The 113,294-nt window shown below is 41.0% G+C and overlaps 3 protein-coding genes and 1 non-coding gene across 4 annotated transcripts; 2 read left to right on the top strand and 2 right to left on the bottom strand.

Annotated features, from left to right (window-relative positions):
* Nucleotides 1–8,466: 8,466 nt before the first annotated feature.
* Nucleotides 8,467–67,020, top strand: LOC114354992 (1-phosphatidylinositol 4,5-bisphosphate phosphodiesterase epsilon-1; the record flags this gene model as incomplete). Its single annotated transcript, XM_028307622.1, has 39 exons — nucleotides 8,467–8,640; nucleotides 12,195–12,293; nucleotides 12,962–13,085; nucleotides 16,061–16,245; nucleotides 16,959–17,160; nucleotides 18,063–18,195; nucleotides 18,611–18,740; nucleotides 19,581–19,781; nucleotides 21,052–21,205; nucleotides 21,985–22,098; nucleotides 22,850–22,962; nucleotides 24,081–24,185; nucleotides 27,374–27,496; nucleotides 28,083–28,216; nucleotides 28,848–28,946; nucleotides 29,472–29,584; nucleotides 32,487–32,614; nucleotides 33,458–33,611; nucleotides 46,261–46,391; nucleotides 46,477–46,570; nucleotides 47,083–47,178; nucleotides 48,100–48,209; nucleotides 48,905–49,050; nucleotides 49,364–49,554; nucleotides 50,760–50,888; nucleotides 51,643–51,827; nucleotides 52,574–52,765; nucleotides 53,271–53,490; nucleotides 54,180–54,304; nucleotides 54,838–55,045; nucleotides 55,754–55,968; nucleotides 57,671–57,818; nucleotides 60,926–61,002; nucleotides 61,569–61,665; nucleotides 62,702–62,828; nucleotides 63,640–63,739; nucleotides 64,441–64,543; nucleotides 65,734–65,859; nucleotides 66,935–67,020. Coding segments are annotated over 38 exons (5,296 nt in total), but the record flags the coding sequence as incomplete, so codon positions are not given.
* Nucleotides 35,828–45,768, bottom strand: CstF50 (cleavage stimulation factor subunit 1 Cst50). Its single transcript, XM_028307634.1, has 11 exons — nucleotides 45,607–45,768; nucleotides 44,397–44,483; nucleotides 43,837–43,940; nucleotides 43,163–43,317; nucleotides 42,556–42,647; nucleotides 41,670–41,808; nucleotides 40,624–40,784; nucleotides 39,137–39,287; nucleotides 38,109–38,202; nucleotides 36,741–36,891; nucleotides 35,828–36,131 (listed from the first exon to the last, which is right to left on the bottom strand). Exons 1-11 carry the CDS (start codon nucleotides 45,684–45,686, stop codon nucleotides 36,041–36,043), a joined length of 1,305 nt encoding a protein of 434 aa, XP_028163435.1. The 5' UTR covers nucleotides 45,687–45,768; the 3' UTR covers nucleotides 35,828–36,040.
* A 6,480-nt stretch (nucleotides 67,021–73,500) lies between the features above and the next one.
* Nucleotides 73,501–98,689, bottom strand: LOC114354997 (serine/arginine repetitive matrix protein 1). Its single transcript, XM_028307633.1, has 15 exons — nucleotides 98,577–98,689; nucleotides 98,172–98,299; nucleotides 95,367–95,467; nucleotides 94,499–94,619; nucleotides 93,777–93,869; nucleotides 92,395–92,571; nucleotides 91,013–91,109; nucleotides 88,911–89,023; nucleotides 87,930–88,056; nucleotides 86,728–86,927; nucleotides 85,015–85,173; nucleotides 83,419–83,546; nucleotides 81,502–81,611; nucleotides 80,277–80,425; nucleotides 73,501–76,707 (listed from the first exon to the last, which is right to left on the bottom strand). The coding sequence occupies exons 3-14, from the start codon at nucleotides 95,464–95,466 to the stop codon at nucleotides 80,378–80,380; spliced, it is 1,473 nt and encodes a 490-aa protein (XP_028163434.1). The 5' UTR covers nucleotide 95,467; nucleotides 98,172–98,299; nucleotides 98,577–98,689; the 3' UTR covers nucleotides 73,501–76,707; nucleotides 80,277–80,377.
* A 10,579-nt stretch (nucleotides 98,690–109,268) lies between these two features.
* Nucleotides 109,269–109,341, top strand: TRNAV-GAC (transfer RNA valine (anticodon GAC)). The gene has a single exon. It is a non-coding gene; the product is annotated as a tRNA-Val (tRNA).
* Nucleotides 109,342–113,294: the final 3,953 nt, after the last annotated feature.

Genomic DNA, 113,294 nt, shown 5'->3' with positions numbered 1-113,294 from the left:
ATTGAGTCCCGCCGACGGTCACGTGACCCTGTGTGACGTACATTCACAGCGTCCGCTCACTAGAAAACGGATATAAACATACATAAATATTTTTTTTTTGTAAATACAAACTTATTATACATATTAACACCCAGACCCATCACAGAAATTAAAATTGAAGCAAACCCAAACTTGAAGCGATTGTGTCGTTTTATTGCGAATTACCTTCCAGCTCCATCATTAGACCCCGATTACTATAGAATTAAAATACTCATCAATACAAAACGAACGAGCCCAAACTCGATGCTTTAAGTCGTTTTATTATAGAGTTCCTATGGCCACCTTCCAGCTCCATCATCAGATCAGCTCCATGTCATCATAATATTGCATGGTCATCCAAATCACATGTGTTTGCGAAATTTGGAAGTGGGTCTTAATTCAGTTTGCAAGATTCCACCCATAAAAATATGAGCCAGTCGTTGTAATATGACGTCACGCGCATAAAATGGCGGGCCGGCCGCCGCCCGCACTTTTAAAATTCAATATCTTGGAAACTAATTGACGTATCGAAACAATTCTTTCACGTGTATTTTTTATTTTTAACAGAGAATACAGAAAGCTAAAAAACTAAATTAGTGAACATTCTTTATTTCTATCTAGTTTTGTGATTGTACTTTTTTATTTAGTTAGACAAACAAAATACTTTGTGAATGGAATAGGTTAAAAATGTGCGTTGTTTTGTGATTAGTAGATTTAATTTATTTAAAACTACGTAAATAATTTTGAAACTTTAATAATCATAATGATCTGTTACGTTAATTTCGGGCGAGCGAAGTCGTGGGCAAAAGCTGGTTTAATACAATATATACCTTGATTTTTTAGAATCCAGCAGAGACGTAAACAAACACTTTCATACACAATTACTAATCACTTACGTGTTCATAATATCATACACATTATTTAACAAGCCCATGAAACCAACTTTATTTTCACTTTTACCTAGGGCACTATTTAAGNGTAAAATTATTTTTCTACTTTTAGCCTTTTAGTGTACACTTTTTCGGAGTCAGTTTAATTTTTAGTCGGTTTTATTTAAACCAAATTATTTTACTTTTTTATGCAATTATGCTTACGTATTGTTCGTTTGCTTATTTTCCTATATAAGTAAATAAAATAAAAGAAAATAAAAATCTTCTTTCAATGCATCTTAAACTACCTGCCTAGCGGAATAGAGCAACAAAGAACTGAGCGAGCGAGATGTCACTAGTAGCAACACTGTCAAACAGAACTTTTTGCAACTATTTGAAGTTTAATAACTTTATGGATGTCATTGATTGTTTTACTGTCCAGTGTGTTTTTTGATTACATACATCATCTCATCTCACAGTTTGTTTCCTGTTCTCGAAAATTTCATAATCAGTTCACATTCAATGTTGCGACTTTGTTGCATATTTTTAGTATTTTCACGATCACCCGGCGATGATACGCAAGTACTAAAATAATTTCACTTCGCGATTAACGAGAGGTTTTGTCGCATCACTAGTTCACAGACCAAAAATATTTTTATGTCAGTTGGCCATTTTTGATGACATTTCTGCTGATTTCTAAAAAATTAGACTGTAATTTTCATTTCAAATCAAACTGACTGAAAATGACAAATTGACTAGTTTTTGAACAATTTGACCGTAAATGACGGTCACTCAAATTCAATCAGTTTTGTCATTTTTAACACTTGGGCCTTGGCCACCGACGTCCATTCGGCACATTCGCGACACCCCCGACTTTTGCATACCGAGCGCATACCGAGATTTGAATTTCGAAAGAAAGTTCTCGTTTCGTCTGTTTATATGAAGTTACAATACTGTATGATATTATTACCGTGGCTAATCAACGCTAAATTTTGTCAGTGTGTGCGTGCGCGCCGCATAGGTAGGTACGTATTGGCGCGCTCACATACAAACCGCGCTCGGGCGTTTCTTTGAAGATAACCTACTCATTTGTATTTACTCTGCCTATATTAACAGATATAGCAACAAAATGTGTCGACATTAACAAGCGTTGATTCAGCTTAAATTTTCAGTAATTTTCATCATCATCTCAACCATAGGACGTCCACTGCTGAACATAGGCCTCCCCCAATGCTTTCCATATTGCCCGGTTGGTAGCGGCTTGCGTCCAGCGCTTTCCTGCTACCTTTATGATGTCGTCGGTCCACCTTGTGGGTGGACGTCCCACGCTGCTTTTTCCGGTACGGTAATTTTCAGTCACAGCATATTCCCGAAGTCAGGGATTTAGCTCAAATCGCGCTAAATTTCTTTACTGGCTCAACCTGCTATCGATTGACGAACAAACATTGTTATTTAGTGATGTGCGTTGACGTTTATCGTATTATCGATGATACTTCCATCTTGTGGGGTTTTATCGACTGGTATCACTTTAAACACTTCTTATATCGTAGTCTATGAGAAATCAGCAGTCCGACGCCGACACTGTCACCTCAAAAAAGTAAATATCGATGCATCAAAAACAAGTTGCAAAGGTCTTTGAGTTTCTAGCGCTGCTTCTTCTCAACACTGGTATGCTTATTGTCCTGAAACAATGGTAGGTTAAATTTAAATTAATAACGGGACGTGTAAAAGCGCTTTTCAAATTTTCAGAAAATAAGTTACCTTTATTATTTGTATCGATACATCGATATCGAGCAACTGGACAGCACTAGTAAACGTGATCGGAGAGGTAATCTGAGCCTCGATTTGTCGATGTGAGAATAGAGCTCGATTGTGATTGACCGATAGACATTATTCTCTTATCTTTTACGAACACTAGTGTTTACGATACTAGTGATATACCCTGGCTTTGCTTATGGAAATTATATAGGTTGTTCTAACGCCCGTATTCAAACATTACTATGAGGTCTCACAGTGCTCGTGGACGCATGGCTCACGAAGCAATCACAGAGCTCTATTCAACGCTATGCTTTCGATTTGCTGCTTCACTTAAGCACGGTAATACTATCATACAGTATTGTAACTTCATATAAACGGACGAAACGCGAGCTTTCCTTCGAAATTCAAATCTCGGTATGCGCTCGACATGCAAAAGTCGGGGGTGTCGCGAATGTGCCACAGTAATAAACGGACGATGCGTTGTTTTTTAAACAGTGTTTTTTATAAAAAAAAATTACAAGAACCTATTCATACAGGGTGTTAGGTTAATGGGTTTATAAGCCGACACTAGCCCATGTTAACATTTATGCATGTAAATGGTATGGTGAAGTCAGTGATATCATTTTTTTTAAATTTTCATACAAAATTTTATAAAATCAGATTTGCATGAAAATTAAAATTATTAAAATGATGAATTTCAATTGTCTGACTTAACCATACCATTTATATGCACATGTTAACATGGGCTACTGTCCGCTTATAAACCCATTTACCTAACACCCTGTATAATAATCAAGCATTTTGTACGCCTCAGTCGAGGCGCATACATTTTACGGTCTCAAAATAAGATTTGTTACTAAATCTTAAGACAAATATATTTTTTTAATTAAATCTACTAATGAAAAGACAACATGCATTTTTATCCTATTTCATTCAAAAAGTATTTTGTTTGTCAAAATAAAATAAAAAATTACAATCACAAAATACATTCACAAAACTAGATAGAAATTCTAAGTAGGCAGATGTAATGAAAATAAGGGTCTGCAGGTGGGCAGCCCTATCGCATGTTGTCATACGGTGACGTACCGCGCGGCTGTTGACATTTATTTCAAAAATATGGCCGAGTTGGAATACTGTATAGATACTATTACCGTGACTCGTTTGTGAGTACGGGCGTAAGTCTGCTAGCTACCACCATCTTACCTAAGTCTGTCGCCATAACAACAATGTTAACAGCATTGTTGTGTTCCGGCAGTTAAAGGTAAGATAGCCAGTTCCTCCGTGGTTGAGGATTCCGGGTGAAGCTCGCTTCCACCTTCGGCCTGATCATCACTTTCCATCAGGTGAGATGCAGGCCAAGGGTTTTAATTTATTGTGAATACATACATACAGCGTGGCGTGGACAGGCCTCCCAATAGGTGGACCGACTATCTGTTGAAGGTCGTGGGAGGCGCCTGGATGCGAGCGGCGCAGGACCGGTCTTTGTGGAAATCCTTGGGGGTCTTTCAGCTGAAACGAACGAACATACATACATACATAAAAAAAACATAAAAAACGCCCAGACCAATAAAAATGTTCTCGTACACAAATGTTTGTATTACGGGGTCGAACCCGCGAAATATGACATAGCATTCGGTACCCAAACTACTATGCCTGATGGCCAACTAACCGTAATTAAAAAGCCTTATCAACTATAAGTACCTATTATTTGACTGACATGTTGCACGTTGTTTATGACTACAGTGTCGTATTGACCCCATAAAGTTGAAGTAAAGTTAGCAAAAAAAAGGTTTTGTCAAGGATTTTTCAATCCCTAGTTCAGGAAGTAAAGGGCACTAAGGGACAAAATAAGCGAACGTCAGGCCTCCCCAACCCGTCTGGCCAGCGTGGGGAGTGTAGGACAAATCCTCCATTTGCCTCTGGTCAATTAGAGGGTCATACTCCTGCAGTGGAGACTAAATGACCTGATGATGATGATGAATGATGTTTGAATGTACAGGGTGTCCCAAAAAGTAGTGTCAAGCTGAAGCCCAGAGCTTCACTAGGGCTATCCGAATCACCCCCATGTATGTTCCGCGATTTTTGATAGTTTTCGAGTTATGATTGTTTTAAATTTCTATGCTTAGGCACATTTTTGGGCACTGTGGCGCGAATAGATAAAGTACACGCCTGATTTTTTTATTATCATTATTAGATGCATACTAGGTATATCTGGTTCAGAAGTATTTACATCCATTTAACACTAATGTAAACTAAAAAAGTCAAAAATCCTTTATGTTGTAAAAAAAATCCATAACGCAGAACTGACGGCCGATGGGGCAGAAAGGTTCTGGAATGGAGGCCGCGTACCGGAAAACGCAGCGTGTGACGTCCACCTACAAGGTGGACCGACGACATCGTAAAGGTAGCAGGGAAGCGCTGGACGCTGGCCGCTACCAATCGATCGACATGGAAAGCATTGGGGGAGGCCTATCTTCAGCAGTGGACGTCCTATGGCTGAAATGATGATGATGATGATGAACTCGAAACCTATCAAAAGTCGCAGTGATTCCGGTAGCCCTAGTGATGCTCTACCTCTGCGCTTCGGCTTTACACTACTTTTTTGGGACACCCTGTATAATTCTCGCGAAAACCGATTTCCATTTTGTAATTCGAATTTCACACGACAGTCCAGTTTTACCAATCCTGCATTACTGGACCCCGCAAAACTGAATCGCCGTGGGAACAAGCACTTATTTGCTGACTGTCCAAGCCAATCCAATTAATTATACAAGTTAACACAGCGATATAAATGGAAAATGTTTTTGTGGTTAGATCCAATTTATTCTGCTTGTTTTATAGTGAAATATTGCTTTAATTTTGTATTTGTTTTGTTTTGGAGTTCCATACCCAGAGGGTGCGTAAGGAACGACGCACATTTATCAACCCGGAAAGGGATCGTAACCGTATCGAGGCGGTCAGTATTCTTTGTATGAAACTCCATACTGCAACGCACACTTATCCGCACCGTAACGTAAACGCCTCGCCTCGCAATTGACAGCGCGAAAGGCGATACGGTGTTGATCCCTTTCCGAGTTAATAAGTCTGCTATGAGCTTATGGGACCCTTTTGTAAAACTTTGCTGACCATGCATCCGTCCTTTTTTTCTGTAAACTTGCCGTTCCAAATTTCAGACTGCACAAGATTGGTAATTCATTTATGGGGAAATGTATTAAACTTTTCAATAAATTGCCACAAACTGTTGTAGAATTGCCCATTCATAATTTTAAAGCACATATCAAAAGCACCTTAATGAAAAGGGCTACTATAAAGTTGATGATTATATAAAGGATAAAAATGTTTGGAATGTTTAACTACCTAGCTCGCATCAATACTTATGACTATAATTTGTATATTTTAAAGACTGTAAAACCTTGAAAAGGAGGCTGACAATAGTGACTGAGTTTCTTGCGCTGCTTCTTCTCAGCACTGGCCCATTTATAGTCCCGAAGCAGTAGTAGGGTTAATATTGGGACGTGTAAAAGCGCTTTTTAAAAGCCTATTTGCAAAAATAAATGAATTTTATGAATTTATTTTTTATGTCTTTTTGTCAGGGATCTAAATACTGTTATCTAGACGATTTTTTTTTAGGGAGCTATCCTACTAATATTATAAATGCGAAAGTTTGGATGTCTGGATGTCTGAATGTTTGTTGCTCTTTCACGCAAAAACTACTGATCGGATTTTGATGAAACTTTACAGTATTATTGTTTATAACCCAGAATAACAGCGTAGGACGTCCACCCACAAGGTGGACATATGATAAAATATATTCTATATCTGTAATAATTACGAGTTTGATCCAATTACTCGATTAATGTCGCTCGGACGTCCGCTTGATTGATGTACCGGCATTAGTCCATATTGATATGTTGCGGTATTCACGATCCGGTCCCAAAGTTCATCGCTTGACTCTCTAACTGACGTATCTGACATTTTTTCGAAACTGAGTTATCTACACCATCTTAATAAATTCACAAGACGAATCGATCTGTCTAATCGCTGAAAATGTCAGTTACGTCAGTTAGAGACAAGTTGTGACACGTCATCGTAATAACTATAGGTCTATCTCTAAACTCAGTCAGTGCCTGAGGCAAGTGTGTGGCACGGGAGGATGTTTTTGTAACGTCAAACGTTAGCAAAACTTCAGATGTGCTTTAGAGTAAGCGCACACCGTTGATTTTTCGTCGGCCGATAGTTTAGTTGGGCAGTTGATCAGTATGGGCATGTATGGAAGTGCGCGCATTTTAACTGTAGCTCCTGTATTTTTTGTATGGCGTTTGACAGATTTTTGACATTTGTTATTGTTAAAGTAAGATGGTGCAAAAGACATAAAGTAACTCCAATAAAAATTATTTCTGAAAGCTGACTTATACTAATAATTCAATGCTGAAAAAAATTTATTAGCCCCATAACAAAAATATCAAAAACAAGGATCGCTTTATGAATAAGGCCCTATTAGAGAGTTACCTATGAGCAACACTTATGTGTGTGATATTCCGTCCATATTTGATTAATGGGACTTACTAATAATAGCACTTGTAATACCTTACATTTGTTTTGTATATTGTGATAATGTGCTGTTATTGCGCGACTGTTTCGTAGCTATAGCACAGAATAATAATAAGTACTACGTACAGAAGTTTTACTTCGCGAAGGTATTTAAAAAAATGTATGCTTAATGTCATTAACAATATGGTGTAATTTAGCCTGTCTCAAGAGTCAAGCACCATTTTGTTGACAAACGTCAGTGATCGGCACTGCGCCGAAGCTATAGGGCTGACTTCGGTAAAATGATGTGACGTGAGGTGCCAAACTACAGAAAATAATAATTTAGCATGAATTATCATGAATAATATTAACTACTTATTTACCTCTCAGTGTCTTGAGGCAACTTAAAAAATTACATTCTGTGTTTTTATTATTATTTAGGCAGTTAAATACTGCACAGTATTTAGTACACCATTTTCTTTATTTTATTCCATCATACACAAGAATACGCGTGCGTGAGTCAATGTTCGCTCGTATGTGAGGCCTTGTCGAATAGTATCCTGTAGGCATTGAGTTATAATGTACTACGTACAATATTTCTTCAATGCCTGTAGGTGGGCCATCGTGCGTGTTTTGTTTTCGATGTAAACTCGCGGAGATGAACAGGCCTGCTATAGCACAGAATAATAATAAGTACTACGGCTGTAGGTCTAGCGACTCAGTCAGTACCTGAGGCATGGCAGCGGCACGGGAGGGGTGACATTGACATATTATGACGTGACAATCTAAAGCATATTAAAATTTGAAGTCTCGCTGACGTTTGACGTCTCAAAAACATACTCCCATGCCGCTCCAATACCTGAGGCACTAGACACACAAGGTGGACAGATGACCTCATAAAGGTTGCAGGAAGACGCTGGACCTGGACCGTGACCTGACCTGGACTGGTGATGTGGAAATTATTGGGGGCCTATGTTCAGCAGTAGACGTCCTGTGGTTGAAATGATGATGATGAGACACTATTGGTAGGGAAGACTGGGTACAGTTGTAACAAGGTACGGTTGTAACAACTCGATTGTTGTTCAGTGCAACTATGGCTCTATGGACTTGTCCCCCGCAAGCCTTTCCCCTTGTACCCCTCATCTATCGAGCATTGTTCGGTAACATTCGACTTGTTACAACCGTACCCTATCACAGCCGTACCCTGTTACAACCGTACCCTGCTACAACCGTATCCAGTCTGACCTGCTCGATATTTTATGAAGATTCTAACCGCACCCTTTCTTTCCAGGTCGAGCAAGCTAAAGGCGTTCTGGTTCAGCATATCGGATGAGCCGCTGCCAGCGCTGGATTTCTTATCAGCAGCGCTGCTGTCGGCTGAATACGAGCGGGCACTGGGTCGGGCGCTGGCACTGCCGGAGTGCAGGCTGATACCGTTCTTTGGGGCGTTCTTGAGGGAACTCAGGTGAGAACGGGCATATCAACTAGTGTTTAGATCATTTTTTTGTTCGATCTTAAGAGAACTTACATGAGAAAAACTTAGAAAATTCTAAGAACAACTTTAAGGAAAGAGCCTTAATTTTAGCGTTTGTGATCCGGCAAACGGACGACTAACGTCTGACTCTTAACGCCTAATTGGAAAAACTTCTCTATTTTATGTGATTTTAACCCTAAACACCAAATTCGTTCACAATGAAAAGCAAGTAAAACCCAGAAATTATTCTGCTATTACATCCAAATCCAATGATCTTAGAGGGTGATATTCTAACTCAATAGACACCTCTAACGTATGTTTTATAGGGACGCCCCAGTTCCATTAGATTACGGGTTAACCCTCGAAGGGTAACGACAGGTTAAGCGGAGGTTAACGGGTAATTCAGTAACTTGGCCCACGAAACGGCTCGTTTGAGACGAGTGTAGGTCAAAATAAACGATATTTTTTCGTTGTGCAACCCGCCCTACATTGTTATTGAAACGAAGGAGAAAAAAATAATTCTTAAATGTTTGGTTATAGCTTTTACCCCTTGAATTTCAGTCTATCAAATCTATACTAATATTATAAATGCGAAAGTAACTCTGTTTTTGAAACAGGGACGCGCGCGATAGTTTTTCTGTGACAGACAAAATTCCACGCGAGCGAAACCGCGGGTGGTAAGCTAGTACCGGTATAAAAACTATCTTCAACTAAATCGATTCAGTAGTTTTTGCATGAAAGAGTAAGTATACCATCCCTGATATCCATCCCCAAAAACTTTCACATTTAAATAAGCAGAAAAACTTTTTCCTGCAACTTTTTCCGTGTCAATTTTAATATGTCACAAAAAGCCGTATAGCCCCTAAAACCGGGATAAAAGCAATTCTACATTTTACCCTAAGACTGTCGCCATAACAATGTTAACAGCATTGTTGTTTTAGCAGTTGGAGGTAAGATAGCCAGTTCCTCTGTGGTTGAGGATTCCCTATGAAGCTGGCTTCCACCTTCAGCCTGATCATCACTTTCCATCATGCTGAATGCAGGCCAATAGTTCCTGCTGTAGTTAAAAAATAATTGACTTACACCAAAAAAGAAAGAACCTACATTTATTACACCACACTACGTTTAGAACCATTTCTACATCTAAACGTTGCTTAACCGTCCCAAGTCCGTACCACTGCACTGAAACAATTAGATTGGCTAGTGCTGACAAAAAAATTGACCTGAATTCTCTCAGAATGAAAAAATCCGGCCAAGTGAGAGTTGGACTCGCTCACTGAGGGTTCCGTACCCTACATCTGTCCTTAGTTAAACAAACTCTATCAAAATATTTCAATCGAATCAAACCTAATCAAAAGGGGACTATTCCTCCCTCCTGTTCCCACCGCTGCAACTCCTGTGTAGCCAGGATCTACAGCTTGACCGCCAATAACCCAACCAGTAAAGGTCAAGTTTGTCCCGGGGGAAAGTTAAACTGTCATTGGACCCGCAACGAACTCAATCTTTAAAAAAACTCTACAGATAGACATCGTAGCGGCCATATAGAAAGAAAGAAAAAGAAAGAAACTTTATTACGATAAATGTAAAGAAAAAAGACAAATAGAAAAAGTGAACTGGGCAGTGCCACCACTGCATATACCGTGGCCTGGCCCACAGTGAGGAAGGCCACGACCCTGGTTTTCAATGCGCCCCATGCCTAGTGGAAGTCACGGATATATTATCAGGGTTCCTTACCAATTTTTCTACGGAACCCCAGCCGGACTATCCGACGCGTATTAGGTGGGGTAACCCACTTTACTCAGCCCTGGAGACCTAGTAATGGCAAGATAAGTGGAAACACTCATGTTAACATTGCCCTCTGAACGGTGTGAACGCGAAATATGGGTATAGAGCTGTTATAACTGAATCAAATCAAATAAAATCAATAAAAAAAAATTTCATAGTACTTTGTCTATTTTATATGATGTGCAATAAAGAGAGACTAACTAGGTATATCTATCAAATTAAAGCTCCGTATAATTTTCTCCCTAATTTTTTCCGTGTATTTATGCTCTTAGGGAATTCATTTTAATAATGTAAATCAGTCCAGTCGTTCTTGATTCATTATAATTATTTTTACAAGCTTTGCTTTTTTGGGACTAGATGGCACAGTGTAAAAAGGTCCAAAGATATTTCTTTATTTCAACCGAGTACCATCCACTTCTGGACAAAGACTTTCCTGTGGATTTCCACTACTAACTTAACTTCTGGTCCAGCGCTGCCAGTTTCCATGTGCGACCTTCACCAGATTGTCACTCCACCAAGTGGGAAGGCCTGGCCTTCCTATACTACATTTTCTGATCCGTGGTCGCTACTCGAGAATTTTTCTGCCCCAATGGCCATCAGTTCTACGAGTTCTTTCCAAAGATATCTATTATCTACATTGTTATTCTTCTTCTTCTCGTGTCGACAACAAACCTACTGTGTCAGCCCAAAATTCCGCCACAAGAGTGGCGTTGTCTGTAGCCTCCATTAAATCTTCCTGCGTGCAGTTGTTTGGGCACGCAGGGCATGACATCATGTGCTTCGTCTACTGGGGAACACTGTTATTAAAATAAAAGAAGAAAGATTTGATCGTTTGTATGTAAATAAACTTACCTATTTATATCGTTGTATCAACTCTATAGCCATATTAATCATGGCGCCCCAGCTCAGTATCTCCAAGTGTTATTTTTAATTACTCGCACAAGCCCGTGTTTGTTTTTGAACGTCATCCGAAGGGAAATTGGCTCCAATTCAGCGTGCTTCAGTTTCAGTATCTTCCGGGGGATTACGTTTCAAAATTGATACGAAACGTTTCAAAGATACGAAATGCTGTTTGATCTTGACGAGTTTCTTTAACTTTGAGGCTTTATTATTTCAAATTCAAATCATTTATTTCGGAAGGTTCCTTAATGTAATGGGAGTTTTCCTACTTCTAGTTCCCATCGCTGCAACTCCTGTGTAGCCAGGATCTACAGCTTGACCGCCAATGACCCAACCAGTGAAGGTCAAGTTTGTACCGGCGGAGTTTACTGTCATTGGACCGGCAACGAAATTAATCAGAAGAACATACGAGGAGTTCGAAGTCAAGTTTCTATAGTGTTTGTAAGAAGGTAGCAGCGAGTGGCGTCCACTGGAAAACGTAGAGTAGGCAGGCCTCCCATTCAGTGGACTGACGATCTGGTGAAAACCGCAGGAACCACCTGGATGCGGTCGTTGTGGAAATCCTTTGTCCAGCAGTGGACGAAATTCGGTTGAAACGAACGATATATATTTTTTAAAGATTATTAGCAATTTGTATTGCCCAAATTACTAATAGTCCCGTTAGCCCCTCGTGTTAAGCTAAATAAGCTTATGTTACGAGTGGGCTTACCACAATAGTCGAGCGGCGGTGGGATTCGAACCCGCGTTCCTCGGATCTCGAGTCGGCCAGTCCGACCCCTTCACCGTTCGGCTATCGTGGCTATGTATGTGTAATATGGTGCTAAGAGGTTTTTATTATTTTAAGTTTTCTATCTTTACAGAGAGATCCTCTCAGCCACTCCAGCGCTGACGAGCCACTCAGTGGCTGCCACCCCCACACACAGAAGGGACTTCAGAAGAGAGTCGGGGAAAGATGACAGGTAATTAATATAGTAACATCTCCATCAGTTTTAGAAGTCGACAATTCGACTTGGATGTATATCCTACACGATTGAACTTTCACGAGTGATTCTGACACTTGCATCTTTTGCATAAATAAAATAGTTAAACTGCGTTTAAAATACCGACTTTCAAAATTAAACTAACTGCAAAAAAGTACCTACATCTCATACTCCTTTTGGCGCAGTCGGGTAAAATGTATGAAAATAATTTTACGTTATTTATTTAATAAGGAGGACAATTATTATGACCATGGTTGGTGGTTGGTGCCAGTCTGCGAAATGCCAAGCTCAAGAAACATACCAAATTTACCGGCACTGGTCATAATAATTGTCCCCCTAATGAAATAAATAACGTAAAATTATTGTTCTACTTTTTAGTGTAGGTACTTTACTATTACAATTACCAGTAAGTACCCGGAGCACGAATAAATATCGTTCTCTTTATGGTATGGTATCTTATTTTTGTATGAAAAACAGGATCGCTGTGGTTGTTTACTGTTTTTGCTCAGGCTGAGTTGTACCACCTTATTTTAACCGTAACTAATACACCATAACCGGTGTTTTTATGGCATTTAATAGACTTTTGACTTTTATTAAAGATGGTGCAATCCAATCTGAGCAAAAACTTATCTTTAAACTTTCCACAGAAGTACACAGAAGAAGGAGCCAAGAAGAGAGAGCGGGAAGCGGGTCGACCAGGGAACCACGACCAGCCCCCTCCGAGACAGCTGCAAACGGGACGCGAGGATGAGCGAGCCCAGCAGACAAGTGGTACGTCCATCATCAAGCACGGTTAAACAAATGGGACGATTCCCACCTCTCGTTCCCACCGCTGCAACTCCTGTGTAGCCAGGATCTACAGCTTGACCGCCAATAACCCAACCAGTGAAGACCAAGTTTGTCCCTGGGGAAAGTTAATCGAAATCGAAAGTAGTTCCTGATATTAGTGCGTTTAAACAAACTCTTCAGCCTTATAAAAAATATATAGATCAGCTCACCAGGCAAACTTCGAATCGCCAATAAAAAGTCTTAAAATAAGCCTATGATCATCAGGGATAATTTAAAACTCTAATGATGAAGGAATTTTTCAAATCGGTCCTGTAGTTTCGGAGCCTATTTACTTCAAACAAACAAGGAAATCTTTCCTCTTTATAATATTACTAGCTTTCCGCCCGCGGCTTCGCCCGCGTGGAATTTTGTTTGTCACAGAAAAACTTTATCGCCCGCGTCCCTGTTTCAAAAACCGGAATAAAAACTATCCTATGTCCTTTCTCGGGACTCAAACTATGTCCCTGCCAAATTTCATCAAAATCGGTTCAGTGGTTTAGGCGTGAAAGAGAGACAGACAGACAGAGTTACTTTCGCATTTATAATATTAGTATAGATTAGTATAGATTGTAGAAGCCTTCAAACATGGGGTCAGCGTTCAAAACTTCATAACTTAGTTTTTGCCCGTTCAATGTTAATGAAAAGCGATGTAATTTATGATCCCACCATAAACAATTACAGTTTGAACATTAATAATGTAACCGGTGGCCTTGATGCGTCTTCGGGGTAGTGCAGACAGAGTCAGAAGCATCATTGCAATATACAGAGTGAAATTTTGTAATGCCACTTGAAGAAAAAGTACTCTTAATAAGTAGATAGAAAAGAGAATGTTTCACGCAAAGAAATGTTCCTTTATTTTTAAAAAATATTTCCTTTATTTTTGAAAAATATTTCCTTTATTTTGCATGAATCAAAACAGTTTCCCAATTTGGGGCACCGACGACCTCATAAAGGTAGCAGGAAGGCGCTGGATGCAGGCCGCTATCAACCGGGCGATGTGAAAGTTATTGGGGGAACCTATTAGTATGTTCAGCAGTGGACGTCCTGTGGCTGAAATGATGATGATGATGATGGCTGAAGATCCAAAGTGCCGGTGCTTAATTGAAAGTATATGATCCCGAGTTGATTTCATTGAAATTTTAAGCAAATTGGTTCAGTAGTTTAGTTTTTAATCAAAATAACTGGAAAAATGACATCGAAGTAGGCTAGCGTTTAACTCAATCAGTGCCTGAGGTATGTGAAAAGCATGGGAGGGTGTTTTTGTAACGTCAAACGTCAGCGAAACTTCAGTGGGTCTAGTCAAAATGCCATCGCAAACCAATAGGAAGTTTTCACTAATGTCAGTCGCCGCGTCACCAGTAATTCGATTCGATCGGAAAATGGCAGCCAAAATGCACATTGAACCACCAACGACGCGGCGATATAAAAGTTCATTCAAAATCGAATAAAAGTTAAAAAATGTCTATGACTTTGCGATTGTTTTTACTTTTGTTAGCTTTTTTTTTTAAATTTGTTTCTTCCTTCTTTCTGCTCTCTGTTTACGTCTATGCTTCGCCGTCAAACTAGCTGTCAAAACGACATCGCGATACGGATTTGTCAAAACAGCCTTAGGGTGGGTTGCACCATCTTAGTTTAACTTTGACAAACGTCTAAAATCTGTCAAACTCCATACAAAAAACACCGGTTAACGTCATAGTTACGGTCAAAGTTAGGTGGTGCAACTCACCCTATTGGTTTTCGATCGAATCGAAGCTTATCACCGGGGTTTTAGTAATCGCAATGAAAATGGTGCGTGTTGCGATTCGATTCGATTTTGATTAAGTCTTAAATGCATGTTGGCTAAGCCTTTGTATGGGAAATTTCAATCCAGTCTTTCGATTATCGATAGGTAGGGCTTTGCGATTCGATTTTTTGCCGTTTGACTAAGCCTTTTTTGCTATCGACCTCTTTTGCGATTTGTTTATTTGTTTGCGACTGGTTTGCGATGGGTTTGCGATTTTAAAGTGCGTTTTGACTAGACCCGCAGATTTACTTTAAATGTCACCCCTTCCGTGCTGCTCTCATCCCCATACCTCAGGTACTGACTGAGTAAGGAGATAGACCTGCAGTAAGCTTATTATTGTGTGAAGTGGGCCTACTGATATCCATCATAATGTTCCCGAAGGATTCGCAATGGTCTGGAACGAGTATAGAGGTCAAACGTTAGTTATTTCTGAATGGGTGTGCTGTAATGGCGCTCGCGTGAAATTGAAATCTCTAGGGGTGGTATTTTGCAACGTTTGTTTATGGGAGTTTTAAAATAACAGCGCTCAATTGAGTAGGTTGAATCTAAGGGCAAAGAATACTATTTCATTTAATGCAATTGAATGAAAACAAACTATTTATTTAGCACTAAATAAATATAAGTTACACTATTTTTTACCTTTAGCATTTAAAAAAGAGAAAATTTGCGAAAATGGACACCTGCTCATTATAGCCTGGCCACTCTGAGAGCATTATGACTTTTTCTTCCAGATAAATACATTTAGTCAACTCCTAAACTAAGCAAAATCGTAGAACATACATGGGGGATAGACAACTGCCCGGCCACTTTGTATTAGTAGCCCTTTTTCTTTAAGGTACCTACTTTTAGGCAAGGGAAGTTCACACCATGCAAGCCCTTTTCACACGTCCCAAATAAAGCTTGCCCTACCACTTTTCAGAACTTTCGCATTCTATTTCAACTAAAATCGTAAAGACACGGGTCTTAACGCGACGTTTATTAATGAGTTACATTATGTACTCACGGCTTGACGTTTCGGCTGCGATGCTGCAGCCGTGGTCACAAGCAGACTGGCGGCTTTAACTTAAAGACTGGTGCTGAAAAGAAGTGACGGATGAAACTCACTATCATTTAATACTTTCCTGTTTTATTACAGTACATAGCATCCTTCGACGAAGAAGGCGACCAGACGCCCGGCTGGAGACGGGTCGGCCCCGAGGGTCTGGTGAACCTTGAGAAGGTGTACCGGACTCAAGCAGTCATGGACCACATCGCCTCCTTCCACCAGCACCACTACGCGTTGGCCAGGAATAACAACCCCGTTTTTGGAGAATACTTGAGGTGATCATTCGACTTATTGAAAAAGTGGATTATAGCCTTATGGTAATCTCTATTTCATTATCCCTAATAGGGATAGGGATTCCCTATAATATATCTGAAATTTTGGTCCTTCAAGCCGGATAATCACTTAATCTCCTTAATTCTGTAACCTGACAAAATGCTGTGGTTTCGAACGAGTAGAGTAGGACCACTTCCACTCTTCCCGTTATTGAATGACTACTAAAGTGCGTCAAAACACAATAATACAGCATCCAATCATAAATTCTAAACTACTTCGTTCAAAACACCTAATTCTCTATGGTTTCTACAGAGTAGAATAAATGGGACTCCTACTCTGTCCGTGGAGGTCGTAGACTAAGAAACAAATATGGTCCTTCGGGCCGGATAAGCACTTATTATCCTTGTCCCTACAGACAGACCTAGTAGTACTAGACTAATATACGTCTGCTGAAATTTCCTGAGAACTAATAGGTAGCATCCCCATTATACTTGGCATGGTCCTTCGAGCCGGATAATCACTTTTAATGACCTTAACTATAAAAGGAACTGTCTCTTCTTACCAAAAGGAAGGGAAGGAATATTGAAGTCCCTAAGTCTCCTTTTACGATATCCACGGGAAGAGTTGGTAGTCTTACTCCACTCTGCCGGAACTACACGTCTAATAAATTTTGTTTTCTTTCTATTATAGTCTGAAGCCGTACCGTCTTTTTCAGAGCAGCACTGTCTTCATGTGACGAGCCGGTCTTCTCCCAGTCTTCCCAGAAGACCAGCGGCTGCGACTTCGAGAACGAGGCCCTGTATGAGCTGGAGGGCGGAGGGTACTGCCCTGTGCAACCCCTGCCCCACGACCATGGAGTGACGATGTTCCCTCTGGCACCACAGAACGGGGAAAGGATTGATAGGCATATACTACAAGTAAGTATATATAGACAGACTTGACTTACATGACTTATGGTCCTATGACCCCTAGATGGCGCAAAAGCGCAATTGCACGTTTTATAAATAACTCCCACTCATCTGACTTGGGGAGTGTAGACCAAATTTTCCAATAGAGGATCCAGAGAGGATCGTCCTCCTGCAGTAGAGACTAAATTACCTGATGTACTGATGATGAATCTATATAGAAGCGAAAGATCGCTGATTCACTCACTCATCACGAAATCTCAGAAACTACAAGTGCTAGGGGTTTCAAATTTTGCATAGGGGTTCCTTTTAGAACGTAGGTGCTCACTAAGACTGGATTTTGCAAAATTCATCTCCTAAGGGGTAAAACGGGGTCCACGCGCACGAAGTCGCGGGCGGTAGTACTTGATAAAACCAAACTAGGTCCACTTTCCGCAGCGATTAATTCCGCACGACATATAGTCATAATAACCTATACATATAGTAGAAGACATCCTAACAGGCTTAAATTTCCGGCTATAAAGTCTACCCTTTACAGTAAAAACTGTTTTATAATGGCCATTAAAGTTTTCAATAAAATTCCAGACTCTATCACTGACTTGCATGTAAACCAATTTAAAAAATGTCTTTATGAATGGTTAGTTGATAAATGTTTTTATACTGTCAAATAATTTCTGAGTGATTGATTTGTGTACCTATAATGACTTCAATTTTTAATTAATTTATTATTGTTATTAATATGTAGATTCTAATTTTGTAAAATTTGCATGCCTACCCTGGACAAAACATGTTGGACTTGACATTTTCTATCGACCATTTTGTTACCATGTTTCTGAGCAAATAAATGATTTATTTATTTATTTATTTAAATAGCTGTCAAATAAAATATTATATTCTGTTCTGCTTCTCCACAGATAATGCAGCACGGCACGGCGTGCGTGGTGGGGGAGGCGGAATGGGGAGGAGCATTGGCACAGCTGAGGCTAGAGCGAGCGTGCGCACTGCTCGCCTGGTGCAGGACCGCGCACAAGCCTCACACGCAACACGGTAAGTAATGGAAATGCTATTTATGGTAATAAATAAAGGAATTGCCACACTGGATGCGTTCAGCGGTCAGGTCAAAATGAACGCAGCACGCGTCATGAACAACATTGTCGATCAGGGGTCAGCGGTCCAGGAAAAATAATCTGTCAACGATCATGACACGGTCAGGGAGCTTAGTTTGAGTTTACATCAAACGTATAGATGAACTACAACGAACTGTCCCACCCGTGACATTGACAGGAGGGCGCCACCGTCAATACCGGATCGCTGGTTCCAATTTTTCCCACGTTAGAAATACGTTAGGCCAATCCCAGACGACGTGACTAAGTTTTAAAAAACCCTGTTGACATTTCCGGGTTCTGGGCTCCAAAATCCTGGACTCAAAAAGTGACCTGATACTTATTATTGTTTATTACAGGAGAACCTCTATCAGAAAACGTGCAGCAGCCAGAAGTGAGCCTCTCCTACAATCCAGAAGAGGTGATACCACTGAAGTACACGGCCAATCTCGCACACGAGAATGAAGCGGGGGTGGTGGGGGAGGAAGGGTAAGTACTTGACTTTACCACTGTGTTACTTTACCACTGAGTTATTTTATCAAAACTACTATGTTACTCCAGTGCTGTGTTACATGACAACTGTGTAACTTTAATACTGTGTTACTTTACCAATGAGTTATTTTACCAAAACCACTATGTTATTCTAGCGCTGTATTACATGACCACTGTGTGACTTTACCACTGTGTGACTTTACCACTGTGTTACTTGACGACTATGTAACTTGATCACTGTGTGCGAAACCACTGTTACTGGACCACTGTGCTACTTTACTACTGTGTGACAAAACCACTTTGTTGCTGGACTACTTTGTAACTTAATCACTGTGACGTACCTTTACCATATCGTTACTTTCACACTGTGTTACTTGACTACTGTGATAGACCACACTGCCACACATGACGCGACCATTTCAAACCGGTTTCAAACTGGTCGCGTCATGTGTGGTCTATCAACGTGACTTGACTACTGCCTGACTTAGATACTGTGTGACTTGACCACTGTGTAGCTTGACCACTTTGTTACTTTACCACTGTGTTACTTGACCATTGCGTGACTTCACGACTGAGTGACTTGGGTCCTGTACGACTTAACAAGTGACATGAGCGCTGTGCTACTTTATTGTGCACTGCGTGAGTTTACCATTCCAGCATGATTTGACCACTGTCCGACCCGACGTGACTACTGTTTGACTTAACGTAAGTGTAACTTAACAACTGTGTTACTAGATCACTATGTTACTTGACCATTAATTAAGACCACTACTTGACTTCACCACTAGGAAATTTACTGCGCGATTCCTTCAGCCAATTTTCTCAATTCCCTTCCAGCTTCATCGACCTCCAGTGCGTGAAGGACATGCGATTAGGCGGGAAGCTGTTAGAGCCACGGGACATCGCAGAGCTGACCGCAGCAGCCAGGAAGCACGGCTTGGAGTGTTCCCACAGTCCTCACATCATATCCCTGGTGTACGGCAGGACGCTGAGCGACAATAGGACTGTACATTTTGTGCTGCCTTCGTATTCTTACAAGTAAGCATAGGATATTCATAGACATCAACACAGAAACGGATTGTAGCCGTATCAACTCTAGGCGATCAGAGGGTGTGAGTTGACATCAAACATCGCACACTCTCTGACAAGCGCCTCAAAAAAAATGTGTGAAGATTTTAGTTCTTGAAAGTTTCCGCTAGGGGCGCTGTACAATCCGTCATACATTTAATGTCACTTTTTTACGCAGTCGACATCGAATGCGTTTGACGTAAGCTCACACTACACCCCCAGTATTATTTGTATTAAACTCCGTACTGCAACGGACAGTTATTCGCATCATCATCATCATCGTCATCAACAGCCCTTTACAATCCACTGCTGAACTATGAGCCTCCTCCAGTATAGTGGAGGGTTTTGCCATAATCCCCACGCTTGGCAGGCGGGTTTAAAAGATTGATGTTTTTCAGAGAGCGCTGCTGCCCGTTCTCTGTTTGATGTGTAGTCCCTAAGTCGCCTCCACCCGTGGGAAGAGTAAGGGTTGGTGGGTGACAAATGTAAATTCTACTCTGCCGTCACCACACGGCACAGTTATCCGCACTGTAACCATACGCTTCCCCTCTCGCCACGAAAGGCGATACGGTGTTGATCCCTTTCCGAGTTGATAAGTGTGCTATGACCTTAATAGATTTTTGTTTCTTTCTTTTTGTGTGCTATCTCAAAAGGCGGACCGGGCGATGTGGAAATCATTGGGGGAGGCCTATGTTCAGCAGTGGACGTCCTGTGGTTGAAATGATGATGATGATGATGTTAGAATAGGGCAACCCCATCTTCCCTTGGATGTCGTAAGATGCGTCTAAAACAATTATTTTTTTGGACAGAAGACCTTATTAAAGGTGCTAAATGCATCTACCAACGACCAATCAGGGAATCATTGAGGGAGGCCTAATGTTCAGCAGTGGACGTCCTGTGGCTGAAATGATGATGATGCATGTTTGTGTTTGTCTCGGTTTGATCATTTAAACTATTAATCATCATCATCTCAACCATCAATCATGTCTTCCTGTTATCTTTACGATGTCGTCGGTCCACCTTGTGGGTGGACGTCTCACGCTGCGTTTTCCGGTACGTGGCCTCCACTCCAAAATTTTGCTGCCCCATCGGCCGTCAGTTCTGCGTACTATGTGCCCTGCCCATTTCCACTTCAGCTTGCTGATCCGTTGAGCTATGTCAGCGACTTAAGTTCATTTACGGATCTCCTCAATTCTGAAAGAAACACCGACATTTAAACTTATTTATTTATTTTTATTAGAGTCTGGGCAGTGGGCCTCCACTCCGTGATCAAGGCGCTCATGAGCCAAGCCAAGCTGGCTGACCGGAGCTTGGCGTGGCTAAAGAACAAATACACAGCACTGTACTACGAGGATGGATGCTGCTGCGAACCACTGGTCTCGGATGCTATCAGGGTATGTGTGAGTGTACCTACTATCATATTTAAGATTAAATAACTAAGTAAAGTTTTTATGAGTCCGTATTTTTTTATTTCTTGCTAGCTAGTATACCTTGTTTGAAAGTTAGCAGGCCAAACCATAAAGATAATATATGTACCTAGCAGAATAGAGCAACAAAGGACTGATCGAGCGAGATGTCACTAGCAGCAACACTGTGTGATAAAAAGAAATGCGTAATGCGACGGGACAGAACCTTAACCGTTGTTTGCAACTTTTTGACAGTTCGTAGCACTCATTGGCACGCTGAAAAGAGGTCTGATTTTGGTGAAATCGTGGATGTTTTTGAGAAATGTGCTTCAGAAACGTGGTGACTGGTTCAGTGATTGATTATTGTATAAAACAGTTAAATAAACCAGTGGGTCTAGACAAAGTGCAAATTATAATCGCAAACCAGTCGCAAAGTGGTCGAAAAGCCCCTTTTTTGTATGGAGTTTTGACGGATTCGATTTTCGATTCGATCAAAAAGTGCGTTTTGTCTAGGGGGGCTGAAAACTGACAAATGACATCCAGTGACATCCTAAAATCGGTTTCGTTTGACAGCTCGTGGTTGTTGCTCTACGAACACTATGACATAGTTGCACTGAGTATGTAGTATTACTTTACTACATACTCAGTGCAACTATGTAGGCAGGCTTAGTTTAGTGTGGGGCAATGTATTTTTTGATTATTATTAATTTATTTAACTGGACATAATGTCCAAGGAAGGATTATATTTATTTATTTAACCTTCCCAGGTATTCGGCGGCCGGGAGTCTGTATCCGGTAGCTCATCACACTCTACACCAGTGAAGGGGGTCTTCACTGACTCACATTCAGACTCTATTAGAAGCGCAGGGATCAAGTTCAAGGTATAATTATTATTGATAAAAGATCACTAAAGAAAAATATTTCGTTCGTTTTGAACAAAAAAAACAGGCCAGTGCTGGACAAAATACTCCAAGAGCGGTTTCACAATGCGTCCGTTCCGAATCCATAAAAATATGGCCCGTGGTATAGTCTGGTCTGCGAGCACGTAGAATTTTGTCCAATGACCCCAAGCTAATCAGCCTTATCGCTCGCGCGTAATTATATTGCGCAGTGAGTGTGCGAGCACAGACCGGGCTTTAGTTATAGAACTAATAATAAGTTGTAGGGTAGTTTGTTTACACTAGGACCTAAGTAAGTAAACTCCAATTTTCGTCATGGCTTCTTTAGTTACTTTTCTAGATTCTAGTTGACGTATTCGGATCGGATGCAGTGCAAAACCACTCTGAGGATTTGACTGACCGGTCCAGACGCTTTCCGCGACCTTCACTAGATCATCAGTGCACCGAGTAGAAAATCTTCAGGTCTGTGGTCGCCACTCGAGAACTTTTCTGCCCCAACGGCCATCAGCTCTACGAACTACCTCTACAGGCCCCGCCCACTGCCATTTTTTAATGATTCTGTCTACGCTCTGCCCGGAGAATCGCCAAACTACCTACTACTACTACTTTGCCAGAATGTAGAAGCCTGGATGTGGGCAGCGCAGGACCAGTCGTGCAAATCCTTGGGGGAGGCCTTTGTTCTGCACTGGACGTCTGCTTGAAGCGATAACAAATAATAAACGTTTCTTTCCAGAAAAATAAGTCGACTTCAGAGTTAAAGACAAGCTCTCCCAAAAGCTACGGGTCCACACACACGTCGGGGACACGGAGCGAAGATGAGGTCATTCAGGGATCACCAAGACACAGGTAAAAACCCTTAAATTCTTGGCATCTTTACTAGTAAACTCAAGTGCCTGTATGCCTGCCATTCCAGCCTGGTTTCCATCAAAGCGAGATATGTGTGAATAACCAATCAGATTTCCACACTGAAACTGAGTGGAGAGGAGATACGGGACTATTCCCACCTCTCGTTCCACCGCTGCAACTCCTGTGTAGCCAGTATCTACAGCTTGACCGCCAATAAAAACGCAACCTGTGTTATCAAGTTGTCTAAGTATGTGTCGCAATTTATTACACCGATCTTGTCGCGACAAGGAAAATTGTCCGTGCTTTTAAGCGATTTTGTGAAAAATATTATTGGCAGGTAGTTGCTAATTGCTCATAAGATAGGCCCCCTTAATTTAATTTATTGTCCGTGGTGCATAATCTTTTTCTTAAAGGTTTTAAACCTTTGTTTGTCACCTGTCATCCGCTTTGCAATGGAGGGAAGTCGAACCTTAATTTCGAACTCCTCCTATGTTCTTCTGATTAATTTCGTTGCGGGTCCAATGACAGTTTAACTTTCCCCGGGACAAACTTGACCTTCATTGGTTGTGTTTTTGTGGCGGTCAAGCTGTAGATCCTGGCTACACAGGAGTTGCAGTGGTGGGCACGAGAGGTGGGAATAGTCCCGTTTATCAAGTTGTCTGTGTCAATTTTGTCCCGGGATAAATAAACTGTTATCACACCCAACGAAATTAATCAGAAGAACATAGAAGTTCCTGGGTGTTCCGCGTGCAAACAAAGCGAACTCTTCGGCTTTACTCTTTATGTTTGTTTTCTCTTTCTCTATTGCGCCCCCCTGCTGCGTTCTCCCTGCTGCCGGACTTGTTGTATCCTTTCTCCTCTTGTATATCCGTCAACAGGGGTAAGTACGCCGTGACAACAGAGGGCCCCCGCTGAAAATCAGTTTCAAGACAAGCCCTGGCGGGCTTGATGTACGCTGAGCGGGTGCCTTTTTGTCAGAGGGGCACAAGCAGTTAACTGTCCACTTTTTTATTTCACTCTGTTTGTATCTATGTCTTGCCTGCTTGAATACCTTTCCTTCAAATGAAAAGTTTTCTATTCTATTTTTTATAATATTAGTAAAGATTCTCTTTGTCCAGCTCGTACTCGGCGTCGTCGAGTCACCACCACCCGGTCGGGCCCCGGCACAGCAGCCTCACAGCAGCCGCCACCAGTATCATCGCTGGCTCTCCTAACAGGAGCAGGTAAATCTTACTTTTATTTATTTATGCTAGCTGAAAATTATTTAGCATTCTAATGGTCAAAGACCACGAGGAGCAAACCTCTATAAAAACTACTGGAAAAGGGGAATGCCCCACGAAATCAATGAGGCTCGCTTGAGAGTGACGGAGCAAGTTTGACCAATAAAAAAAATCGCGGCTCCGTTTCATTGGGCTCCGAAGGTCGCCGTCGTTTTTGTGGGTAGACCCTGTCCTTCTGGCTGGGGGTAAGGTCTACCTTTATTTATTTATGCTAGTTTATCCCGAAAGTATTCCTCGAAGCTATAGACATAGCCCGCAGAATTGCCAAACTTAGACCCAAAGTACACGATGCGTTTCGGTGCCTCAACGCAAAAGTTTCGTCGTATAGCGCAGCGCGACGCCGCACCGCTCGTGTGCCCGCCACAGAGATTTCTATGTAAGACGACGCAACGACACCGCTCTGGCGTCGCACCGCCGCCGCAACGCACGGGCGAATAGGGGTACATAGCTCGCAGAACTGATGGCCGGTGGGGCATAAAGCTCTCAAGTGGCGAAACGTAGTGTGGGCAGGTCTTCTAAGTCCTACTAAGTGGACCACGATCTGATGAAGGTTGTGGGAAATAGGTGCGGGTAGCGTAAGACGGTCGTTTGTGAAAATCCTTGGGGAATGCATTTGTCCAGCAGTGGACGGCATTTGGCTGAAACCAGGCCTGTTCATCTCCGCGAGTGTACATCGAAAACAAAACACGCACGATGGCCCACCTACAGGACACTATTCGACAAGGCCTCACATACGAGCGAACATTGACTCACGCACGCGTATTCTTGTGTATGATGGAAGAAAATAAAGAAAATGGTGTACTAAATACTGTGCAGTATTTAACTGCCTAAATAATAATAAAAACACAGAATGTAATTTTCTAAGTTGCCTCAAGACACTGAGAGGTAAATAAGTAGTTAATATTATTTATGATCATTCATGCTAAATCATGGACCTATAAAAAAAGTCGGACGGATTCTCATCAACAAAATACTGTGACATTAGGATACACCAGCTTGCCTGTACGTACAGGCCGGCACGCACACATTCACACCCTGATACATCACTTCGAGTGCAAACTTCACACAGTTGACACATTTAAGCAACGAAAAAACAACACGAATACGACATGTCTTGTGTGATGAAATTGTGTAAAAATCGTTCTGTTCAAACAAACAAAAATTAAGGAATCACATTTCACAGGCAAAATAATAATCCCATCACTTATTTCCCGACATTAAAATATTGAAATTAATTGAAATCAAACGTCATTCACTCGAAAAAATAATACGTCAAAGACCAGTGTTCTCAGTTATTTACGTGGGAAAATTACCCGAAATATGGGAAATTAATAATAATTTTAGGACTTTTTAGTTATTTATTACGCATACTATGGAAATAAAATAATTTATCATAATAATTGTGTTTTAATGGGATATATTTTCATAGGCAAATTTGATCCTTCCCAAAAATGTGGAACTGCGAAATTCAAATTTTCTTACATTGATTGCAAGTCAGTGTCAGGTTGTATGTTAAAAAAAATCTATCAGAGATAATAATACATAATATATTGATGATGCATAAGATTATGATTATAATGTACACAAGATTCGTAATTTGTAACTGCGTGAATCATTTTTGATCAAGATTATGTACATACCCTGACACACTGACTTGCAAACAATGTAAGAAAATTTGAACATTGAAAATTTCGCGCCTACCTCAACGCATTCCCCTTTCATCCTTTTAAAATGGCTTGGAATAATTCTGTCTACATTTCCAAGTAACATCTGCCGATCTATGTTTTTCTTAAAATAAATGGGTAAAATGATTTGGCTAACATGGCATCCCTAAATTCACTCACACAATAGACAAACGCCAAAATTTTGCGTCACAGTTTTGTTGTAGCGCGAGTTCCGTCCGCCTTTTTTTATAGGTCCATGTGCTAAATCATGTATTTCCTCCGCCATTTTCCGCAGTTTGGCACCTCACGTCACAACATTTTACCGAAGTCAGCCCTATAGCTTCGGCGCAGTGCCGATCACTGACGTTTGTCAACAGAATGGTGCTTGACTCTTGAGACAGGTTTAAATTACACCATATTGTTAATGACATTGAGCATACATTTTTTTAAATACCTTCGCGAAGTAAAACTTCTGTACGTAGTACTTATTATTATTCTGTGCTGAAACGACGATTCCTTTGCAAGTTCCGGAAACTTCTAAAAAGGAAAGGAGAAATGTTTGAGATTTTATTTCGCTACAAACCTGTAGCGATTTTTTCAACGAAAAAGATTCGTACATTCATCAACAATAATAAAATTCCAGATAAATTGTAAATTTTAATTTAGTTAACTTTGTATTAAATCATATTTTTTTATGTTAAATTAAAAATTGAGTAAGTAAAATATTATTTTACAACACGCCTACCTAAATCAGTGAAGATAATAATATTTTAGGACACCGTGTATAAAAATAACAAAGCAAAATTTCGGATGACCTTGACCTAATTATGCAATGACCTGTAACGTCTGTCCCGTGACCTTTACAACGCATGGTCACCCTCGTGGATAATTAGCCAAATTTAGGACAACGTGTGCTTATAATTACCGCAACTTAAATAGGTATTAACTTTAACCTATCGTGTGTAATAAAATGAGGACACATTAAAGGTTGATTTTACCCGACTGCGCCTGAAAGGGTTATGTTTTTAACACTTGCTCATTGAATTGAATTTACTTTTCATAAGTTAATAACTTAAAAGAAGATGATCACGCTCAAGGTAAAAAATCTCAATTTAGAACAGAGTCCCTGATAGCCTATCAGGAACTTATCTGTCAGATAACACATAGATTTTGATCAAGTCAAAAAGACTTGCCCCCCTAGGCCAGAAGCTAGGTATGACTTTACCTTACTAAGTATTTAGGCAAGCAGTTAATACAATGTGGACCCAACTTTTGGAAGGAGGCAGATTTAAACAAATTGCGTATGGTGAAAATGTCATTTGGACCAATATTGGACCGATTGTAAAAAAAAATTCACCATTATAATCCTATATTATTTGTGATGAACATAGACGGTACAAAGTTGCCGGGTCAGCTAGTTCTTTTATATAACACTATACTTAGTTGAAATATTCTTTTTTGTTACAGTTTAAGAAGACTAGAGACCAGTGAGCGATTCTGGGAGAACTTGAAACACTTGCGGACGGGTTCCGTAGGCTACGACACCCAACTAGACTTTATGGACTTCGTGGCCTTATTTAGGAGTTTTAGGTAAGTCAGAAAAGTCATATCATTTCTGAAGAAGTGCATGAAAGTCAGTCTATGATCATCGGAGTGGAGACCCACTGCACGAATACGACTCTCTCCAAATAGGTACCAGATTAATCAGAGGGCAAATGGAGGTTTTCTCCTACACTCCCCATGCTAACCAGACCAGGTTGGAAGGCGTGCTTATGTCCCTCAGTCGCCTCTTACGACATCCATGGTGAGGCCAGCCTCTGGCGAATTAGATATTGTCTGTCGTACTCCTGCAGTAAAGACTAAATTACCTGATAATGAATTCAAATTCAAATAATTTATTCAGTACATTAGGCATTTTCCAAGGCACTTATACACGTCCCAAATATAGCTGGCCCTACCGCCACTTTGGGATAACATATGGGCTGGTGCTGAGAAGAAGTGGCGGAAGAAACTCAGTCACCTTGGTCAGCTTCTTTTTCAATCAAATACAGCAATTTATAACTTACATGACACATAATGATGATGATTACTACCACCACCATTTAAAGTTCTAAGCTAGAATCAGAGTGTAAAATGAGTAAGTAATATTTTTATCTATTTCTTCTTCTCTTTCCAGTTTAGTAATGCGGTCAGAGCTGAGAGACGTGTTCGAGCAACTAGCCGTGCCAAGGAACAGGTCGCCTCTGCTATGCGCTGAGAAGAGCAGAAGTTCACCCGAGCTGTTCAGGAGTAGAGCCATCTTCAGGACTGGTGAGTGGAGTCTGACATCATCAGGTGATATGGGAGTAAGCCCGCCTCTCTTTCCCACCAATGCAACCACTCCAGTGCCGTCGTGAATCTACTAGGGGCCCTAGGCACATAATGATCAAGGGAGGCCCTTCTCATCTGGAGAAAGATCCTTTATGAGAACAGACGGGGGTCTCCTCGATCGCAGGGCCCTGAGCACGTGCCCTGAGTGCCCAGTGGGAAAAAGGGGCCTGACTGCAACTCCAGTATAGGCAGTATCTACAGTTTAGCATCCAATGAAAATCAAGCAGTGAAGGTTGAGGAGTTCCGAGGATAGCTTACTGTCTTCGAACCCGTGACAAAAATCAGAAGAATGTAGGATGTTCCAAATATTATAATATCAGCAGTGATTGCATCAGGTAGACCTGTTTGACAGGGAAGCTCTTGGCCTGTATCTTAGCTGATGGAAGTGATGATCAGCTCAAAGGTAAAAGTTAGCTTCTCTTGAAATCTTAAACCATGGAACTAGTTATGTTAAATCCAACTGCCAGATCTATACTACTACTCATGCATTTCCACGAAAACTTATGGTCAAATACCTACTTAATCCAGCATTATTATTGCCTACTATTTTAAAATTGAGTTCATCTTACAGGTCTACTGACAAGGAATGGGTCTTTAGACCTAGAACCACCGAGCGACAAGGCTGGCAGGAAGAAAGCATTCGACCTTCTAGCTGCCGCTGCCTTACCAGGTAAAAAGCCACATTCCAATAAGTTAAAAAGTATTCAGGTTTGAGGGATGACAGAAGTGCATTTAATTAGAGTAACTATGTACCTTAGAATAGTTTAGAGCAGTTGATACAGTCACAGAATAATAAGTATTTAGGTACTTCGATACAGTCTCAATCACTGGCGAGTGGCTTAAACCTTATTCTACAGTGGCGCCAATTGAAGGGAAATGCAGTACGGAAATAATTGCATAATTGTGATATTTTTATGAGCTTTAAAAAGCTTTCTATGATTTTACGTCACTTCTAAGTTTCTAGATGAAAAATCTGACTGAATGAAGTAATTTGTAAAATAAACGAAAACAATCCAAGCTTTTCGTGCGTAATCTAAAATCGATCGTTTCTTTTGTAATTAAGTTAACTGCGCACCTCGCGCCATCCGTATCAGAACGTCGATGTGACGTCACGGCTGCCAGTGGCGCAGTTAACTTAACCGGCTTTAACTTTCAGCTCCCCTTTTATAGTTTTCTAATCTATGTATTATTGTAGGTGCGTGCCCAGACGTGAGTGGTAGAGTGTTGTCTTTGCCCACGCTTGGGAAGTTCTGCGAGACGAGACAAAACGAGCCAAAGACTGAAGAGCAACTGAGAGACATTATTCAGGTGAGCGAAACCAGCTGCCGACAAAGCTGCAAAAGAAGCGGCCTCTCAAAGGACGGCCACCAGTGTGAACGAGTTCCCAATTTCGTTTGCAAAGTACATCATCAGGAAGCGTCCGCAAGCCAAATGGCAAGAAGAATATGCCAGTGCCGCTATACACTCCAACATATTCCGATGGTTTACAACAGTGGGCGAGATTGCGGAGTTCCGTAAGCATGTGGGACCGTCCTTTAAAAGCTCGCAGATTTTTACTGGCCACGGTTTTCACAAATCCTACCTACACCGCTTCAAGATCATAGACAACCCCTACTGCCCCTGCGATGACTCCAGCTTACAGGATATTGACCATCTCATGCGAGACTGCCCAATATTTAGCAGACTCCAGCATGAGCACGAGATGACATGCAACAATTTACGGATTGACCCCTATAAACCACAACAAATCATAACAAAATCCCAACCAATCGTCACGTTCATAGCCCTCATTACTTAACTCAATAGTCCATCAACTCAAGGGGATCAACAAAACATAGCTTGCAAGCTACGTATTGTTGGATCTCTCTCTCTTTTCACGTTTGGTAGCAGACTGTATCCATTAGCAGACTGCAACTAAACGCCCTTGGAGCTCAGAACTTTCGAAGTTCAATAAAAACTGTGAGCACATTAAAAAGTGCCGAAGACAAAAATATATATATATATCTAGGTTTTATAGCATCATCAGGTCATTTAGTCTCCACTGCAGGAGCCCGACCCTCTAGTTGACCAGAGGCAAATGGAGGATTTGGCCTACACTCCCCACGCTGGCCAGACGGGTTGGGGAGGCCTGATGCTCGCGTATTTTGTCCCTTAGTCGCCTTTTACGACATCCAAGGGAAGCGTGGTGGAAGGTTTTCTACTATGCCTAAACCAACGGTTTTTTAAAACAATTTAGAGCAGTGTTTTTCAACCTGTGGGGTTTTCCAACCCTCTATAGGGGGGTCGCGAGAGGTCGTAAAAACTACCTCAGTGAAAAAAACAGTAAAGGTTTAAAGCTAGATCTACCTATCCGAAATCTAATTATGCAAATGCATAAATGTTGTATAGATTGAAGAAATTGGTGCCTACATCTTCGTAAAATGCATGAAAAAAGCGAAAAATTTTTCATGCTAGGTCGCGTCATGACAAAGGTTGAAAAACACTGATTTAGAATGATTAAAAATTAGGTAACTTTACCACTTTGGAACTAACCTGCGAAATTTTTTAAACCAAAATAAAGAAAGTAAGAAAAGTTTTATGTCGTCGGTCGTTGTGGAAATCTTTGGGGGAGGCCTTTGTCCAGCAGTGGACATCATTTGGCTGAAACGAACGAACGAAATTAAATAAACTTAACATTTTTCTGTCTTCTTTCTGACACTACTACATGTCGTATTGTTTAGCAATTCTGGTAGATTCATCATCATCATCATCTCAGCCACAGGACGTCCACTGCTGAACATAGGCCTCCCCCAATGACTTCCACATCGCCCGGTTGGTAGCGGCCTGCATCCAGCGCCTTCCTGTTACCTTTACGAGGGCTGCACTAAAAGTATCGGGAATGGAATATTTCCACTGTTCCAGTCATATTAAAATCTATTTAATTGCAAAGTCCAGGGTTTTAAAAATCGTATACCATTTATTTATTTAAAAAAAGATTCTCGGTCGTATCACAAGGTCTTGTCAAACTTGTTTAGTCGTTGAGAAAATGGAATTGACTCGAGAAAATTCAAGAGCGATGATTTATTATGACTTTTGAAGTGGTTTAACACAAAAACAGTGTGTTGACCGGATGATTTCTGCATTTGGTAATGAAGCCCCATCCAAAACCACAATTTATCGCTGGTTTCCTGAATTTCAACGTGGACGTGTCAAGCTCAGTGATGATCCCCGTCAAGGTCGTCCAAAAACTGCAGTCACCTAAGAAAACGTTGATGCTGTGCGTAAGCTGATTGAAGAAGATCGACATGTGATATACCGCGAAATTCAGGCAACTTTAGACATTGGCATGAGTCAAATACAAATAATCTTGCATGAACAATTAGGTGTAAAAAAGTTGTTTTCCCGATGGATACCGCATTCGCTCTGTGAAGAGCAAAAAGCGGCTCGCGTTACTTGGTGCGTCAGAACTCTCGGGAGATTACATGCAGGATCCTCAAATGCTGTATACAACATCGTATCAGGTGACGAATCATGGATATACGCGTACGAACCCGAAACAAAAAACCAGTCACGAGTTTGGGTGTTCGAAAATGAATTAAAGCCAACAAAAATTGTTCGTTCACGGAGTGTTGCAAAAAAAATGGTGGCCACGTTTGTCTCCAAAACCGGCCATGTTGCGACTATTCCTCTTGGGGGACAAAGAACGGTTAATGCAGATTAGTATGCTAGCATTTGTTTGCCACAGGTCGTTTCTGAACTCCGTAAAGAGAACTGCAACCGCCGCATCATCCTCCATCACGACAATGCGAGTTCTCACACCGCGCACTGAACAAAGGAGTTTTTAGAGCAAGAAAACATAGAATTATTAGTCCATCCGCCGTACAGCCTCGACCTAAGCCCTAATGATTTCTATACTTTCCCTTAAATAAAGAATAAATTGCGTGGTCAGAGATTTTCATCACCTGAAGAAGCTGTGGAAGCCTACAAAACGGCCATTTTGGAGACCCAAACTTCCGAATGCAATGGTTGCTTCAATGATTGGTTTCGTGTATGGAAAAATGTGTCAAATTTCGCGGAGAATACTTTAAAAAGCAATAAATACATTTTTAAATAGTAATGTTGTTTCACTTCCTTGATTCCCGAAATTTTCAGTGCCGCCCTCGTATGAGGCCGTCGGTCCACCTTGTGGTAGATTAGGTGTCTAAGATTCTAAGAAACCCTTTAATTTTAGAGACACGAGCCAGACCCAGCCCTGAGGGCGGACCAGTGCCTCTCTTTCGAGGGCTTCGTCAGGTTCCTGACTGATAAAGACAACTACGCGTTCGTTCCTGAGCAGAGGAGAGCGAACAACTATGTTAGGTGAGATATTATAATTATTTCCACTTCAAAAACTATAGGTCTAGCTTACTCAGTCAGTGCCTAAGTCTGTCACTCACTTTTGTACGCAGTCGATATGACCCTACTCTGATGATGATGATCCATCCGACCGATTTCGGCCATGGCGACCACTCCGAATCCTAGCTGTCTTGGCGGCGCTGGTGTGCCCGAAGATGGCTTACGTAGCCTATTTTCGCGGTAAAATCCCTCGCGCATTGAGGGCATCTGAGCACGCCGCCAACATAGTTATAGTGAATGGCGGCAGATGGACGGGCCTTCAAGTCATCGCGCTTCGCGTCGAGTTCAGTCGTACGCTGCACCTCGAACTCGTGGACTTGCCTCTTCACAATCTCCCGCCATTCTGGACGCTGTGCTGCCAAACCTTCACACTGAGAGGGCTCAATGTTGCATCTTTTCATGTGCCGCTTCTGTACATCTTTGTACCTGAGGAGTTGACCGCCATGTTTCCGCGCCAGTGGCGCCATCCTGATGAGTGCAAATGCAATAAGTCCTCCTACCGCCTCAGCGCTCACTTGGCGCCCCTGTTTTAGCCACAAGCAAAGTTTCTTACAATTTTGTTTGTGTTATTTTGTCAACTACAGCGCCACTTCATATAGATACTCGTAAAAACAATTTCGGCCCCTGTTTCAATCGCAACAAGATTGCAAATCCCGAAAAATATGTATTATCATAATCGTTTATTGCTTCATTTATTTGTACATCGGTGGTGATCTTAAACTAAGTCTCAACTTATGACCCTCTATTCTCTTAAAGCCTTAAGTTTCACAAATAAACAAAGCAATTCAGTCCCTATTCCAATTGCAGCAAGATCGCAAACCCCGAGGAAGACGACGCCAACAAGGAGCTGTCAAAGCAGATGTCAGGTCCGCTCAGCCAATACTACATCGCTAGCAGTCATAACACCTACCTGACCGGCCATCAGCTGAAAGGAGAATCGTCTGTGGAACTGTATAGTCAGGTTAGTGGACTATTTGATATTTAACAAGACAGTGTAGACAAGGATAAACAATTGAGTGTGTAGACAATAAACAACTGAATTTTTAAAACAAATATAAACAAAGTAAAAAGCCACATACTTATCTGACCGGCCATCAGCTGAAAGGCGAGTCGTGGTGGAGCTGTATAGTCAGGTTAGTGGGAAAACAAGTGTAGACAAAAGTAAACAATTTAATGTTAAACAAGTGTAGACAATAAACAACTCAGTGTTAAAACAAATGTAGACAATACGTAAACAATACTTACCTGACCGGTCATCAGTTTAAAGGACAATCGTCTGTGGAGCTGTATAGCCAGGTTAGTGGACAATTTAATTTAAACAAGTGTAGACAATTAAAACGGTAAACAATTGTGTGTAAAAACAAATGTAGACAACGTTTAAAAAAAGTGAAATACGTAATTGATTGCATTACTCACTAGCAGTATTTAAAAAATCTACGAGTTTGCCTACGAGATGATACTATTTTTTATTTTATTTATTTAAAGACTTTATTGCACACACAACAATGTTCTGTACAAAAAGGCGAGCTTAATGCCATACGTCATTCTATACCAGCTGACCTTGAGCAAAACAGAGATATTTAGTAGGCGGTGCTAAAAAGCTACAAAAATGTACACAATATAATACATAAAATATTATAATATATATTTATACAAAATATATACATAAATACATACATATAATTTATATAAAATGGATGACGAGAGGTAAGGGAGGATAGGAGAGGATAAAGGAGAAAAGGAAAGAATAAGGGAGATCAAGACGACATGATGCGTTCAAGAAAATGTTTGCGCACAGAGTGTTTGAAAACAAACTTACTAGGAGCCTGCCTGATGTTCTCGGGAAGAGCGTTCCAAAGGCGAATGGAATTGAGGAGAAATGAATTAGAGAGGAAACCAGTGCGGTGGGAAGGAGTGGAGAGAAGGAGCGTGTTGGACGAACGAAGTTGACGTGCGTGCGTCGAACTCAGAAGTTTAAACTGTGTTTTCAAATAGGAAGGGGAGTTAGGGTCATTTAAGATGGTAAAAAGGGTGGTAAGGATTCTAACATTGCGCCGTGCAGGGACAGGTAGCCAATGGAGCTCAGACCGGTGGGAAGAGACATGGTCATATTTGCGAAGACAAAATATGAACCGGATGCAATTGTTCAGAAGGCGGTCCAGTTTGTTGAGGAGAACTTGATTAAGGTCCGGATAACACACATCAGCATAATCGATGACCGGAAGAATAAGAGCGTGGACAAGCGAAATTTTGGTTTTAACAGGGAGAAAATACTTCAATCTCCAAAGAGAGCGCAGTGTGCCGGTGACCCTTCGACTAACCTCGGAAACATGTGTCGTCCAGCTTAGAGTAGAATCGAGATATAGACCCAAATTTTTAACACTGGTACAGTATGGTATATCGACACCGTTATAGGCGATAGAAGCGACACCATCCAGATTTAAACGGCACAGTTGACGTTGGCTACCAATAATTATCGCCTGGCATTTGTTAGGGTTAACAGCGACGCCGTAACGATATGACCATACCCTGATATGCTCAAGGTCATCATTTATGCGTTGGACAGCCTGGTCAATTTCATCGAAGCGACAGTGCCGGTACAGTTGGAGGTCGTCGGCATACAGATGGTGAGATGAACCAATACCGAAGGTAATAGAATTGATAAAAATGGAGAAAAGAAGAGGAGAAAGTATACCACCCTGCGGAACACCAGTCACGAGGTCGCTCCAGTGGGAAATAATTTTATCTAAACGTACGGCCTGTTGGCGACCGCAGAGGTAGGAAGCGAACCAATTCATAACGACAGGTGACATATTGTAGCGGGATAACATGGAAAGGAGGACTTCATGGTCAACTGTGTTGAAGGCATTAGAGAAGTCGATGAGTACAAGAAGTGTTAGTTGGCCATGTTCCATTCCCATCCTAATGTCTTCCGTCACCTTGAGTAATGCGGTGCTGGTGCTGTGGCCGAGCCGGAAACCAGATTGGCAAGGACTGAGGAGGTTGTTTGTGAAGATGAGTTTTGACAGTTGGGAGTGGACAACCGCCTCAAGGATTTTTGACAGGAAAGGTAGTATGGAGAATTAAAAAAAATAGGTAATTTTGTCGTGTATGAATGGACTAAAACAAAGTTGTAGAGGCCAAAGTCAGCTAAAAATAACATAAACAACGTGCTTTTGCAAATATCTTTATTTTTAAATCTTAGCCTAAACTTAACCTAATAATTTGAAAGTATTTTCATGCGTAATATAGCAAGATTTTACACAAATTACATACAACGTCAAACAACGTTAGACAATGTCAAACAACGCTAGACAATGTCATACAGCTATAGACAATGTCAAACAACGTTAGACAATGTCAAACAAACACAGACAATTTGGTGTAACTTTAGTGCGTGTTCCTTCTATACCAAAACCTGGCTCTGTAGTCGTCACTGCATGTCAGGAACGCCGGTGCCGTACCGGAGTGGACTATAAACCTGGAAAAACAATAATAAATTAGTTCATTTGCCTTTAAGATTCACTACATAGTATAAAACAAAGTCGCATTCCGCTGTCTGTCCCTATAGGTACAATGCTTAGATCTTTAGAACTACGCAACGGATTCTGATACGGGTCTTTTTAACAGATAGTGATTCAAGAGGAAGGTTTTTATGTATACCTACTTAGCACCCGTGCGAAGCCGGGGCGGGTCGCTAGTATATTAATAAAGCCCAGACTCTACGCTTAGAATCTTTATCTTACGACATCCACGGAGAGTGGGGGTGGTCATATTCTATTCTACTATTAAAGGTACATAATACCAACCTATAGTTCCAAAATACTGAACTGTCTTATCCATGACATTGACAGTGGGGCGCCACCGTCAATACCGGATCGCTGGTTCCGATTTTTGTTGGAAACCATATAGTTGGACGATGGTAGCGCCCCCCTGTCATTGAGTTTGGTTCAGCGTGGATCATCTATAACAGCGCTGTTATGTCCCAATGACATCAGTTAACAACTGCTACAGAAATGGAAATCATTGGGCGAGGCCTATGTTCAGCAGTGGATTTTCTGTGGCTGAAATAATGATGATAAATACCAACCTGACAGCGCCATTGTGCCCCAAAGACATTAGTTGACACCTGCTGGCACTTCTAGAGTGCCACGTGCAAAGAGAAGTGGTCGCTTCGTCTGGGAACATCACATAGTCTTCCGTGTGGTTGAACACGGCTTGGGCGTGGTGCTCTTGCTTGCCTGGCGAGAAAAAACAGTATTTATAGATTATTAGCAATTTGTATTGCCCAAATTACTAATAGTCCCATTAGCCCCTCGTGTTAAGCTAAATAAGCTTGTGTTACGAGTGAGCTCACCACAATAGTCGAGCGGCGGTGGGATTCGAACTCGCGTTCCTCGGATCTCGAGTCGGCCACTCCGACCACTTCACCGTTCGGCTATCGTGGCTATACACTATTTAGAACTTTCTTGTACGCAATGTTTAGCAAAATGGCGAACATAATGCCATATTATGGCATATTTTTCCAATTTAAGTGATGACAAAATTGACACCATTATTGCAAAGACTAGCTAATCATATGACATTACCTTGAAATTTATTGATATTACTTTTGCCCGCGGTTTCGCCCGCGTGAAAAGACAATGCCGGAAATTGGCGTCTTTTTTTTTTCGCGCGGCCATCGGCCAAACTTTGTTTTTTGATTACAAAATAGTGTAATAAGCCAAACTTACTATGACATGTATACCTCTAAACTCAGTCTGAACTGAGTTACGAGCATTAAAAGTTTGATGATTTTCATACTAGATTTGCTTTTTGCGCGCAAGTTTTGTAAGAAATTGCAACAAAATAGTGACATTGTATGTGTAAACAAACAATACCATCCATTAAAGGCTCCAGACATCAGTGTGGAGCAGAATCAGCGCAATATTTTGTTACAATTTCTTACAAAACTTGCGCGCAAAAAGCAAATCTAGTATGAAAATCATCAAACTTCTAATGCTCGTAACTCAGTTCAGACTGAGTTTAGACGTATACATGGTTTATTACACTATTTATTAATCAAAAAACAAGATTTGGTCGATGGCCGCGCGAAAAAAAAAGACGCCACCTTCCATACAAAATCTGGCATTGCCATTTTGTCTGTGTTTCAAAATCCGGAATTTAATAAAAATCGCTTCAGTAGATTAGGCGTGAGAGCGTGACAGACAGACAAAGTTACTTTTGTATATAAATACAAAATATTAGTAGGGATTCACAACAAATTAAGTTTTCAAGACTAGACTTTTTGTCCATATTAATATAGCAGTAAACCGAATATGAAATATAGCTTAAGACATTAGTAGCTCAGTATGATAGCTCAGTAGGATAGCTCAGTAGGATAGCTCAGTAGGATAGCTCAGTAAGATAGCTTAGTAGGATAGCTCAGTAGGATAGTTTAATAGGATAGGATACTTGCCTGTAGTGCCGGCGCCGGTGTATTGTATGAGGCACCTGCTGCTTGCCAGCTCCCATAGCTTGATGGAAGAATCCAGTCCCGACGTCATGAGGTACTGTGGAAGAAATTGATATTATATTATAACACTAACTTTTGGCCCTAGATCCACTTATGGGACAGTAGACTACTTTATAACCTTCTTGGGACAGAAAGACATTTCGGGACACGGGTAGAAGCAGTGGGACAACTAAAAGGACTTCGAGGCCAAACCTGTGTGAGATTTTTAAAAGTGGGACACTTTACCTGACACATTTTTTGGGACAGACACGTATGTGTCAGACAGATCAATCCTGGGTGACATTTTGTAAATGGGGACACCTTACGTGATAGACTATCGATGTAATGTAAAATCTTGGGACAGAAAGACACTTTACGGGACACGGATAGAGGCAGTGGGACAATTTAAGGGACCTTGAAATCAACCCTAGGTAACATTTTGTAAATGGGACACCTTACGTGATAGTAGGTAGACTATCTTATGATATAATGGAACACCTTCCAGGGACAAAGAGACACTTTACGGGACACGTTTTGAGGCAGTGGGACAACTAAAAGGATCTTGAGATCAAAATTGCGTAACATTTTTGAAAAGTGGGACGCTTTTACATGACACTTTCTTGGGACTTCCTTACGGGAGACGTTATGAGGCCAAGTGACAATAAAAGGCCATATAAATCCCAAAGCATGATGTGTCTGATTGAGAGAGAGAATGAGATAAATTATCTTTTAGTATGTTGTATGGACCAGTCAGGGTACTGTAAATTTTGCACGCGTAATACTGCGGAATTTCAATCCATTTTTCATGTTTTGTTTTGTTCTAAAAATCTAAAATATCAATCATGGCATAGGTACGAAGAAAGTATAGCTGTTTTAAAGAAATAGATTTCATACTGTATACGCAAATAAAGAAATTTGATTTGATTTGATTTACTTTTTAGTGCACTTTGTTGGTCCGTTTATTTGTTTTTTAAATTCTAAATAAAACCAACCTTGCTGTTCCTAGTGAAAGCCACTGAACACACTTCGGCGCCATCGTGCGCGTTTATGAACGTGTTGAAGCATCTGTTGGAGACCGTGTCCCACAGCTTGACTGTCCCGTCTGCGCTGCCGCTGGCGAAGTATTTGCCGTTTGGAGAGAACCTGGGACAAATACAGCATGTTTTGGTAGTTCCTGATAGTGTATCAGAAAGTTATCTGACAGATACGTTGAACTTAAGTTTTGAATCGAAATATGGGACCTAAAACAGATGATAGGATATGTTGCAATAGTCCCTGATAGTATATCAGAAACTTATCTGACAGATAAGCTGCAAATTTTGGGTTCTTCTTAATTTTGAATTGAAATATAGGACCTGAAACAAATGATAGGGTATGGTTCTATAGTCCCTGATAGTATATCAGAAACTTATCTGATAGATAAACTACAACCTTGAGTTTCGCAGGTTTAGGACATGTTTCAGTAGTTCCTAAGTATATCAGAACTTAACTGACAGATAAATACTTGTTTCACATGTTTTGAATTGAAATATGGGACCTAAAGCGAAATGTAATAGCAAGATTTAGGGTAATAATATGTTTCAGTAGTCCCTGATAGTGTATCAGAAACTTATCTGACAGATAAACTACAACCTTCAGTTTCACAGGTTTTGAATTGAAATATCAGACAAGGTCACCGGTTAGACCCTTTTTTGTTTTATTAAAATACTAGCTGACCCGGCGAACTTCGTACCGCCTTAGCGTAGAGATTTTCTTTATATTTTTTTCCGTAAAAACCTTGTACAGAGTATTAGAAAACTACAAAAAAAAAATCAGCCAAATCGGTCAAGCCGTTTTCATGTTATGTCGTGACAACGGAAAACGGGTTTCATTTTTATATATATAGATTTATGAAGTGTTTCAAAACTTAAAATAAAAATATCATTATAAACTAGCTGTGCCCCCGACTTCGTATGCGTGAAAATAGTTTGAATAACATTTCCCGTTTGTGCAACATTTTTCTTTACTGCTTCGCCCCTATCGGCTGAATGATAATACATATAATCTTATCCATGCAAGCCTACCTCAATAAATGGGCTATCCAACACAAAAATTATGTCGGCCGTTTGGTGTAGTGGTTCAGAACGGACTACTATGCCGAGAGGTCCCGGGTTCGATTCCCGGCCGGGCAGAAATTGAAATGATGAATTTTAATTTCTGTGACGGGTCTGGGTGTGACTATGTATAATATTTATGTATTAAAAAAAAAGTATATAAGTAGTATATCCGTTAAGCTAGCACCCATAACACAAGCATTAAGTTGCTTACTTTGGGGCTAGCTGGCGCTGTGTGAAAATGTCCAAAGATTTATTTATTATTTATTTATTTATTAAAAAATATTTTTTCAAATCGGACCAGTAGTTCCTGAGATTAGCGCGTTCAAGCAAACTCTTCAACTTTGTAATATTAGTATAAAGTATAATTTTTAATCCAAACTCACCGTATAGAGTTGACCTGCTTCTTATGGTGATGCGTAGGGATCGGGCACACGAAGCACTGGCTGGTGGTGACGTCATAGAGCCGGATGACCGGGTGCGTGGTCGACGCTATGATGTGGTCGCCTAGCGGGTGGAACGCCACGCACAGGACTTGTTCGGCGTCCTGGATAGACATCATTATTATTATCATTCATCATCATTATACAGAATGGAATTTTGTAATGCCATCTGGAGGGAAAGTACTCTTAATACTGTAGATAGAAAATTTTGCTAAAAGAAAACATTCCTTTATTTCTGAAAATAAAGAGAACTGCATTCCACCCAGTAGATAGTTTCATCCACTCGGACGCGCCTCACCATTCTTCCGCGAATGTTTGAGTGTTATCGGTACACGCTAAATGCTCCATGAGTACACGCACACTACAGTAATGCCTTACGGATTGCTCGGACCACACTCCCCGCACCCCACGCGACCGAGTCCAAACATGGGGCGCGTCCGAGTGGATGAAACGAACTATGTATATCGTCATCGTCATCATCAATCAGTGGTCGAGACTGTGATGAAACACAGGATTTCATTCACATAATTTCATTCTTTTTCCCACCGCTGCAACTCCTGTATAGTCAGAATAAAGTTTCACATCCTTAATCATCATCGTCATTATTTCAGCCACAGGACGTCCACTGCAGAACATAGGCAGCGTAAATACAAATGAGTAGGTCATCTTCATAGAAACGCACCGACCGCGGTTTGTATGTGAGCGCGCCAATACGTATGACAAAATTTAGCGGGGGTTAGCGGGGTGTTGCAGTGTGTGCGTGCGCGCCGCATACGTACGTTTTTATTTTTTTTAATTTTCATACAAAATAAATTTTATAAAATCCGATTTATATGAACATTAAAAAATTTTAAATGATGATATCAATTTTCTGACTTCACCATACCATTTATATGTCCATGTTAACATTGGCTAGTGTCGGCTCATATACCCATTAACCTAACACCCTGTATATAAATTAAAATCAGAAGAACATAGGAGGGACTCACAGTGATGGACTTGTATGCTTTCTTAGCGGATGCCTTGGTGATGTCGAACAGCTTGATGCAGCAGTCTCGCGATGCTGAGACTAGGATCTGCTCGCGAGGGTGGAAGTCCAGCGCTGTGATCTCGTCTGTGTGGTCGTAGCTGGAAAAAAGAAAGAAATATTTAATTGTCACTAAAAAAAACTAAAACTCATATATTTTTGCAGACTTAAAAATTGTTTAACAAAAAAGAAATCGTCAATTGAAGCGTTTTTTCTGGTAAACCCGGCGGTCCTTTTAAAACAACTAAATTCTCAGTTGATTCGTCTTGATTATTTGAAATTCAATCTAGTAGTAACCGAAGGTCCTTTCCAGTGACCCAAAACTTTATGATAAAGAAGTCGTGTCTTACAATTATTTGTTAACTGTGTCAAGTATGCAATTTGTATACACTGGTGGGAATACACCCGCTAAGTGTATTCCCACCACCTTATTTTACTCATTTTTAGCGGTGGCCTAATTCACGTATTTTGTCAGTCAAGATCTCGCTGACGTTCAGAAGTCGTCCCATTGATAAACAGTTCTAAATCCGTATTCACAAGGGTCATTTCGATAGAACGATTACTCGATAGGAGCGCAACTCAGTGTTTTGTTGTCGTTGAAGTTTTATTACGTGAATAATATGGTGTCTCGGACACAAGATTGAGATAGTATCAGCTCACTGGGTACTATGAGAGGAAGAGGATAAAGGACATTATGGGGCAATATAGTATACTTATTATGGGAAAATGATTTAGCATGTGAAACTAGAACTCATAAAAAACTGGAACATTGTCGATTCTTACCCTATTTTTACCCGACTGCGCCAGAAGGAGGGTTATGTTTTTTAGGGGAACATTGGCCAACTCACAGAGTTCTGATGACTGGATGTCCTTGCTGCTCCCTCCCAGGATCCACTTCCTCCGGAGCGGATTTGGCTAACATTCGCTCCACGTCTAAGATCTGAAACAAGAGTTTTGCTAAATAAACATTGTTGGACACTTTACATGGTGCCAATTTGTCTCTCTGGCGAAAAGATTAAATACATCATTTCAAACAATAAATAACTAACCCGACTCAGTATAGTTATTTTACATTGCGATCAAAGATCTGTCAACTTAGATCACTGAAAGATAGTCCAACCCTTTTCATAGTCAAAAACTAAGACGTTCTGTCTGCGTCCGCGATGGTGTACAGCACACAGTGGCGATTAGATCCTTGTTGTAACAGCGGTGGTGATCAGATAATAATAATAATAAATTATTTATTTCTCTCACAACAGATCAGTAACATACTTGTGTGTGTGTGTGTGCGTGTGTGTGTGTGTGTGCATGTGTTTGTTTGCGTGTGTGTGCGCGTGTGTGTGTGAGATAATTAACGCGAATGCGACAGTGTAAACGACTTGCACGGGCATTGATGGACGCAAACTGAACGCGTAGGTTTGGCTAAATAAAAAAATATTTCTTTCTTCCAAATACCTTGATACTGGCGTCCACGCTGCCCGTAGCCACGAGCTGTCCGCACGCGCTGAAGGCGCCGGCGCGGCACGCCATCTTGTGTGACGTCACGTACGCAGTCTCGTACGTCGCCGGCTCCGGCGCTAAGGAGGAGGCGTCCATTTCGAACTCGAGGTCTGGGGCAGATAGTGTGTATTAGAATCCATCATTATTATTGTTAGGCAGGTCTCCTAAGCATGACTTGATATTTAAAATTTTAAACACAGATTTTTGTTTTAAAACTTTAACGAAGGGACTACGCACATTAATCGGGCGGCACGGAAAGGTGCCTGAGCAGGTGTCCTAAGCATGCAGGCTAGATGACAAAATTTCTATTATTTGTCCGTCAGACAGATAATTAGAAAATATTACACTCGTATTTTATTTTCTTTCATTAATAATAACAGTGCTACATCCAGTTGAAACATTTTAACTCAATATAATTATGAAAAAAAATAAAAAATAGCTACTGGAGGAATCTTTACATCGCACCAAATACACACTCGTATGTGAACGCTCCTACAACTACATACGCCATTCCCAAATAAAAACGTACTATGATAAAACGAACTTGTAATAAATGCACATACCTACCACAGTTGGAATACAAAAACATAACTTAAATTTTTCTGCCAATAAAAACATCAATGACTTACCCAAACCAGTTGTCCCGAGTAGATGCTCGGCTCCGCTGGACGCTGCTAAACGGTCCTTGCGGTCGGGCTCGTGTTGCAGACCGACCATCATCAAGTTCAGGAGCCTGGCAAAAATACAAAAGGTTATACCAATACAGTCAATCTTTGCCCGTCAGTATGACATTGGCTCAAAATGTAAATGTGAATTTTACCATTTTTCTATTGATGTAGAGACACTTCTATTTATTGTGCAAAAAATAGAAGAAGAAAACAATTTATTAAAACTTTAATGTTGTCTCAATCTAAACACAAAATTTTATACAATTTAGTTTTATTATTAGCTTAAAAAATGCACAAATGTTTCTTCAAAATAACTCATCTCCTTAAATTCTCCATACAAAATAGTGATTTCATAAACCATAGTATTATTATTGCTTAATACATTTTTTTTTATAAAACCAAGAATATAATTTAAAAAAAATACCATAACTCCGAACAAAATAATTAGGAAAAATGCCATGATTAGAAAATTTAATGTTATTTCTATTACACCTTCTATATTCAATTATCAGAGAGCTCACCTATCGCTCGGTGGGCACGGTGGGTCCGCGTGGACGGCAGCAGACAAGGTCGCTGCGATGGGCTGATAGCCATCATAGTACAGCTGACTGTAAAGAAGAAACAAGTTATAGCATTTCATTGAACCAGTGTTTATACAATTAATTGTTTTATGATATTGACAAAAAACATTTCTATTTAAAAATATGTAAAAAGGTAGCTGTTACAAGTTAAAATTTTAAAGATGATCTGAAAGAGCCATTAATATGGAAATCTTGTGATAATAACCTTCCTTCTAGCACAGTCAAGTAAAAATACAGACAGAAATTCAGTTTTAAGAAATACGTGCATATGTATAAACTCAAATAAATTATATAAATTGTCAAGTGAACAAATTTATACAAATAATACCACTTTTCTCAACATTTAATTAGAAATAACATTCAAAACATAACCTGCAAACTATGAAAGTAATTTATAAATTTTTTGCGAGAAAAAGGCTTTTATAGGCTAAATGACGTAGAAATTAGATGGTATCGTTATTGAAAGGCCTTGTTTGGGCAAATTTAATCCTACATAAGCTTTAAATACGTGTTTTTAGGGTTCCGTAGCCAAAATGGCAAAAACGGAACCCTTATAGTTTCGTCATGTCCGTCTGTCCGTCTGTCCGTCTGTCCGTCTGTCCGTCTGTCCGTCTGTCCGTCTGTCACAGCCGATTTACTCGGAAACTATAAGTACTACAGTGATGAAATTTGATGGGAATATGTGTTGTATGAACCGCTACAAAATTATGACACTAAATAGTAAAAAAAAGAATTGGGGGTGGGGCCCCCCATACATGTAACTGAGGGATGAAAATTTTTTTTCGATGTACATACCCGTGTGGGGTATCAATGGAAAGGTCTTTTAAAATGATATAAAGTTTTCTAAAAAACATTTTTCTTAAAGTGAACGGTTTTTGAGATATCAGCTCTCAAAGTCGTAAAAAGTATGTCCCCCCCCCTCTATTTTTATAACTACGGGGTATAAAATTCTAAAAAAAATAGAGGTGATGCATGCTAATTAACTCTTTCAACGATTTTTGGTTTGATCAAAGTATCTCTTATAGTTTTTGAGATAGGTTGATTTAACTGTTGCTGCTACGGAACCCTTTGTGCGCGAGCCCGACTCGCACTTGGCCGGTTTTTTACACTGTAAATACCACGCAAACAAAAAACATTTTTAAAACATTACCTGATAATCATACGGTACAGAAGCTCCCGGTTCTTGACGACATTCTTGCTGTCCACAACTTCAGAATTGTTTTCCTTCATTTTTTACAATAAACAAGACACAAATCTCAAGGGAAATAATTATTTTTCGCCGGCGATACAAACCGCAACCACAGCAAAACACAATTTGACAAATGAATGATTTTGACGTTACTCTAGTTTCTCTATTGATTTTCTGAGGCCATAGACAAAATGGCGCAGATTTAAGTTATTGTTCCAAGAATATAGATGGCGCTTACACATAACTAGGTTCAAAACATTAATAATAGATGGCGTTCGTCACACCAGCAAGTTCTAAATCTTATTAATAGATGGCGTTCATCACACAACCAGGTTCTAAAAATCATTAATAGATGGCGCTGTACACAGTTCCTACTTTCAACTACAGATGGCGTTGCACATCTAACTTAGTCTCAAATTCTTAAACTAGATGGCGTTAGCACGCTACAAGCAAAGTTCTAAACATTAATAATAGATGGCGCTGTACCTAGTTCTTGCATTCGACTACAGATGGCGTTGTACAAAATAACTTAGTTCTTAAAATTAGATGGCATTATTAATCTACACTCACGTCCAAAAGTGATAAATCGAAAATTATTATATTTTCTTTTTCCAGGTTTTGCTCACTGGCTGTCGCTGTGTGGAGCTGGACTGCTGGGACGGAGACGATGGTAGTCCTGTCATCTACCATGGACACACATTCACCACCAAGATCCCTTTTCGAAGAGTCGTCGAGACGATAGCAAGGTAAGACATTATGCGGCTTTCTCCAAGCAAATGTAGGATTTGACCTAAAACTAACACCGCATTAACTTTGCTTTTGTATTTACAGGAGCGCGTTCGTAGCGTCACCTTACCCTCTGATCCTGAGCATCGAGAACCACTGCAGCCTGCCGCAGCAGCAGGTCATGGCCAGCACTTTTGAGGTCAGAATACGGCTACCTAATTACCCTCTTTCTAATATTTTTTAATTTTGAAGTGTTAAGCTTTACAAACTAGTTACTTAGTAAATATATTTTTATACTGAAGATCAGACTGCAAAAAATCACTCCAAAAGTCCGAAAGTTTTTTAAAATCATGGACACCCCGTGAGCTTCTTTTTAACAAACCTAGGTGTGCCTAGGTGCTCATTTGGCGTTAAGTTTTGAGACAAGCGACTTCAAAAAAGTGCACAAAAAGGATAGAGCTTTTTGTGCACTCTTTTGAAGTCGCTTAATTTTTTAATATGCCACTTAATTGCAATCATTATTATTACGTCTGTATAACGCAGTTAGCTGCGCCCCTGGCTGTCGTGACGTCACATCGACTGGTAACGGGGCGAGTGCGGGGAGGTGTGAGATTTGCATTCTAGCGAGGTGCGCAGTTAGCTTGATAGCGTTGTATGTCAAAATGCAAATAACTTGGAATCGGTAACGTTACTGGCTGCGTCTTCATCCAGGCAGTATTCGGAGACAAGCTGGTGACGTCGTTTCTGTTCGAGGCCGACTATACCGACGAGCCGCGCCTGCCGAGTCCGGAGCAACTCAAACACAAGGTAATAAGGTTCAATTTTAAATGACTCACTTTTGTCCATAACTTTGTCTAATGCCCGTATCCGTATACACAAACGATGCTTGCTTGTACACAGAAAAGACAATAAAATGATTATCTTATCTTATCTTAAGTGAAGCAGCAAATCGAACGCACAGCGTTGAATAGAGTTCTGTGATTGGTTCGTGTCACCCTATGCGTCCACGCGCACTGTGAGACATCAAAGTAATGTTTGTGAATACGGGCGTAACCTACAGACCCCTCCCTTTTGCCTGTGCTCAAAGTCAAAGTCAAAGTTTTTATTCAGTAGGCCCTTTCGGGCGCTTAAACACGTCCCAAATACTTGCCCTACCACCATTTCTGGTCGTGGACAACATTTAACTGGTGCTGAGAAGAAACTAAGGCGGAAGAAACTCAGTACAAGAATCTTCCTACGTTAGAGCCAATATTATGATGATGATGATGACCAAACTACGAAATACCCAATGTTTCCGTATAGCTTGGCGGTCCAGAATCCGTCAAACAAAATATGGTGGATTCAATTCACACTTGATGCAGTGGTCTTGCAAGTTTTCAAATTATGGCGCTTCTGAGTCAGTGTCTGAGGTATGGGACGTCAAACGTCAGCGAGACTTATGATGCCTGTTTTCGCCATCAATCCCTAATTTTTAAATGACCCCTATGAAAACAAAACTCCTGATAAGTGTTACCATATGAGTCACTTAAAAATTAGCGATTGATGGTGAAAACGGGCATTACTTTCAGATTTGGATGCTCTGTGCCTCTGTCACGTCATAGATGCCAATGTCACCCCTCCCGCGCCGCTCCCATACATCAGGCACTGACTGCGTTAAGCGCTAGAACTATAGATCAAAATAGGAATACTTTTGTTCTCTTTCCACCTAAACCATGACTTGTTTTCCAGGTGCTAATAAAAAACAAGAAGTTGCTACCCATTGAGTCCAGTCCCACTGTTGGGCTGACGGGAGCCAGCTCAGCGCAGGGATATGGCGGTGTTCTCGCTAGTGCTTTTCGGTAACTACCTACATTTTGTCATTCACTAAGCCTAGGTACCTAGTATTGAACTAGGTACCTATTAACTACATACTTACAAAAGCTACGAGTACCTACCTCTTAAGCAGGGCCGTCTTTAACCTACTAGGGGCCCTGGGCATTTAAGGATTAAGGGGGGCCCTTCCCTTATCTTCTGGAAAAAGGTCTTATTAGCATATGGGTCGGTCGCGGGGCCCTGGGCACGTGCCCAAAGTGCCCAGTGGGAAAGAGGGGCCTATGCTCTTAAGACCTTAGGGCCCTCGCCCACGGCGACTTTTTGTAGCGATGCAGTCGCGCTGCTGTAGCGTGTTAGTAGCGCGATGGCATCACTTCTGTAGTGCGTTGCAAATGCGACTAACGCGCGTTAGTAGCGATAATGTCGCTCGTTTAAGAAACGCGCGACAAAAAGTCGCCGTGGGCGAGGGTCCTAAGACCTTAATTTAACATACCTAATGTTTGTAGTGACACATTTACATAAGGGGGATGTGTTCATAAAGTACTCAATTGTACTACAGGTATAAAAGATAAGAAAACAGGTGTACAAACAATTTTCGTGCCAAATATCGGTCCAAATGGAACCCTTAACTTAGAAACGTAGACCAAATTCTTCAATTAACTCTAATAAATTGAGCGTACTCCTGTAGTACACACTAAATGACCTGATGATCCTACAGGAGCTCCAACGGCATCCGGCAGACCAGCACTTCTCTCCCAGAGCAGAGTAACAGAACCAGTTCCATCATGTCCAACCAGTCGGCTGGCAGCTCGCTTACGGAGTACTTCTCGGATGAGGATTATGATGAAGATGATGAGGAACTAGATGGTGAGAATATTTTTCATCATTCCAGCCACAGGACGTCCACTGTTGAAGTTCCTTCCGCACTTTAAAAGCCGGTTGAAAACGGCTGTATCCAGCTCTTTCCTGCAACTTTAGATGATCTGGTGATACGGGAAGCACCTGTATGCGAATAGCACTGGATCGGTCGTTGTGCAAATCCTTGGAAGAGGCATTCTTCTTTCAAAACCTACACAATTTTTGCACCTAAAAATATGTTAGTAATATTCCTGCACATATTACTGTAACTTTCTTCAACTATCGTATTCATCAGCGGTTAATAAAAGTCTTAATTTCCCAGAAAAAGAACTGCACAAGATACTCAACTCCATGGAGGACAAGTGCGGTCGGACCTCTCTGTCGCTCTACCAGAGCTTCCGTAGGAGCGAGGGAGACGGCGAGACCACCTCGGGGAGTGTCAAACACGCCCCCACTAGGAAGAGGAGTAACCAGATAGCGAGGGAACTGAGTGACATGGTCACTTATGTACAGGTAAGTGACAACTTTCGTTTACTTCGAACTCCTCTAAGTTCTTCTGATTAATTTCGTAGCGGGTCCAATGACAGTTTAACTTTCCCCGGGACAAACTTAACCTTCACTGGTTGGGTTATTGGCGGTCAAGCTGTAGATCCTGGCTACACAGGAGTTGCAGTGGGGGAACAACACTCAAGAGACAAAGGAGGAGTAAGTAGTACACTTTTCTTTCGTACTTAACTGATCAGTAAGATCATTATTCTTCATTCGTATTCGTATACTTTTAGAAACACATTTACATTAGATACAATTAGAGAACATGCAAATTGGACGAAAGGCTAATGGAGTAAAGTTCTATGAATCGATGATTGCAGAGTCACCTTAAGAGCTCCAGACGGCCGTGAAAGTGTATAGAGAAGGTGCGGAGAAGAGTTACTACGCAAACAGACAGTTTTCATAAAGAGTTTACTCCATTAGTCTAACGTCCAATTTGCATGTTCTCTAGAAAACGTAAGTCGCACTTCGCGAAGGTATCGGAGAAGTTCTGGTCCTCGAGCTGGTCTTCGAGTATGCAGGTTATGATCCTCCATCCTTCTTCTTATTGTGTGCTCACTGATATTCACTGGGCTTGCTGTTTGTAAACGCTGGCGTATCTCAAACGTAGTGAGAACCCGATTTCTTGATATTGCAAGCACGATAATCGGGTCATCGCGCGCTGATTTACACCTTAATTCCTGACTTCTTGATCTTCTTGTGTAAAAGGCGGTTTGGTCATTCCTTTTTAACGTGTATCTTAAGTTTGTACGCCATAAATTGAAAGTTTCAGCCATCTCCCGCTGCATACGCCCTTGACTTCTAAGCAACACTATTTGAGCAACTTGAGCTGGAGTAATGGGCATTATTCTCAAATTATGGAAACGAGAATAACCCTAAGATTAATTTAAAAACAAAAAACCAAACGCCAAACCCTTACAACATTTAATATCGAATTTAAACTTACCCGTACTCTTTACGCTCCAACAACGAAATGCGTTTCTAGAGTCAAAAAAGTTAAACAGACGCATTTTTTTAGAAATCTAGCCTCTTAAATTAACAAAAACAAATGTTCTGTTAACATGTCACACGAAACTTAGGTATACAACACCAATTTGGCCTCAAATCTGGTTGTTTAGGCTTGGGCCAAATTCCGTGCCGCTGAGTGTATAAATTACTTTTATCCACAGGCAATAAAGTTCCGCGGCCTCAACCCGCTCTCCCCCCGAAGCTCGGTGAAGCAGCCGAGCACGGCGGCCAAGGACAGTGCTCCGTGCAGCAGCTTCGAGTCTTCGGAGAGCAGCGACAGCGCCGGCACTGTGAGTAGTAAAACGTACATGTAGAAAAATTCGTCTTAGTCGTCCCTCACACGTGATCAGAACCAGAATCGTCAGGTCAGTTTCCACTGCAGGAGCTCGACTCTCTAAATTACCAATGGAGGGTTTGGCCTACACTCCCCAGCCCCACGCTAGCCAGACAGGTTGGAAAGACTTGATGATGGGTGTGAACCATCCTTTAGCAGTACCGTAACTATGGTGAAGACCTGACCTGACTGACTGAAGACAAAAGAATTGCAAAAGCTCATAGCCCATAGGGTACATCCCATAATAGTCTCTTACGACATCCATGGGAAGAGTAAGAGTGGTCCTATTCTACTCAGCCGGACCCACAAGGCATTACAGCAGATACTACGCCCTTGACTTACTTGACTTAAGGTCCTATGTCCCCTAGATGGGGCAGAGGGCGTCCACAAACAGTCCTCCATCGCGTTCGGTCTTGAGCTTCGCGTTTGATCTCGCTCCAAATCTTACCGATCTTCTTCGCCTCGTCTGCCACAGTGCACCGCCAAGTTTGCTTGGGGCGACCACGTTTGCGTTTTCCTTGGGGGTTCCAATCTGAGCCTGCTTGGGGATTTGATCGGGATCCGTTCGGAGAGTGTGGCCAATCCAGTTCCACTTGCGGCGCTTGATCTGCTGGTCGATTGGCTACGCCCCTGCTAGGGTCCATAATGTTCTTGTTTTAAAGATCATGATGGAGCAAAATTAATATTGAGACCTAAAATGTCCTTTCCAGCAACTGGCCCAGCAGTCCCAAGCCTCCACCACCAGAGCTCGCTGCCTCAACGCGCCGGCTGTCCACCACCCCTGCTACCGCTGCTCGTCCGTCAACGAGGCCATCGGCAAGAAAATCTGCAGGAAGCATTCCCGAGCGCTGATAGCTCATACCGAGACGCAGCTCGTGAGGACGTACCCTGCTGGGTGAGTCATCATCATCATCATTTCAGCCACAGGACGTCCACTGCTGAACATAGGCCTCCCACAATGATTTCCACATCGCCCGGTTGGTAGCGGCCTGCATCTAGCGCCTTCCTGCTACCTTTATGTGGTCATTAGTCCACCTTGTGTCCCATGCTGCGTTTTCCGGTACGTGGCCTCCACTCCAGACCCTTGCTGCCACATCGGCCGTACTTACTATGTGCCCCGCCTTGAGCTGGGTGAGATATATGAGTATAATGCAGCCCGCATTAAAGAGATTAAGCAAGAGTAAGAGGTTTTTTTACGTCGAGAAATGCTTACGCACTGCCAATGGGGACGACCAGTGCGAAATATGGGTCTCTCTTCCGGCTTACCCACTATAATACGACTATGTCCACCGGAGCCCAATGAAACGGAGCCGCAAGTTATTGTCCTAGCTTGGACTTTCGTCTGCAGCTCCGGCTCAGGTAACTCGCGTCTCGCACTCGAGCGAGCCTCTCTGGCTGTGAGAGGACCCCAATCCCCTCCTCTAGTTATTTTTACAGAGGAGGACAAATCTTTATGTAGATTTGTATCGTTTTATTTTTGGTACCAAGCAACGGAGCGTCCTAGTCAGCTCAGTCTGACACCCCGTATTAGTACTAATCCCCCTGTCCGCTTTCTGCGGTGAGGGATGTGTATAAAGATGTCTACAGACACAACCAAAAAATATCTTTTCTTTCTTTCTCTAATAATAAATTTCTCAACAGCCTAAGAATCGACTCGTCCAACTTCGATCCAGTAGTATTCTGGTCGTGCGGCGTACAGCTGGTGGCCCTCAACTACCAGACTGAGGACGCGGCGATGGCGGTGAACGCGGCCATGTTTGAGAGCAACGGCTGCGTGGGCTTCGTGAGGAAGCCGCCCGTCATGTGGGACCCTAAACACATCGCTTATAGACGGTAAGATACTAGAATAGTAATAAATTCTAGATGGATTCGAGCAGCGAGAAACCTCCATAGCCTAAACTTCGAGCTTCTTCTATGTTCTTCTGATCAATTTCGTTGCGGATCCAATGACAGTTTAACTTGCCCCCGGGACATACTTGACCTTCACTGGTTGGGTTTTTATTGGCGGGCAAGCGGCAGATGCAGGAGTTGCAGCAGTGGGAAGAAGAGTCCCGTAAATTTAGCTGTCTGTCAACTTGAGGTGATCCCTTTTGCGTCATGATAATTTTCTGTGACAGAATGAAATTCGGACGAAACTGTGGGAGAGTAAAACCACCTACACTCTTCCTGTAGATGTCATAAAAGGTGACTAATTAAGGGACAAATAATGCGAACATTAGGTCTCCCAACCCGTCTGGCCAGCTTGGGAAGTATTAGTAGAGATTGTCGTCCGCCTGCAGCCTAGACTAAATGATCTGACGATATTATCTTTTAAGAACTCTTTTTGTCCTTCTTCCAGCTTCAACCCAATCGACAAGGAATTCGACGGGATCCACGCAGCCCATCTGACCCTCGCAGTCATCTCGGGCCAGTACGTCGCCGAGAACGTATACTCGTTCTACAATGCCTTCGTGGAGGTGGAGGTCCTGGGAGTGCCCGCTGACTGCAGGAAGATCAGGACGAAGGTCGCCAGGAGGAACGCGCTGAACCCGATATGGAATGAGACTTTTAATTTCAAGGTAAGATAGAGAGAGATTGAATATGTATTTTTTCAGCATTGTGCTGGTCAGAATTCAATTACAAAGGGGAGATTTTATGTAATAAAAGCCCTTTAAAAGCCTATTTTCCTCCAGGCCTCCTACTAGGTGGACCGACGATCTGGTAAAGGTCGCGGGAAGAGCCTGGATGCGGGCAGCGCAGGACCGTTCATTGTGGAAAACCTTGGGGGAGGCCTTTGTCCAGCAGTGGACGTCATTTGGCTGAAACGAACGAAAAGCCTATTTTCAGAAAATAAAGTACTTATGCCCGTTTTCACCAGCAGTCCCTAATTTATAAGTGACTCCTATGGTAACAGAACGGAAATTTTGTTTTCTTACAATTTTGGGGTCACTTAAAAATTAGGGATTGATGATGAAAACGGCCATGAGTCTTTCAGCATTAGGCAAGATAGTGATAAAGCGTTTGATACTGTTTATATTGACACTTCTCTCGTTTACTCAGAAGCGTTACCGTAACTTCCATGGTTAATTTTAATATCAGTGAATAAAACATAAGTACTTCAAGATTTCTTTCGTAACCACGTCTTACAAATCAATAGGAGTAACGCAAGGAACGATTTTGGGCCCACAAATTTACTGTTTTTATTTGATTTTGTTTTTCTATGTACAGAAATACAAGTCACTAACTCTAAACATAACTTATCTTCCAGATAAACTTCCCAGAGCTGGCTTTCGTCCGCTTCGAGGTGTACGACGCTGACACCAACTACATGCTGTCCCAGAGAGTGATACCGCTGCAGTGCCTACGACCCGGCTACAGGCATGTCAGGCTTCGGTAAGACTTTTGTGCTTTGAAACGTCATAGCAGACTTATCAACTCGGAAAGGGATCAACACCTTTCGCGTCAAGCTGTCAACCGGCTGTCAACCGCTAGGCGAGGCGTTTACGTTTCGGTGCGGATAAGTGTGCGTTGCAGTATGGAGATTCAAACAAATAACTGACCGCCTCGAGTTGATACGGTTACGATCCCTTTTCGGGTTGATAAGTGTGCTACGTCCTGAATTCATAATTATTCACATTTTTTTAACCATAACGGTAAAGCTCTTGTCTGCATCTCTCTCGATGGAAAGTGATGATCAGAAGGTGGAAGAGAGCTTCACCCAATATCCTAAACCGCAGAGGGATTGGCTATTTTACTTCCATCTAAATTCAATTAGTCTCCACTGCAAGACAGATTTTTTTAAGATCCGATAGTTTGACTCAGCTCCTTCTAAACGAGTCTGCGAGATTTTCAGTGGGGGTAGCAGCCTTCTCCTAATTGCCCCCCTGGTTACGCCCATGACTGACGCCACAACAACACTTTCACAGGTCCCCAACAAACCAGCCTCTCAACATGGCCTCCCTGCTCATCTTCTCCCGATGCTCTGAAGAACTAGCGGGCGAGTCGTGTCGCGGTGACGTGGAGCCGTCGTCGCCTCGCGAGCGTCGCAAGATTCATTTTCTGGTCGTGTACGCGGTGGCACGACATGAACCGTACTCTATACTGAAGGTCACGAGGGATACCACTGCCAATGAGGTGAGTTGACAGCTTAGACAGTTCGTTCGTTTCAGCCAAATGATGCCACCTTAAATCGTCGGTCCACCTAGTAGGAGGCCTACCCACGCTACGTCTTCCGGCCCGCGGTCGCCACTCGAGAACTTTTCTGCCCCAACGGCCATCGTCTCTACGAGCTGTGTATCCCGCCCACTGCCAGCTGCCAGCTCAGTTGCTTGACTTTTATTTTGTAGGTATAAGGTCGAAGCAGAAAGGCGATGGACGCAGGCCGCTAGCATCCGGTCATCATGGAAATCATTGGGGGAGGCCTATGTTCAGCAGTGGACGTCCTATGGTTGAAATGATGATGATGATGGTCGATTCACAATCAGTAAAGCCACAGTCAGCGTGTTCGTTCATTGACAAGTGGGGATGCGTTCAGAGAGAATGTCATCATCATCACAGCCACAGGACGTCCACTGCTGACATAGGCCTCCCTCCCCCAATGATTTCCATATCGCCCGGTTAGTAGTGGCCTGCATCAGGCGCACGACTGTTGCAAACAATTTTATCATGTCTTAAGGTAGCCTTTCGAACTAAGCGTCAAAGACCCAGCGTCTTTAGCTTTGGTCTTGTGCCACCAACGCCGCGTCACTAACTCGCTTCGAAAGGCTACCTTTAAGACCAAAGCTAAAGACGCTGCGTCAGTGACGTTTAGTTCGAAAGGCTACCTTTAATTTGTTTTCCCAGGCAATAGCCCAATGTCTAACCAAGACGGGCGTGTGCCGCTCCTCCCGCGGGAACTACGTGCTGGTCGAGGAGCTGCCATCCAGGGCTCCCACGCAGAGGGTCCTGGCGCCGCACGAGCGCGTGCTACGGGTAGCGACCGCGCGCCCCGGGGCCCGGCTGCTGCTCAAACGGGTGGGGGACGACCCTAGCAGCCGGGCCTGGCTGACTAGCATACGGTGAGCTGGTGGATCCTATTCCTTTTCTATGATTGTGAAACCGTTCACCGACAAACGATTGATCAATAGTGACTGAGTTTCTTGCGCTGCTTCTTCTCAGCACTGGCCCATTTATTGTCCCGAAGCAGTGGTAGGGTTAATATTGGGACGTGTAAAAGCGCTTTTTTAAAGCCTATTTGCAATAATAAATTAATTTTAAAATAAATGAATTTTATGAATTTTATCAATGAACTGCTAACCAACAGGATCTATAACCCATTAACTTTTTGCCCAAAGAACACTTTACCCATGAAGCGTTCGCCAAGAGAACAGCACGCCAATGAACGTTTGACCAACAGAATCTTTTGACATCTAACTTTTCGCCCAAATGACATTTGACCCATGAAATGTTCGCCAATAAATTCGGGGCCCGCCTGCTGCTGAAGCGGGTGGGCGACGACCCTAGCAGCCGGGCCTGGCTGACCAGCATACGGTGAGCTGGTGGACCATGTTCATTTCCTATTAATATTAGAAAAGAAAGAAAGAAAGAAAAATATTTTTATTTAGTCCAAACATCCTTAGACTACTTACAACAATTGGGTGATTAAAATGTCCAGTTGGGTGTAGTTGCAAAGGTCGGGGCCCGCCTGCTGCTTAAACGGGTGGGGGACGACCCAAGCAGCTGGGCCTGGCTGACTAGCATACGGTGAGCTGGTGGACCATGTTCCTTTCCTATTAATATTAAAATGTCCTGTTGGGAGTAGTTGCAAAGGTCGGGGCCCGCCTGCTCCTCAAGCGGGTGGGGGACGACCCTAGCAGCCGGGCCTGGCTGACTAGCATACGGTGAGCTGGTGGATCCTCTTCCTTTCCTATTAATATTAAAATGTCCAGTTGGGTGTAGTTGCAAAGGTCGGGGCCCGCCTGCTGCTGAAGCGGGTGGGCGACGACCCTAGCAGCCGGGCCTGGCTGACTAGCATACGGTAAGCTAGTGAATCCTTTTCCTTTCATATTAATACTAGCTTTCCGCCCGCGGCTTCGCCCGCATGGAATTTTGTCTGTCACAGAAAAACTTTATCGGCGCGCGTCCCTGTTTCAAAAACCGGGATAAAAACTATCCTATGTCCTTTCTCGGGACTCAATCTCTATGCCAAATTTCATCAAAATCGGTTCAGTGGTTTAGGCGTGAAAGAGAGACAGACAGACGGAGTTACTTTCGCATTTATATTAGTATAGATTACAAATGTCCAGCTGGGTGTAGTTGAAAGGGTCACAGGCAGAAGTTATTTGCGACCACGCCAAATACAGGGTAATTTGATGCGTACTGAAGCCTATGGTGGACGACTTCATAAAGGTAGCATGAAGGCGCGGTACCGATCGGCCATTGTGGAAATCATTGGGGGAGGCCTATGTTCAGCAGTGGACGTCCTGTGGCTGAAATTATGATGATATTGATGATGATGAGGCCTATGTCTAGTTGTGAACTGCTATAGACCAATTTAACTTGATCAGCGTTGATTTCGGTAACAGGCCGCTAGATAGTGGGAATGCCAGCCTATTCTAGGTTCTTTCTTAGCAAATGCTTGATGATCACAAATTCGTAGTCGCCTTTTACGATATGAAGAGTGTCATTAGGTCTTTTCATCACCACTGCAGGAGAACGACCCTCTCTAATTTACCAGAAGCAAATTCAACCTACAAATGAAGAATTTGATTATTTTTCCAGGTCGGCGTCCACGGACCGGTCTCGGGACAAGTCGGTGCCTTCGGATGAGGAGTCCAGCACGCAGGACGACGAGCCCCGGAAGCCTCCAGACAGTTTCCTGGTGTGCGTCCACAATGTTTCACATGAGATACCCTACGCTATACTGAAGGTGAGTTTGTGGTTTGTTTTAAACCTGCTACTTAAACTCTTCCTAACTTTTTTGAACTTCTCATATTAAAGCGGGACTATTCCCACCTTTCGTCGNTGGTTCAATCGAGATTTAAAACGACTGCTCAAGCAAAAAAATAAATATAGAATTCTTTATAATAAATACAAAAATCCTCTAGACAAAATTTCCTATAATATATTTAAACAGAGAGCTGTACATGTAATAAAATCCTGCTACCACTCATATATTTCACTTATTGAAACCTCTATTAAATCCAACCCTAAAATATTTTGGTCATTCATAAAGCAAAAAAGAAAATTTATTAGTTCTTATCCTTCTAAGATGTTTTATAATAATTCTACTGGCACTAGCAACGATGTAATATGTAATCTCTTCGCGTCTTGCTTTTCTTCAACTTTCAACAACAATAAATCGGATGCTAAGTCTAGCTTATGTATTAGTCACAATATTGCAGCTACTTTACATGATATTTTCTTAACTGAAAACGATGTTGAAAGAGCTTTAAAGGTTCTGGACTGGAGAAAGGGCCCTGGTTCGGACGGAATCCCAGCTATTTTTGTGTTAAAATGTGCTGACGTTTTGGCATTACCTCTTACCTTATTTTTTCATATTCATTTATTTATTGCATCACATATGTATGTATGTACAGTAAGGTCTTATAAAATATGTAAGGTAAACTTAATTTACAACAAGAGCTTATCAACGGGTTTATTCCCCTCAGCTTGGAAAGAGGCTCTCGTCTTACCACTGTTTAAGGAGGGCAATAGATCTGATATAAGCAATTATAGGCCGATCTCAATCCTTCCTATTTTTGGGAAGGTCCTTGAGACGCTTGTATACCCTGTTATATATTGGCATGTCAAATCGCATATTATACCCCAACAACACGGATTCGTCGGTTCGCGCTCCACTGCTACCAACCTTGCTTGCTATGTAAGTGATCTAGTTGCCGCTGTCGACTCTCGCGCCTGTGCTGATGTGATCTACACCGATTTCAGCAAGGCATTTGATAAGGTTGACCACAGCATCCTCATTTCAAAGCTATCATCACAATTTGGCTTCCATGGCAAATTCCTCCAATGGTGTCAGTCATATCTGACAGATCGTAAATCTAGAGTTGTTATCAATGGGGAATCTTCTGATGCCTTTGACGTTTCTTCGGGTGTACCGCAAGGATCTCATTTGGGACCTCTCTTCTTTAATTTATTTGTTAATGACGTATCACAATGTTTCAGATATAGCACATTTTATTTATATGCGGATGATTTAAAAATTGTTAGGCGTGTAGATGATGTTTCGGATTGTATGCGTTTACAGGAGGATATTGATCGGTTTGATGTCTGGTGCAATAGAAATCTTATGGTTTTAAATATTAAAAAATGCAATTTTATTCGTTTCTCTAAAAAGAAAGTTCCTTCTAACTACATATATAAAATTCATAACGAACCCATAAATGAAGTTACAGAAATTCGCGATCTTGGTGTTTATTTCGATAAAAAATTAAGTTTTAACATTCACATAGACAAACTAGTAAATAAATGTTTTAAAATGCTTGGATTTGTTATTAGAAATACCAAAACTTTTAATAATTCATTTAGTAAAATTCTTATTTTTAACGCTTTAATAAGATCTTCTCTGGAATACTGTAGTGTTATATGGTCCCCTCGGTACGAGGTACATATCAAGCGCATTGAATCTATTCAAAAAAGATTTCTCTGGCACCTATCCTTTCAACATAACTTGGCTAAAAAACTGCCTTCTTATACGGATCGTCTGTCACACTTCAAAATTCAAAATCTTCAGAAAAGAAGACAGTTGCTGGATCTGTACTTCTTACACAAAATTATTCATGCCTCCTTTGACTGTTCCTTTCTCTTGGAACAAATTAATTTTACAATTACGCGTAAGCATATTAGAAGCACGCGATTTATTAAACCTTTTTCTCCTAAGCCTTACAGGAGTAATCTAGGACACTATTCACCTATGGACAGACTTCAGGATCAATTCGGAGTATTAGCTAAGTGTAGTGATTTGAATATATANTATTCATGTCTCCTTTGACTGTTCCTTTCTCTTGGAACAAATTAATTTTACAATTACGCGTAAGCATGTTAGAAGCACGCGATTTATAAAACCTTTTTCTCCTAAGCCTTACAGGAGTAATCTAGGACACTACTCACCTATGGACAGACTTCAGGATCAATTCGGAGTATTAGCTAAGTGTAGTGATTTGAATATACACAAAGTTTAGTACTTTCAAAACTTGTGTTAATGATGTTCTAAATAATCATAGTTGTGGGTCCTCATTTTCGTAAAATGTTCGTTAATGTTCGTTATATTTCGCTATCTACATTCATAGCTGTGCATATTATCATCTTTGCTGGTGTTTATGCTTTCTTTTCTGGGTTTTCTTGTTTACTTTCTGGTTTTTACATTTCAGTCAGCGGTCTGATATCAAACTGCATTTAAATATTGTATTCTACCTACAGTCACTATTATCTAAGACATGCAGTTGATATGCTGGATTCCTGGCTTGAATTAAATTCTATCCACAATCAATTATTATTTTTTGTTTTTGTTTTTTAGATTTTAGTCGATACTACGCTTCCACGCAATCTATGCACATGTCGTGGCAGCTTTTAATTAAGGCTACACTATAAACACGTATTGTTTTCTATGTTTTTTTCCTGTTAATTGTGTATGTCTTGTTAGCTGTCCTTAAATAAATAAATAAATAAATAAATAAATTTTCGTTCCCATTGCTACAAATCCTTTGTAACCAGCATTACAACTAGACCGCCGATTGTTGCCACTTCTCTCTTTTGATTAAATTCGTTAAGGTTTGCAAGCTTTGCCCAGGAACTAGATATTACTCACCTTAGCTGGTTGGGTTTTTACTCATAGTTGGGTAGAACTAGTAAAACTATACGTAGGTCTGAGTAAGTACTGGAGTTGAAGTGGTGGAAACGGGAGGGCTGATTCTGGTTAGATCTTGTGAAGGTTGTGAAAAAAACAATGTCTGTGAAAAGACCGGACGCTGTGGAAATCCTTGTTATTACCAATAATGGACTCTTCGTTTCTTCCAGGTCCCCCTAAGTGCCACAGCATCCTACGTAGTCTATCAGGCGTTGACCAAAGCTAGATGCCAGGATGATCCCAAAAGGTAACGTAAACTTTTTAGTAATCTTTTGTCAGCTTTCCAGTTTTAAAGAATCCAGGAGTTTTGAATGCTCTGCCACGTCATCGTATTAATGTCCACTCTACTCTAAACCGCCTCTGTGGTCTAGTGGTAAGACCACCTGCTTCAGACGCAGAGGTCCAGTGTTCGATTCCCAGCGGGGGCAGATTTTTCTGTTCGGTTTGGTTGGTGGTTGGCTTGTTCTAAGTCCGCCTGGCTAGCTACCACCATCTTACCTAAGTCTGTCGCCATAACAACAATGTTAACAGCATTGTTGTGTTCCGGCAGTTAGAGGTAAGATAGCCATTTCCTCCGTGGTTGAGGATTCCGGGTGAAGCTCGCTTCCACCTTCGGCCTGATCGTCACTTACTACTTATCAGCTGAGATACAGGCCAAGAACTTCCTCGTTGTGGATAAAAAAAACCCGTGCCGCTCCCATATTTCAGAGTAAAAGCGCTAGATCTATAAATTACAATAATAGATACCTAATATTCTGTCTTAGCTAAACCTGTTTTCTACCCTCATAAATGGAATTAAACTAACCATTGCAGGTTCGTCCTGGTGGAGGAGCTGGAGTGGGGCGGGCGCGCCGGCGCCGGGCCGCAGCAGCGCGCGCTGGCTGATGACGAGGTCGTCTACGCTGCTCAGGTAAGCATCATGGCGGTCACCCATCCATGAAGTTTTAGGCTGGGTTGCATCATCTTATTTTAGGCTATAAATAAACTCCGACACTACTGAATATCAACAAGACTTTACTTCGACACTACACTACTCAATCAAAAATCAAAATCAAAATTTTCTTTATTTGTTTGGACTAATTGAATTAGTACTTGCAAATCGTCAAATGCTCTTAAGGAGCCTATACATGTCTCATTCTTTTTTTGCCCTACCAGCGCTTCGAGACAAACATTTGGCAAGTGCTGAGAAGAAGCGCCGCAACAAACTCAGTCACCACTGTCTGCCGGTTTAAAAATATAAAAAAGTAGGAAGTTACAATACATTCAGAAGCTAGTTACTTACCACGCGCTCCCGTTGATAGAAGGTGGCCTTTTAAGACGCCCATCTAGCACGAGACCGCGTGGCACTCAGAACGTAATGTCGAAGTAACGTTTGTCCGAGTATAATTTCCAGCCCTATTTTAACTATTACAAACGTCAAAAACAAGGGCTTCTGGCCTTGGGAGGGCAAGTCATACCTAACTCCTGGCCTAGGGCGGCAAGTCAGACTTTTAGATCAGATTTTTTGATTTAGCTCCTTGAAAGCGACTCGAGGCTTTTCTTCCCCCTCGGCTTTATATTTCGCAAATTCAAAATCACCCGCACCCAGCATACCGGTGGTAATTTTCAATCGCCCAGCAAGTGAATGGTCGTGGGTTCGATTCGATAACACCTGAAGCAATCGACTTTTTCAAGTTAAATTAGATAAATGTTTAAAATACAACTCTATGCTAAGCGATTCGATAACTCTTTTATAATGCGAACAGCTAGGGACTGGAAATCATCGCCTGCTTCTATTTTCCCGAACTCTAATCCGGGCCTTTTCAAGGCGAGGGTGAATAAGCACTTACCTACAGAGCCGATATGTACCATCCCAGACTCTCTCATTAACATCAGGTGATTGCAGTCAAATACCTGCCTTGTTCTGCATAAAAAATGCTTTTTATAACACCTAGTTCTCTCCCCAGGCCAGTTGGAAGACCCTGGGCCGCTTTGTTCTCCAAGAGAAAGGCAGCTGCGCACCACTGCCTCGACACCGCGCCGCCATCGCGCGCATACAGCGCGGGCTCAGCATGACACGGGGAGCCATCGCAGGTAATGACGTTCCTCCGAGAGAGAGGCTTGTGTCCACCAGCATGGTTGATGGCTGAAAACATTGAATTTTCGGATAGATCCAGTTAATTCTGTAAACTATTACTGATACCGTTTGAAAGAGCTCGTGAAGCACTTTCAGGATCAGTAACCAGAGCCCCGATTACGGTAATTTTTAAAGTTTCCAAAACAGACGCGCTTCTTCGATACTGCGATACGATTGGTCAAAACAGCTGACGTGAACTGTTTTGACTGTTTTTCGATATCTTGCATAGTTTAGAAATAATCGAGTGAGATCACTTATCGTTTCCACCCTGTATGCAGAGGGAAGAGCGTAGGTCATAACACACAACCTTGAGGGACACCAGCATTCTCAAACGTAAAATCTGAGGATTTACGGTCGACTACGACCTTAATGCTTCTGTCTGCTAAAAAACTAGTGAACAACAGAACAATCACTCGGGAAGCCCGTAGGAAGGGAGCTTCAAAAGAAGCGCTTTGTGCCAAACCCGATCGAAGGCCTTCGCCATGTCCACACTAACCGCCAATGCTTCCCCCTTAGTCTCGATCGCCTGTGCCCAACAATGTGTCAGGTAGACCAGAAGGTCACCAGCCGAACAACCTCCATGGAAACTGTATTGTCACTCACTTAGCAACTGGTGGACCTCTAGGTACCGAAGGAGCTGGCTGTTGATAATGGATTCCATTTATCTTCGAGAATAAGGATATTATGGCTATCTATGCAGATACCTACCTATTTTTCTTATTTTACATTGTTTTAATAAAATAAATCTAAAGTGAGTGTTTGTTACAGGAGGGTCGCCTTTCCCTCTGGGAGGGGGTATTTCCGAAAACCCTCCAAACGAGGGCAAGCCTCCGATACAAGCCGCATACAGCGACCCCACTCATTGCAGGTAAGATTATCTTAATAAGTAGGTACTTATTAAGTTGTACAGACAAAAGCACATCAAGAGAAAGAATAGGGCATCTTAGGATATTTCGCAACAAAAATGTAGGCTGATGGCCTGTCACTGTACAAAAACATACCTACCTACATAATTTTAGTCTTATGAACATGCACATAACGTTCAAGATCTCTAGTCTTCTAAAGTCATCGATAAATAAATAAATAAGTTTTTTGAGCACTTAAATCATACTCTCGACTCGTATTGGCTTGACGACGAGTTGTCGAGTTCTCTTTTTACAGATTTTTGATAGTTTCAATATCGTTATCATACAAATAATTTTTTTTTTATAAAAAAATAATATTATTAGCAATTTGTATTGCACAAATTACTAATAGTCCCGTTAGCCCCTCGTGTTAAGCTAAATAAGCTCGTGTTACGAGTGGGCTCACCACAATAAATGAAGGTTAACCGCCATCTGATGATCAGAGACATATGAAACCAGAGGTATGTCGCAGAAAGTGCACTTTTCCATACTAATTTCATAATCCAACTCTTCAGCCTTTTGGCTATAGAAAAGTGTGCATTTTCCGTAACGCTCATTTTGCGAAATGCACATAGTTACTACCTCGACCCAAAACCAGAAGTTGTAGTTTCCCTGATAGTCCTCAAATTTAACAGCAAGAGGTGAAAGTCCTGTTGTTTTCCAGACGCGTGTCTTCAACTCCCCTGGGCAAAGGCATCGGCCGCGCTAAGGGACACTCGGACAAGGACATGCGGGCTTATATGCAGAAGCGAGCGGCTGCTAGAGAGGTGAGGATACATCATCGGGTCATTTAGTCTCCATTGCATGAGCCCGACCATCTAATTTACAAGAGGCAATGGTAACTCCATTATCTCCAGTGTCGTGTGGTTCTGGTAGAGTGAATTAGGACCAGTCCCACTCTTCCTGTGGATGTCGTAAGCAACTACCTACTTAAGGGTTTGTCCCTTGCGAACATCAGGCCTCCCCTTTTGGCCAGCGTGAGTCAAATCCTTCATTTGTTTCTGGTAAATTAGAGGGGGGTCGCTTTTTGTAGTGAAAAGTTAGCGAATCGCTTTGTGTGAGCTGGTGGAATGTCGATAGTGTAGGGATGCTAATTTTAATACATTAATTTCTGTAAGCCTTCAAGCAGCTTTCTAAATAAATAAATTAGTCACTAATGTATGGATGTTATGGATATGTAGTTTCGGTTATGGATACGGTTACGGATATAGGAGTAATATACCGGTTTTGGTTACGGTTACGGATATATTTTTATTTCCGATATCCGAAAGTTTCGGTTACGGTTACGGATATCTGTGCTTTAGAATGCAATTTGCAATAGTTGTCCAACACGCTTCATTCATGGCCGCACACTTTACATCGAAAAAACTTTTGAATCGGTTACGGTTTCGGATATTTTTTTAATTCGGATATCCGAAAGTTTCGGTTACGGTTACGGATATCCATAACATCCCTGGTCACTATTATCCAGCATGATTAGTCGACAGAGAGGGTTATATGTTTTTTAAATTACCCAACTTCTACCAAATGCTACACACACACCTATATAAACAGTTTTATCTTTTTATTTCCTTTCATTAGTATTCCTAATAAACGTAGTCTTATCATCCTTACCGATTTCCCGCCTTTTGTATTTATCTGTGCACTAATATTACTATTTATGTATGTTTATCTAGACAATTTTATGCAGCTTACTATTTTATTTATTTTACCAATGGTCCGTGACCCTCACTCGGCATGGGGCACACTGAAAACCAGCGCCGTGGCCTTCGTCACCGTGGGCCACGGCATATGCTGAGTTGGGGTCCCGTTGCAGTGGGCATCTTGTTGGTGAATGGGTGGCACTGCTCAGTTTACTCTTGTTTTTATTTTTTCTTCTTCCATTATTATTTGTGTGATGTCCATTGTAATAAATGTATCTTTCTTTCTTTCAAATGAGGGTTATGTTTCGTCCCAGGTGCACTCGGAAGGCGAGACGGCGCCGGGCGGGTCTTTAGGGGCAGAGGCGCTGGCGGCGCAGGTAGCTCGCTTCAAGAGAGTCTCCTTACGCAAGCTGCGCGCGTGGCGCTCCTGAGTGTGGCAGGTGATAAATAATAAATTCTATCTTTGCTTCATCATCATTTCAGATCCAGGACGCCCATTATAGAGATATAGAGAGATGCCAACTAATGCGCCGAGTTCGAAACTCAGTGTCGCATTAGAAACCCACGCACACAAAGTAATCAAAATATGTTCTCATTATCCACTGCGGTATCAGTACTACTCAACGTTCGAGTAATCTTTAGTACTAAGTACGCAAGCAATGTTTACATTATGACGTCGCTGCTGTCATCATTGCTTTCACGAGCAGTGTGTTCTGCGTTTCTCAAGACAATGATCTGTGGTTTTTGGGCACAATGTCACATCTTAGTTTCTGTGGCCTCCCCCAATGATTTCCATACTGTACGGTTTGTAGTGGCTTGCATCCAGGGCCTTTCTGACCTTTTACAAGGTCTTGTCGTCGGTCTACTTTGTGTCCCACGCTGCGTTTACTGGTACGTGGCCTCCTGGCCTACTACAATCAGTTTGTGTTACCATCAGTGATGATATTATCCACCTTATTACAAAATAGTTAAACCCCGGACGAACACCTTAAACTAAACCAGAGTTCAACCAGTCTAACATTTTGTAATAGCCACACTATAGGCCTTATAAAGAAGCTCAAAGTTACACCGCGAGCTATTATGCTCGGTGTTTCTTACGAGATCGAATCAGAAGTTACCTACCCCAGAATGGTCCATTGCCCACCCCAGGATGATGATACTGGGCTTCGAAGATAACTTGACAGTAAAATAATATAAGTAACAACTAAATCGTGTTTCACCGCCCTTAAAAATTTCCCTAGATAAGTACGCGGATACGCTAATGTTATAGATCGTTTCATCCACGAAGACGCGCCCCACCATTCTTCCGCTAATGTTTGAGGGGTATCGGTACACGCTAAATGATCCATGAGTGCACACGCGCACTACAATAATGACGCTCGGATTGTTTGGATCAAACTCCTCGCGCTTCCCTCGACCAAACATTGGTGGGGCGCGTTTTCGTGGATGAAACGATTTCTATGCTTCGAGCTGCTTTGATTAAAATTTCATTCTAATAATCATTTTGATTCCCAGGTCTTCCGCCGGCTAGGCACCCGCCTCGCCAACCACCGGGCGTCGCTTTCCTCCGAGCTCGGCTCCCTCTGGGACTTCATTCGCATCGACAAGGACCGCCGGCGGTCGGCCCCCGCTGCCTCGTATGAACCCATCCACAGCGACACTCGATCCCCGGTTAGACTGGCCCGGGATCTGCTACAAGTCGTCCAGGAAACTGTGCTGAAGCGATTTGATGAAACCCCTAAACGATGTCCTTTGGCTAAAGAAGAATCGGAGTTAACTAGTTCTGATGAAGATGATGGCAATGATAAGAGGATAGCGAATTTGATTGATTTCTTCTTTACGATTGTTAAAAGTCAGAGGGAGGAGCGAAAAGGCAGCGGTGGGAGTTGCTTCAAAAGCGAAAACAGCCCGACGGAAGGCAAAATCGAAACGTATATACCTACTAAAGTGAATACAGAGTTGGAACAGAAAATGGAAACGCTGATCGAGTTTCTAGCGTCTACTGGTTGTATGGATAGAGACGAAGAAATCACGACGAAGGATGATAAGAAAATAACGCTTATGGAGTTCTTGTTCGGTCCTGAGGAGGGGAAATGGGTGGAGAAACCTATTATACAGATCAAAACTGAACCGGACTTTGTAAATAAGGGCATCAGTTTATCCGAGTCCAATATTAACGTTAAAGAATTATCTTATATTGATGAAACGCCAGACGAAGAAGGCAATGAGACGCTAGTTGAAATGCTGCTGAAATACATGGACAATTATGGCAGCAAAGAAAAGTTTAAGGAGACCAAATCAATGTCCATAACTCCGTCTTTATCTGAAAAGTCTAAATCAGATGTAACTATAAGCAAATTGGAGACTTTTAGTGACATGAATAAGACGAAATCGGACTCAACGTTGACTCATACTCAAGACACGGTCATTGAGAGAGGCGATGACAGATCTGAGAAGTCTAGTCGACGGATATCTGAGACAGTGGTCGATTTAAGTCACGTAAAGGAAGATTTGGAAGATATATTCGATGAAGCGGTGGACAAAGTGTGTGGGATTAGACATGTGCCTAACGAAGACGATACTATGACCGAACAGGAAGACATAGAAAACTTTAATGCGTATACTAAACCTCCTTTACTGCAGTATATGCAGTACTTGCCTTATAGCGTTGAACTATCAGATATAATGGAAGAAGATGAGCCGTCTTCTAGAGGGATGGAAAGGAAACTATCAAGCGAAGACAGACTTGAGTACGCTAGACAATTAGCCGAAGATCTAGTTCGATACATCGAGAGAAAGATCGAAGAACATTTTGAGGACGACTCCTCTTCTGACAGCCGAGAATTTGACATCTGTTCGAGTTTAAAACGATCTTCTATAAGTCTGATCGATCTGAGAAATATCCCAGACTTGCCTCCAAGCATGATCATCAAGCCGAAAGTAGTCAAAATCAGCAGATCCACATCAACAACCGAGATATCAGACTCGATTTCAGATCTATCGAAGAGAATCGAATCTGCTTGTATGACGGAAGATACGTCATTAACATCGAGCTCAGAGAGGAACGAGCGAGCGATGGACAAAATCGAATCGTTGCACAAATTCTTCTCTAAATCGAGACTGGAGATTATCGATGAGATAATAGAGGATAATGGTGAAAAAGTTAAAAGTCCTAAAATGATATTTCTCGACTCTGAAACCAGTAAAAGTGACAATGAATACAACAAGGCTGGCCAAGCGAGTCTGGATGATGTGGAAGATTTGCAAGAAGACAATGATTTGGAGAAGAATGAGAAAGAAGGCAACAAGAATGAAACAGAAAAAAGAAACCAAGGAGACAAGATTGTTGATGATGAAACAATTGGTGATGATGTTGAACCAAAAGGTAATGATGCTGAACCAAATTGTGATACCGATAAACCAAATGTTGATGAAGGTAAACCAAACGGTGATGATGTTGAACCAAACGGTGATGATGTTGAACCAAAAGGTGATGGTGTTGATCCTAATGTTGATGATGAACCAAATGGTGATAATGATAAACCAGTCGATGATGATGAACAAAACGGTGATGATCGTGAAGATAAAGTTAAAAATGATGAGCAAGAAAACGAAATGGATACACAAGAGGATAAAATATAAGCTAATCTACGAATTTGATCACGAAACACTCGTAAGCACTTTTAATTGAGTAGTTGACAACAATAATCAATTGATGTCCTAAAAATGCTACATTACCCTCATAGTTTTGTAATAGGAATAGCACTATGACGTCACCTTTTCATCAAACTGGGCTTTTTTTCAATGTCACTGAACATTAAATAATTTTCATTTTACAGTCAAAAACAAAGGAGTATTTAAAGTTTAAGTAAAATTGGCTCGTAGAGTAGCTGTGCCTTGAAATGATTGCTGGCGTCAACTACCCAATAAAAAAGTCATACACAAAAATGCAGAAAAAATACTAATCATACACATAAATCACATAATATTAAAAGAGAACAGTCAGGTACAAAAGTAACATATCGTAAAAAAGAGTATTTTGTCGATTCCATGGATTTTTTACATACCATTTTTTCCATCAGTGATTCCATTCCATCAAGAAGTGATTATTTTTGAACCCATAAAAATGGTTGAAATAGAATCACCAAGATTCATGCAGTTGGGAAATAATTATTGAATTGACTCAACAATAATAATAATACGATATACTTTCGGCCGCATCTTAGGGGTCCGAGTTAATAGTGAGATTTTTGAATATTATTAATAATAGTAATCTAATAATATATTAAACACCTACATATTTCGGCGGTGATATAAAATAAGTATCTATCAAATAAATTACTGATATAAAAATAGTACAGTTAGCTACATCAATTAGGTAGTTGTAATTTTCATTTTCAGCAACCAATACGAAAATTATCCAAAAAACAACGGTTTCTTAAATAATTACAATTTTGCATTAAAATATAATAAAAGACTACTAACTAATTTCGGAACTATTCTGTACGATAAGAAAATGATAATTTTCTTTGATAATATTTCTCATAATGTTTTACATTCCTCCGATTGATAGTTATGTATTACTTTACTTAAACATCCATCTACAAAGTTTATATCACCGTCGAATCAAAATATAGATATAGGTAGTGTACTAGAAAATAATATATTAGTGTGTGTTATAATAATGGCGTACATATTTATCACAAGTTGAATTTATAAAAAGAAAATTATATTAAAATAAATAGTGAATTTTATACTAACTAAATGTATAAAAACGAGATTTTATCGCAAGTTCTCGTTTGTATTTTTTAACGGCAGTTTATTAATAAAATGTCGAATAAAAATACAATTGAAACTTCATTTTAGCTTGTTTTCATCAACTAAACAAATATTACGCTTAAATACACAAAAATGATTGTCCGAAAAACTATGTTATCTAATCAAATCCACATAAAAATCCGTATAAAAAATCTTTAAATTATTTCATAGCGATGAAAACAAGTTAAATAATTTCTAAAAAAGCTAATCTATTTCTAAAGTAAATTATTACTGCTGTGAAAACTTATGATATTTCGAAAAATGTTACATAATATACTTTTTTACTGGTTACAATAATTTTTATGGCTATTAAAATATCCATCACTAATTAAAATTATTGTCTCTTGAGGCAATACCGTCATAAAAATTATTATAAAAATATCATAGCACAAATCATTGCGAAAAGACATATTAGTCGCCAAAGAACCCTATTTTTACAATTAGTCTCAAAAAAGAATTATTTTATAGTTAGATGTTTTTGGGGCTGACTGTATCTAATGCCTAAATGTATGTGTGTGATTTTAGCAGCACTTCTTATGTATGAAATATTAGGTCACATTATTTGTAGCACATTACTATTTTAGAGTACAGATTTTGTATGAAAAATAATACAATAATACATGATTGACTTCGTGGAAAATACATATTATTATTAATATTATACATTATAATAATAATAGAAAGTTCTAAAGTTTATTTACAAGTAGATCTACTAAAGTCACGCACAAGCCTAATAATGTTACCATGTGTAAATTATTATGTATTGTTATTATTAATTTAAAAACTATATCTGTTAATGTTTCTTAAAGTATCTGTCTATTTAACATACAGATAACTTTTATCTATTTTTTGTCAGTCTATTCCACTAGAATAGACACCCTTTGATCACCCATGGATAAGATCACCTGGGTGATCAAATCCAGGTGTTCAAAGTGGAATAAGACCTACTTTTCAGGAAGAACAATTAGTGATTTTATTCTTTAAAAATACCTTATCAAAAATAGTTTTAATAAAAAAGTATAATCCAAATATTTTATATAACTTGCAGTGTTATCATATAAATTATAATAGATTTAGTTTAAAAGTTTTAGAGTTAGTTACATATAAAATTGTGTTATTTCATTAACATTAACAATTCTAGCGCAATGTTATAATATTATTGTTTTTGTAAATCAATTATAAATAATAGATGTATTTAGTTGACAGAATGTTTCTATTATATTTTATGAGAAATACAATTTATTTTACTGTGATTAATGTGATTTTATTTTAAACTAGCTGTGCCCGCGACTTCGTCCGCGTGGACTAATGACTTTGGGTAGGCACTTTTAATAATTTAGTCTAATTATTTTACAAAGGCCTATGTTCAGCAGTGGACGTCCTATGGCTGAAATGATGATGATGATGATGATGATTTTACAAATAGCTTTTGCCCGCGACTTTGTCCGTGTAGAAGTCGAAAAAGTTCTCATAGGATTTTTAAATGGTTTTTAACGTTATTATCTAAATGTTTGAATACTATTTGATCGTTTAAACACAGTGAATGATTCAATTACATAAATTTTTAATGATACTTTTCACGGCTTCGCTCTCATGAATGTTAACGACCGTCAAAAGCACGTCGATAGATGGCGGTCACTAATTTAGACTTTGATTTGCTCGTTTAAACACAGTGAATTATTCAATTACATAAAATATCTTTATTGACTAAATTTTAAATATTATGACTAGTTCTATAAATGTAATATTTAGTTTCTAATTAGGACTAATGATACGTTTCACGGCTTCGCTCTCATGAATGTTTACGACAGTCAAAAGCACGTCGATAGATGGCGTTTTTAAGGATATTNTGGGTTATAAATAATAATACTGTAAAGTTTCAACAAAATCCGTTTATTAGTTTTTGCGTGAAAGAGGAACAAACATCCAGACATCCAGACAAAAAGGTTACAGTGAGCCAACCATAAAAGATAGACATATGCTGTCGCGGACTTTTTTGTAGAACTTTTAAAGGGGAAAATCCTATCATACATAATTTATGCGAAACTTTAACCGTTTACGCAGCGTCAACTCTCAAAAGGAAAAAAATCACTGATTTGAAACATTCTTCATTGGTGCTCCGCTCCTAGTGGTCTTAGCGTGATGATATATAGCCTAAAGCCTTCAGGGATTAACGGACTATCCAACACAAAAAGAATTTTTCAAATTGGTCCAGTAGTTCCTGAGATTAGCGCGTTCAACCAAATAAACAAACTGTGATTAATAAATTGCGCCACTACAAACCGTACCAACAGATGGCGCTGTTACGATCTTACTATGGCAAACTCCACCGCGCATACAATCCTGCATCGCGGTGACGAAGTTTTTTACCCTGCCCAGTATATATAGACAAACCAAGATTGTGTATATTAGATGCACTAACACCATAGCTTCCTTATGGTGGTTGAGCGTCATGTTCCACAACTTCAGCTTTATAATATTAGTAAGTAAGTAAGTATAAGTATAGATAATCTGAGTTTAATATAATTTTTCGAGACATTTTGGTTGTTTGATTCTACTATATCACGAACGTACTAGGCTATTATTATGTGCCTACGATTGAAGAATATTTTGATATCAAAGGGCATTTGGTAATAAAAGAAAATTTGCGTTTTCATAAATAATTTTATTTGATCCATCGAATAACATCTAAAATTAGTACGTTACTATTCAGTACAAAAGCAGGGTTTAGGAAGTTATAATAACTAAAAGGAGCGCATAAGTGAGTAGATTTTACACTAGTGAAGTTGTACAGTCAGCTTCAAATAGTTCGTGACACCCAAAGTGGCCAAAAAATTGACAACACAACCTTATTCCAATGAGGGCTATCGTTTTAGCGCTCACCAGTTAGCGCCACTGTAGAGTAAGGTCCTGTCACTTGCTAGTAGCGAAGACAGTGGCACCAACTGGTGAGCGCTAAAGTGGTAGGAGGACTATCGCATTTGCACTCATCAAGATGGCGCCACTGTAGAGTAAGGTCCTGTCAATCGCCAGGGGTGCCAACTGTTAAGTATAAAAACGATAGCCCTCATTGTAACAAAGACGTGTTGCGAACTTTTTGGCTACTTTGGGTGTCACGAACTACTTGACACCTACTGTACGGGGTTGTTACGTCGTATGACGTCTTCAGGCGTATTGCGACAGCTCTATGACGTCAAATGTCACCGCAGGAACCTACACAGTTACGCGCTATAAATCTGTTTACGAAGTTACATTCTATGATCAGTACTAAACAATGTATTTTTGGATAGACAGCCGCCTAGCCTTGGTCGATTCTTGACCTTAGTCTTCAATATTAGGTTGGAAATTAAGAAAAGCCAAATGTGCTAGGTACGGTCAGCGTCAATTAGTTCGTGACACCCAAAGTGGCCAAAATCATGACAACACAACCTTATTCCAATTGTAACAAAGACGTGTTGAACTTTTTGGCTACTTTGGGTGTTACGAACTTTTTGAAGCTGGCTGTACATGCGTTGTATGATGATCACGTATCACATGACGCCTGCCATATCATACACTTCACATGTCGGGTCCCATACAAACATTGCACAATGAAAATATATTCTAATTTAGCTGTAATTGAATATAAATCTCATTTTAGACTAGCTTACAAAATTAATATTACAATTTATCAGATAAAATTGCTGTTAGTTTAAATTCTACAGGCATAGCTTATAACTGAGCGGGACTATTCCTACCTCTCGTTCCCACCGCTGCAACTCCTGTGTAGCCAGGATCTACAGCTTGACCGCCATAACCCAACCAGTGAAGGTCAAGTTTGTCCCGGGGGAAAGTTAAACTGTCATTGGACCCGCAACGAAATTAATCAGAAGAACATAGGAGTTCGAAGTTAATGTTCGACTTCCCTCCTGTGCAAAGCAGGAGACAAATCGAAGGTTACGTCTTGAGGTTACTGAAGTGAAACATCACACAAAATCAGGAATTTTACTCAGTTATACCTAAGCCTGTAGTTGATATAGACCCACTAAGGTTTTCAGGTCAGCAGAGATTTAAAAAACAAGTTCAATACGATCGAAATACAAATGGTCCTTCGAGCCGGATAAAGGACGAAGCACGAATCAACCCGGAAACGGATCGTAACTTGATCAACTCGAGGCGGTCAGTATTCTTTGTATAAAACTCCGTACTGCAACGCACACTTATCCGCACCGTAACGTAAACGCCTCGCGGTAGACAGTGGGCAAAAGGCGATACGTTTTTGATCCCTTTCCAGGTTGATAAGTGTGCTAATGCTTTTCTGGTCAGAAATCCGCTAGCCTTACGATCTCGGTCGTTTCATAAATATAAATCAGTATACTTTTGAGAGCCAGACATAAGATCTACATACATAAATCAATAAAATGTAAACATACTTTTAGTAGCTGCTTACATACTATTACTATATTATAAACATCTATATCTCTAAATAATTATGAGATTTTTAATTATTTACAACGTACATAATGTACGGACATTCTAAATATTTTTACGAAGTGTATGAAGCCTGTGGCTACAACTATACGTAGGCGAAATATCATTTGCCTTGTGAATTAGAGGGTCGTGCTCCTGGAATGGAGTCTAAATGACTTGATGATGATAATAAAAATCAAGTTTACAAAATGCGTATGTAATTATGATGATTTATAGGTCTTAATAGACGATATGAGTGTTGGTTTGTTGACTACACCCTCTCTCACTCAGTCGCAATTGACTAAAGAAAGTTGTGATAGGAATCACATCTTTTATAGGTAGCATAGCAAGGCTTGAGGCGAACACACACTGATGTTATATTTGAATACATAACACAACACATTCAAGTTCTAGTATCGAATACACTAAAGCCCGGTCGCCAAGCACGTAGAATTTCGTCCAATGTAATTACGCGCCAGCGATAAGGATGGGTAGCTAGGGGTCATTGGACGAAATTCTACGTCCTCGGCGACCGGACTATACCCACGTTGCTCTTGCTAAATGCGTGCAAGCGAGACAGAAAGCACTTGTCAGAGAAACTACGTCAGCGCGGCGAGCGTATACAGATACAAATCTTTGCTTGTGTTATCGCCCCATCTCTCGCTGCGCGACTTTATAATGCATGCACGTATTCACAAACGATGCTTGCGTAAGTGAAGCAGCAAGCCGCACGCACAGCGTTGAATAGAGCTCTGTGATTGGTTCGTGTGAGACCTCATAGTAATGTTTGTGAATACGGGCGATAGATTGTCATTTTATTAGAATTCTTCGTGACATAATATGACATACCACATTGTGGTATACTTTTGACTCTAAAACTAATATTGTATTCAAACGACCGTTTTAATACCTAAATATTACAAAATAAATAATAATACTCAAGGTATTATATGAGTGAGAAATTTTTTATCTAAGACGGAAGGAAGTTTTGCTAAAAGATAATATAGTTTATGTAATCGTGTTTATATACAAAGTTAATGATAATATCTGAGAATATTGCACTGAAGTGTGTGCGTTGAAGAAAAACATTAAAATATAATGTAAAAATTGTTTGTTTTAATATTTAACAGCTTGAAAGAAATCATCTAAAATCGCATGTATCGTTTTTATTTTCAGAACGAATTCAAAACTTATTTTAAATAGAGATAGTTTGAACTAAATTGTTCATTACGAAACTATAATTTTCAAAAACTACACATTTATTTCAAATTAACGAAAAATTTCTATTTTTGAACAAGCAAACAGGTTTTAAAATGTGCATAGAAACTAAATCTAACATAATTTTTTGATCAAAAAGGACATTAATACACATTATTTAATAAAAATAACTATTTTATAAATGTTGTTCTTTACAAACAAAATATAATATCTAAACTATGTACAATATACAGTCTACTGTATGCTGAAGACATGTGAATAATACAATATACTATATTTTTTGCCAAAATTATAAACAAAAAAGTATTTTAAAGAAGTTATAGAAGGTAGTTAGAAGAAAGATCATCTCTTTCTAACAATTTGAATCAATTGAATAGCATAAAAATACGAATATAAAAGTACGAGTTTGTACGAGTTAAAATTATTTCTTTAACAATTTTAAGATTTCATGACATTTGAAAATCCAAATACAATATTTTTCTAATGACACGCTTGGCGCGTCTAACCTTCCTGAAAGTTTTATCGTGACGCGCGTGTCATCAAATCAAAAAATACTTCATTCGTTTACAATTTCGGCAAGTATAAATCTATGTATTATAATACACTAAAATATGTACTGTAAAGGGTAATCTAAACACTATAACACACAGTCTTTTGCACCACTACCGCCGCTTAGTTTCTGCAGTGCTCGGTGTCAACTCGATATGTCGGTGAGAATATAACAATAGTTGTATGTTATATGTTGTCTCAAGTGATATAGGATGGTGTATATCAAAACACATTTTGTGGGGAGTTGAGTCTACCTGGAAATAGAAAGGGTCAATTGGAACGATTTCTATTGAGCAGTAAATTATAGTCACACATTTTGAAAAACTTATTTTTAGCTTATTCAATGAGATTCAATATCGTGCTAATATCTTTTACACCGGTCAGCTTTAGTGGGGCGTCGGCGCGTATGCATATGCATATCATACCGGGAAGCGTTCGCGGGGCATCGGCGGGGCGTTGCACTGTGGGCGAAAAATCGACCTCCCCTTTCATAGAATTTTGAAAAAAATAAGTGTTGCTTTTGGCACTTTAAAGTATGCAGGTCTATTGAACACATGAAAACATTAAATAATATAGTATTCACGGGCCTTGTCTCGTCGTTTACACCTCATAATGTGAAATTGTATGTTTCAAATGTATGAAAATGAAAATAAAATATCTCATAACTTTTTTCGGTCTTGCTCGGTCAGGCTGAAACTTTCAGGTATTGTTACCGAGTCTGTAACGAAGCTGCACGATCTTTTACTTTGATCCCAAACGGTCCCGATTAGAAGTTATGAATTTAATAATAATATGAATATTTATATGACATTCCTGTGAAATTCTGTGTAGATAATGTATTACCAGGCCTGGCTCACTCCGCGCGGTACATCCGATAATTACCTACAGCGAAGCGCCCCGCCGGCGGGTATTAATCAGTCGAGTGTCACGCGCTCGCCCGTCAGAACGCTGGCTTGCGTTTTAGTATGATTATAATTCTATGATCGAAGTATTATTTAAAAATGGACATAAAGAGAAATAAATATTGTGCGGCGTTCGGGTGTTTAAATTCGAAGAGAAATTACCGGATTTATCTTTTTTTCTCGCTTCCCAAAGATGCTGAAAGGTATGTTGGCCATGTAGGTAATCAATAATAAAATTCTTAGGATAGTATAGGATTCTTTATTTTTCTGTAATAGTATGTTTAATTTATCTGTCTTATGTTAAAATAGGTAGGTATGAATGAAGACATTGTAATAGAACAAGTTTTTTTAATCCTAATTAGGTATATTTGAAATGTTATTTTTACTTACCTACATACGTACCTCATTACAAATAAGTAGATTAATTATTTTTTCACTAGACAGCAACCCTAACAGCGTAAGAAGAGTTCAGAGGCACGCGATAGAAAGAGACAAAACTTGTAGGTGAATAAAATTGTAGGTACGTAGTGCTGTGCGAGCTGAATTCCACTGTATCGCGTCGCAGCAAGACTCGCATTTATTTAAATCGTCGTGCGGAGTAATCCTTCTGTACCTGTACTATTACTTATTCTGTGAAAGAATTATTCTCCAACTCCTAACCGTTAAGGAGTTTGACCTTCCGTCATCACCTCATCAACATTAGATGACGACTACCAGACGCATAATACTTGAATAACTTCAGAATAAATATGAAAAAAGAAATATGTGCCTATAAAATTTGAGGTTTGCCCTCGATTTCCCTAGGATCCCATCATCAGACCCTGACCCTTGTGGCAATGGGACAACCTCAGAAGTGTACGCTATCTAACAAAAAAAGGATTTTGAAAATCGGTCCACAATTGACGGAGTAATCAGTGAACATACATAGAACAAAAAACATACAGCCAAACATACAACCTCCTCCTTTTTTGAAGTCGGTTAAAAAATGATTTGGTAATTTGTTGTTCAAATGAACTCCCTGTACATAATATTTCTCTTTCCGTAGTACCTTAGTAATACATTATCTACACAGAATTTCACAGGAATGTCATATAAATATTCATATTATTATTAAATTCATAACTACTAATCGGGACCGTTTGGGATCAAAGTAAAAGATCGTGCAGCTTCGTTACAGACTCGGTAACAATACCTGAAAGTTTCAGCCTGACCGAGCAAGACCGAAAAAAGTTATGAGGTATTTTATTTTCATTTTCATACATTTGAAACATACAATTTCACATTATGAGGTGTAAACGACGAGACAAGGCCCTTGAATACTATATTATTTAATGTTTTCATGTGTTCAATAGACCTGCATACTTTAAAGTACCAAAAGCAACACTTATTTTTTTCAAAATCCTATGAAAGGGTGGTCGATTTTTCGCCCACAGTGCGTTGCCGGATGTCAGATACGATACTCCTCCGATGTGATATTTTTACTTTACGAGTATATTATAGGCTACTAGAGCGGGCAGTGTCGCAGAGCGTGGATGGAGCGATGGCGGGGCGTTGGTGGGGCGTCGCCAACCTATTGACGCGACGTACCCGAGGCGAGGTCCACAGCCAGGACCGCCGCGGTGGCGGCGTGTGGTGTCTCAGGCTAGTGTACTGACCGGCAGTGCTCGCTGGGCGTTGGCGGGACATTGGTGGGGCGTTGGCGGGGCATTGGTGGGGCGTCGCTACTCGCTAGCCTATTGACGCGACTGTCATACTGTACCTATTCTACAACTACCCACCGGCAGTGCTCGCGGGGCGTGGGCGGGGCGTAGCTACTCTCTAGTCTATTGGCGCGACTGTTATATTGTGCCCATTCTACTACTACCCACCGTCAGTGCTCGCGGGGCGTTGGCGGGGCATTGGTGGGACGTCGCTACTCGCTAGCCTATTGTCGCGACTGTCATACTGTACCTATTCTACTACTACCCACCGGCAGTGCTCGCGGGGCGTGGGCGGGGCGTTGCCGGCCTACAGGCGCGACGCCCCCGCGGCGAGGTCCACAGCCAGGAACGCCGCGGAGGTGGCGTGTGGTGTCTCAGGCTAGTGTACTGACCGCTAATCGCTAGCCTATTGGCGCGACTGTCATACTGTGCCTCTTCTAGTACTACCCACCGGCAGTGCGCGCGGGGCGTGGGCGGGACATTGGCGGGGCATAGCCACCCTATTGGTGCTAAGTCCTCGCAACGTAAAATTGTTACTGTACCTATTCTACTACTACCCATCGGCTGTGCGCGCGGGGCGTGGGTGGGGCGTTAGCGGGGCATTGGCAGTACGTTGCCAACCTATTAGCGCGGCGCCTCTGCGGCGAGACATTATCATACTGTGCCTATTCTACAACTACCCACCGGCAGTGCTCGCGGGGCGTGGGCGGGGCGTTGCCGGCCTACAGGCGCGACGCCCCCGCGGCGAGGTCCACAGCCAGGACCGCCGCGGGGGCGGCGTGTGGTGTCTCAGGCTAGTGTACTGACCGGCGTGCTCGCGAGGCGTGTGCGGGGCATTAGCGATGCGTGGGCGGGGCATTAGCGGGGCGTGGGCGGGGCATTAGCGGGGCGTTGGCGGGGCGTCACCAACCTATGTACCCGCGGCGAGACAGCATCTTATTGTGCCTATCTTACTACTACCCACCGGCAGTGCTCGCGGGGCGTGGGTGGGGCGTTGCCGGCCTACAGGCGCGACGCCGCCGCGGCGAGGTCTACAGCCAGGACCGCCGCGGGGGCGGCGTTTGGTGTCTCAGGCTAGTGTACTTACCGGCAGTGCTTACGGGGCGTTGGAGGGGCATTAGCGGGGCGTAGGTGGGGCATTGGCAGGACGTCGCCAACCTATTAGCGCGACGCCTCTGCGGCGAGACATTATCATACTGTGCCTATTCTACTACTACTGACCGGCAGTGCTCGCGGGGCGTGGGCGGGGCGTTGCCGGCCTACAGGCGCGACGCCCCCGCGGCGAGGTCCACAGCCAGGACCGCCGCGGGGGCGGCGTTTCCTCAGCTGCGCCGGTGGCGGCCGCCTCTGCGACGACGTTCGCGGCGGACCTGGGACAAAACAAATCAAATAAAAATACGGACTGAGATTGATCTTTATTGCATACCTGACAAAACTGACAGATAAATCTATACTAATATTATACACCGTGTTACTTTGCATTCTTGCCATATTCACAGAGATAAAAGTAGGGAACAATAGCTATTATTTAAGATAAACAAGAGACTCCCATAAAGAAAGTACACTTAGATTTTAGTAAATTTGGTTTTTCAGTACAAATTGGAATAAACCAATTTTGTCTCGCACGTTATACAGGTGCAAGTGGAATAAACCTAGTGGGCGTGGCCTAGTTCTTAATAATCTGATATTTTATGGCTCTGGGTACCAGCTTTTTAATCCAGTCATAATAATTATTTTAAAATACTCTTCAGTTGATTTCAGATTTTCCTTTCTACTTTACGGGCTTAGAACCGTCAAAAATACAAAATCAAAAATATTTATTCAGTTTAGACCACAAGTGGCACTTATGAACGTCAATAGAAAATAATAAAGAAAGAAAAAGGTAGCCCTTATGGGGCACTTTACATGTCTCCTACGTAATAATTATTAGGGTTTTCATTAATTTATAACATTGTACCCTATTTTTACAAATTAATAAATTAAGTATGAAATGAAATCACCTTATTCACAATGAATTATTTAATTATAAGTTCCTACTTACAAAGTTTACGTACTGCGAAGCAAGTGTTCAAAGTGTCCTCCGTTCTGATGAAGGCACAGTCTAGCACGGCGAAGCGTAGGTATGTAGGTACGCGTATTTTTTCGCTATGGAAATAGCGTATATTTTTTTACAATGGGTGAAAAGTACGCGCGCGTACGTCACTCAATACTCGCCCGTGAATCTCTTGTGAATTAAACCATAAAGTTAATAATAATCCTTCGAAATAGACCAACAACCACGAGCTGTCAAACGAAACCGATTTTAGGATGTCACTGGATGTCATTTTGTGTGTCAGTGTCAGGATTATTTAACTATTTTGTACAATAAATCAATCACTTTGAAGCCGTTTCTTGCGCTCACTATCTATCTAGCTAGAATTTATTAATCTAAGTTGTAGACACTCACCGTTCCCACTTCGCCCTCGGCCCAGCGTTCGTAGGCCCGCTCTCTCTTCAGCCACTCCTGGTACTTGTACCACCATTCCTCCCATTTGACATAGTCGCTCAGGGTTAGACCTAGAAAAAACACAAACCATTANGAAAAAAACTGGTCCAAATTAGCGGACTCTCCCTTAATTAAATCAAGCAAATAATTGTAAGTTGCTTCCGTCTTTGTAGCCACTACACTCCTTTATGAGGTTCATTTCTGAAAATGTCATGGGACTTTTTTTACAATAGAACACGATAGTTTTTCTTGGATCCTGAGTTTTTCTTTTTTGATTGGTTTTCTTGGATCATTGAGAGACAATGCCATCGGTTCCAAAGTGGACTTATGGAAAGGTTTTCCTTTTCCTTAACCATGGTTATGTAATCTTATTTCATCTAAGTTAATATGAATTTTATATCGCCTACTTTATTTTCAGTTTGGCCCTAACCTTAGGGCCTTGACTGGAGGAAAATGCCGAAAGGCATTAAGTCCGCCTTATGTACACTGTTTTATGTGCATATAAGATTTGGTTCAAATTAATCTTTGCTTCTGGTAATCTAGAAAAGGTCTTTCTACAGTGGTAATTTTGAGACATCCTGCATTTAGACTCAAATAAAACATTAATCTATTCTTCTTAAATATGTTAAAGTCTGTAAACCCTTGAAAAAGAGGCTGACAAAAGTGACTGAGTTTCTTGCGCTACTTCTTCTCAGCACTGCCCATTTATTGTCCTGAAGCAGTGGTTGGGTTAATACTGGGACGTGTAAAAGTGCTTTTTAAAAGCCTACTTGCATAATTACATCAATGGAGAAGTTTCCTGATATTAAAAACATTATATTTATCTGAATGGGATTAAAATATAGACCAAAACTAAAAGGACGGTGAAGTTTTTTCTTAAATCCGTCAAGAAATGGCTGAGAAATTAATTATTTAAATTACCTACATATTTAAAAAATAGGCCGTAACACAATTTTAACTAGTACGGGAGGTAAAGGATTTTAGCCGTATACCCACATATTATTAATGTATTCCATCATAGTTTTTAATCTTAAAAGACTGTATTTATTATTTTTTATTACTTAGATTACTTAAATTATTGCATTTTAGATTTATAGTTTTATTTTGTATAACTACCTACTTACTTTACAAGTATACGACTATTCTGTAAGTCACATTTTGTTGTTGAAATAAATTCATTTATTTATTATTATTTATAGGCGGTGCCGCGGCGATGTTCTAGTTTCAAAAACAATGCTTACCGTGGAAACTTCTCCATTGATTGGTGGTGTCAAATACCGTATTGGTCCTACCACAGCACCCCACTTTTAGAGTCGGGGGTTATAAATAAATGCCTAATACCAGGCCTGTTCATCTCCGCGAGTTTACATCGAAAACAAAACACGCACGATTGCCCCCTACAAGAGTACTATTCGACAAGGCCTCACATACGAGCGAACATTGACTCACGCACGCGTATTCTTGTGTATGATGGAAAAAAATAAAGAAAATGGTGTACTAAATACTGTGCAGTATTTAACTGCCTAAATAATAATAAAAACACAGAATGTACTTTTTTAAGTTGCCTCAAGACACTGAGAGGTAAATAAGTAGTTAATATTATTCATGATAATTCATGCTAAATCATGTATTTCCTCCGCCATTTTCTGCAGATTGGCACCTCACGTCACATCATTTTACCGAAGTCAGCCCTATAGCTTCGGCGCAGTACCGATCACTGACGTTTGTCAACAAAACTTCTGACAAACTTGCTTGACTCTTGAGACAAGCTAAATTACACCATATTGTTAATGACATTGAGCATACATTTTTTTAAATACCTTCGCGAAGTAAAACTTCTGTACGTAGTACTTATTATTATTCTGTGCTTAAACTCACCCCGCAAGTATCCGCGTTTCTTGTAGTAATCGTAGCGCACTCGCACGTCGTCCCAGGACGGCAGGCCGCCGGGCGCCGCCGCCAACAACTCTTCAGGGTAGCTGCCTATTGGAGCCGGTTCCAGGCCTCTGTGGGAGAAGGAAAACATTAAGACAGTGGTGACTGAGCTTGTTGCAGCGCTTTTTCACAGCACTTGCCAAATGTTGGTACGGCAATAATATTAAATATTATCAGACATGAATTAGTTTTCTTTTTTAATATTTGTCACGATTATGTTATGATGGGACTGACATACTATGTAAAAGTCCCTTAATTGATAAATAGAAAAAAAAATTGACAATTTGTAAACACTATTTTTTATAGTCCATGCAAATTAAGGAATTTTCACTTTGACTTAAAGGTTTGCTGGACTAAGAGCTTACTAGATGCATTAAATAATACTACTACTACTTTACCTGGCCCATTCCTATTTTATTTGGGGTCGGCCCTTCGCGTCATGCGTCTCCAGGACGCATCAACATTTGTTGCATTTAATAATGTAGTTTTAAAATAAATGACAAATGAGATCATAAGTAGAAATTCGGACCAGTGCAGTGGAGGTTTTTAGGACCATCTCATAAGACTGGATAAAGTAAGAAAGGTAAGCAAATAAGGAGTAATCAATGAAGGGAATTTACCGATGGGAGCTCACTATCTCGACGCAAAGACTCGTGGCAGACGGGACAATATGTAATTTTTGAAACAAAGATGCACACTCGCCAATATTCTATTAATTATTACGTATTATAATATAAACAACGCTACGCCTGCCTTTGTGTAACGTCACCCATAATTAGTGTGAGTGCGTGAGAAAACGTGATATGCACTGTTTTATTATTACATCGCCTGCCACGAGTTTTTGCGCCAAGTATAGTGTAAGAAATGATAGAAATGGAGAGCTATCATTGGGTTGGGTTGTCAAGGGAGGTCATAGGTGATGTCTAAGGTCACTCACGGTCGCTCCCCGGGTGCCGGCGGGTCTCCTTCGTCTTCAGCCCGCTCGATGCGCACGTGTAGAGTAGCGTCGCGGCGCGTGATGCGCATGTTGTCGAGACATTATAGAGGTCATCATGGGAGAGAGGTCATAGGTCATCAGGGAGAGGGGAGGTCATTAGTGGTGTCTAGGGAGGTCTTTAGTGAGGTCATCAGTTATCTAGGGTGGTCATTAGTGGTATCTAGGGAGGTCATTAGTGGTGTCTAGGGAGGCCATTAGTGGTGTCTAGGGAGGTCATTAGTGGTGTCTGTCTAGGGAGGTCACCTGCGGTGTCTAGGGAAGTCTTCAGTGAGATCATCAGTAGTGTTTAGGGAGGTCACCAGCGGTGTCTAGAGAGGTCACTAGCGGTGTCTAGGGAGGTCACCAGTGATGTCGAGGAAAGTCACCAGGGTTGTCTAGGGAGGTCTTCAATGAGGTCATCAGCGGTGTCTAGGGAGGTCTTTAGTGAGGTCATCAGTTGTCTAGGGTGGTCATTAGTGGTGTCTAGGGAGGTCACCAGTGGCGTCTAGGCAGGTCACCAGCGGTATCTAGGGAGGTCACCAGCGGTATCAAAGGTCACTCACGGTCGCTCCCCGGGTGCCGGCGGGTCTCCTTCATCCTCGGCCCGCTCGATGCGCACGTGTAGAGTGGCGTCACGTCGTGTGATGCGCATGTTGTCGAGGCGCGCCGAGCGGTCGGCCGACCACTGCGCCATTTTGCCGAAGCGCTCGGATAGTGTCAGCCTGGGAACAAGAAATAATGTGAATACAACATCAAAGCTTCTTTGTGTTGTGTCTATAAAATTATTTCTATGCTACTCTATTCTAAACACTAAAATATTTGCGGTAATATTGCCAAGACTCCCGGCAGTCTTGGGAATATTCCTGTGTAGGAATACGGCGATACAGGTCTGTAGACGCGGAGATATAGTAACTTAGTATCAGCGCCATCTATTGAGTGATGCTTGCCACCAGTTTATAGTGGCGAGTCGCTAGATGTCGCCACAGTTCTTAAAATGTCACTGCCCTCGGTATTACGGGAACAATGGCGGACATCGTTGCGAATATTACCAATGTTCCTGGCAATATTGATAATGTTCCTGGCAATGTTGATACTGTTCCTGGCAATGTTGATTATGTTCCTGTTCCTGTCAATGTCGATAATGTTCCTGGCAATGTTGATAATGTTCCTGGCAATATTGATAATGTTCCTGTTCCCTGCTATTTTGCCAATGCTCCTGGCTTAACTATCGGCAATTTTGGGCACAAAGCCAACATGTTCCTCACCTCGGCGGCTGCTGGTCGGGAGTGAAGTCGGAGCCGCTGCCGCTCCTTCTTTCAGCGAGCGACTACCAACATGGGCCTCATAAGAAGGCTCAAGGTCACCCAAAAACACACTGGGGGACGTCTTTGTCTAGCTGTGGGCGTCATACCTCGGCGGCTGCTGGTCCGGCATCCTGTCACAATCGCTGCCACTGTTAGTTTCATAAGACTCAAGGTGGGACCTTGGGGGAGGCCTTTGTCTAGCTGTGGACGTCATTTGGCTGACTCACCTCGGCGGCTGCTTTTCCAGCGTCCTATCGCTATCGCTTTCAGCGAGAAACTGCCAACGTGGGTCTCCATAAAAAGGCTCAAGTTCACCCAAAGAGCGATGAGGACCTTGAGGAAGTCCTGTCTTTCTGTGGACGATGGCTGACTCACCTCGAATCGGCGGCTGCTTGTCCAGCGTCCTATCGCTTTTGCTGTCACTGTGAGCCTCATAAAAAAACTCAAGGTGGGACCTTGGACGACTGCCAACGTGGGCCTCATAAGAAAGACCATAAGACGATGAGGAGCTTGGACGAGGTTTTTGTCTAGCTGTGGGCGTCATACCTCGGCGGCTGCTGGTCCGGCATCTTGTCACTATCGCTGCCACTGCCTCATAAGACTCAAGGTGGGACCTTGGGCGACGCCTGTGTCTATCTGAGGACGTCATTTGGCTGACTCACCTCGGCGGCTGCTTTTCCAGCGTCCTATTGCTATCGTTTCCGCTTTCAGCGGGCGACTGCCAGCGTGGCCTCCATAAGAAAGCTCAAGTTCACCCAAAGAGCGATGAGGACCTTGGGGGAGGCTTGTGTCTAAAGCTTGGTCCGTCGTGCGTAATTATGTTGCTGTCGCGCTCGCACACTCACTGCGGGCGCCCGTCGCACAGTCGCGTCAGCAATATAATTACGCGCGAGCGATAAGGATGGGTAGCTTGGGGTCATTGGACAAAATTCTACGTGCTCGCAGACCGGGCTTTAGCTGTGTGCGTCATACCTCGGCGGCTGCTGGTCGGGCGTGGAGTCGGAGCCGCTGCCGCTGCCGGCGAGGGCGGCGGCGATGGCGGCGGGGGACACGGCGCGCGGGGCGCGGGCGGGGCCCCGGCGCGCGCCCTCGCGCTTGATGTGCGCGGGGGGGATGGGCGCGCCGGGGGGGGGCGCGCGGGCCGCCAGCTGCGAGCGCTGCCATTCTAGGACCTGGAACAAAAGAGTTACGTTTAAAGCATATTCAATTCTCCTCTTACATCTCCGTCAGCAGGGGTAAGCCGTTACAACAGAGAGCCCCCGCTGAAAATCAGTCTCAAGACAAGCCCTGGCAGTCTTGATGTACGTACACTAAGCGGGTGCCATTTTGTCAGAGGGGCACAAGCAGTCCACTTGTATATTTCTCTCTGTTTTAATCTATGTCTTGCCTGCTTGTATACCTTTCTTGCAAATAAATAGTTTTCTATTCTATTCTAATTCAACACTTGCAAATAAAGCCTCTGTTAGATGGGTAAGTACAGTTCGTCCGTTCGTTGCAGAAAAATGACGTCCACTGCTAGACAAAGGCTTCCAAGGTTTTCCACAACGCACGGTCCTACGCTGCCCGCATCCAGGCTCTTCCCGCGACCTTTATCAGATCGTCGGTCCACCTAGCAGGAGGATCTAGGACCACCTAGGACCCACGCTACGTCTTCCGGCCCGTGGTCGCCATTCGAGAACATTTCTGCCCCGACGGCCATCGTCTCTGCGAGCTATGTGCCCCGCCCACTGCCACTTGATTTTAGCGATTCTGCGGGTGATTATTATTACGATGCTAAGTCGACGGCGACGAACCCTTATTTCCTTTTTTTACAGTCTAAGCGCCATTATGCGACGTATCATCGTATCACGCATACCGCTTACTGATGACACCGTATAAAGGTTCAGCAAACTTTCTCGACAGCATACCTTCTCCTCTCGTGTCCGTGCTTTGTCGCGCACCGCACATAATGTAATCTAGCAATCTAATGCCCGTTTTCACTATCAATCCCCAATTTTTAAGTGACCCCTATGGTAACACAACAAGAATTTTGTTTTCAAAGGGGTCACTTAAAAATTAGGGATTGATGGTGAAAACGGACATTAGAAGTGTAGCAGCGTTTTCTTCCTGGGTCCGCTTGCCTTCAGGAAGACTGAATGTAGCCTGTAATTCTGAGAGGACGGAGAGTAACGTACCTTTTCCTCTCTAGTCCGCTTGCTGGCTTCTCTAGCCTTGAGCAACTCTCGAGTAGGTTGAACGGCGCGGGCGGCGGGCGGCGGCGCTGGTCGTTTAGCCGCGCGTCTTGGAGACGTAGAACCCGGCCTGTGAATAAATAAAATAAATATTCTTAGGCATTAAAGTTATTTAACATTTGATTTGATTTTGATTTTGGAATTTCTTTATTTGCATAATTAACATACATACATGTTTAGTTAGTACATGATAACTTAAAAGCTAGCGTTTTTTATAGACTTAATAATACGTCTTTATAAAACATGCAACATAATAACATTTAATTTAAATCATAAAAAAGAAACAACACAATAGCTACGTTGAATTTAAACACTTATAAACTAATCGGCTTAAGATGTCGATTTAGCTACATATAAAATATCCTACCTAAATTGTTGCTAATTATAAATTAGACTGAACATCATAAAATATAAAATTATTTTTTTGCATAGCTTTTATGAAGAAAGGAAGCAAATAAATACAATAATGTAGCAATTAGTGGGTAGTGCGCAAATAAAATATCAACACAAACGTATTGTTGCGTTAAGTTATACGGCGAACGCTTCGGCTCAACCGGTCCGGCAGTCGGGTCGCCTGAGTCATCTATACTCGAGGAAATAGTGTTGCGGTAAGCGATATCGACAATAACTATCTAATAAAATAAATATTTTTAGACATTAAAGTTATTAAACATTGCGACCTCTGGAATAGTAGTCCGGTGCACGAACCACTACTAAACGGCCGTCGAAACAAATCCGTTTTGTGTTGTTATTGTTTATAATTTGTGCTTACTGTGATCAATAGTCTATTCTATTCTATATGATAGTTTTGTGTAGTGTGAAATAAGTCCAGTTATTACCCATACCAGGACCTGTGCTTCCCTAGTTTAGGCATCAGAGCAAACCTTGCCTTAAGAAGAAAATGGAAGATTATTATGTCCTTACCTGGGCGGCTTGCCTGGCTTCCCTGGCGGAGGAGCAGGCTTCTTGTTTTTGGCAGAGCAGACAGAGCAGGACTCGTCCGAGCAGCTGCTCATTGACGAACCAGAAGGGGATGACTGCGGAAAAAATAACACTGTTTAGCACATGCAAGAACTTAATAATTGGAAGTAACTCATAAAACTAATTTTATTTTCAACCGACTTCAAAAAAGGAGGAGGTTCTCAATTCGACCCGTATGTTTTTTTTTTTCTATGTTTGTTACGCGATAACTCCGTCAATTATGAACCGATTTGAACAAATCTTTTTTCGGCGTATAGGTAACACCTCAAGGGTGGTCCCATTTAAATTTAATAATAAAAAAAACAACCCCCAAGGGTGGGAAATTGGGGATGAACTTTTTTATACGCAATATCTCCGCCGATTATAAACCAATTTGAACGATATTTTTTTTGTTGAATAGGTATTATCAAAAGGGTGGTTTCATGCGAATTTGAAGAAAATATTTGAGGATTCCGTCAACTGGGACCACTCATAGATAACTTAAAAGAAAATATTATTCAATCCAAAATCGGTACCGTACTAAAATCCATGAGTGGTCCCAGTCGCCGGAAGAAAATTATTAAGTTTTACGTATCCGGCGACTGGGACCGCGGTCCCAGTTAATTGCGGTCCCAGTCGCCGGAAGCCTCAATATCACCCCCAAGGGTGGAAAATTGGGAATGAACTTTTTTATACGCAATATCTCCGCCGATTATGAACCAATTTGAACGATTATTTTTTTGTTGAATAGGTATTATCAAATTTTTTTAATTTTTAGTTTTTTTTTGTGTTCACGCATTTGAAGTCGGTTATATATTTTTTTTAAAGTTAATTATTGAAGTAGGCTTTTGAAATGCAATTTTACACGTCCCAGTATTAACCTTACTACTGCTTCAGGACAATAAATGGGTAGCAGCGCAAGAGACTTATGCCTGTTTTCACCATCAATCCCTAATTTGAACCCTATGAAACCAATATGCCTGTTATGTGTCACCATGGGGGTCACTTAAAAATTAGAGATTGATGGTGAAAACGGTCATTAGTCACTATAATATTGTCAGCCTCTTTTCCAAGAGTTCTTTAGAAGATATAACTTTATTCAGCACATGCAAGAACATGCCAATCCCATCTTTCTTTCTTACCACAAGTCCTGTATGCCAGGGTTTAGTTTGGCTTCCAATGAAACCTGACCAGTGAAGATTTTGAGAGAATGTAAGAACAGCATTATTTAAATCCGCGCGTTGCCGATGCAACATTTATTTCGGACGGACAAATAAAGGGGGTCCCTTAGCTAAATATGAGCTTAAATTAGGGATGGATATAAGTTCACTACAATAGTCCAGCGTCAATCGAACTCACACGTGTCTTGTCTCTTACTAAAGCCCGGTCTGTGAGCACGTAGAATTTTGTCCAATGACCCCAAGCTACCCATCCTTATCGCTCGCGCGTAATTATGTTGCTGTCGCGCTCGCACACTCACTGCGGGCGCCCGTCGCACAGTCGCGACAGCAATATAATTACGCGCGAGCGATAAGGATGGGCAGCTTGGGGTCATTGGACGAAATTCTACGTGCTCGCAGACCAGACTATAGACAAATAAAGTAAATCTTCGGTGCCCAAGCAACTGCACTCAGGAGGATTTGATGAGTGCTGCTGACAACGCCACTCTTGTGGCGGAGTTTTGGGCTGACACTGTGTAGGTTTGTTGTCGACACGACAAGAAGAAGAAGAAGAAGAGTAAGTGCCTTTTCACACGTTCCGGTTGCCGGCTATCCGGCGCCGGGTACCCGGTCGTGAATGTATGGGCATGCCGGATTAATTACGCCGGAACATGTGAAAGCTACGTACCATGCCCATACACTTCACCACCGGGTACCCGGCGCCGGATAGCCGGCAACCGGAACGTNCTATCCGGCGCCGGGTACCCGGTCGTGAATGTATGGGCATGCCGGATTAATTACGCCGGAACATGTGAAAGCTACGTACCATGCCCATACACTTCACCACCGGGTACCCGGCGCCGGATAGCCGGCAACCGGAACGTGTGAAAAGGCACTAAATCTCACCTGGCGGGGGTCGGGCGGGGAGGGGGGCCGCGGGGGCCTTGCAGGGGGCCGGCGCGCGCGCGGGCTGCGCGTGCGGCGCCGCGCCACCGGGCTGCGTCTGCAACAAAAAATCAATCATTCATTTTACACGTCTCTCGGTCCTATACGGGATATTTTCAAGACACCCTGTCCCGTAAATCAAGTACAACCACAGAATAATAATAAGTACTACGTACAGAAGTTTTACTTCGCGAAGGTATTTAAAAAAATGTATGCTCAATGTCATTAACAATATGGTGTAATTTAGCCTGTCTCAAGAGTCAAGCACCATTTTGTTGACAAACGTCAGTGATCGGCACTGCGCCGAAGCTATAGGGCTGACTTCGGTAAAATTATGTGACGTGAGGTGCCAAACTGCGGAAAATGGCGGAGGAAATACATGATTTAGCATGAATTATCATGAATAATATTAACTACTACTTATTTACCTCTCAGTGTCTTGAGGCAACTTAAAAAAGTACATTCTGTGTTTTTATTATTATTTAGGCAGTTAAATACTGCACAGTATTTAGTACACCATTTTCTTTATTTTCTTCCATCATACACAAGAATACGCGTGCGTGAGTCAATGTTCGTTCGTATGTGAGGCCATCGTGCGTGTTTTGTTTTCGATGTAAACTCGCGGAGATGAACAGGCCTGGTACAACCTACAACTCACGTTGAAAAACGTTTGTTCTTTTATTTTCGTCTTCCAATATTTGTATGTTATCAAACAACCAATTGAATTTGTATAGAATTATAAAAAAAAAAGCAAATTTTTAAGTCACAACAAAAGTTGATCACCACCATGTATAGAATAATGTGACAGGAAGGTTGTCTGAATAAACACTTTTTCTTTCAATTTACAGGACACCCTGTGTAACTTTAACTTTACCACTTCTGCTTCGAGAACAGATGCCTTTGCTGAGAAAAAGCAGCGCAAAAACTCGGGCAATTTTGTCAGCCACTTTGAAAGGTTTCACTTTCGTCATCATCATTTCAGCCACAGGACGTCCACTGCTGAACATAGGCCTCCCCCAATGACTTCCGCGTTGATTAAAAGGTTTACTATAGTATATTTATATTGGGTAATGAAAGGCTAGATGTTCGCATATTTGCCCCTTAGTCGCCTCTTTCGACATCTACAGAATGGGGGTTGTCTAATGTCTTATTTTAATTTATTTCTATTTTATAATATTTCTGATGTCATTATTGAGATTATTGGCAACTGAAATTTACATTATGTGAAATCTTCAACTGTGTACATTTATGGTTTATGAAATACAAGCCAAAGAGAGAGAACTTCACATGGACAATTTTTGTGATTACCTATTGTAACATTATAAATACAGGCATTATCTTACCTGACAGGACTCTTCCTAGGACTGCGCCGCGGCGAGCGGCGGAGCGAGCGCGATCGCGAGCGCCGGATTACAGGCGAGCGCGAGCGCCGCGCGATCGGCGAACGAGAGCGACGAGCGATGGGCGAGCGCGAGCGGCGAGCGATCGGCGAGCGCGAGCGACGAGCGGCTATGGGCGAACTGTAATGCAAAAGACACATTGTAATAGAAAACTACAATATTGTTAGGGATGTTAGCACGTAAAGCAGAGTCCAGACGGGTGTAACGCGTAATGGAATGTATCGTGTAATGTAATGGAAATAGTATGGGTAGCACTTTACATGTAATGCTCGTAGTGCCATCCACACGTAGAATTCGTGTTACATTACACGTAATCTTACATTACACATTACAGGCTTCTGGACCCGGCTTAAGACTAGCCGTGTTGAAGCGCGGGCAACATATTTGCCCTTAGTGGGATTCGAACCCAGTACCGCGTCTATCATAGAGCCAAATGGCCCTTCTTTTGGCCATCCAAAAGAGGTTTGTTATAAAAGACTTCAGATATTTAAGAGACTACTTCATCAGTCACCGAGGAGCACCTTCTGTCAGATAAACTACAACTTCTGGTTTCAATACATGGCAGAAAGTCACCAGTCTCATGGGGTATCGAAATGAAATGAAATTGTTTATTCAGTACATAGGCCCTTTCCAGGGCACTTATACGCGCCCCAAGTACAGCTTGCCCTTCCACCACTTCGGGATAACATATGGGCTGGTGCTGAGAAGTGGCGGAAGAAACTTCTGTCACCTTTGTCAACCTCTTTTTCAATCAAATACAATAATACACTCGACAGCAAATAAATCGCACCTCGCGCGACAAGCACTTTCAAACGTATGCATCCCCACTTCCCACCAATATTGGCACCATTTAAAAGCTTAGTTCTAAACTTGATTTCAATAAAGGAAACATTTTTACCCCAAAAATGTGTCTTTAGAAGGATCCAGAGTAACTTCTTCAAAAAATAGGTAGTTACGCTTGAGCCAACTTTTATGCCTATACAACTGTTAAGTTGGGATTAATCGCTATCCATCCATCTGTTAAAAAGGACACGTGAGATCATTATTTGGTTTTATAACCATAAAAATTGGTCTAATTAATCTCAGAGGTGAGCCCAAAGTGAGGTCTGTTTTCAAGTCACATATTTTATGGTATATGTTAATCATTTATTAAGAAATTAAATGTGTTTTTCATTAAGGATATTTATTGGGCTTTCAAATAACACCAATATTGTTGGGGCACCATGATTATGTCAAAAGAAAATCTTTAAAGATCGCGTCGCGGAAGGTGCGACTTATTTGATGTTGAGTGTAGTTTATGATGATGATTATTGATGCAGACTTACCGGGACCGGCGCGGTCTCGGAGACCTAGACCGTCGCGGGGATACCGACCCGGACCCGTCTATGTACATCTGCTTGTAGCCCGTGTGGCGCCATCTGTCGACAAAAAGGTCAATCATTCGAGCAGCTTAATCCAAAATCGCTGATGCATCCAGATAGTCCCCGTGACATGCACCAGATTGTCGGTCCACCTAGTGGGCCTGCCCATACAACGTCTCCCGGGCTGTGGTCGCTTACTCGAGAACTTTTCTGCCCCAACGGCCATCTAGCTCTACGAACTATGATGGTGTTCCATATCGGTAACAGTGTGCGATTTAATGATCAACCACAGTGGAATCGCTTCCTTCCGAGCCCAATGTCCTTTTATTACCCATCTCGATTTTCTATTTAAACCAGTCAGGGCGAAAAACTTTGATACCGCGATGCAGGATTGTAGGCGTGGCGGCGCGCGCCATAGTTATGTCCGTATCAACGCCATCTGTCGGTGAAGACTACGAGTCTATAAAGCCTGGTCCGTGAGCACGTAGAATCCCGTCCAATGACCCCAAGCTGCCCATCCTTGTCGCTCGCACGTAATTATGTTGCTGTCGCGCTCGCACACTCACTGCGGGCGCGCGTCGCACAGTCGCGACAGCAATATAATTACGCGCGAGCGATAAGGATGGGTAGCTTGGGGTCATTGGACGGGATTCTACGTGCTCACGGACCAGGCTTTAGTAGCTTACCTGTTGGGGTCTTTCTCCTCGACTTCCAACAGCTTTCGGTCCCAGCTGCCGGGCGAGGCCTGGCGCGCTCGCTTCATTACATTGTCGATCTCCTTCCGCCGACCGGCAGGGTTCGACGGATCTGAGAAAAGGTTAGGGTTTATTCGTTTCCTAAATACTTTCACCTGAGTCTTGAAAGTAAAAACATTATTCCTACTGTAAAATCAATGTATGTATCACCTACATTATGAAAGCAATAAACTCAAATAGTAAAATAGACAAGGCAGAACACCTAAGTTCTGCGCTGGTAAGATTTTGAGCCGTGGGCAAATGCTATCTTTTATAAGGCAATCTTTTACTGACAGACTTATCAACACACAGCACAAACGACTGAACGTATTGCGCTGTAATTATGTGTGCAGATAGTTATTACGATTTCGGCAAAGGCAGGAAGGAAAAAATCTAAAATTCACCCCTGATGGGGATGAAATGGGGGTCCAAAGTTTAACGTGAGCCAAGTCGTGGGTAAAAGCTAGTTACTTATAAAATAATCTAAATTTAAATAACTCAAAGGTGACTGACTGACTGACATAGTGATCTATCAACGCACAGTCCAAACCACTGGACAGATTGGGCTGAATTTTGGCATGCAGGTAGATGTTATGACGTAGGCATCCGCTAAGAAAGGATTTTACGAAACTCCACCCCTGAGGGGGTAAAACGGGATCCACGCGTACAAAGTCGCGGGAGGCCGCTAGTGTTTTAATATGATTAAAAAAAATAAAGAAATGTAAAACTACAAATCTGTACACATTCTAAAATAAAAAACTAAGGTTGTATTAACTAAAAAATAATACAAAAGCACCGCTACACATTCACTACTCGTTACCAGTGATCCTGGAGTGCTGGGGATTCCGGTCCATGTGAAGCCGGTTCTTGGACGCGGCCTCCGCGGCGCGGGACACCGACCCGTTGCGGCGGGACGACATCCTGCAATAAGAAACAGGATGTTATTAACCTCATACAGGTAGCAGTTTAACTTTCCCCCGGGACAAACTTGACCTTCACTGGTTGGGTTATTTGCGTTCAAGCTGTAGATCCTGGCTACACAGGAGTTGCAGCGGTGGGAACGAGAGGTAGGAAGTCCCAGGCGATGGATGCAGGTCGCTACCAACCGGGCGATGTGGAAATCATTGGGGGATTATGTTCAATAATGGACGTCTGAAATAATGATGGTAATAAAACTCATAAAAGAATAATTATCACATTCCATTAGTGAGATACAGGCCAAGAGCTTCCCTGTAAAAAATATGCCTTACCAAGGAAAAAAGACAACCAACAACACATTAACCTATACATTTTCTTTGCAAAATCACACTTATTACAACTAATTTAAGTTTCCACAGTTTTTAGCTTGATATGATGTCGTTAATACACAATTTAGTGATGACAAAAGCATTTATAAATGAGAAATTATAAGTTAGGAATGCAACAATCGAAACATTTTACAGTTACGTAATTAATTTTTAAACGTTACAAATTGAGGTTAATGAGGCATTGTTTATTATTGCATTTCTAGTAAATACAAAGTAAGCATATCCCAATGATGATGTCGACATGATCCTAATTTAATAAATAAGTAAAGTTATTCACAGAATGATGATCGCTGCTACATAAGAATAGTAACTGAGCCTATAGAAATTACATTTACTCAATGTGCTACTGGTAGTTTACTACAATAATGTAAACATCAGAAAGAGCATGTACCACACCAACAAATATTGACGAACTGAACGAATATTACATATTGATGACCAACAAAAATAAATAGTATCAAGAAGTTATATTTAGAAGATGTTTGTGATCTTTTAGAGAATGACTCATCTGAAGAAGTAAGACAGTAAATAGTCTATGAATATGTAGCATTATAGACGATACTTTGCAACACAATAGAAGTTCGAAATATGAAGACATTCATTATGTTAGAAAAGAAAAGATGAAAATAAATACATATATGAAGAAGAAGCTTCTTTGAAAACTTAACTCAAAGATATTGTGATAAATTATAATAAATTATATCGACTGCCAAGACAAATAGTATCGAAACTACAAATCATACAATATGCCATGGACCTATAAAAAAAGTCGGACGGAGTCTCATCAACAAAATACTGTGACATTAGGATACACCAGCTTGCCTGTACGTACAGGCCGGCACGCACACATTCACACCCTGTTACACCACTTCGAGAGCAAACTTCACACAGTTGACACATTTAAGCAGCGAAAAAACAACACGAATACGACATGTCTTGTGTGATGAAATTGTGTAAAAACCGTTCTGTTCGAACAAACAAAAATTAAGGAATCACATTTCACAGGTAAAATAATAATCCAATCACTTATTTCCCGACATTAAAATATTGAAATTAATTGAAATCAAACGTCATTCACTCGAAAAAATAATACGTCAAAGACCAGTGTTCTCAGTTATTTACGTGGGAAAATTACCCGAAATATGGGAAATTAATAATGATTTTAGGACTTTTTAGTTATGTATTACGCATACTATGGAAATAAAATAATTTATCATAATAATTGTGTTTTAATGGGATATATTTTCATAGGCAAATTTGATCCTTCCCAAAAATGTGGAACTGCGAAATTCAAATTTTCTTACATTGATTGCAAGTCAGTGTCAGGTTGTATGTTAAAAAAAATCTATCAGAGATAATAATAATATATTGATGATGCATAAGATTATGATTATAATGTACACAAGATTCGTAATTTGTAACTGCGTGAATTATTTTTGATCAACATTATGTACATACCCTGACACACTGACTTGCAAACAATGTAAGAAAATTTGAACATTGAAAATTTCGCGCCTACCTCAACGCATACACCTTTCATCCTTTTAAAATGGCACGGAATAATTCTGTCTACATTTCCAAGTAACATCTGCCGATCTATGTTTTTCTTAAAATAAATGGGTAAAATGTTTTGGCTAACATGGCATCCCTAAATTCACTCACACAATAGACAAACGCCAAAATTTTGCGTCACAGTTTTGTTGTAGCGCGAGTTCCGTCCGCCTTTTTTTATAGGTCCATGCAATATGCTTTGCAGATTCAGTAACAATTGCTGTGGTAGTTGTTACGTTCTGAACGGATACTCATCTACGATGACAGTGGGATCCTAAGTATGGTAGTTGCTAACAAAGTGGATGACGCTAGCGCTGGTGATGGATGCGCTAACAATCTAGTCACGCGCATGTTTAGCCAAGTTCAAGTAACATTACAGACGTACCTGATTATTTGGATAACACAGAGTTTTAGAACAGTAGAAAGAAGAAATTCGACATAAAAAGTATCCCTTGACAACATGGAAAAAGCATGGTGTTTTTGACCCAAAAGTAAGATTCTTATCTACACAAAATGACACACTGACACACAACTGGTTGAATTCAGTAGATGAAGATGTGAGCCAATAAATAGGTGACTTACATAAGAACATACTTCAAGGAAAACAGAAAATGATGTGTAATTACTAAATGGAATCAAGAACCCTACAGAAAATCAAATCATCTCCAACTATGCCCTAAATACATTCTAAAATTAGTTACTTTCACAAAATGGCCGCCCAGGTATTGATCCAAAAATCAGCCATCTCAAATCATTGAAAACCTTACCTCCACTGCAGGGCTCACGGTACCGAGGGAGCTAGGGCTCCAAACGCGCGCGGCGAGTCGCGAAGGGCGAAGCCCCGATGTCGCGGGCGACGGAACCGCGCCGGGCTGACGCGAAGCCCGCTGCGCCGCTGCAAACATCGACATCCTTAATTTCACGGGAGCGGCGCGCGGGCTACAACGAACACCTCGAGGCGAGGCTACGCGCACGAAACGACCCACGTGAGGCAAACATGCAGCCTCCGGGCTCACGCGACGGGGCCAAACGGAAAAGGCCAGACACGGCGCCATACAAACTTCAACTCCTTTGTGCGGATTGTGCGCAGCACCCCAGCTGCGATGCGGCGGCGGCTGAACATTAAACATACTTATTCCACCTTATATTAATCACAAAACAAAGTTACGAACCAGTAGCAATAAACACCGTAACTTTTTCACTGAAGTTCAATGGTTTTTCGCTGTAAAAATAACTCGACTATCCGCGACACACCTTGCACGGACCATCGGCCATTTTGTTTTGCCTGCCCTGTCTCATCTGTGTTTGCCTGAGATTTTCATTCAACTTTCAAGAAACGTCATGTATTGAAAAATAAATTAACTGGCATTTGACAGCTTATCGGCCAATCAGCGAGCACGCTTAATACTTTCACCGCGTTTCATTGGTGATTACGCTGTGAAAAGGGACATCGACCTTTTTCTTACGCTAGTGCGTTTCGTTATTGCATATCGCTTAGTATTTTTTCTCGAAATTATTTTATTGATCAATGTAATTTAGGCTTTTCCGGAAATAAAATGAAGGTGAACAATAAATTAATCAACCAAAAGATATTAATGCTCTCTTATATAAATAATAAATTAACATTGCGTTTTTTCTTTCTTAATTTGTCAATCAGAAAGACAAGAATGAATAAAAAAATAGTTTTACCGCAGCTTTCTCAGGGGGTGCTTGCACGGTTTGCACCCATTCAGAACCTTATTATTCTGATTGGTACCGCATTTTACGTATTATTATTTTGAAAATTAGCAAAGCTTTGGCCCAAAACTATTCCATATTTCTTTGAAAACAAAATGTGCTAAAATACCGCAAAACAAGAAATACCACGTCCATGAAGAGACCGGTTCCTGATATCCTGACCGAGAAAAGTGGTTACGAAGGTAAGCCGCATTGCGTTTATTAACATTTTGCAAAATATTAATCTTCTTTAATTTGCTAGGTATTCTTTCATTGAAATAATTTAATCTACCTACAGAAAATTCATGCGATTTTAGACCTTACGTACGACCTAACTAGGATTCGGTTAAAAAGATAGTTTCATACATAAAAGTACCTACCTACAATGTTTTCGATAGAATGGGATGGAATTTAATAGAAGTTTGTGAAGTCTAGGCTACGGTCTAATTATTGCAATTAAAAATTCACTCTGTCACACCGAAGCGTGTCGTTCGAAGACGGCGAGAGAGTGCAAACTCGTGGGTAATCGTCAATATCGTCATGTCAACAACAATCAATTGATTAGACAAATCATCAGTTGCTCAGAAGGTTCCGTTTGAGAACCCGTTCTCTCCACCTATCGGCGGTTGTCCGACAACCGACAAATCATCATCAGGTCCTATTCAGGTAATTTAGTCTTCACTGCAAGAACACGACACGACCCTCCCTCCCTCCCTATGTTGCTGGAGTCATTTGGTACACTCCCTACGCTGGTCTTACGGGTAGGGAGCTTGGACTTCCAAGGTAGGGAGGCATAATCTCCCTTTCGCCTCTGATGACATCAACCAACGGGAAGATCGCGGGTTCCCGGAAACCCGGGTGGTCCCATTCGGCTCTGTCGGGACCCCACGGCTAAAAAATATTCGGCTGTGGGCTCTCTCAATATTTCTCTTTAAAAATATTACCATTCGGTGTGAGCGTCACTCGTTTTGCATCATAAAAGTAGCTTTGCCCTTTTGTTAATGGACTTGCGGTAATGCGCTAGACATTAGGTACTAAAGAAATAAAGTCAATATGAACTGATAACCTAACGCTTGGCGTTATCCTTTGCGATATTGGTCATGTAAAGAGAAACGAAGAAAGTTTATACTTATTCAATTAATTAGTAAATTATAATTTTCGATGATTTTTCAAACTGTCAAGCTGTAAATTAAGTTATTTATTCGTGTCAAAACAATTAGTGTTTGCTATATAATGTACCTAGATATTGCATTTGTTGAAATTTTATTCATGTACTTAATTGTTTTATTAATAGAAATTAGAGAGAAATCAAACAACTAACGCCTGCGCACTTTGCATTTGCAAAATCACGGACAAGTAACACACTTAAAAAGAATACTAGGCGTCAACTTTATTATCGCATATTCATCTTAACAAAACAGCTTTTCTATAAATTAATTAGCGCAATTAACTAGTTTTATCATCACAATCGTTTATGACTCATTTATTGTTCTCTTGTTTCGGATTTTTAGCGATGTTTTTTTGCGTTTTGTTTCTCCTTTATCTTTAATTGCTCACTTATTTTTATTTCAGTTTTTTTCTTGCAAAGGAATTTTTGAAAAATATGGCCACATAAAAAAGTAAAAATAAAATGGTTGGCGCCAAAATTCCGCAGAGAAAGCAGAAAGTTAACATTAAGTTTAGTTCCACTCCTTTACAAATTAAGGTCTTTGTTTACTCGTAATAATCCATCCTAATTTTACCTTTAGCTGTGAAGAAGGCCATAAATCAGATTAAAGTGTTGCAATACAACTAAAGGAACTCAGAGCACGTGCCCACCACGATGCATGAATTTACTACCATCAATTTTACCTATTGTGTGCGCCACCAGTAGAAACCGATAATTTCCCAATCAAATAAAGCAGAGCCATGCCGAATTATTTTATCTCTTTAGCGTACCCTGTTTCTGATTGAGATTTTTAACTTTCTGCTCTTACTCTTAAACTTATTTATAAAGAAACTACTTACCTAGCGGCCTGCCCCGGCTTCGCACGGTTGCAATGGAATTTCCCGGCTTTTCTCTTGTATAATATTATGCATGTTTTATACCTTTAGACCTTCCTCTTGACTCACTCTATCTATTAAAAAAACGCATTAAAATCCGTTGCGTAGTTATAGAGATCTAAGCAATGTACCTACATAAGGACAGTCAAAACAGACAGACTTTGTTTTATACTATTTAGTGATAGTGATTACCTATTTGTTTTGTTGAGTCTATTTACCTACTTTACAAAATTGCCTGAATCAACTGGCCGCTGACACGTCTATATTATAGTACCTACATACCTATGTAATGTAGTTTACGACATTGCAATTCATTGCTATTTAATTCTAACTACTTGTGCCACGCCACGTGTAGTTAGTAGTATGAGTAATAATAGTAACACTAGGATATTGTGTTAGGTAGAACTAGAATTAGAATAATTGAAACTAGATTTTATATTTTAACACTGCGTCATTCCCAAGCATATGTGGGAGATTAATTTATTTTATTAAAAAAATATATCTTAATTTAAATTTAAACAAGGAGTTTACAAACGACTTGTTATTCCAACGACAAAAAGCATTACGTGTTCTCCCCACCTTGCCTTGCCGCTTGTTTGTGTCGTATTATAAATGCGCCTGCAGCGCGCAGAGGCAGTCAGTTGTTGGCCGACTGCGGGCCCGGACGGAGCTCGTCAGGTAAACTAATTGTATTATGTAATGCAATACCTATTTACTGTTGTTATAATTATAATATTATAATGGCTTGATACATATGTAGAATATTTGATTGAATAACAAAATGTTATTAAATATAAATATATAAATATCATTTTATATGATTTATAACTATAATAAATAATATAATTAAATACTTATATGTATTTAAATTTCAAATACAACGTTATTTTCAATCACTCTCGCTTTTTATTTTACTTTCTCCCATATCAGAAGTGAGATCTGAACAAAATTAGGGCATCTTGTTCACATATATTCTTGTTTACGAGTTTCAGAGACGCAGCACGATGACGAGTCAACAGCATCAGCCTGAATGATGCAGCCGAGACGCCTGAGTCACCTGACCCTGGACTTCAGCGCCACCGGCCTGCTTCCAGCACGCATGGTGCTGGCCGGCCGAAGTGCTGGTTCAAGCACTAGCGATAAGGCGAGCAACCTAGCAGAGTACGTAACTCGCAAATGAAGGCAGTTGGCATGGAGGTGACTGAATCGCATTTGGTGGAAGCCGTAATACCAAGTATGTCGGACTTTCATATTTGATCAGACTTGTTGCGACTGACACCTAAAACCTTACCTCAAGTATTATTATTATTATTATTGGTTTTTGGGCCTTCATTTGCGCCAGCTCAACCAGGTTTGATCTATTGTGGCAGCCCTTGTCTTTAGAGTTCACTACTTAGTCTCGTTGAGTCTATCTACCTCAAGTAATACAAAGCCTGAATTCTTACGAACGTAAATAGCCAGTGTCTGATGCTGATCGTGATCATGTTATTCCTTTAAAGAAATGAAATCTGAATATACATTCGGCGTTTTTACCGAGGCCCACACATTAAAAAAGAGGCTGTGCCGTACATTCGGCGTTTTTACCGAGGCCCACACATTAAAAAAGAGGCTGTGCCGTACATTCGGCGTTTTTACCGAGGCCCACACATTAAAAAGAGGCTGTGCCGTACATTCGGCGTTTTTACCGAGGCCCACATCAATGGCTGTGCCGTATAATTCGGCGTTTTTTTACCGAGGCCGAACTTTAAGATACATACGATTTAAAAATAATGTGAATGATCACATTTTTGTCAATGATTGTATTATGTTGTTGATTTTCTTGATATATCAAAATGATTAAATAATTTATTTGCAAAGTGTTATTCGCGAGCCTGACTGTGTCGGCTGCTCGTCAGTATGGCCGTGTGGGAGATTAATTTATTTTATTTAAAAAATATATCTTAATTTAAATTTAAACAAGGAGTTTACAAACGACTTGTTATTCCAACGACAAAAAGCATTACGTGTTCTCCCCACCTTGCCTTGCCGCTTGTTTGTGTCGTATTATAAATGCGCCTGCAGCGCGCAGAGGCAGTCAGTTGTTGGCCGACTGCGGGCCCGGACGGAGCTCGTCAGGTAAACTAATTGTATTATGTAATGCAATACCTATTTACTGTTGTTATAATTATAATATTATAATGGCTTGATACATAGAATATTTGATTGAATAACAAAATGTTATTAAATATAAATATATAAATATCATTTTATATGATTTATAACTATAATAAATAATATAATTAAATACTTATATGTATTTAAATTTCAAATACAACGTTATTTTCAATCACTCTCGCTTTTTATTTTACTTTCTCCCATACATACTTAGTTAGTTAGTTTTTTATTATACAGGATGTTAGGTAAATGGGTAGGTATATGAGCCGACACTAGCCCATGTTAACATGGGCATTTATAAATGGTATGGTGAAGTCAGAAAATTGATATCATTATTTTATTTTTCCGATTTGTATGAAAATAAAATAATTAAAATGGAGATTTCAATTTCCTGACTTCACCATACCATTTATATGACCATGTTAACATGGGCTAGTGTCGGCTCATATACCCATTTACCTAACACCCTGTAGGTGTAGCGCTTAACTCAGTAACTAAGTGCCTGAGGTATGGGGGCGGCCCGGGGAGGGGTGCCATTGACAAATATGACGTGACAGAGTATACAAATTCGGCAGATTTGAAATCTCGCTGACGTTTCACGTCCCAAAGATACACCCTCCCATACCTCAAGCACTGACTAACTAAATGTTTGTGTTACGAGTGGGCTCACCACAATAGTCCATCGGCGGGGATCGAACCCGCGTTCCTCGGATCACGATCGGCCAGTCCAACACTGCTGCTGGACTCTTAGGGAACTATTCGTAACAACCCAAGCTTATTATTTTAACTTTAGTTATGAGTGCTAAACGGGGCTATTAGTATTTTTAATTAATAGTATTCTTAAAAAATATGGTAAACTGCCAGTCATTGGACACTTAAGAAAGTTATTGGACAGTTATTTACTGAATTAAAAATAGCATTTCTATGTCAACAACTGAGAGATTCCGACTGAGATGGAGATAAAAGGGCGTTTTTTTCAAGGAATATTCATTGTATTTGAAAGAATATTAATTTTAAGAAAATTCAAGGCTTGTTTTGTCCAATGACTGACAGCGTCCAATGACTGTCGGTTTACCCTAGCTGAACATAATAAAAAAATTGAATTTGTTTAGGTACACATCAACCAAAATTGTGGGCTACAGTGTTTTCAACCAAACAATAACAGATATGGCGCCACGTAGCCCTCGAGTGACTTACTAAATAACAATGTCAAATTTAATTTGCATTAAAATGATAATTGCCAAAAACAGACTGACCTTAGACCCGCTTCATTAACTCTAGATCGACCTGAGATATTGTCTAACAAAAATAATTCACAAATATTTACGAAGTTCCCCTCAATAATAAGCGTTGATTGACCCAGCCAGTTTATCACCTGATACCTACCTAAAAATATGCTAAAATGTTATAAATACCTAGGTATAGGTGCCTATTATTACCACAATAAAAACAAAAAAAAAACAATTATTAAATACTAACAGTGCCCGCGACTTTGTACGCCTGAAAATAGTTTGAATAAGATTTCCCGTTTTTACAACATTTTTCTTTACTGCTCCATCCCTACTTACTGGCTCTAGGGTGATGTTATTCTAGAAGCCTTCCGCGATAAATGGGCTATCCAACACAAAAAGAATTTTTCAAATCGGACCAGTACTTAGTTTCTGAGATTAGCGCGTTCAACCAACCAAACTAACAAAGTGACTTAGTGAGTTGTTTCTTGCGCTGCTTCTTCTCAGCACTGGCCCATTTATTGTCCCGAAGCAGTGGTAGGGTTAATACTGGGACGGAGCCTACTTGCAAAAATAAAATTAATTTACTATCAGCCTGGTATTACTGTTTTTTTAAATGCAGGAAAAAATCCTTAAGTTTTACTTTATCCTACCAACCTTAACTAGTCGAACCTTATCTTCGAACTCCTCCTATGTTCTTCTGATTAATTTCGTTGCGGGTTTAATGACAGTTTAACTTTCCCCCGGGACAAACTTGACCTTCACTAGTTGGGTTATTGGCGGTCAAGCTGTAGATCCTGGCTGCACAGGAGTTGCAGCGGTGGGAACGAGAGGCGGGAATAGTCCCGTTTAACCTACCAATAAATAAAATACTCTGTAGCTCTGGCTTTCACACTAACTCAACCTGTTAATTCTACAGTCGTTCTACTGTTGCTATGTCGTTAATACCAGCTGTATTACCATAACACGTTATTTCTCATTTGACTCCTAGCGGTTAAGGCGAAGCGAAAATGTTACCTAAAAGTTCATAGGTAATTAAAAATAGTTAAATACTTTTTTTTCTTAATAAGTAAAATTAAAATTCTTCAATAGATAGATAACTTTTTGAGGCAAAAAAAATATTGGCTGTCTAAGAGCTGACATAGAATAGAACCATAGCATTCATAGCTAGCCTGTTACATTTTAGAAGTCTAAGTAGGTAGGTACTGCTATTTGAAGGCGAAAGCCAACTTATTAGGTGGACCGACGATTTGGTGGAGGTCGCGGGAAGTAGCCTGGATGCGGGCAGCGCAGGACCGGTCCTTATGGAAATCCTTGGGGGAGGCCTTTGTCCAGCAGTGGACGTCGTTTGGCTGAAACGAACGAAGAAAATCATGAATGATGTAAAAATGTTTAATTATAAGCTATTTGTGTTCCATCAAAATTAAATAAATAATAATCACTTGGGTTTGCGAAACCACAAGTTTTCCAACTTTATAGTCTTAGGCCCAGAACAGACGGTGAAACGCAACTGCAACGAAACTGCAACTGCTAGTTAGGTACTTATGAGTTGCATCTAAGTTTCTGCCATAGCGTCCGTTGAGATACCACACATGACGCGACCAGTTTGAATCTTTCAGTTTCAGTTTCATTCATCAGAATCATCAGAAAGTTGCAGTTTCGTTGCAGTTGCGTTTCACCGTATGTTCAGGGCCTTAGAGAAAAAAAAATTTGCTTCAACTTAACAAATGTCAGCAGCCTTAACTCAAGTCAAAATTCGTCGATCACTCGATCGTCGCGTGCGCACTGTTGAATCGAGTGTTGAAGCAACTCTGTACACATTACAATATTTCAATATTTGCTATACAGCATGAGTGGTTTGTATGACCATGTTGACCTCAAAAGTTTAAAAATACCTGTAACTTGAAGAAGGCTGCAAACTTTCACAAATACCTGTATGTCTGTCGTCTTTTGAGACGTCCACTGGAAGAGATGTGGGTGGTCCTATTTTACTCTGCTGGTACCATTACTTAGGCATATTCAACCAAATGACGTCCACTGCTGAACAAACAAGCCTCCCCCAAAAATTTCCACAATGACCGGTCCTGCACTGCCAGGTAATCATAATCATAATATCTTTATTGCTTCATGTGGTACAAACAAGGTATTAAAAATAAAATAGTCCCAGAACATGAGCCCTGTGAGGGCATTGCAACATTATACATACCTAATATTAATTAAGCTTAATCTAAATAATTTTAATAAATGTAAGTACAAATTCTAATTAATTTTTGAGATCATACAATTCTTTCAAAGAGTAAAAACATTTTTTTAATAACCATTCCTTCAATACTTTACCAAACAAATTATCATTTTCAATATTCCTTATTTCGTAGGTATCTTATTACCTATATAATTTTATTGACATATGGTAAGTGCCTGAGCTAACTAGATGCAATTTAGTAAAAGGTTGTACTAGTCTATTTCTATGTCTTAAGTTTCTTTCTTGTGAATAAAGATCTTTTGCTTGGGCATATTCATGGAGATTTTTCCTGAGAAATTTACAAATTTCTAATATGTACATTGAGGCAAGTGTAAGAATATTTAGCTTTATGAAGTGAGGTCTGCAACTTTCCCTATCTGTGATGTTAACAAGAATTCTAAGGCATCTCTTTTGCAAAATAAATAACTGACTTACGTACACTTCCCGTTACCTTCACAATAGGCATTTAGATATTTCTAAATCCTAGGTAAACAGACTTATGCCCGTTTTCACCATAGTGAACCCTATGAAAACAAAATTCCTGTTAAGTGTTACCATAGGCTTAAAATTAGGGATTGATGGTGAAATCGGGCATTCCTAACCTATCATTTTCCTTCCTAAAAATAGTTATGAATGAATTTCTTACTGATTGTTTATGTTGTCATCTAGGTACTCATCGCATGTTGACAATATTTCAAAACAAAACCATCGGGCACCAAACGTGACCATAAAGAAAAGAAGCTGTCACCTGTCAAATGCTTCAAATTTCGAAGTTCGAACACCTATGATTCTAATTCCGAACATTCAAATTAGAATGCGTGAGCACGCAGGCGCCACGCGGAGTCCATGCGTAGACGCAGTGATGATTAAATTATTTTTAATCCCATTCAAGTTGCCAGTGTTTTGCCGTAGGCTCGGTACATTAAGGTAAAGATTGGGATCTTATTTGGTTGGAATAGGGTTCTATTTCACAATGAAAGATGCGCTGATGTGAGATTGTAAGGCAAGATTAAAATAAGCATCAGGAGACCTATTTTATGTGCGTGATTGTATTATTAACGGGCAATTGATGATGATTGTAAAGAAGTATTTTCCCGCGACCCTACATACAGACAACTTACGGGGCTATTCCCACCTTCCGTTCCCACCGCTGCGACTCCTGTGTAGCCAGGATCTACAGCTTGACCGCCAATAACCCAACCAGTGAAGGTTAAGATTGACCCGGGGGAAAGTTAACTGTCATTAGACCCGCATGAGAAGAACTTATGAACTCGAAGTTAATCTCACCTCAGTCAAAGTGAAAAATCAATAACAACTACACGCTAACCATACTATTTGTTTATTATCGTTGTTGTTTTAGTGTTTTCACAATTAAGAAAGGTCACATATTATTATAGTATCACTATCATCTAGTGGCACCACTATAGCACAAACAGTGCTATATTTACCATAATAATACATGTAATAATTATTAAACAAAACGGGGTTATCTTATAATAGAGGTTGAAGAAAGTTATCTGGCAGTAAAATGGGTATTTATTATGTATTTTGTATGTTACACATACCTATACTATACACATAATTATACACCTATCGCCGTGTGATTATGGTAAAGTAAAATCCCATCAAAAACAATACTTGTCAAAAAAACCAAGTCTCGCAACTCAGTTGTTCTACAGTAAAAAGTTGTGAGATCCAGTAATACCAAGTCCAGGCCAGGAAATCTTTAACGTTTTACATAAATTATTGACTTGGCCATCGCACTAAATAATTTAATTTACACGTGTTTTCATGCGATGGCCAAGTCAATATATTTATGTAAATTGTGTCTGTACAATGCCTGCATAGCTAATGAAAATTCAGCCTTCTAGTTTTATCCACAACGAAGTTACAGGCGGTCGAAAATGGCCTGAATTGATTCGAGAAAAGGATGGTACGGCCGTGCTCGACTTGGTGGGGGCACTGCCGTGCCCCCAGATACTGTACACAAGGTGGACCGACGATCTGGGAAGTGCCTGGATGCGGGCAGGACCGGTCGTTGTGGAAATAATTGGGAGGCCTTTCTTTGTCCAGCAGTGGACGTCATTCGGCTGAAACGAATGAAAATAGTACTAACTCTTCCTGTGAAAGTCGTAAGAGGGACAAATAATGCGAACATCAGGCTTCCCTAACCCGTCTGACCAGCATGGGGAGTGTATGCCAAATGTATGTTTGTTTAAGGGTAGTCATCATCATCATCATCATCATCATCATCATCATTTCAGTACGTCCACTGCTGAACATAGGCCTCCCCCAATGACTTCCACATCGCACGGTTGGTAGCGGCCTGCATCGAGCGCCTTCCTGCTACCTTTATTAGGTCGTCGATCCACCTTGTGGGTGGACGTCCCACGCTGCGTTTTCCGTTACGCGGCCTAAATTAAGGGTAGTACTACCCAACATTTATGGAATAAACGCGGCCGCAACAGCGTTCATCCAGTGTCTAAGTAGTTCAGATGGAAGAGCAGTCGCCCGACGAGCGAAAGGTCGTGGGTTCGATTCCCGCCTTAGTCAGTTCGATTTTTTCATAATTTATAATTATATGTCAAATCCTCCATTTATCTTTGGTTTAGAGGTACTTACTTCTGCAGTGGAGAGTGGGTTCTGCTGGCAGAGTAGAACATAGGACTACTTCCCGTGGATGTCGTAAGAGGCGACTAAAGGACAAATAAGCGAACATCAGGCCTCCCCAACCCGTCTGGCCTGCGTGGGGAGTGTAGGCCTTTTCCTCTATTTGCCTCTGGTATTAGAGGTGCTTCTGCAGTGGAAAGTGTGGTTCTGGTAGAGAATAATACACACGACTACTTCTTCCTTTACGTGGAAATCGTAGGAGGCGACTAAGGGACAACTAATAAAATAAGGGACAAGTCAATGCCTTGCACTGATTTTTCTTTGCTAGGCTTACAGGAATGTGAGCACGGAAGATCTGCCAGTCCTGGCTGGTGTACTGCCGGTCGACTTAGATAGGTACAAAAGTGTCTAAGTAGCTCAGATAGAAGAGCAGTCGCCCGACGAGCGAAAGGTCATAGGTTCAATTCCCGCCTTAGACAGGTCGATTTTTTCAAGTTATTTTTAATTTACAAATTATTTTAAGATGCAACTCTTAACGCTAAGCATTAAATAACTACTCTCTTCCATAACGTGGATGTCGTAAGAGGTGACTATGGGACATTAATATGCGAACATCAGGCCTCCCCAACCCGTCTGGCCAGCGTGGGGAGTGTAGGACAAATCCTCAACTTGCCTCAGGACTTCTTCAGTGGAAAGTATAATGACATGTGGTTCTGACAGAGTAGAATGCATAGGGCTACTCAGGCCCCTCTTTCCCACTGGGCACTTTGGGCACGTGCCCAGGGCCCCGCGCCCGAGGGGGCCCCCATCTGCTAATAAGACCTTTTTCCAGATGATAAGGGCCCCCTTAATCCGGCCCTTAAAAGACGGCCCTGGGGCTACTTCCCGTGGATGTCGTAAGAGGCGACTATGGGTCAAATAAGCGAACATCAGGCCTTCCCAACCCGTCTGGCCAGCGTGGGGAGTGTAGGACAAATCCTCTTCATCATCTCATCATCATCATTTCAGCCATAGGACGTCCACTGCTGAACATAGGCCTCCCCTAATGCTTTCCACGTTGATCGATTGGTAGCGGCCTTCACCAAATCCTCTTGCCTCTAGTAAATTAGAGAGTCGTGCTCCTGCAATGGAGACCCAATGACTTTGCCTTATTCGTAATAGTAGGTACATGGTTTCAAAATGCACGTGCTAGATTTGATGTTGTATGGCTTCAGAGACGAGGAAATGTAATTTAATTTATCAAATGAGGGATTCAGCGAGTGCATTCTTATTTATTACAGAAATAGTACAGCTAACATGATATATCTTTCATTGTTTGCGACGATTAAATCTATACTTCTATACTAATATTATAAATGCGAAACTAACTCAATCTGTCTGTCTGTGTCGCTTTCACGCCTAAACCACAGAACCGATTTTGATGAAATTTGCCATAGAGATAGTCTGAGTCCCGGGACTTGACATAGGATAGGTTTTATCCCGGTTTTAGAAACAGGGACGCGCGCGATAAAGTTTTTCTGTGACAGACAAAATTCCACGCGGGCGAAGCCGCGGGCGGAAAGCTACTAGTTAATTTAATTCAATATTGAAATGAGCAATGAAGTCATAGTTAAACTACACTTATGTATTACCTGCGATATCTACAAACTATTACGTAAACCTTAATATTCATGATAATTATTATGCTAATATTTATTACAGTTGCCCATCAGACTACACATCTATAGGTTTAATATAAAACTCAAAGGTGACTGACTGACTGACATAGTGATCTATCAACGCACAGCCCAAACCACTGGACGGATCGGGCTGAAAGGCATGCAGGTAGATGTTATGACGTAGGCATCCGCTAAGAAAGGATTTTACGAAACTCCGCCCCTAAGGGGGTAAAACGGGATCCACGCGTACGAAGTCGCGGGCGGCCGCTAGTTTTATTATAAAATAGCTTCTATTATAATGACATAGGTACTTAAGAAGATGTCATAATGTTAAATTGCCGTCGTCTGTAACTTGCCTGTTGATGTCTGATAAAGTGATAACATATCGGTCGATTGTTATCTAAGACATTGTTAGATTGTTTGCCGACGATAAAGGTGGCAATTTACACCACTATTGATTTCACGATGAGTACTACAATGTCATTCTTAATATCATTATCATCAGGACCAGATTGCGCTAAACATTTTCAACTGCAATGCTTCTGGACGACGAACGAACTTCAGCTGTTTTGACAAATTCGCATCGCGGTGTTCTTTTGACAACTAGGTCAAACGAAGTTGTAACGTCCCTCGTCATCTGATCCTATATAACTAAGCAAGCTACAGGACTATTCCCACCTGTCGTTCCCACCTGAAGTAGAATAAATAACTTCTAGAGTTAGATTCGGCCACAATAACCGCGAGGTTGGTATGGCCATGGGTGGTGGTGGGATTTTTCGTTCCCACCGCTGCAACTCCTGTGTAGCCAGCATCTACAGCTTGACCGCCAATAACCCAAACAGTGAAGGCCAAGCTTGTGCCGGGAAAGTTAAACTGTCATTGAACCCGCAACGAAATTATTCAGAAGAACATAGGAGGAGTTCGAAGTTCAGGGTCGCGGATGACGCAAAGCATTTCTTGACGCGAAAAAAGAGCTACTGTGGCCTTATTATGTAATATGTCATATCATCAGACATATTATTTATAGTCTAGGCGCCAGTCTGTGGTCTGCCGACCTTGGTGGAAGACAAGAAATCCAATAACCTGCTACCACCACGTGATGTGGTTAGCGACAAGTGTACAATTACTACCGTTGTGGTGGTTTGTCCTTTTGAGATCTAAAGACATCGGAAGCTTTGAATGGAATGCAGTCAATGCAGTAAACGATTTACGCCCGTATTCACAAACATTACTATGAGGTCTCACAGTGCGCGTGGACGCACAGTGTGACACACGAACCAATCACAAAGCTCTCTCTATTCAACCTTGCGCGTTCGATTTGCTGATCGTTTGTGAATAAGTACCGGGCGTCACTATTGGAATTGGATGGAACCCTCGAAAGATTAACACATACCTAATCTTCTTTGTTTCAGATGGACAGCTCAACAAATTAATAAAATACTCTAATAGATAGGTAAGTTTTACTAGCAAATCACACATCTCTTTATTTTTTTTGACATTCTGATATTTTGTAAAGATATGCGTGTCCGCGAGGCAAAGAAGCGGTAATACTAGCTGTATTTTCTATAAAAAATACTTTATGATCCGATGAAGTGGTTTTGTAAAAAATATTACAGACATATAAAAATAATGGGCTCAACTATTTAACTCAGCAATTTCAATGTCATCAGGTTCTGTTTTATGTCAAATTACTTTTTGTCGTTCCCACTTAAGGTTAACTCCTTTGAAATAGGAGATTTCCAACCTCTCATCGTTTTTCTAAAAGCTTTCATATAGATAAAGGTGACCGAGTTTCTTCCGCCACTTCTTCTCAGCCCAGCCCATATATTGTCCTGAAGTGGTGGTAGGGCAAGCTATATTTGGGACGTGTGTTAAGTGCTCTGGAAAGGACCTATACTGAATAAACTATTTCATATCAGTGTCTCAATGGTGAAAATATCCTTAGATCCACCAGAAACTCGTTGGTGAATATTAGAGAATGAGGGTTTGTAGGTACGATGGAATTAAATACTTATAGGAGCACAAATAATAGCAGAATATAAACAAAGCTATCTAAAAACCGGTCTTCACTTGTTCTATTTATTGACAAACAAGTAATCAATGCACTTATTAATCAATATCCATACCAATTAAATTATTATGCGACGGTTACTCTGTTTGCGATGATCTCATTTCACTTCTCACGCATAAATAATTACTTAGGTACTGGCAAATCAATTTTGATGAGTTTTTCTGCAT

The sequence above is a fragment of the Ostrinia furnacalis genome, unplaced genomic scaffold, assembly GCF_004193835.3.
Source record: "Ostrinia furnacalis isolate ACB-3 unplaced genomic scaffold, ASM419383v2 OfSCF2306, whole genome shotgun sequence".
NCBI classification, from domain to species: Eukaryota; Metazoa; Arthropoda; class Insecta; order Lepidoptera; family Crambidae; genus Ostrinia; species Ostrinia furnacalis.
This window is presented reverse-complemented; position numbering and strand designations above follow the sequence as displayed.

What these genes read in the sequence shown, in the direction of transcription:
- CstF50 (XM_028307634.1), bottom strand. Translation starts at nt 45,686, where the DNA reads ATGAAGGAAAACAATTCTGAAGTTGTGGACAGCAAGAATGTCGTCAAG. An exon ending in GCGTGGACGCCAGTATCAAG is followed by an intron (nt 42,648 to 43,162) that starts GTATTTGGAAGA and finishes CTCTTGTTTCAG; the next exon opens with ATCTTAGACGTGGAGCGAAT. An exon ending in CATCCAGTCATCAGAACTCT is followed by an intron (nt 41,809 to 42,555) that starts GTGAGTTGGCCA and finishes TCTTTTTTCCAG; the next exon opens with CTACGACCACACAGACGAGA.
- LOC114354997 (XM_028307633.1), bottom strand. Translation starts at nt 95,466, where the DNA reads ATGTCGTCCCGCCGCAACGGGTCGGTGTCCCGCGCCGCGGAGGCCGCG. An exon ending in CCCCGCCCGACCCCCGCCAG is followed by an intron (nt 89,024 to 91,012) that starts GTGAGATTTAGT and finishes TTTTTTCCGCAG; the next exon opens with TCATCCCCTTCTGGTTCGTC. An exon ending in GAAACGCGGATACTTGCGGG is followed by an intron (nt 81,612 to 83,418) that starts GTGAGTTTAAGC and finishes TGTTTTTTCTAG; the next exon opens with GTCTAACCCTGAGCGACTAT.